The 144179-nt window shown below is 41.9% G+C and overlaps 1 protein-coding gene across 3 annotated transcripts; it reads left to right on the top strand.

The window, feature by feature from the left end:
* The first annotated feature begins 430 nt into the window (after nt 1-430).
* On the top strand, nt 431-89126 carry CDK8 (cyclin dependent kinase 8). 3 transcript variants are annotated; one of them, XM_059836348.1, is made up of 13 exons: nt 431-558; nt 29648-29723; nt 41719-41829; nt 43048-43188; nt 65724-65781; nt 68560-68691; nt 70841-70984; nt 73076-73145; nt 74196-74268; nt 81266-81363; nt 82806-82884; nt 83004-83162; nt 87884-89126. In XM_059836348.1, exons 1-13 carry the CDS (start codon nt 431-433, stop codon nt 88007-88009), a joined length of 1395 nt encoding a protein of 464 aa, XP_059692331.1. In that variant the 3' UTR covers nt 88010-89126. The 3 variants fall into 3 exon arrangements, with proteins under 3 accessions (XP_059692331.1, XP_059692337.1, XP_059692344.1); XM_059836354.1 differs by having other exon boundaries at nt 83007-83162; XM_059836361.1 differs by lacking the exons at nt 431-558; nt 29648-29723; nt 41719-41829; nt 65724-65781 and having other exon boundaries at nt 43149-43188.
* The last annotated feature ends 55053 nt before the right edge of the window (nt 89127-144179 follow it).

Genomic DNA, 144179 nt, shown 5'->3' on the forward strand with positions numbered 1-144179 from the left:
TGTACTACATCTCCCAGCGTGCTGCAGCACCCGTAGGGCATGTCGGGACGGGTGGGGCTCTGGCGGAGGTCGTAGCCCGCCGCCTTCCACGTGGTGCGCTGCCCGCCGCGCCCGGGGCCAGGGAGGTGCCCGCGGTTTGCGACGTTTCTTTGCGGCAGTGCGGCCAGGCGCGGCCGCCGTATTCCACCCGGGAGACCGGCTGTTGTGCCGCTAGCTGGCGGGGCGGGGAGGGAGCAGCCGGAGGACGGGGCTCGGGAGGGAAGGGAGCAGCCCCGCCGCCCGCCCGCTCGCCCCTGGATGGTCCGCGGGGCGGCTCGGGGGTCTCCTCCTCCTCCTTCTCCTGCTGCTGCCGCCCGGTCGCAGCGAGGCGGGGCGCGGCGGGGCGCGCGGCTGTCGGGGGCGGCTCGGGGCGGCGCGGCGGGCGCTGAAGATGGACTATGACTTCAAGGTGAAGCTGACCGGGGAGCGCGAGCGGGTGGAGGACCTCTTCGAGTACGAGGGCTGCAAGGTGGGCAGGGGCACCTACGGGCACGTCTACAAAGCCAAGCGGAAGGACGGGTGAGTGCGGAGCGGGGCTCCCCGGCCCCCGCCGCGGGCTCTGCGCGCCCCCGCGGTCCCCGGCCCGTCCCCGCCCTCCTCCCCCCGGCCCCTCCTGGCCCGCCGCCCCCGCTGCCTGCCCCGGCCGCCCCCTGCCCCGCGGGCCTCGGTGGCCCCCGGCCCCCCGCGTTAATGCCGCCCTTTCTCCGGCCCTGCCTTACCTTCTCTCTCGGGGCCGCGGCTTCTGCTGCCGCCCGGTTAAGCCCCGCGTTTTGCCGTCCGGACTGTGCTCGGGTCCCCGTAGGTCGCTCCCAGCACGTTTTAATCTGAGCGTTCCCGTCCCCTCGGCGTAATGCTGGGGTCCTGTTTCGGTAGGGGAAGGTTTTGGACAAAAAATGGTGTAGTCGAGGAAAACGCTTAACTTGACGGATTTGCATTCTGAATAAATGCGTAGCCACTTACAGCGTGCACCCTGACCATCAGCTTCGTAGAACAGGGTTTGATTCTTCTTTTTTATAATGCTTTTCTGTCTGATTTACTACTTGTAGTCACCATTTTGAGTATTCTTGCTGGCTGCTTCAGGAACTGAAGTCTGCTGGTCCTTTCGGGGCTTTAGAATGCCTTAAAAGATCTTTTACGTGTGACCAGTTCTCGGTACAGACCTGAGTAAACGAATTTCTTTGCGTAAATGTTTTAAAGAAAGATCTAGCAAACTGTCATTTAGGTTTCCCTCGTCCATGACATGGCATCACTTGCTGAACAGCAGAACAATAGGAAGTAGAGAGCAGAAGAAGCAGGAGGGGCTCGGGTTGTTCTCGTAACAGGTCCTAAATTTTAAATTACATCCACTCTTTCTCTTGCAGACTCCTCAAGTGGTGCTCTGTATGTTGTCGTTCAAATAACCTGTATTTTTGAAGTCGGGGTGTTATTTTTACAATTGATAAATAAAAAACTTTTAAAGCAGGCTGTGGTCAGTTATGGCTGAAACATGATCTGGTTCTGTTTACATAAGCGCTTTAATTCTAGAAATGCTTTAGCCATTACCTGCAGAATGGTTGTAATGGGACTGGTCGCACCTTATCTTGTCTGTGTCTTAAACATGCTGATATTAATTGCAGCACAGTTACTTCCGTGTGAATTTGGTTTGCTGGGATGAGTCAGCTAACTACTACTACTGAAAATTTACGTTTGGATCCTTCAGATTGTTCATAGGAGAAATTCTTATCTTGCCTGAATTCTTTTCTTTTTTCTGGGAGGGGCTGGGGAGTAAACTGTGTGAGTGTGATAAGCTATTGCCTGTAGTCTCCTTACGTGTAGGTCCCAACTTTGCTAGTACAGCTAGCCCTGGTTTCAGTGCCGATAAGGAGACCTGTAATATGAAAAATAGATTGAGGTACTGAAAGATACCGACTACATTTCTAATGTTCGTGTCAGGCTCTTCACAGCTGTTCAGCATGTTGGACTGCAGCAGTGTGTAGGGAATTCAGCATGTGAAGCGTATATTCAAACATTTTTGGTGAAATCATCAGTCTGCTTAATGGTGTTTGGGAGAGTGTGTTTAGAGCTGCTGCTGGTAGTGTCATTTTGACAAATTTCAGAAAAACAGACTTGTGTGCTTTAAAAATGGATAGTTACTCAAAGGTGGCTTTAAAGTAGTTTCCTCTTGGTTCTTAAATGTGTATGATTTTAAATACTCTCTTCTTGGTGAGGGGGGAAATCAAGGTATGGTATTTGATTACAGTTGGCAAAAAAAAAAAAGGGCGAGCGTGGTATATGGTCTCTGGTTTTCTTTATCTTATTGTTCATTTAGTGCCTCCTTTCCCTTCCCTTTCCCTAGTACTTCCCACTTCCCTTCCAGATTTCTGAAAGCTTTCTCTTTTAAATACGCTGTGTAATTGCCCTTGGACAATCACTAAAATACTTAAAATAGAAACATCCATAGATGCTTTTGTAGCTTATAGTGTATACTTGTACATATGTGATCTTAGGTTATGTGGGTGGAATTAGAATTGAAGTTAAAGGTTCCATTTACATCCCTTTATCCAAAGGAATCAACTAAATTACAAAAGCAAATGTGTAATAACATTTTGTTTTCCTGAAGCTATGGTAATGTATGGATGGATGTTATATCTTGCAGTGGGGAGTGTGTGAAACAGAGTTCAATGTTTGTATACTGTTATATGTAAATACTGAAAAAATTTCTTACAGTATTTCAATATTCCCCAAATGGTAGATACTGATGTATGAATAACCTGCTTTTTGAGTTGTTTGTAGTATTTATATAGCTCGAGCTTTCTTTACATATGAAGTTGTTAATTATCTTTTAGTTGATTTTTATAATTTTTTCCCTTAAACTTCTAAGGTTAAAGCAAACTTTGTTACGTTATTCTAATTCTTATTTTAACTAGCACAAATCTTTTCAGTCTATTAATATACGTCATGATTTTTAGAGTACTTTGAAGAATGGGCCACAGGACTGCAAATCTTTTGTTAAGAAAAAGCTACTCCAGTATTTTTAAATGATGTAATTTTCTACATACAGATGTCTAATGAATAGAAGAAATACAGAAAAGAACTAAACTTTAATAATTCAGTTTGTGCAAATGTATGTTCTAAAGGCCTCGGTGATAAAAATCCAGTTTAAGAGTAGTAGGAGCTAGTGTCTTTAGTATGACTGCAGTCTTCACCTCTTTTTTTATTTGATTGCTTTTAAAGCTGCCTCTGAGGTGCAGTATGGCAATTCAAAACTAGATAGCAGCTGCCTGTCCTAATTGTAGAAGTTAATTGTATGTCGTTAAAACTACAAGGGAATGTTTTGGAGGACAGTCTTACAGGAATCTTGATGGAGTGAGAATCCTTCCAGTGAGTGAAAGAGATGTTCTGTAGTATGTGCTTTAGTGATCCACTGAGGCTGTAACCCGGATTTCATGCCCCGCTCCAACAAAAAAAGCGAGTCCAGCCCTGCGGTGCCCTTTGCCGCGAGGTGAGTCTTGGGGTCTCTACTGGTCTGTCTTAGAGGATTGCCAGGTACAGCTCCACTGAGGTTTTCTTACATATTTGCTGCCAAACTTGACCCGGCTGAATAACAATGTCAAGCATCGCAGCTGAGCTCTACCTGGTGCATTGCCCGCAGCAAAATTGCATTCTGTCCTCAAGTTTTTATTTGAATCCCTCTTATTTTTAAGTTTGTCATGTCTGTGGTTGAAAAGAATCTTCCTGGCTTTTCACTGAATGGTGCTCTCTTTTGTTTTTCCATCAAAGCAGTACCTGTAGTGGACTTTAAAGCCTGCTTAGAACAAACTCTATGTGAATTGATGGGGTTTAATTTTATAGCAGAAACGTGTACAAGAAGGCAATTGACTCTAATGGCAGACACTGGGAAGGGAATGTAGGCATGGCATGTTGAACATCAGTCTTCAGATAAAGAAACTGTCGCTTGTCTCTAGTGGTGCTAGGATAGTTTACTTTTTTTGTCCAGAAAATGTCAGTTATTTCCTGCGTAAAAGCTGCTCTGCGTGCCATTTGGGTGCTCCCTCAGGAACGTTGCTCAACCCAGATATTAAACCTACCTATTTGACTTATGCCAGACTTGGAAAATATGCCAGCAGTTTTTAGTTTGTTGGACTAAATTACAGATTTGATTTTTTTTTTTTAATTTTTAGTTTTTAATTGACCAGATCAGACTCCTTCAGTGCTCACTAGGAACCGAGTGCCAGGTACGGGCCGACTGAGGTGGCAGGACACTTAAGGGCTGCTTGTGCAAGCCTGGCCGCTGGAGCTGCTGGGCTGGGCTTTCTGTGCTGGTCATGTGCTAATGCCTAAGTGGTACCCAGTTTCAATGGGATTGACCTTGCACTGTTTTCTTTTGTTCACTCTCCTCTCCCTTCTGTTTTTATGATAGAGCTACAATCAGAAATCTGAGAAAGAAGCCTATTCTGTGGAGCAAGGCTGCCTGTTTCAGTGGCAATTTGGAGTGTTGCCAAATACTATTTTTTCCTGTTTATCAGATGTGGTTTGGATAAGCATAAGAAACTATTGAATGTCACTGTTAGGCAGTATCTAACTTTTTAATTGCAATAGCAAAAAATGATATAATTCAAGATCTTGAACTATGGTAACATCCCCCGGTGCTTTATTGGAAGCTGTTCTCTATCTCTCGGAAAGAGACTTATGTGGTAAGGCTCTGTCGATGGGGAACCAACAGTAAGCAAGCAAGCTAGCGCTCTCCTAGTCACTCTCCGAAACTGCAAGAGGTGATGTAGGTCCCAACACAAGTGCAGTTGGAGAGTTTTTTAATTTCAGCTATTACAGTTCTGTGTTGGAAGTATTGCTGTAGATGGCGGGACAGATTCTTTTGTTTGGACATACTGACACATTGTAATTGAAACAATGAAACTACATTTATGTGCTGGACTTTGCCTTGCACCCTTCAAACAATCAAATCTATATCCACTTTTTTCCTTGAGGGTCTGTATGAGTTGTATAAGAAACAGAATGGTGGAAAACTAGTGGGTGTCTAGTAAACTACTGGTTTGCTTCATCTCTAATATGGTATGTCATAGTCTCTACTTACTGGTAAAAGGATAGTGCAAGAATGATGATGATTCTTTCTCAAAAACTTTTGTATAAAGAGAAACTGAGAGATTGGGAGTATTTCCTTTGGGGAAAAAAGAGAAGGCAGAATGTGTTTAAGTTAGATAAAATAGTGAATGGTTTGGGTAATGTGTAAGATGCTGGTGCTATTCTTGTTTCATAGTATTTGAAGAGGGGGACTTGGAATTTTTTTGGCGAACAATAAGGAAATATTTTAATGCAATGTAGATAAACTGCATAACCTGTTTTCAAAGGAAAAAGGTAAGTCAGGAGCTTAGTGTCTGTTCTGTAGTGTTGTCACTTCTGACTAACTCTTGTAACAAGTTGAATGCTCTTCAGCTCTACAAGTTAGGCTGCTCTGTTAGAGATCAGGCCAAGCTCTGCAGTGCATGCAGAAGAGCCCACCTTTGTTTAGTTTAGGAATTTGGGTTTTTTTTTTAAACATTTGGCCCTTCATAAGGTTGATAGCAGATTAGTTCCAGTTTGTGTTTATGGGTGAGTATTGATTGAGTTACTTCAGATCGTAGATCACTTATTTTGTCAATGTTTATATCAAACTGATTTTTAGTGAGTGGTATATTGAGTTTAGGAGTGCCACAAATAGACGTAATTAGTCCAGTGGGAAATTTTACTTGGCAAGAAGTGAAACAACAGATCTGGATTTACAGCTTCTTGTTTAGCTCTGTATTGAGCCTTTGCAGGAGTTGTATCATGAAGTTCATGCTGTTAGTTTTCACTATAAACTTGCCAACAGCCCTTGTCTTCCTTCAGTTTAATAGACTTTGAGGGGGGTGGGTTTTGGCTGAATGTTCATGTGTGTTGATTTTAACTCTTTTGAACCAAAGCAGTTGGTGCAGATTACAGGCAGGCGGTGAGAGCTGTAGTCTCGGCATGGAAGCATTTGGCTTGTGACTCCTGTCAACAGTAGCGTGGAATTTTTAAATGCTACAGACTTTATTTATGTATGTAATATGTGGTAATATCTTCTTAAAATATATGCCCTGAGTCTCTTTTGGATCCATTACCATAGTAGTTATAAAGTTCCTAATTAAACTATATCTACATAATGAGGTATGCATGATGTATTCCATGAAGTCTTGTGCTCTTTAATTTTTCTGGTAAACCACTCATATAACTGTCTTCCCATCTGCTTCCTTCCTTTCTCACCTGGTTAGGTGGTTCCAAGCCTTAATAGGTTTTCTTAAGGTTATGCAGTTGAGCGAGTCCTTCTGTGGCCCTTGGACTTTATTTGGTGTGATCTTTTGTTATCTTATCACAGATGTGTTGATTTATTTTCATAGCCAACCACAAAAGTGGAGCTGGCGTAGCCATGAGTTAGTGTTTCATTCCTACCTGAAGTCTTTGACAAGTGCAGAGAGGAGCCTATGAGAATAGTGTTGCAAAACACCAAAGGTCTGGATCTGCTTTTATTCTGGATTTATAAATTAGAATTATATATGTAAATAATGGGAGCATGTACTGCTGCACTTTATTTCTCATGATTTTCGTTGAGGGTGCTGGTTATAGAGAAGGTGCACGTCATAAGAGAATGCTGCTCTTGGTCAAATGATGGTGAGGTAGAATGTTCACTCCAGCTCTTGGGTATTCTTTGATTCTTCTGTTATAAAATCTTTTAGAAGTTTTTTTTTAAAAACCTAACCACAAAACAATGGAGATGTCCTTTATTACCATTGGAATCTCAAGAGCTGTAATTTGCAGACTGCTGTAGCAGAAACTGTGAAAGATCTCTCATTTCTTAAGAATCTATTCTTTTTAGTTATGCTGAAATTTGCAAACTACAGTGGAAACATCACGAAGATACAATAGCTCAGATTTGTATACGGTGAGGTTGTACTCCAACAGTATGCAACAACAGCCAACATGGTGATAATGCACTTCACAAGACCTCCATATTACAGCCCAGATGTGCCCTTTTTGGCATTAAAAGGTGATTGTTGTGCCATGGTGAATATAAAAATGGTTATAAAAATCTGGCTCTTTATTGAACTTACTGACTTACAAGCCATTCATTGGTGTACTTGAAGTAGCGATAGAAGTAGATCACTCTGAATAGCCAGTTAATACTGAGGTGCTTCCATCTTCCACCAAAATAATTTTCCATAGACAAGTAGCAGGACAATGAGAAGCTGGACATTATTGCAAATGTCTGGGTAGCAGCATCTTCTAAACAAGACTTTCCCCCTGCCCCGGCTTTCTTGAACAGGAGTCTTTCTACTATGGATCCTTATCATTGTGGAGTTGTGATTATGTGGGATGGAGACTGCGGTGCTGTAGTTACGTGAACCGAGCACGTGAGGCAGTGCATAGGCTGCTGGCGTGGACTTCCCACCTCTGCTGTGGTTAATATTGTTAGGTGCAGCTCTAGTTCCAGAAGGGTACAGTCATCTTGCATCATCTTTTATTTGGATTTAAGCATAAAATTAGTTTAGTGGGAACTGAAAAGGAGGATAATGAGTGTTGGTTCTAACAATTGGCAACCAGTATGGTTTTTTTTAGCAGAAATACTGGAGTGCTGAGCTCCAGCCCCAAAAGGAGACACCCTATGCTGATTACAGGATCTCCTTTGTCCTGTGCTGACAAAATGAGCGCTGTCTTCGGTCTTTACCATTTGCCTAGTGTGCTGTTTTTCCGTCTTAGAATAAAACGTTTGCCTTGTCTGTATTTTTACCATACAGTCTGTCTTTTAAGCTTGGCTCTGGTTCTTAATTCCGGAGGATAATCCTTTAATTTCAAAGTGTGATGTTAATCTGAATTTTCCTACAAGAGTCTGTAATATGAATGATAGGTGGACTTCTCTAGCTTCCTTTCATGGCTGCCTTGGAAGCAGCAGAAGTGGGATAGTTATTTGTCGCAGTGGCGCTCATATAGAATATGCTGATTAGGGGTGGGTGAAGGGAGGGACATAAATAACTGCATGGTCTGGTAGTGTGTTCTGTTTGGAGAGTGTAAAAAATTATTAAAATTTTTAAAAGAAAAGTGCCATTGGTTACAGACAGACAATTGAAGTTTCCCAAATAGTCCTTTTCCCTCTAGACTCCTACACACATAAGAAAACTGCCTATTTCCAGTGTCAAGCTTAATACCATCCTAGTTTTTGCACACATCAAGCTAATCTGTAACTGAATATGAAAAGCATAAAATGCAAATGTCTGATAAACATGAAAGACTGCAGAATGTCAAGGCTGAAAGTAAACTGTAGGGGGGAGTGGTACTTGTGTTTGTTTTAATTTAATTGTCCCCTCTTCTATGTGCTGAAAATGGGCTCTTACGCACGTACTTTTCAGTCAGGAAGAGGTTTTTTGACAGACTGCTGCAATATGCTGGGATCTGTTGTGTTGCATTTTTCAGTCACCTTGGAGAGTGATTCCTGTGGGGTTTTGTAACCTGTTTACGTTCGCAAACTTCTGAAAAATTCAGAGGGAACTTCAGGGTAGAAAAGACTGCTCCATTTCCTTGCCCACCCATGTGAAGGCTGCATACAGTCTTCAACGGTGCCTGGAACAGTGGGCTTGGGGGTGGTGTTATGCACTAGAAGTAAGTGATGGAGGTGAAAGACAAACATGAGATACCCCTGGGTATCAAGACGACTAGTGGCATGCTAGAAACAATGTACTGCACTGTCTGCTACTGGGACAGCGGTGCGGAGTATGTGCAGTTGTTGAGTGCACTGAAAAAGTGGTGGATGCTATGGGCTGTACATTGTTAAGGAAGAGGAGATGAACCTGGAGCTAAACTGTTCTTCATGGGAAGGTGAGAGAAGAGGTGGAAGTAGCTGGGAGGCTCTGCAGGGTTCAGCAGCTCAGAGTTAGGGCATGGTACCTGCATGGGAAAGCACCGTTTGTACAGCTAGACTAGGTGTGGTCTATGACAGTGGATTCTTTGTGTTAACAGTTTGGAGACAGGGAGAAAAAACATGGAGTTGGCAACTTTCCTGGGGCTGAAATCAGTGATCAGCGTAGAGTAGCATAGGGTTTCTGTCTCAGGGAACAAGTAGGGAGGGAGAGGTCTGTCAGGAAACTGGGTCCTGGAGGTCGCCTGGACCAGGAGGACAGATCTTGCAGCTCTTGTTTCCAGCACTGAATTTTAAGAATCCTGATGGAAATTATGGAAAAACCCTAGACCTGGCCTGGAAGGAGCCCTTTACATCTGAGAGCAGGAATAATATAGTAGCATTAAAGGATGAATCTAATTTGGTAATTTTGTGCATTTGAAGAAAAGTTCTTGAAGAACAACAGTTGAGGTAGATAAGCAAGTGGTAAGTACACACAGTGCAGGTAATTTGCAGTGCAGTAGCAGTTCTTTAGTGAACAGGTTGAAAGCAGATCTTGAGAAAGCGTTTCCTCATATCTGATAAAGGTTTTTTTTTTTTTTAAAAAAAAGAGTGATGGCGGTGGTGTCTCTCTTGCTTTTAAGGGTGAGTGTGATGAGGCTCTAACACCTTTCATGCTTCTGCAGAACCTTTGCTGGCCAGTGCAGGTTCTAAAAGAGCAACCTGTAAAGGATGAATATCTGGATGTATTCCTTAACCTTTTTGCTGACTTTAAACAATACTGTTTGTGGGTTTTGCATGTGATAACTGTTCTGTGGAAAATACAGCTTTCAAATTTTTCTGCAAAAACATCAGCAGTGCCTTAACCATAAGGAAAAAAAAGACTATGAGCCAGCAGTGTGCCCAGGTGGCCAAGAAGGCCAATGGCATCCTGGCCTGTATCAGAAATGGTGTGGCCAGCAGGAGTAGGGAGGTGATCGTGCCCCTGTACTCGGCGCTGGTGAGGCCACACCTCGAATCCTGTGTTCAGTTTTGGGCCCCTCACTACAAGAAGGACATTGAGGTGCTGGAGCGTGTCCAGAGAAGGGCGACGAAGCTGGTGAGGGGTCTGGAGCACAAGACTTATGAGGAGCAGCTGAGGGAACTGGGGTTGTTCAGCCTGGAGAAGAGGAGGCTGAGGGAAGACCTCATCGCTCTCTACAACTACCTGAAAGGAGGTTGCAGAGAGGTGGGTGTTGGTCTCTTCTCCCAAGTGATGAGTGACAGGACAAGAGGAAATGGCCTCAAGTTGCACCAGGGGAGGCTCAGGTTGGATATTAGGAAAAAGTTCTTTACTGACAGAGTAGTGAAACATTGGAACAGGCTTCCCAGGGAGATGGTGGAGTCACCCTCCCTGGAGGTATTGAAGGAGCGTGTAGATATGGCATTGTGGGATGTGGCTTGATGGGCATGGTGCTGTGTGGTGTGGGTGGGTTGTTTTGGTGTGGATTGTGGTGTGTTTTGTGGGTGGTTTGGTTTTTTTTGTTTGGTTTTTTTTATGGTTGGAGTTGATGATCTGACAGGTCTTTTCCAACCTTAGTGATTCTGTGATACTATTAATTTTACAGCTACACATACTGATGACCTCTGTATTTCTGAAACTGTTAAAACCCAAAGAATTCTGTGGCCTTATAAAGCCTTTGTGTAAAGGGATCTGAGGTACTAGCTGCTTTTGAGATACTGGAAAATTGAAGATAGACTTGCATCCTTGCTGTTTTAAATTCACACAGGCTGTGCTAGTTCTGGTTGCAGCTTTTTGTAGCTCACACAGTAGTTGTGTGAGTAATGGCATTTATGAAACCTGATTTTTTAAAAAATTTTTTTTCCCTCACCAAGGCTCTTTGCTTTATTGTGGAAATATCCACTGTGTAAATGCAAATTCAGACTGGAAGTATACTTGCAGGTAAGGCTCTCTTCTAGGATGAGGTAAATAACGTGTTGTGCAGAACTTATAATCTGCATGTCTTCTGCTAGTCTGCTGCTATGAAGAATCTGAGCTGATAAAATCTAAGATGATTTGAGGTAAAAATGTTGTGCTTTCTGGGCATGTGCTGGGAGAAGAGGAACTGCCAGATCATAAACGTTTGAAGTATGACAAAAGGGCCCATGCTAAAGCCATGTCAAATCTCATTCAAAATTCTCATTTTGAAACTGAGGAAGCCTATGAAGACTATGTTTAATCAATGTATAATTGGCTCTCTCTTTTATGCTTGTTTTAAAGTATTAACAAAGTCAGCCAGCAGTTTGTTTTGTAATATTATGAAATACTCAGAATTGCAGATTCTGACTTTACGTAGATGATGGTAATCCGTTCATCCTCCTCGGTTAATTTAAGTCTTGGAAACGCTCTTTAAGGTTCAATACAGACAAAATTTATCTAAGTTTGTTCAAGTAAGGTAATGTATCTTGATGCTCCTGCCTCAGCTTCTTAACTTTGCTGCTAATAAAAGGCTTGCTTTCTTTCTGGTATCCTTCCACTGTAAAGCAGTCTTGAGTTTAGAGTAGAGAAGCCCGTCATGCGTGAATGGATGGGAATAAAGTTTCAGTTTCAGGCTTCGTCCCGCCAATGCTCTAACTTTCATGCTCCTCTTCACCCCACTGCCCCCATCTTTTCTTTGCAAGCTTGGCAAGTAATGCTGCATGTTAGTGCTATGTGCAGGCTGATAACCATTCAGGAGGGTTTTGTGTTCTGGCTGGCTAGCCTGCTGTTCTCTCTTGTCTCCTCCAAGGCTCAACAAATGGTTTCTGAGACCTTGTCAAGCCCCCATAATAGCACATTTGGGATTACAGCATAGCTTTATTCATAGCTACAATTTTTTGTTTGGTGCAAGGCCACTTGTGAACTAGTTGTTAACTTTTGTGTATTGCAGGCTTCCCATTTGAGAAATAGCTATTTGAATAAAAATATTGAATTTTGTACAGAAGCATATGAAGTCCTTAGCTTATATAGGAAAGGTACTGGATAGACAATTTAATATTCTGCCTTTTTGTGGAGAATTCTGCTGATGTTGCCCTATTGCATGTGTTCTGCATATCCTAGTGAAAGACTGACTTAAGCATATGAAGATTAGGATGCCAAAGAGTCCTTGTGAAATTATATACAACATTTAGGCAAAAAGATAGGGCTGTTGAGAGAACAGTTTCTGTTCAACTGCGTCTTAACTACCTTGAGTGTTAAGTGGTAGCACGGCAAAACATACTGTGCAGTCAGTTTAGAATTTGCAGCAAAAGAACTATAAGCCAGGATCAAAGCTGCAGATATTTTCTTTAAAGGACAAAATGTTTGCGAGAACATAGTGATTCTCTCAACTACAGATGATAGCCTAAACATCCAAAATTAAAATTAGTCTTCAAAAAATGCACATGTTTTGCGAACAGGGAAGAATACAAGTAAAGGTCACTGAAACAATCTGTCTGTTTTTCTGGGAAAGCTCTGTGCTGTGTGCTTGTAACACCTTGCATACAAGATGTTGACATTTGAATAAAGGACACTTGAGAGTTGCACTAAAAAAAAATGACTTAATTTATTACTGTCTGTGTGGATAATATGTGCAGCTGAGAACTTGGAATACAAAAGGATGGGAAATGCAGCAAACCTCTGATTCCACTTTGTTTCTGGCCAAGGTGTGTTTTCTGGGAGAGGCATAGCCTTACCCCGTGAGGGGGAGCCCTAGCTGCAGGTGTACTTACAGTTTGCATTCAGACACTGGATAATACCACAAGGAAGCCTTGGTAAGTCAGGTTTCATCAACTCTGTTGTTCTCACGGGACTACTGTGCAGGGTATGGAGCATAACAAAAGCGACTGGAGCAAGGTCTACCTGGATGGACTTGAAGACAGCAAGGCAGCAAATTTGTCCCTGAGTGCAATTTGAATCTTACCTAACTTTTGTACTTGAATTGCTTGGTGTGCAAACTCTCCCTTTTCTTTTTGGGTGAACGTCAATCCTGTTTAAGTGGGGTTGAACAAAACAACGCCTCATGAGTAAATGTGCTAACAGTGCCGTTCACTGTTATGTTAATTCAATTTTATAAAAGCTCAACTGGAAGCTTAGATGACTCTGCCAGATGAGTGTCAGATACTGAAAGACTCAAAAAAGAGTAGCTATTGCAACACTGAAAGCTCTATGGGTAGAATTCCAGCCATATGTAGGGGGTAAAAATAGCGTTAGGACTGCATTTCCATCTGCCTGACTAGTTTGCCTATGCTTTGTGAGACCAGATAGGCTACAAAGCAGAAAATACAGCAATGAATGGCTTGTTAGCCTCATTTCATTTAGGTGGATGCTCTGTCAGGGAGGGGTGCCAAGACAAAACTTCGGGACAGTGAGTAGCTACTTACTGCAGCAGCTAGTTAGGGCACCCACAATGGGAGGATCGACTTGGGGCTTGGCCTGCAGTAGGATGAAAGAGCAGATTCAAACTGTTACTACAGAGGGCTGGCTGTGACAAACATGGTTTGGTCTTTGCTCCTGGAGGGATGCTGAATCTATAAAAGGTTAAGAAATCTGCTTGAAGTATCACTTCAGTTAAAAAAAAAAAAAAGTGGTGGTGATGGGTGGAGGCTTCTTAAAGCTAAAAGAGGGCCAAGGAGGTGAAATGTTGCAAGCTGCTTGGGATCCATTGTTGAAGCTTTACTGGGCTCTCAGTGAGTATGTATCACTCAAAGACACACTGTAAGGCCATCAATGAAAAAAATCTGACATGGCCAAACCGTAGAATAAAGGAAGCCCTTGGGAGTGAGAATATGTTCTTTGAAAAATTAAGCCTTCTGTGAATGATGAATCTAGAGAAGAAGGTAAGTGATGGTAGGCTAAGTGTAGAAATGTAGTGTGACAGCCCCCCTTGGTGACCTCCCCCCCGATATGAGCCCTCAAAAACACACACAGGCTCTCCCCCACCCCTCCCCAACCTTGAGAAACTACTTCATAAGGGAATGAAATTAATCTTCCTTTTGCCCCCTTCTTTTCCTGTGCATCAGTAGCACAATGCTATCTGTAGGACTAGGGGACCATTGAACTATAGAAGGAGTGTTTAGAGAAGATGAAATGACAGCAGGAGAAAAGCTTCAGTTTTGTCTGTGCATTATGAAAGAACTTAAAGAACTGGAGGTGAAGGAATGCATAGGGGGATCTGTCTCAAATTGCAGTGTTTGGGGAAGGGTCTGTTTGAACAAACTCAAGTAAAGGGCAGTCAGTTGTCAAGATGAGATGTGTTCACACATCTGAAGGAGTTGAAGAATGAAATAAGCAAATTACTAACCTAAAAGTATAATCCAGTGCTTTAAATTGTCCCAGTCATAGAAGACTGGAAAGGGGCAGTGGTGAGATCAGTTTTTAAAAGGAGTTATTGGAAGAGTGGAAACTACTAACTAGTAAGCTGGACCAAGAGCAGACAAAAGCCTTATGAAACACATTCAACATCTCCTAAGTCTATTAAAATCCTTTGATAGTTGATGTAATCTATGTAGATTTCCAAAAGGCATTCTGTGAAGTCCCCTACCAAAGAATTAAGCTGAACATAAAGATGGTCCTTCTCTGAATAGAGAAGCTAGTTGAAGATGCAAATTAATGGTGAGAGGTCATTAGTGGTATCTCGGGAGAATCTGTGCTGCTCAAAAGTTTTGTCTGGAAATCACTTGACATAAGTAGTTGGGAAACAGCTTTGCTGGTGAGATAGTTACTTGGGGTAGTGAAGGCAAGGACTGACTGTGAAGGCTTGGCCCTCAACATCACAAAGTCTTTCTCCAATAATATATCATACTCATTGATGCGTGAAGGGATGCATATGGGAAAGTGGTCCTTTCTTAACTCACACAACAGTAGCATCTGAATTTATTACAACTTAAGAAAACGATTTTGGAGTTTATAATGACAGTTTTGTGAAAGTGCCAGCTCAGTGCGAGTAATTGCTAAAAAGCAGAGACTTTCACAGGACTTACTAGCAATGGAGCGGAGCACAAAGCACAGTGTCATTGTTGCTGTAAATGCTATTTTCAGTATTGTAGGCGCTTCTTATCCCTTCATCCCAGGCAGGGTATAATAGACCTAAGGAGGGCCAACAAGGATACTCAGAAATATGGAGCAGTGTCTGTATGAAAACCTCACTCATTCCCATAGATGAGAACTGTTTTGCATCTGTGAGAATGAGGGACAGGGAGAGTCTCTAAAATCCTGAGTGTCATGACAAAGATAGGAAACAGTTGTTCAGTGACTGGATAAAAGACAAATCCATTAAGGGCTATTAAATAAGAAAATATCTGTGAACCTGGAGCTCCTACAGTAGTATATTTGTGACTGCTAGGCAAATTTGTGACTTAAAGCTTCTCATCATAAGAGGTTTTGTTTAAAAGTAGCAAATGTGTTGTTTCCTCCATATAAATAAAATAATTTCACACATTTAACTACTGAAGAAAAATGCACCACAAATAGAAGTTACCCAATGAAATTATGGTTTTCTGAAGTTTAGACCAGTGCTTTAGCCCTGTTTGTTTGCTTTTCAGAACAAAGCACAGCTTTGAAATGCTGTGCTGTCTTTATGCAACTGCGAGTTCCTGAAGTGGTACAAATAATTGACGTGACTTAAGAGCAATCTGAGAGAAGGGAAGTGCAAATGAGATACAGCAATCTTTTCCTTTAGAGAGAATTTGCCTAGGTACCTCTTGTATGGCTTTATGTACAAGTACTGATAAGACTGCCATGTCCTTCAATAAAGGACATCCTGGCTTGTACCAGAAATAGTGTGGCCAGCAGGAGCAGGGAAGTGATCATGCCTCTGTACTTGGCGCTGGTGAGGCCGCATCTCGAATCCTGTGTTCAGTTTTGGGCCCCTCACTACAAGAAGGACATTGAGGTGCTGGAGCGTGTCCAGAGAAGGGCGACGAAGCTGGTGAGGGGTCTGGAGCACAAGACTTATGAGGAGCAGCTGAGGGAACTGGGGTTGTTCAGCCTGGAGAAGAGGAGGCTGAGGGGAGACCTTATCGCTCTCTACAACTACCTGAAAGGGGGTTGCAGAGAGGTGGGTGTTGGTCTCTTCTCCCAAGTGACGAGTGACAGGACAAGAGGAAATGGCCTCAAGTTGCACCAGGGGAGGTTTAGGGTGGATACTAGGAAAACCTCCTTCACTGAAGGGATTGTCAGACACTGGAACAGGCTTCCCAGGGAGGTGGTGGAGTCACCATCCCTGGAGGTATTTAAAAGACATGTGGATGTGGAGCTTAGGGACATGGTTTAGTGGTGGACTTGGCCGTGTTAGGTTTACGGTTGGACTTGATGATCTTAAAGGTCTTTTCCAACCTAAACGATTCCATGATTCTAAAGCAGCATGGAGCTTTGAGTCCAGAGTGGGGTATTGCTGCCCATTAACTAGTCTCCTCATAGGAAGAATCTTCATAATTGTGTGGTTTTAAAACTTAGTTTTTAGGCAGGCTGTCAAATTACAATTTTGTGGGAGAAAGGAGGAAAAGATGCTTAATCAAATCCCAGGGATTCTTGCTTCTGTGAAACTTTTGTGCTGGAGTTAATTGCAGGGCTAGGTGAGGGCATTGGTTTGTTTTTAAATATTTATTTATTTATAAGTTATGGCCAACCATACTCCCTGTGGTTTCACCACCACCAGAAAGCAGGGACTGAAGTGAGTGGTATCTTGCTTTTCCTCCTCCATCTCTCTCCTCTACCCATTCCTTCATTGTCTTCTGCACTTACCACATACTTTGGTGCTGGTTTTGACACTCGTCATACCCCACTGTAGACTAACCGAGTTCATTAACCCAGGAAAAAAGAAGTGGATAACTTTTTGCCAAATGTAGGAGGTGAATCATGTCATGGAAGAGTGTGGCAGGGATCGGACCTGGTATGAAAGGAGGGATTTTCTGGCTAGGAGCTGCAAGGCAGAGATGTCAAGAAAAGGCTTTTCTTTTGACAGCAGCAAATTCTTAGATCAGAAGAACCACATGTACAGTGCATCATTGCATTTACTTGGTTACTTTGAACTTCTTGCCAAACTACATGTTGTGGTGAAAGGTGTTAATTTAAAAAAAATCAAAGAACGAAAGGAATAAAGAGAATCAGTAATTGCCATTCACCACATAGTATCAGCTGTCTCAGAAGCCCTGGTGTTTATTGGCTTGCTGTTGATGATTTTTCCTCCAGCTGTGGAAATGACCTTTTCTTTACCCATGAAAAGGTCTGATTACTGAAGGATTTGTTTTGAAGTAGAAAATATTTTCAGCATAAGCCTTACTATCTGATAAGAATAATGATGCTGTTCTGGCATAGCAATCTTGCCATGTCCTGTAAGTATTTTGGGGATGGAAGAAGAATAAATGCCTGAGTTAGATGCTTAATAAATTCAGTTCTGTTAGAGCATCTTCCCCTGCAATACCTTCTTTGTCTTAGCATTTGGGTGAGTAATATGCCTTTTTATTTTCACATGACATCTTGTAAATTTAGATCTGAGTCCATTAAACGTGCTTCAGTCAAACTGTGTTCCTTGTGCTGTTCTCTTCTTTTCTGAAGTTTTTTTTGGTCTTTTTTCTTAAAGCACACAGTATCTAAAAATTGCATACTGAAGTGTTAGCAAGACTTAGTCACAATGAAGCATTACTGTTCTTTTGGGATAAAATGTATGTTTCCGAGGAGGGGGGCTAATAGCAAAAGGAAAGAACACAAACTCCTCTTTTCCTGGCTCTGAATGTGCTGTTTTACCTATTTGCATTTTTGTGCATCTTGTCCATATCTTTAAAAGGAAAAAAAACCTAACCGTGCAAATTTGTTAAAATGTTACCTTAGAGATAAGTCTTCAAATTTTCTGTTCTGCTAGGTTGTTTAGTATCTACATTTAAATGTGATTTTTCTATTAGTCCTTCTCTAAGTTAAATTTTAATTCAGGTAGAAATTATTGACAAACTTGAAGATAATTGCTGCCTAGCATTAAGACAGTAATATATTTTTGTTACGTCTCTGGAAGCAAAAGAGAAAAAGAAGAAAACAGCAGGGTAAATAAATGAAATATGAAGTTTCTGTTAGCTTCTCTGAGTTATGCAATTTATTTAAGTTTAATGATATGACTATTCAAACACTTCCTAAGGCTCGCCTAAACTTACTATGATTATACAGCGCATTGATTGAAACTTGGATTGGCGTAGCTGTAAGCTACAACATGCCTCTATAAAATTAAGGCCTGTATTTATTAATAGGAGTGATTACTCTGGATCTTTATGAAAGGTCCCTCTAGCTGTCTTTTTGACAGTTAACTCTAGCAGATCTTTAGGAAGTAAAGTAAGACGGGCAAGCATGTAGCAGTGCTTTCCTACTGACACGTTTCTTCATCTGGTATCCAGAATTGCTGTCTTAAGGTGAAATTAAAATTTGCAGTCCTGGATTTCTGCTGTGTTGTTCACCTGTAGTTGTTCTTGCATTGTTTAAATGCAAAGGAAAAGGAACCTGAGAAGATAAAAGATGTGATGCATTATTTTTGCCTTACACTAATTTTATTCTACTTTAGTCTGTCGTATTCTCTCTATGAAACCAGGCAAGATTTAGCTGGTGTTCCTGATAATAGTTATATACCAATATAATTTGAGAGTCCCTGCACATCGGCAAGACCTAGGGATATGAAGATGTGTTCCTGGAAATGTACCTGTTGGTGGCTCCTCAGGGATTGTGCTGCTGTCGTGTGGGTCTAGACCAGCACTGAGTCCCGAGGTGGTCGGTGATGTTGGCAGGGCTGCTCCTTCTTCCTGGCCACTGCCTCCGGTCATTTGGAAATCTGTGTGATAATGCAGCTCTGCTCCTGGTTGTGCATGGAGGTCTGGTATGGCAGGGGTGCCATACTGTTTGCAGGCAGCCGATCCAGCTCTAGCTGATTCTAGACAGTTGTTCACTACATATTTTGTAAAACATGCTTCCGTGCATTTTTTGATGCATATTTTTCTTGCATATCTCATGTTTGAAGTTAGAGAAGAAGGAGACAACACTGCAGGAATATGGAAACAGTCTGAAATTCCTCCTTTGGGAGTGAGCACTATTACAGAAGCGTGTGAAACTGTAAAGCAGGTACTGATGCCAGCAGCCGTGTTAGAACGGGTGCAAGGCACTGCTTGTGGTGGCAACCACAAATATCTAAGAAGTCACACTACTTTATGAACTGTATTTATCTTTGTTTGCAGATTAAGTAGTACCAACTGCTTTTTATTCTTTTTACTTGTTCCTGGAAAGTCTTCATGGGAAATTTTGTAGAGAAGAGAAGAATAGTTGTGAACTACTCTTTCAAGCTGAAATCCTCAGGAAAGTACCTCGGACTCCCAGCTTTTCTGACTGGGTTGCATTATTCATGATCCTTTCTCATTTTTTAATAGATAAGAGACTTTCATGACAGAATCCGGGTTTTTATCTGATTTTTGGCAGATTTCTGTGAAAGGAACAAGCTCGAATCTATGATGGGATAAACTTTAAGCTGGATTTAAATACATTTAAATACTCTGGGCTTGAATAAATCTGGACTTTTAAAAATAGTCATGCTTAGGTTGTGTAGCAGGCAGTTTATAATAGAGAAGATAATGTTAACCTATTTTCTGTAGGTTTAATGCATGTTATAGGACTACCCCATTTTTCAAAATGTTTTTAAATTCAGTCAAATGAAAGAGGAGTAATTTGAGCTAATGTTTATTTTCTGTACTTGCTTCATCCAACTTGTTTTAGCTAATGTAACTGAAAAATGTTTTTTGTTTGCTCTCAAAACCAAATAAAAAACCTCCCACAACAAGTGGCCCTTGGGAAATTAAGTATTTTTAGAATAATCTCATTTTGTAAGTGATTTACTGATGCCCTAGGCATTATGTAAAAGTAAAGTGACCCTCAAACAGCTATAAGTGAATAACCTAATTCTAGTTTATATTGTTCCCATATTTTGAAAATGTCTACTGTTTTAGCAATGGTGAGCTTTTTTAGTGAATAGAATTATTGCTGCAGCAGGTGTAGCACTTAGCTGCAGCCTTCTGGCAAAGGTGGGTGTACTGCCTCAAGCTGATGTGGGGAGAAAGTATTAGTTAAAAGATGAACTTCATCCTGAATGTGGACAGAAACCGCTGTGCTGCTGCTATGTCTGCTCTCTGCCTCTAGACAACTCCAGTGCTCATCTGAGCATTCAGCAGGCCACTTCAACTCACTAATGTGGCAGAAAGCATACCAAACAAAAAATTGGAAATACTTTTCCACTCTCTGAATAAGCTCATCTCCATCTGAAAACGAGTGCCTGGGCTCTAGTGCAAAGGAACGGGAGGGTGTGTGTGGATGAAGATGGAGTTCTTTCAGCAGCACACCATTGACTTAAAGCAAGCTATTGTGCAAAACTTCACTGTTAGTTTTCAGTTCTTTTTATCCACGTAATTTTAAAACATTTAAATGTATGAAACCCAGCAGGTTTTGTAAAAATGGAATTACAAAAAGATAAAGTGGTTATCATTGCATTACTGTCAGCTCAGCTTTTTTTTAGAGACTGATTTATAAGATTTTGCTCTTTATGTCAAGTTTACCTGAAGGGACAGGGTCAGTGATCAGACTTACTATGTGTACTAATTAGTTTGACAAAAGTTTTAGCCAGGTGCTTATAATGCAATTTCTCAGCCTTTGTAACAAGGTGTTAGTACCAATTTTTTTCCTATAGACTTTATTTTCTGCTGATGCACATAATCTTTGCTATTTGGCTGTTGCCCTCTATCCTCACAGAACTGTTATATCTCATTCTGCACAGGTATACCTGTCCAGCTTTGTACATTTAAATGTATGCAATGATAACCAATGTTTCATACATTTTAATGTTTTACAGTTTGAAACTTTTTTCTGTCTCAGCCAGCTGGACTATGACTATAAACCTGAGTAAACTTAATACTTTGGTGTGTTCTTCAGTTATCAAGGCTGTGTATCTTGGATGTGCTTGCTGAGATTTAACCCCAGTAGGCAACTCAGTCCCACACAGCCATTCACTCCCTGCAGTGGGATGGGAGAGAGAATCGGAAGGTTACAAGTCCAAAAGCTCGTAGGTTTGTGAAAGACAGTTTAATAGGTAAAGCAAAAGCTGTGCACACAAGCAAAGCAGAATAAAGAATTCATCCACTGCTTCCCATCAACAGCCAGATGTTCAGCCATCTCCAGGAAAGCAGGGCTCCATCACACATAATGGTTATTGGGAAGACAAACACCGTAGCTTTGAATGCTCACCCTTCCTCCTCCTTCTATCCGCAGCTTCTGTTGCTGAGGATGACATTGTACAGTATGGAATATCCCTTTGGTCAGCTGTCCCACTGTATCCCCTCCCAACTTATTGTGCACCCCCAGCCTACTTGCTTGGTGGGGCAGTCTGAGGACCAGAAAAGACTTTGACACTGTGTAAGCACTGCTCAGCTATAACTGAAACATAAGTGTGTTATCAGCATGATTTTGGTCACAAGTCCAAAACATACCCCCATAGGAGCCACTATGAAGAAAACTAACTTCATCCCAGCCAAAACCAGTACAGTGCTCTAGTGTCCACTTCTAGAATACACTGAACTTGTCACGGTGTGATGGTCTTTAGGGACTTAAGTCAACTTCCTTTAGGGATGAAAGGGTTTTGTTAGGTCTCCATGGTTCTCTGTGTGTAAGCACAAAGCATGTTGGAAGTTTCTGGAATCTACATGAAAGCCACTGAAATCCAGTAGGTAGAATGAATTTATTCTTCATTTGTGTGGCATCCATACAAATCATCTGCAGGCTATACTAAGATCTGAAGGTTCAGATACCAGTATTTATAGTATTGAGGGAAAAATATAATTCTAAAGACTTGTTCTTTTTCACAAAAATGTAACCATTGGGTTTCTTTTTTATGCTGCTTACAAGCAGCAATATCTGCATTGCTTTAGTTTTACAAGGAGCCATAGAATGATTTCCTTTTTTAAGAGACGGTTGCCATTGCACACATTGCAAATACTAGAACAAACTCTAAGTATTGAATGAAGAAAGATTACTGTTCCAATAAGAGATGAAATTCTAAGTTGTGTCCTCGCACTAATCTAAATTACGTTGAAAATGAAAAGTTTTAAATCTCTCTATAGTAAATGGTCCTCAAAGTTACATATGTATGCATCCAGTATTGCCCTGTTTCTTTTCTAGCTAAGTTTTGGAACAGTTGTCAGACTTGGAAAACAGTATTAGGAATTAGCTTCTGTGCCTTGAAAATACATAATGAATGTACTAGACAGCCGTGAAACTCCTTACAGTCTCAGGTGAATCATAAACAATGTGGTTTATTTTACAGGCCCACATAGAATACTTCAGGTTGGCAGGGTTCTCTAGAAGGCACCTAGTTCAACCTTCCATTCAAAGCAGAACCAACTCTGAAATTAGCTTAGGCTGTTCAGGGTCTTACCCAGCTGAGTTTTAAATATCTCTGTGCATGGAGAACTTTGTCAAATCTCTTCTACTTTTTGACTAGCCGTATTTTTTTTCTCTTCATGCTATCTAATTGGAATTTCTCTTTTTGCCATTTGTGACTGCTGCCTCTGATGTGTTTTCTGGGCACCTCCAAGAAGAGTCTGACTCCTGTGTACCCCTCCATTAGCTAACTGAAGGCAGCAATAGGACCCCTCCTTAGCCTTCTCTGAAGGCTGAACAAACCTGCCAATCTCAGCCTCTCCGTATGTCGTGTACGTCAGACTCCTTGTGGTGCTCTGCTGGACTTGCTCACTATGTCTTTCTTGTACTGGAAAGCCTAAAACTGAATATGGAGCTCCCAGATGTAGTTTCATAGTGCTGAATATAGGGAATAATCACCTTCTTCCACTTGCTGGGTACACTCTTGCTAATACAGCCCAGGATTTGGCTGGCTGCCTTTGCCACAGGGGCACATTGCTGTGTTATGTTCAGCTTGTCCACCAGGACCCTTGCTCTGTAAAGTTGCTTTTGACCCAGTTGGCCTTGTGTCCAGCTGTGTGGGGTTATTCCAAAGTAGAGACAGGTCTTTGCACTTGTCTTTGAACTTTCTGAGGTTCTTGTCTGCCCATTTTTCCTGTCTGTTGAGGTCCATCCAAATGGCAGCTCAGTTTCTGAATGCAATCAACCGCTGTCCCCAGTTTAGTGTCATCTGTAGATTTGCTGAGGATGCCTTCCATCCCATTGTCCATTTGTTAATGAAGATGTTATATCTGCCCCAGTATCTGCCCCCGAGGGATGCACTAGTGACTGGCAGCCTGTTGGATTTGTACCATTGATTACAACCAATTAAGTCTGGCAGACCCATTGATTTTTTTCATCTGCTCTGTAGTTCAGCTGTCCAAGCTCTCTCTCTAATTTGGCTCTGAGTATACTATGAGATCATGTCACAAGCTTTGCTAGGGTCAAGGTAACATCCAGTGCTTTTCCACTGTCCACAGAGCTAGTCCTCTTGTAGAGGACAGTCAGGTTGGTAGGGCACAACTCATGCTTGGAAAATCCTTGCTAGGTGTTCCCACTCATTTCTTTTCCTTCATGTGCCTGAAAATAGCTTCCCAAGAGGGTTTGCTGCATAATGTTTTCAAGGACTGTGGTTAGGCTGATTAGCCTGTAGTATCATTGAACCTTTTATCTCTTCTTGAAGAGGGTTCTGATATTTGCCCTTTTCTAGTTGTCAGAACCTGCCATGATCACCATGACCTTTTGTAGATGATAGAGTGGCTTTGTAATGACACTTGCAGCTCAGTTAAATATCCTTGAATGCAGCCCACCTGGTCTTGTGTGTGTGTGTGCCCAGTTTCTTGAAGTCATCCCTAATCTGGTTTTTCTCTGCTTGCTTTCACCAGGAGTATGCCACTAGCATTGGGAATGTGGTAGTTGTGCGAGTGGACTGTCATGTGAAAACCAATACCAAGAGGGCACTGAGAACTTTAGCCTCTTTTCTGTCCTTTGTCACTTGGTTCTCCACCACACCCATTTTCAGGGTTTGTGGTTAATAGATATAAAATGCAAAAATATATAAACTCCTGGTATTATAAATATCTTATTCTGGCAAGACTATTTGGTGCCATAAATGTGGTGTTGGAAGAGGAAAAAGAGGTAATTCTGTTTTTCCAAGTCATCATTTGAATGGGTACCAGTCTGCCCTCGTCCTGCTGTACAGTCTAGAAAACCATATATTGTTTTAGTGTGCGTACAAGTGTTGGCTGTGTATACAGCAGTTCTTTTGGCATTTAGTATAAATGTATAAAATCTTTCAGTTTCAAAAATTGAATTTGTGTATTCATATACTTCCAAAGAACTAAATTACTACTTCTTCCTGTAGACTTCATTGAACATCATGTATGTACCAGGCTGATTTTAATTTATTTAAAAACAAAATCCAACATTGCTATGCTTGGGGGAGGAGGCAGGGGATGATGCCGCAGAGTGAAACTGCCAAGTAAGTCTCCTAAATGTTGTAAGTTACTCTTGTAGGTATTTTGCTAAGTCCTTCCTTACATCTCAAATCTACATGTGGAGTAAGTCCATGTATTTACTATGTTCAATTTCAGTAAAGCACTTAGAAGAGAGAAATCTAACTTGAATACCACAGTTTAACTCTCGTTATCTTTCTCTGCATTTGTAGTTTAAATTTAATCTTTGATGTTGAACACTATTCTAATAATTAGAAGTAAACAATAATAAAACCGGTGATTCATCTATTTCCTTTTTTGAAGTTGTGGTAGGTGATAGAGCATTTGGTATATTTTGCCTTACCTGGCTCCCTAGCACGTGTGAAAGTCCCTGTCTGTATTTTGCTGTTAATAGTGAAGATGTGCTACTGTTTGTACAGTTCAGGCGTTGGAGTTATTCAGCATTCATTGAGCTGAGTTGTTCAAAGCTAAGATGCTCTACAACACAAACTCATTTTCAGCTAGTAAAATCAAAATGCCATATTTAATGCATTCAGAGAATTCTGAGTTTGTACTGCTGAGCCTGAATCACTCCAGCAATAGTGCGACAGTTGTACTGACTCAGGATGTGTTACATTTACTACTATTGATGATAATGGAATTCTCAAGGGCAGAATGGAAAAAAACCAACGTGTTTTATTGGTGGACTTATCTTTTAATTATCAGAATTTTTGTATTCTTTAGGGAATAAGAACCATAAACAATTAACAGGTTCCTTAGTTTTCTGCAGAATAGATGCTGCATTTACAGTTCCTTGTGGTAGTTGTAAGACAGTAGAGCCTATTTCCATCAGATGTTTAACTGCAGTTAAGTTTCATATTTCCTTGGTTTTAAAGACAAAACTATTCCTAAATTGTGACCAGTTAATTTTGAATTTGAGATCTTTTAATGGTAATGTAAATTTAGAATTATGACCACTGTTTTTAAGGCTTCAGTACTTTATTCTGCTATTTTTATTACTCAATTGAATTTTAAACTGACCTAGTGATCTGAATAAAGGATATATTATAATGTTGTGCCGATACATTTCCACAAAATATATGTGAGATGAAATAACGGTAGAACTGATTTTTTTTTTAAACTGCCTTTTAGGTATTAAGCCTCCCTTTTCTCCATGTGTAGGAAATTTTCTCCCACTTGCTGAACATATTTATGCTTCGAGTATCCTTCTAAATAAAGGGTAGAAATACCAGGCATTTTAATATTAAAGCTTTGCAACATGCTCACATTCATCAGGCATCTGTTCCTACACCTTTTGATTTTTTTCCCAGATAGACTGAATGTTTCTTATAGTGCCGTTGTACTTCCAAATTCAGTAGAACTTAAAAAAGTTATTAATATTTGGAAACAGCATTATAATACTTACTAGCTTAATTCTCTGAAAGGTGGCATTTTTGGTTTTAGTTTATTCAAGCTGTAAGAACAAAACTAGATAGTTACGGTCTTTTATGGTGATATTGCAGGTATAATTGTTCTTGTCATTACAGTCCATTGGAAGTGGTGGTGTAGCTACCCATTTTTTTCAAGTTTATGCCTCTGATACTGTTGTCCTTCTGAGGAAATGACATTCTTACACAAGGTCATGTAGTTTGCATGTGGCTACAATAAACACTGCTATTTCCAGCAGCCATGTACAAAGTGAGTTTTCTTATCACTCTCACAACTGCTTGTTACTAGTGGGGAGTATTACTGCATTGAAGATGCCAGCCTACTTAAGTGCAGGAAAGTATGAATATATTGGTATGAAAATAAGTTTGCAGATTGGCCAGCTTTTCTAAGCCTGCTGGTAAGCGGAGGAACTGCTGAAGTTACTTAACATCTCATTCCCAGGCAGCAGAAAAAGTGGACAGGATTTCCCAACAGGACCTCTCTGTTAGAAGAAAGAAATTTAGTCCTACTGGGCCCTTAAAATACAAGCTGCTAAGTGGCCAATTTTGTTATTTGTATACAGTTGGCTGTGGAAGATGTTTATAAACAGGTCCATCCATCCATTCCCCCCCCCCCCCCCCGCCCTTTTTTATTTTTCTTATTGTTTGCTTTTTCCTATCTTGTCATTGAACATCTCTTTATCTTCGGAGAAGGAAATTGCCCGTATCCAAAACCATGGGGGAAGCATTTGGGCTGTGTTATGGTTCTAAACAGACTACTGGTAAAATATTTTTCAAAGTTGTGTAAAATAGCGTGGTCACTCTGTTTGGCCTTTCTTTTGGCTTCATAACACTTATAAACTCTTATCACTCCCTTTAAAAACTGTTCCCACAGTTCCCTTGGCTCCCAAGGAATTATACTAAGTTTATAAAGGAAACCTCGCTTGGCTCAAAGGTAGAAGTAGGATTTTCCTACGTCTGTTAATGGAAAAGCTGGTACTAATGGGGTAATGGGTAACCATGGCGTGTTACCAGCCTCTGTGTAGAACAGATGTTAGAGAGGGTTGGGAATTGGTTCATTACTTTGTACCTCAACTGTGTGTGCACAATTCAGAGAATTTAAGTCTTGGAAGTCTTTGTTTATTTTTTCAGGGTCTAGAGGAGAGTGTAGTGTGGTGCTAAAAATGTGCTTGATACCTAAATTGTAATTTCCTTTCCTTCTTTTTACCATGCTTGTATTTCCTCTAAACTGCTTGGGTAGGTTGAGGACAGGGCAGAGGCCACGTGCTCTCAGTTCCCGCACGCAGCAGCTGGGCAGAGCAAACGAGCGAGTGGTTAATTCCGCACAGCTCTGGGTTGCTGTGAGGGCAGAGCAAGGTTGGGCATGGGATCTCTGGATCTCAGTTCTTCAACTGCCTTCTAATGTGAGAAGATAGATTTTTCAGACTTATTTCATCCATTGTTTTGAGGAGACCAAATAATACATTCCTAAACCCCTCTGTCAAATTTCAGCATTAAAGCAATGATTGTTAAAGAGTTAACAAACACACACAACTGAAAGCGTGTTCTTCCAGTTTCGTTCTAGGAAACAGCTGAACTATTTTTTACTAAAATTTCCCAGAGAAAGTCTGCCATCTGGTATGGAAAATTTTAGTCCAGACTTAATTTGGCAAAAAATTGATCAATTAAAAATAGTCATACAATCTTAAATGCAAGGCAGGCTTCATTGTAGACTGTGCTACCAGAAATGCTTGTAATAATACCAGTTGTATGGTAGCATTTCTCATTACATTGAGTTCTCCTTCAAATACCTTGAAATCTAAGCAGATAAGCAACAGGGGAATGAGACTAACCTTTAGTCTGACCCATTTTGCTCCATATTCTGTCAGGGGTAACGCTTGTAAAAGTAGCAGTTGGGTGGTAGCACTTCTCATGAAAGAAGGATCTCTCCAAACACCTCAAACTAAGTAGGTGAGCACACAGGGCAATGAGAATAACCTCTAGTCCAATCCATATTGCTTCATATTTGTATCCAGTAATGCCCATGAGCCATTGCTAGCTACGGAAGATAGAGGGTACAATGATGTTTAGCTGAGAAAATTTCCCTGTATCTTTTTTTATCAGCAGCATAGGAAATCTCTGTGCTGGAAATCAGGTTGGGGTTATGTTCAGTAGCTGCTCATGGAGTGGTCCATAACTCCCCTATCCACCGTAAATTTGTGTAATTTGATTTGAAATCCATTTATACTTTTGATCCCTATAATATTCCGTCATCATGAGTTGCACAGTTTAGTTATGTGCTTAATACCATAATGGTTTCTTGTTTTCGGGCTTCATGCAACTTGTTTTCCTCTAAGATGAGAAATAGGGGATTGTTGTTCCCTATTCCCATGTTATTTTGGCCACGTATGAATTTGTGCTCAGCATTGGCTCTTTCTTTTCCAGATGAGGAAGTTTTAGGTTTTTATTATATGGAAGCTTTTTAATGACCTCTGTTGTTGTTCTCCCTACGCTTTTTTTCCGGTTTGTGTCAGATTCCCTCTTTCATCTTGCCGAATCCATGTAATTGCCCTCTTCCTGAAATCAGCTCTTGCCCACTCGGTGTTTCATTCTTCCTCCTCATTAACTGTGTTCAGATTTTGTCCATTAATTTCCCACTTTTTCTCTTTTACCTGTTTTGAGAGGTTATTGCTAACAGCGAGTTGTCTTTGAACCCCATGAAAAATCTCTTGGACAGGACCTGATAATTTGAGGGATTAAAAAAGGTAGTGATGAATAGGGGAATGTGTGTTTCAGGAAAGGTAGTGATGAATAGGGGAATGAGTGTTTCAGGTAGGAATACAATAATTCAGATCCTTGCAAATATTTGGTGCTAGCTGGAGGAAACAAGTGCATATGTTTTAAATGCTTAACTACAGTTTTATTTTATTTGCCTTTAGGATGTTTGAGTTGCATTTTTTCAGGGTGACCTTTCACAGCTGTGAAAGCTGGATTCATTAAAAATTAATGAGGACTCTTATATAACCTGGAGATTTGGGGCTATACAAGCACTCCAAATGTTGAAGGCAATACTGTTGTTAAGTGCCATGTCCCCCAGGAGTGCTGTGGATGCCAGCCCACAAGTGGGAAGGACAAGTATTCCATCTCTTAAAAATCTGAGCTCTTTGAGGCTCTTCTTCTGTTGCAGTGTATCTCTTCTTCATGTTGCTTTTGGTAGCTGGAGTTACTAATAGGCGTGCATTTTAGATAAAGGACTGTAAGGTACATACTGATTAAAGTATGGGGTGGTAGGGGTGGTTTTTTAAAGTGTTACACGTGTTTAAAGCTGAACAAATATTTCTTTGGGTTCTTCAGATTGCACAGATACCTTGTAGTTTTTTATTAATCTTGCTAGTTTTATTAGTTTGTTAGGAACATAATTTTAGGACACATTTTGTGACTTAAAGAAAAGGTAAGATGTTACTGTGATGTTGCTTCTGGGCTACTCAAGAATTCGATAAAATATGGGGAAGACTTGCTGTGTCCCAGAGTAATACATTTATGGGAGATGGACCCCTCGCTAGGCTTATTTCTAGTACGTACTAAATGCTTGCTTTATTTTCTTCTTAATAAGAGAGTGAAGGAATGGAAGAAATGTTGATCATTGCATTTAAAAAAAAAAAAAGTTTTTTAAAAAAATCCCTATTTATGTAGTGAGAGCAAATTCGTATTTTAGCTTTATCAAGGTGGTGTGGTTAGCTTATGGTTTAGCTGGGTATCCAGACATTAAGGTAGTAAAGAATCAAAAGAAAATAAGATGCAGAATTTGTATTAATTAGAAACTGTCCTCTGAACGGTGGTGAAGAGCTCACTTGGAATTCATGGTACAATTTTTTTTAAAACTTCTTTTCTTCTTTCACAGGAAAGATGATAAAGATTATGCTTTAAAGCAGATAGAAGGTACTGGAATTTCTATGTCTGCATGCAGAGAAATAGCAGTAAGTAACATTAGTTCTTTCTACTAGCAAACAGACTTATTAAAAGTATTGATTTGAGTGCATGCTGGTTTTTGTTTGCTGAATCATGTTATTCTAGTATGGGGGCTATTTTATACCTCCATGATAAAAATAAAAGTACAAATGTCATGGAAGAGTTTGTGCACCTATTATGTTTGCTGTCTAAAAATGACAGTGTTTTTAAGTTAGAATTTACTCCTGCCTCAGGGCAGATTAACTTTAAATGCAGCAGTTAAAAACATGATTAGAGTCAGTGGCTTAAATTATGTATTTGATCTGACTTTTGCATTAGTGCTTCAGATATTTTCCTAAAGAGATTAATTCTTACTGGCTCATAATGTTTAAAACATGTTAGGTTCTATTTAAGTGAAGACTTCAAACTAAACTGGCATTGTTGTTCCCTCGGAGGTTGTAATATACCCATGAATATTTTTCAGATGTTTTCTTTGGTTATTCAGGTTTATATTTGTATATTGCATGTTGTTAGAAACTGGTGAATAATGTGGTCTAGTTATGGTTTGTGACAAGCTTCCAAAGAAATACTGGTAAAACTGGTATCCTGAAGTTTAACTGTTTTATGTTCTTATGTTATACTACTGCTTGGGTTTATTTTTCTTGAAATGTTTCAACTGAAATTGCTTACTAAAAGGAAATACATGTAACTTGGGGGGGGGGGGGGGCAAGCTAATAGTTTATTTTCAGTCCATATTCCTCAAGACTGTAAAACTATACCTACCCAAATTTCATTTTTATTGATTGAAGTAAGTACCAGGCTTTCCTACTTTGTCAGCTTCCAGCTGGCTTTGTGATTTCAAACACGTTAGTCCTTGAACTGAGTGAGGTGAAGAAAATGAAGCGCAAAGAATATTCTTCAAGAGAAACCCTTCCTGTCCATTGGTGACAGCTGAGCCTCCCTGTCATTGTAGACATCCACACTGAACTAAAGGAGCTGAAAACAATGTCTTAAATTTTGCTTATTTCAACCATTTTGGCAGAAATTTTCCAAATACTTTTACTCCCTCAGGCTGAATGCTTTTGGCAAGTGTCAGCTACAATTTCAGAGGGATTTGGGAAAATTTTTTGTTCATCTTTTTGCAGTGATTTACCTGAAGAGTTTCAAAGAGTTTGTTCTGCTTGAATTTGGCAGGAGAAGCTTGGCTGGTGTTAGGGAGGTGTCTCTGCTCTGGGTATGACCCTAACTCAATTTCTATCTATTAAAAGAGAATCGCTAACTTGGCTGACAGTCGAGAAGGATTTGGCCTTATTGCATGACTTGAGGAGTGTTGTGCAGTCATTTCTCTTGGGCAGCAGGGTCCCTGGTAGTGATGGAAGAGGAGCAAGAAACAGGGAGGCTTTCTCCTTGCTGTGAGCTGCTGCAGTAGCATGCAGCCCTTTGAAGAGAACAGCAGTACAATGCAGGACCCATGTGGAAGAGGGTGGGTGGGGGAAGGAGGGGAACATACTGAAGACACCAAAGAAGCCAAGAAAGCAGGCACTGAGAGCAAAGAGGGGAGTGCAAAAGCAGGCCTAGGGGTAGAGAGAGTAACCTGAAGCAGCATTTCTTGAGCTGTTGTTGACTTTGCTTCCGGTTATGCTTCCAGGCTTGCAACTGCTGATACTGTGGTTGAATTTTCCTGCAGCTGAATTAATAATTCACCATGGACCTCTAGGGTTTGAATCTCTTTTCCTTACTGTTCTTTTGATGTTGCTGTTTAGAGTTAACAGGAGAATTTTTTCCCCAAAATGTGTTGTTCATTTTAATTCTGTTCAATAGAATTTTTTTCCCCCTTTCTATTGATTAATATTGTAAAAGGAAAAAAGGAACCTCATATGGAGATGGATCAAATTGAGGATAATAGCCATATTGTTTGTATTGATTATGTGAGTATGTGTAATGTATATATGAAAATGCTACTGAGTTAATCAGGAGTGTTGTACCCTAAAATGTCATCTGTACATCTAATTAATAAAATTATTTGTTCTTATACTTAAAAAGTCGAGGCTGAATGCCAGACCTTGTTACAGTCTGTTCTGGACTACCCCAATTAATGCATTTTATGAGCATGGTGGTCTTAGGAACTAGGATGACTTGGTTTGCATATGAGATGTATCCATTTCAGTTTCTCTGGAGAGCTGAAGCTTGTATATTTTACTTTGTGACTATCTGGGAAGAGTGCAGTTTGATATAAATCCCAGTGGAACTCTTCCTTGGTTTTATAACTCTACAATGGCTTTCATCTTGTTCATGACAAATAACTTCAGTTTTGGACTATTGAGTAACTTATATGTTCAAAAATGCCCATAGCCTCCTCCTTTGGTGCAGACATCTGAGCTGAAGAACAGTGTCTAATGTCCAGAAAAATGAAATAATTATTGAAATGCATCAGTTACAGGGAAAGGCTTGAACTAGGTCAGAGACCTGAGTTGAAACGGCTGACTCAGTTATGAGATGAGCTCAACCTATGTATGTATATGAAAGACTTTCTAAGTTTCAGTACTTCCTGCAGCATGAGAACTTTGACATAATGTTCAAAACCTAGTTAGTCTCTTACTCTGTTGAAATAAGAGGGGTTTTTTCAATGATTTCATGTAAACCAATTGTTTAACTGATAGAATTAACAGTTACTGTGCTAATTATGCTAATTGAATCAGGATCTTTAATATCAAGATAGTTGTATTCTTCCTTATCTTCCCCCATTCATCCACCATGGTAAGCATTTGTGAATCCTGCCTCTTCCAGAACGTTAACTGAATGTTTGGCTGCTCATCTCTTGTGCTCTGCAGATGTGCGCACTGCCTGGGATTCCGGGTATCTTTTTTGTGATCTGCACTTTCACTTCCGGGGATTTAAGCAGGCGCTAAAACTGCATGCTCATCATACCAAGAGATGGATTTGTATTAGATGGAAGAGCAGAGGGATAGAATGGTGAAGATTTGTATAAAAATATACAAAATATACAAGCCCAAACACTCGATTCCTTGTCTTCTGATTTAATCACAAGGAAGGAAATCATTGAAGCCTATCCACCTGGAATAGTGCAGCAAATGCTATTTCACAGTTCACAAAGCAGGAGAATTCTTCAAGGCTGTAGGAAGCTGGAGTAGTTAACCAGGCTTCAAATAGAGCATCAGCATTTTGGGTTGGGCAGTTTCCTATACAGGAGTCTTAGATATTAGAGTAATCAAATGACTTTCTGACACTTTTCTTGTTGATTAGCATTTTTCATTCAGTTTTAACAGGTTTGCAAGTACTTCACTTGCCTATGCTTCCTTTGGCTAGTGCGAAGTTGCTTGGGTTGTTGGCTTTTTAGGCTTTTTTTTGTGGGTTTTTTCTTTTTTTTTTTTTTTCTTTACTTTTGGCAGGGCTTCCATGTAGCTTTGGTTTTTTTGGTGCCCAGTTTGGTTGACAGAAATATCCCTGAAAAGCCTGTTTGCATGTAAAAACACCACATAGGATTTTTATATGATAGTGTTAGTTTGTGACTTGGCTCTGAAGAGGAGCTGCTAGATATGGTGGTAGACACTCTCAGTGATGGTAATGCTGAATGGGACAAAGCAGAGCTGGGGTGGACAATGCTGCACTCTGTATGTCTCCTGTCTGTGTGTTGTCCTTCAAACACCATAGCCAGCTTGTACAAGTTAGAACAGCCTTGAGCCTGCTGGAGCTGGGACATAAAACTACAGAACAGTAGTTGGCTTCTCTGATCATTTCTGCTCCTTAGGTCTGCCTTGGAGGCATTTGGGCATTCCTAGGATTTTGTCGTTTCCTGTGATAACAAATGCAGACTTTCGTCACAAAAGGTGGTGTCTTCTGTGTTGGATCTAGTGACAGCGTGGCTGTAGGATGAGGAAGTTCATCTTCACCAAAGGGAAAATGAACAGTGTTGTTAGTTTTTTGTTGTGTGAGCAAGCTGAGTTGAACCATCCTTTGGTCACATCGTTGCTTAACGTGGCTCAGGAGAAATGGTAGGAACCTACAGGGGTGGTTTGGGTGTAGTGCAGACTTGTATCGTAACGTTCACAGATCTGAGTGTTAACAAAAGAAAGGGGAGTATTGATTTTTGTCTCCCAGGCAGGAGGCTCAGGGCCCAGTACAGATCTCCTTTGGTCAGGAACTTGGCTGGGTTTGCAGGGAGCAGGGACGTGGTACCTGGGCAGTGTGAGAATAAGCAGAGAGATAGCTGGTTGATGACTGCTGCTCCTACCTGAAAGGGAAAGCCTCTGCAGCCGTCCTGCTCACCTCTGCAACTGCTCCGCCACCCTGGCTTTCAGCTTGTGGGCTGGAAGGTGGCAGAGGTAGAGGCAGAGCTAGAGCAGCAAGCCTGTGCCTCTGAGCAGGTGAGAAGGGAGCTGCCATTGACTAGTGGTCTTGGCCAAGTTGACCTCGGTGGAAGAGGCTGCTGTAGAGGTGAATTGGTCCTCCTCACCCCTGGGGCTTCCATGTCCTGGGTGACAAGAAGTTGTCATTACATGATTATCAGGCGTCTTTCCCCTCTGTCAGTGGAGGAGATGGAAGAAGAGCTTAAGGGCTTTTTTAGAGCCGGTCTGAGGTTGACCAAGGACTCTGCAGCAGCTGGAGGGACCCCATGAGGCAGAAGCTGAAACTGGGTGACTCCAGGATTCACCCTCTTCAACATCTTCCCCTGGTAAGGAACAAATGACTGTCCCAGTAAGTTTGCTGGAAGAGATCCCGTACCAGCTGTGCTATAAGGAAAAATATTCGGGTGCAGGTTTCTCAGGTTATGGGGCTGTCATGTCCTTTCCACACTAACAGTGAAAGCAGTTTCCCACAAGACCAAACAGAGAAATCATTCAGATGAGTACAATCCTCATGTCAGAAGACAAGGAATGGTTTCTTGGCAATCTTTCCATGTGGTGAAAGGCAGCAAGTTATTGAGGAAGACAAATGTTTGATTTGACCTTCTTTGGCAAGTCTAATGACTCTCAAATGCTTTAATTTCATAGTAGTATGGTATGTAAACTGTGAGTTGTGACAGAGTACTTTATTGAGCTATGTTGCAGGGCTACAAACGGTATTCTTGAGAGATTTTGTATGAAGGGAGGGTAGTAGTATTTTTAGGTCTGTTAAAGTGGGACAAAGATACTGATTACATGTTAGAGATTGGAATCCTTAGGAATTGTAATGTTTTCTGTGAACAGCAGAATTTGACCAAGCTTGACATCCAGTGCCTGTCTCAGCTGGATTCTTCATACACCTCCTTACTTTCAGAAGACCTTTAATAACATCTCTTCTAATACTTTGAATGTGTTTGGATATAAGAGGTGCTAATAAATATTGACTTGTATGTGTGATCACCTAAGACTCATTTGTTTGGAAACCACAGAAGTTAAAAACAGAAATGTGCATTTTTTTCTCTTGACATTTTGTGTTGTCAGGCTTCTTTTTTGTAACATTTAGGACTTCAAAAATAAAAACAAAATAATAAAATAAAGCAAGGATTTCACACGGTTGTATGTCTGAAGAACTGGAGCTTCAAAAATGTATTGTCAGCTTCATAATAAATTCATAGAGTGAGCAGTATTACAACTTTTTCTATTACATTGCCTTTGTAAGCTTCCATTTGAACACTTCTGAAAGAAAAACAGTACTTTAAGCAGGTATTTTGTTCTTTTTTAGTACTGTGGAATATCTGACTCATGAGACTATAAAAGCGTAAAGTTGTATTTACATTGAAAGAAACAGATCTTGAATCTACTGGATAGCAGCTAAGCCAAATTGGGATTTAAGAACTTGAGTAATAAAATTTGGGTTTTAGTTTAAATAACAAGTTTAAAGTACTTGAGTAGAGCTCCAACTTTTTGATAGGAAACTCAGACTAGTGATTTGAATTATTTTTTTTAGAAATTTATTTTATGAATGTAGGATTGGATGACACCTCTGGAGTCATCATATTCTGCTCCTGCTCTTGCAGAAAAGCAAAGCGCAACTTCAAAAAATTAGCAAACTGCAAGTTAAACTTGTAAGGAAAAGAAAAATCTCTGAAGGCAGTTCCTGAGTCTCATTCTAGGAATGACTCTATAAACATTATTGAGCTTTTAAAGCCAAAATTAATCATGACTAGTTCATACCCATTTGTACTTAGGATAATATTGTCAGATAGAATAGCTCTTCTCTCCCACTTTCATTTTAAAGAGAGAGAGACTCTTTCTTTCTCTGGCTTTGTTTTGGTAGGCTATAAGGATTTTGGCTTGGCTTGCCAGTTTCCCTTTGTGCAGTAGGCTTTCCCTTTTTCTGGGTGTAGGCTTGGGCTTTATTTGCCCTGTTGCAATTGAAATTAATCTTCCCTGAATTGGCCAGAATTGTGCATAGCATTTCAGGTAGTGTCTCACTAGTGCCTATGCTATTGTAGCAGTAGTTCCACTGGTATCCTCAGGATGACTAAATCTTTGTCAGTCGTCTTCTGGTCTGAAAAAATCACTTTTTTCTCCATCAACTGCGATCTGCTTTCTGTTCCATGTCCCTGTATGCCCATTTTCCATCTTAAGGCCATGGCGTGACTATTAATATATGATTTGTTTGTTGCTAGATCACTTGGTGGAATTGATGTGAACCTTTTTGAAGCATGACTTGATGATCATATTTTGAATTTACGCCATCAGACTAGCAAGATGACGCAATAGTGATTTTTGCTAAAGTGAATGTTTCACTTGATATTGCCTATGGCTTTGTGTCTAGCCAACTTTCTGACTGTCCTAAGTTTTGGGAGAAACGTGTTACTTTGCGCTCATAGGAAGGCAGTGAGAGCAAGGAGTTGCCTTTTCTAAAATGGCTAATGTCCTGAGACAAGACATAAGAGAAACTTTTTCTGGGCCAGGTCACCTGGCCAATTGCTCTAGCAAATTAGTCTATGCTCGATTATAGAAGTAAGCATGGTAGTATTGCAACAGTAAGCAGGTTACATTCTCTGTGGATCACGTGTAGTTACATTCTCTGTGGATCACGTGTAGTCGCAATCATTAAGAGTGGGGGTGGAATGACATTTGCAGTAAAGCTAGAAATCCTCACTTAACGTGAAGAGTGTGGTATATTGAATGTGCTCATTGAGTACAGCGTCTTGGCTCATGAGAAGTGCCTGTAGTGGTGGAGAGCCATATGGGAAATGTGGGAGTATCACCAGAGGAAGGAGATCATGTTCATTGAGACTTGCGCTGAGTTCAGCTCATATTTGATGTGAAAGGTAATTATTGTTAGTGTCCTTGTGCAAGAAAAGATTTGCCTTAGTCATGAGGCAGTTAGCCAGGCTGCCTTATTGCTGCTGTTGATTATTTAATAATGTCCTGTCTTACCCCACTTTGTCCTTGTTCTTGAAGCAATTTAACAATTTTATGCATTGTTAGGACGCTTTCATTCACTGTCCACCAGCTGCCCCATGGCTGTGGAATGAGTATTTCTGCATTTGAAGAGGGAGATGGGGGAACCTTAGTGTGAGCCCAGGACTTGCACATAGGGATGCTGTTTCCCTTGCTGTGTCTTGCACAATATTTATGAAAGCAAGGGCAAGACCAGCCTGGGTCTGTTGCTGATTTGTATTTCTTTGAAGTCTCCCTTTCTTATAAAGGGCACCCAGGCCAACTAATTTAAGGGAAACCTTTCTTGCTGTGGAAATGCTCTTGAATCGTTGTGTGATATGCAAATGAAAAGGACAGTAACTTACTGAGAGCCAAATGCATAGTTTTTGTCTACTTTCTCTTTGTGTTTTATAGAGCTGAACTATGACTAGAGTCATTAGGCCAAAAAGTGGTCTTTATCATTAGCAGGCATCGTACTGATGGTTGTACTGTGTCTCTGGCAGTCCGCTTTCTCTCTAGTGAACTCTTGTCAGCTGCTGGACACGAGGCAAGTCATCTGGTAGGAAAAGCATTTAGCATATGGGCTAGAGAGGCCTCGTTCATGGAGAGTGAGGTTCCTGGAAATGCTGTTTACAGCCCATGTGATATGTTATCGTCTGCATGAGCTCTTTCTGTCCTTCAGACAGCATTTGCATTTGTTGCTCTTCATTATCACTGTTCTGGAGCATTTCAGCCTTTCCAAGGCAGTGATTCAGGGATCATCTGTCACCACTGCAGCAAGCGTTTCCTTATTCTGATGGTTTTCCTGATGTATATTAGCCATCCTATTCACTGGGGTGCTTGTGGCTGTCTAGCTTTGATCAAACGTGTCAGGTTTTTTAGGCAGACTGCGAGAATATGTAATTAAGGGCTATTCAGCGTAAAAGGCAAAGGCAAAGGCAAAACCCAGCAAAAATGGTAAACTGAGCACACAAATGCACAAACCATAACAGTTACTATCAGTGACAGTAACAAAGGCTAGAACTCTTAAAACATTGGTGGTGGGCCACAGAACAAACCTCTCAAGTTGTGTCCTTGAAGAGAGTCAACCAGGGCTTTGTAATGGATGAGAAGAAAAGTACATTGCTATGGATCTTATAGGAGGATAGAGGTTTTATTGGGTATTTTGAGAGGCCTGCTGGGACTCTGTAAAACTTCTGTGGGATGTTTAGAGGAAGGATGAAAGGCAGGAAAGGGAGTGATCAAGGTGGATTGGGGACAAAAAAGCATGGGGAAATGGAGAGGGAATAAGGGGCAGGTCTCATGTAAGCAGGCTACTGGGCAGCATGCTTATCTGGCCAAGCCCTGTACATGGTCACCACAGTCCATCCTGTGTCTGTTCCTATTATCTGTGTGAATGTGCTCTGTGTTCTGCATGTGCATCTGTGACCAGCTAGCAAACTTGAAGCTGAGCTAGGTGGTGAGAACAGGATGAGGTCTGCAGGGGCCAGATTCTGGGAATACCACAGGTCTGCAGAAGCTGAATACAGGATGTAGGTCAGGAGATGAATACACACACACATTTCTCCCTGATAGCTTGTGTGTGTGACCTGCTAGTGATCTTCCAGTGTGCAGAACCAGCAAGCAGGGGGGGACTGAAATCTGGAGAAACCCGACATCGGAGCTGGAACCTGGATAAAAGGGCACCATGGCGTCTGGGCTTGGCTTCTGAACAGACATATGGTCTGCACTGGGGTCCAAGGGACCAGTGAATATGTGTCCATGTATGTGAACTTTAAGCCTGATTAGCTGGAGTGTAGAAAGGGATCCAGGCCAGTTGTGTTGTTCAAGTTTTACTTGTACTGTTGGTGCTTATGTGGGTGCCTGCAAAGAAGATGCTGCTCTCCTGCCTCTGTTGATACCTGTGTGGTTGGGCATGTCTGTTTTGTGTGTGTACCTGTGGGCAATGCATGCTCAGTTACTTCTATCTTGCTACTGGCTGGATTTGGAAACAGTGAAGAGCAGCAGCCTGTCATCTAGCAGACAGGAGGAATGCTGTGAATCTCAAAAGTCCATAGGATTGACTACCCCTTGCACACACAAAGGAGAATTATGTCTATGTTGTCTCGCTATACAGACAGGGAACCCTTCTGCTGCATTACTCAGTTTCTCATCTTTGTTTTGTGTTTTGGACCAGCTTTGGTGATGGGGTCTCTGTGTGTCCTCTGAGAGGAATCACATTTGATGTGAAGAGGTTGGGTTTTTAAAGTGGGTGATAGCTGCTACCTGGGGAATAAGGAGTAGGATGGACTTAAAATGGAACAGGAAGGCGTGAAGGGGAAAATGACATTTTCTGTAGCTCTGACTAGTGTCTGCCTCTTTCATCGAGGAATAGTCTGTTGTCTGGTACAGGTGTGTCATCAGGCCACAGGAAATCTGATAAAGTGTTGGTATGGGCACATAGTTGCTGAACTGTCATGCAATCTTCTGGGTACAGTTAATTAATCAAAATGTTCAGCATAAATTTAAGCTGTGAATTTATACTGATTCAACAAAGTCCTTTGCTGTAAGGACTGGCACAATGTATCCTTAAACCCTATAACCTTATTCACTGTGAAGAGGCTGACTCCCACCGATGGTCTGATGCTGTACTGGGTCTGGCTGGGATGCAGTTAATCTTTTCCATAGCAGCCTGTATGGTGCTGTGTTTTGGATTTGCCACTAAAGCAGTGCTGATAACCCACCAGTGTTTTGGCTATTGCTGAGCAGTGCTTGCACAGTGTTTAGGTTTTTTCTCTTTTCCACTCTGCCCCTCCTCCCTTTGGGGAGGTAGCCTTTGCTTGGAGACTGGCTGGGCTGCTTGTGGGTAGTGGTGAGTGATTGCCTTTGCATCACTTGTGGTGGTGTTTCTTTTTTAATTCCTCTTTCCTTTGCTTATTAAACTGTCTTGTCCTCACCCACAGATTTTCTTGCTTTTTTTGCTCTTCCTCTCCCATCTGACTGAACAGGGTGAGCAAGTGGCTGTGTGAGGCTTAGCTGCTGGCTGGGGTCAACCTACCACAGATGGTCCCCACCTGTAATTGATAAAAAATTGCAAATAAGCATTTCTTGGGTTTCCCCATACTGATTTTATGCTTTGTAGGAATTACAGGCATTTACAGAATTCTACACTTCTTGCAGATCTTGCCTTAAAATTCCTCTATGTAATGCTTTTACAAATCTTAAGAGGTTTACCATGCTGAAACAACTACCTTCTGCACTGATCTATGATGTTGCATTGTCTCCTCAACGCTGTCTCCCTGTTTGATCTCATACTTGAGATAAAAGCTCTGTGGACTATAGGTCCTCTTGCTCAAGAAATGCCACACTGAAGACTCTGGTCAGTGAGTAGGGATGGGAGTCTGTCTCAAATGAAATAGAAAAGAAGGAAACAAACGCATGCAGATATCCGCTTCTATTTTACTATCTCAGTAGCAGCTGAAATGTTACCACATGTGACAAAGGTATTAGTAGAAAGGGATTGATTTTCTTGTTTCCTCTATTACGTAGCAGGAAAATTATATTTTATTGGAAATAGATTCAATCTCAGAAATAAAATGTTAATTTTCTATATTCGAGTAGTAGTTCAAATTGTCCTTGGCTTTTAAAAAACCCCTAGCCATTCCTTTTATTAAAAATGTCATAACTTCTGGCAGACTGAGCTGGCAAGAATTCATCTGGTCTAGGGTAGCCATGCTTGACGATAGTTGGCTTAGATAAAGTTTTTGTTTCTTTGTTAGCAATTGTGTCAGTACAGTATAATTGTAACATGACCAGTAGAGCTCAAATAGACTGATGCTGTCTGCATTCAGTTTTTGTGCTATATCTCGGCTGTGTTTTCCTTTTGGTGGTCGTTAAAGCTATAGTTTCTAAAGCAGCCGAGCTCGTTTAATGTCTCACTGCTGCTGAAAGAAGTTCTTGTTCCTATCTGTGTCCCTTTGGTAGCGCTGGGTCTGCTGTTAGTGCCGCGAGTCATTTCAGCTCAGGAACTCAGCGGAAAATTAACACCTTGGCGTGTCTGGGTTAGTTTTCTCTTGAACTGGGAGCTGTTTCGTGGATGGCTTCTGCAAGTGCGATAACTGGTTTAATATATGGGAGGGAGGGAGGACCTTCTTCTGTAGGTGGTGGTGACCTTGTGGATCAGCTGACTCCATCTTATAAACCACATCTTCATTTAGCTGACTGCATTGACAGGCTGTAAGTGAGTCATCCCATTCAGCCTTGAATGGCTGCAACAAAAATGCAGGGTTTTCACATAATTGTGAGTCAGGAGAAAATTGGATACCCCAAATGGCTCTATCAAAGATCACAGCCTATGGGAAAGGGCAGATGCCACAGCTGGCTGTTTGCGGAGTCTTCTTGATCCTGGATAATAGTGAGGTTTACATAGACTTCAACTTTCAGCAAATGAATAGGAAGTCAGTGCCCTAAGGGGATTATGACCTGCTTTCAGCTTTCGTTTCAAACTAATGACTGGTTCTTTCATTAAAAAAAAATATGTGCTGATTTCTGTGACTTGCAGATTTCAATTTTATTTTGTTTGTATTGTAGAATATGTAGTAAAGATCATTGAAGTATTAATCTTTCCAGACCTTTCACAGCTTTGGATGTGTGGATATAACTGTTGTGGACTTTCTTTATTTTTCAGTTGCTGCGGGAGCTCAAGCATCCAAATGTCATTTCTCTGCAAAAGGTGTTTCTTTCTCATGCTGACAGGAAAGTGTGGCTTCTCTTTGACTACGCTGAACATGACCTCTGGGTAAGGTGAATTGCTTGTAGGTACCAGGCTTAGAGTTTTGGTTGCAGAAAAGGGACAAGGTCAGGGAAGACGCATCAGTTTAAAAACAGTATAGCCTTTTGCCCCATATTTCTTGGAAACATTTTCAGTACTAAAGGAAAAGCAATGGAAAATGTTGGGTAAGCGTGCTACATAGTTAATCTGTGACCTCTTTAAGAAGATAAAGATCTGCATTCAGCTCTAAGTAGCTAGAAATCTAATCTAAATAAATTCAGATATAACCCTCCATTACAGCTAAAGTAGGGTGCAGGAAAATGTAATTGATTATGCAGGTGGATTCCCTTTGAAAAATGACAAACTTATTGGCTGAATAGGACAGTTTAGAGTTCTTAGTTACATTGCATGTCATCTGTGAATACATGAAGTGAGAGTAATGCCACTGCATATAATTGAGATTTAGAAGAGCTTTTTATTCAACTCATCTGCTGAAACTTTATATATTTGGCAGGAAGGCTGTTTATTCCTAATTACAAGATACAGCTTTAAAATATAAACAAGTTCCGCCAGGCAGCTTTCCAGCCACTCGTCCCCAAGCCTATAATGTTGCATGGGGTTGTTGTGGCCAAAGTGCAGGACCCGGCACTTGGCCTTGTTGAACCTCATACAATTGGCCTCAGCCCATCGATCCAGCCTGTCCAGATCCCTCTACAGAACCTTCCTACCCTCCAGCAGATCAACACTCCCGCCCAACTTGGTGTCATCTGCAAACTTTACTGAGGGTGCACTCGATCCCCACATCCAGATCATAGATAAAGATATTAGACAGAACAGGCCCCAAAACTGAGCCCTGGGGAACACCACTTGTGACCGGCCGCCAACTGGATTTCACTCCATTCACCACAACCCTTTGGACCTGGCCATCCAGCCAGTTTTTTACCCAGCAAAGAGCGGTATTCCTCATACTACTGTGGGACAGTAAGCGAGCCGTTGTGTGGGGCTTAGCTGCCTGCCAGGGTTAAACCACAGCAACAAGTGATTTAATTTTTGAAAGATTTCCTTGGGACAGCAATCACTTTACCTTGTATGGTATTAATTTTCTAGCACTTAAGGTACATGAATGATGAAAGGTTGGAAAAAACCTAAAAAGTCTTTGTAAGGAATGGCTGGCAATCTTTTTCTGTAATGCTGTAGATCAAAACATTACACTTCTTTATTTTGATTTCTTTGTTCCCTTTACAGCATATAATCAAGTTTCACAGGGCTTCTAAAGCAAACAAGAAACCAGTTCAGTTACCTCGGGGAATGGTGAAGTCACTGTTATATCAGATCCTAGATGGTATTCACTACCTGCATGCTAACTGGGTGTTACACAGGGATTTGGTAAGTGGATCTGCAATGGGTTTTAGCACTGGGATGATGATTGAGGGCAAGGATTGTTTTTCTTATACAAATTGCTGGAAAACAAAAACTTTTGCGCTAATGGCATGTGCTAATAAATATGTATTTTTATACTGCAGTCAGACAGCCTTGATTAGTAGAGTGAATTTTAAAAGCCGGCTATGATCTGATATGCTTATGACAGCAAAGTATATCAGATGGCTGTTTCCCTTTTTGCTTTTCCAAATAAACTATTTTTAAAAGTGTTTATTTAAGTAACAGGCATCTTGAGGTACAGAAAATGCCTCTGGTAGTATCACTGCAGGCAAGATAAATAACTAAAACCGGCATGTGTGTAGGTGGGGGAGAGGATGATTGGCTGCAAGAACTGCTGAAAAAATAAAAACTTCCTAAAATTATCAGGTTTACTTATGAAGGTAACTTTTGAAAGCCATTATCTTCTCCTAATATTTATAATCTATCAGAAACATAGCCATGCCACGTTTTGAACACTTCTGCGAATAAACTAATGTTTATCCAAACTACAGTATAAGCAAAACGTTTTGAACCTGAGTTAGTGTTTCTTAACCAGCGAATTCTGTTAAATGTTATAAATTGGTGATTCTCGCCAATTGTTATATATGTGCCTTTGGAATATGCCCATAGCTGGCTTACCTGGTTCTGTCTGTTGTCTTAAAATAGGGTAGTTTTCCTGACCCAGTTGTCTGTAGCTCTTATTCTTAGAAGTAAATTGAAGAAAAATGCTATCAAAGTATGATACTATCTATATATGATGCTTCTAATTACTGAAATTTCATTAGTGCTTAAGAGTATCATTAGGTTGACCTTTCATTCTCATGAGTCAGTATTACCAGTGCTATTCTATGCTTGGTGCAGAAAGTCTGGCTTCCTTATTACTTTTCCAGAGTCACTTTTTGTCTTTGAAATAGCTTTAATAGCTTTCCTGGAAATGTAGTCAATGACTAGTTATTTGTCTTCTATTTTCATGCCCAATAAATGCTTTTACAGAGTGCCAGTCTCTGTTTAAACTGATGGGAAAAGATGTCTTTGATAAATAATGTGTTCAGAATTGAAATAAAAGGAAGCTTTGGTTTATTAAAATAATTGTATGTATATTGTTTCTAATTTGCTCCTGGTTTTAGAAGTGGAACAAAAGCCTCAGCACTGAGGGGAAAAAGTCAAAAAGATTGCGGTGGCTTTGTCATGAATCATGGAATAGTGGCACAAAACATAATGTGGAAATATATAGTGCACGTTACTACTTAGACACACTTTGTTTTAAACCAAAATGTAATGTCTTACTCTAATGTTCTGCCTGCAGTAGTATTCTTCAGTACATTTTTAAGAGGCATACAGAAACAAATGACCTGTCATCAAGAATCTAAATTTTTCTGATGTTTTACTTCGTACAGTTTCAGAAAACTTATGAACTTAAACATAATTGAGTTTAAAAAGGAAACCATGCATGTTGTTAACTGGATGGCTCAGGAGATTGGTAATTTATTACAGAGCCTTTCACATCTAGGTCTGTAGCTCAAGTACAGTTTAAGTTGGCAACTGCAGAAAACTATTACCATCTCATTTTCTGACCCATGTGAAATGAGTTGGTGGTCTCAGTCCGGCATGAAGTTTTCTTCCAGCAGAAAAGCCACCATCACAATTGGCTATCTTTTGATAATCTGAGGAAGAGATCAAAAGCTTGAGGCAGAGTCTGAGAGGTCTTCCCACTGGAACCTTGTCAAGTCGTGTTGGTGAGAATCCCTTAAAAGCTGTGCAGGGGCTGCCTGTGCTGCCCCGTCCATGAAAACCTTTGGGTTTGTTGTTTCGAAACTGTTCAGTTTAAGCTGAATTTACAAGGCACATGTTTAATGCAGGAGGAAAGACAGAATTGTATCTGTCAGATACCTTCTTCCTTTTATCAGGGTCCCTGGGAACAGCCTGAGTAACAAGGGATTCTACCTAGTGTTTTGTCTTGGCAAGACAGGGGCATATTAGTGCAAAGTTAAGCTTGCAGCTTGGTACTTCAGTAGCGTGTATATTCTGATCCAAAGCAAAATAACTGACATTAATGCTTGTTCTTAGATGTGGGTTTCCATTCCAGGATACTTGTAATATCAGCCTGAGGAATATCGATGTTCAATCATCAATTTTAACTCCTGACTGGATGGCTGGGCAGATTTACTATGTTTCTCCTACTGCGCCTTTAAAGTGATAGGTGTTGCTGTAATTTTTAGATGTTTTATGCTTCCCTAGATTTAGATGTGTGCAGATACACACACATTGTTGCTTAAGTAACATGCTTGCTTTCATTTCATACACTAGCTATTATAAGAGTGATGGTGCTTGGAGGTGGTGGGAAGCTAAAAAATATGGTACTTTGGCAGAAAAATCTGTTCTTTGCTACATCTCTCTCATAGGATAAGGATTTTTTTAAAAGGGTAAGAAAGCTTACCTCTTGGGAAGGTAATTATCCTCCATCTAAGTGCAATTTTCTGGTTTTGGGTTTTCTTTTTTTTAAGATGTCTTAGTGAAATTACCTTTTAGGTAGGTAATGTTTTGGGGTTTTTTTGACACCTTGACTTTTGTAATCAGAAACAAAATACAGCATAAAGTAACTCCTTTCTTGCTAGCATCCACAAACCAGGCAGTAAAACTTAATGGCTATTAAAACCACATAAACTTAAACTGAAATTTGTCTTCATAATGGTGAAATTGAGGAATCTTAATTCATGTAAGATTTGTATAAAGTGAGTATATTCTGTATGAAACAGTAAAAACTGTAGGAAGACAATAATTGTCTATTGTTTTTTTCTAGTACTGGTTCGTCTTTTACAAAGGAAATGCATACAAATCTTAGAAATAACTTAACAATTTAAATAGTTAACTCTCTTCACTCTTTTTTATTTCACTAGTTATATGAAAGCCAATTCACCATTTCCATCAGAGCAAAGGAGATGTTGATTATTTTCGTTATCCTTGAATAGTGCTGTGCTTGAGTAGTTAGCTTTTCCATATGTCTTTGAAACATACCAGTAAAATTTTTCAACAAATAAATGTCAGTCCTTTTAAAATTTCTTATTTGACTTGCATATTCTTCAGCTTTTTTTAATTTCATGACTGAGAGCAATTGAAAGCAGATTGTTTATTCATGCTCTGACTGTAGCAGGAAGGAAATAAGAACACTTCATATAATTACCACAAAGTGCATCAATTATACTTTTAATAATATTTTGAATTTAGTTATCAAGCACGCTTGAAATGTACTGCATTTTGCTGACTTCTTTTCCTAGTATTTCTTTCACTTTATGATATCCAGCTATTGGACTTCTTACTGTACTCAAAGTGCTTATTCCACACTAAAAATAAGCATAAGCAGAGACTGGCCGTATATCTGTTCCCATCAATCTGCTTCCTTAATAGCATGAGGAAAGAGAGGACAGACTTAGCAGTATGCTTGGAAGATTTCTTCAAGTAGTGGGCTCAAAATAGAGGTCCCATTGCATGGTATAGCAATTTATATGCCATAGAATGGTTTAGGTTGGAAGGGACATTAAAGATCATCTAGTTCCAATGCCCCTGCCATGGGCAGGGACGCCTTCCACTAGGTTGCTCAAGACCAGGTTGCTCAAAGCCCCATCCAACCTGGCCTTGAATACTTCCAGGGTTGGGGCACCCACAACTTCTCTGGGCAACCTGTTCCAGTGTCTCATCGCCCTCATCGTAAAGAATTTCCTCCTTATATCTAGTCTAAATGTACCCTCTTTTGGCTTAAAGCCATTACCCTTTGTCCTATCACTACATGCTCTTGTAAAAAGTCCCTCTCCAGGTTTCTCGTAGGCCCCCTTCAGGTACTGGAAGGCTGCTAGCAGGTCTCCCCAGAGCCTTCTCTTCTCCAGGCTGAACAACCTCAACTCTCTCAGCCTGTCCTCATAGGAGAGGTGCTCCAGCCCTCTGATCATCTTCGTGGCCGTCCTCTGGACTCAATTCAACAGGTCCATGCCCTTCTTATGTTGGGGGCCCCAGAGCTGGATGCAGTACTCCAGGTGGGGTCTTACAAGAGCAGAGTAGAGGGGGAGAGTCGCCTTCCTCAACCTGCTGGTCATGCTGCTTTTGATGCAGCCCAGGATACGTTTGGCTTTTTGGGCTGCAAGCGTGCACTGCTGGCTTCTGTTGAGCTTCTCGTCAGCCAACACGCCCAAGTCCTTCTCCTCAGGGCTGCTTTCAATCCATTCTCTGCCCAACCTGTATTTGTGCTTGGGATTGCCCTGACCCACATGCAGGACCTTGCACTTGGCCTTCTTGAACTTCATGAGGTTTGCACAGGCCCACCTCTCAAGCCTGTCAAAGTCCCTCTGGATGGCATCCCTTCCCCCAGCGTGTTGACAGTACCACACAGCTTGGTGTCGTTAGCAAACTTGCTGAAGGTGCACTCAATCCCACTGTCCATGTTGCTGACAAAGATGATAAACAGTGCCGGTCTCAATACCGATCCCTGAGGAACGCTACTCATCACTGGCATCCACTTGGACATCGAGCTGTTGACCGCAACTCTTTGAATGTGACCATCCAGCCAATTCCTTATCCACTGAGTGGTCCATCCGTCAAATCCATGTCTCTTCGATTTAGAGACAAGGATGTCAAACAAAGGACAGTGTCAAATGCTTTGCATAAGTCCAGGTAGATGATGTCAGTTGCTCTTCCCATATCCACCAACACTATAACCCCATCGTAGAAGGCCACCAAATTTGTCAGGCAAGATTTGCCCTTAGTGAAGCCATGTTGGCTGTCACCAATCACCTCCTTGTTTTTCATGTGCCCTAGCATAGTTTCCAGGAGGATCTGCACCATGATCTTGCCGGGCACAGATGTGAGACTGGCCTGTAGTTCCCTGGCTCTTCCTTTTCTCCCTTTTTAAAAATGGGGGTTATGTTTTCCCTTTTTTCAGTCAGTGGGAACTTCACTGGACTGTCACGACTTCTCAAATATGATGGATAGTGGCTTAGCAACTTCATCCGCCAGTTCCCTCAGGACCCGTGGATGCATCTCATCAGGTCCCATGGACTTGTGCACCATCAGCTTCCTTAGGTGGTCTCAAACCTGATCTTCTCCTGCAGTGGGCAGTTCTTCATTCTCCCAGTCCCTGCATTTGCCTTCTGCAACCTGGGCCGTGTGGCTTGAGCACTTGCCAGTGAAGATAGAGGCAAAAAAGTCATTGAGTACCTCAGCCTTCTCCATATCTGGGGTAACCAGGTCTCCTGTTTCCTTCTGGAGAGAGCCCACATTTTCCCTAGTCTTCCTTTTATCACCAGTGTACCTATGGAAGCTTTTCTTGTTGCCCTTGATGTCCCTGGCCAGATTTAATTAAATCAGGGCTTTAGCTTTCCTAGCCTGATCCCTGGCTGCATGGACAATTTCTCTGTATTCCTCCCAGGCTACCTCTCCTTGCTTCCACCCTCTGTAGGCTTCCTTTTTGTGTTAGTTCAGGAGCTCCTTGTTCACCCATGCAGGCCTACTGGCATTTTTGCCTGACTTCCTCATTATTGGGATGCATCGCTCTTGAGCTTGGAAGAGGTCATCCTTGAATATTAACCAGTTTTCTTGGGCCCCTCTTCCCTCCAGGGTGTTATCCCATGGTACTCTACCAAGCAGATCCCTGAAGAGGCCAAAGTCTGCTCTCCTGAAGTCCAGGGTAGCGGGCTTGCTGTGAGCTCTCCTCGCTGCCCTAAGGATCTTGAATTCCACTTGGTCACTGCAACTAAGGCTGCCCTTGAGCTTCACATCTCCCACCAGCTCCTCCGTGTTGGTGAGAACAAGGTCCAGTACAGCACCTCTCCTCGTTAGTTCCTCTCTCACTTGGAGAAGGAAGTTATCATCAACGCATTCCATGAACCTCCTGTATTGCTTGTACCCTGCTGTGTTGTCCCTCCAAGAGATATTGGGGTGGTTGAAGTCCCTCATGAGGACCAGGGCTTGTGAATGTGAGGCTGCTCCTATCTGTCTGTAGAGGGCCTCATCCGCTTGGTCTTTCTGGTCGGGTGGCCTGTAGCAGACCCCCCACCCCCCACTGTAATGTCACCCACCCCTGCCCTCCCTTTAATCCTGACCCATAAGGTCTTGGTTGACTCCTTATCCATCCCCAGGCAGAGCTCCATGCAGTCCAGCTGCTCATTGACATAGAGGGTGACAGTCCCTCCTCATCTCCCCTACCTGTCCTTCCTAAAGAGCCCGTATCCTTCCATTCCAACACTCCAGTCATAGGAGCCATCCTACCATGTCTAAGTGATGCCAATAAGGTCATAGCCCTGCAGGCGTGCGCATGTCTCTAACTCCTCTTGTTTATTCCCCATGCTATGCGCGTTTGCACAGAGGAATTTAAGTCGGGCCCCCAGTGAAGCTGACTTACTGGCTGGAGTGGCTGGAATTCCTTTGTGCTGCTCTTCAGGTGCTTTCCTGTTGACCTGTGATCCTTCTCTAGGCTCTGGGCATCTGCTGCTGGCATCAAACTGGTAGGAGTGGGATGGATTGAGGTTCCCCTCCTCCGGCAACTTTAGTTTAAAGCCCTCTTCACCAGCATGGCAAGCCTATGGCCGAAGATGTCTTCCCCTTCTCTGCCAGATTGACCCCATCAGCCCCTAGTAGACCAGGTTTCTCAAAGCGAGTCCCATGGTCTAAGTAGCCAAACCCCTGGCTGTGGCATATGTCTGTTAACATTTAAAAGTGCATCTTTATTTGATATTAGTGTGTTAGATATTAGGCCTGTCCACACAGTCAGGATCCAGTCTCAGCTAAGAGATGAGCACCCCTCCACTGGTTTTGTGTGGTGACAGTAAGATTAGTCTGCAATTTAAATTAATAATTTATTAACAAAATATTAAATTAATAATAGATTTTGTACTGAAACTATCTAAAGTGTTCACGTGGTGCAGTAACGCTTAAAAACATACCACCACCGCCCCCCAAAAAAACCCTCAAAACCACACTTAAACAAAAAAATGCAGAGGGAATCTCACAGCTCTTACTTGTAGTACTGCAGCTGAGACACTATGATGAAACATTTTTTTATTCCCAAATACTCAGACTAAATTCCCTGGCCTATTTCTTTGTGCATGGTGTGAGTGGGTGCTGAATAGATGAATTGCCACTTTTGGCAAGCCAGGTATGGAAGTGGATAACACAGTGCTGGGCTCTTGCTTCCCATTCCCCTCCTCCTATTGCTTTCCAAAGGAATGACAGTCTTTTAGCCTTTGTCAATAACATCTGTGTCCTAATTAGTCTGGGATTGTGTCGCTGTGGATGTGATCATTTGCAAACTAGTGCTAGCACAGGATACTGCAGCCTCTTTACTGCGTTTCTAGTGTGCAGCTCAGCTAAACTGCTGCTGTGGGATGAGCACTGATTTTTAATAAGCTTTCAGGTGGACAAGCTTTAATACAGTTGGAACGTAGTTTTCTGGGACCTGGACTCTTTCCAAGGATACCTGCTGCCAGGTTTGGCATTAGCAGGAACATTAAAGATGTTCTTTTAACAATAAATGAGGAGAAGCCACTGCCAAGGTATTTTTTTGTAGACATCTTAGTCACTTCCCAGGCTCTGGCTCTGAATCACTTAAGTTTGTGCTTTAGGCAAAGTTAAATACATGGAACTTTTACTCTGCTAATTTACCATTTTCCACATTAGAGCTCTTGAATCCAAGGATGTCTCTCTCATCAATTATCAAGGATTACTTCAGAAATACAGGAATGCTCTTTGGTCCTGCTCTAGTGCTTACAAAACTGTGGTCATTTGAAGGAATGAACCTGAATGCTTAAAAACAAATAGTAGGAAAAGCTGTGCACATTACTTGAAAGAAGTTAGCAGCTTTTAAAAGCAGAATGGTCTTCTACCCTGTTTGAGTATATAAAAAGATACTAGGCATTATTTCCCAAAAGGTATTCTAATGACTTATTAGTGATTTGCTTTCAAAGGAGAAAAAAACCCCCACACCTGACCCAACCACAATCACTGTTTTGGTTGTCAGCTGTTGCATTTCCCAAGATTTTTGCTTCCAAGGTGTTTTTCATTATATAAGTGTGTGCTTTCATGAGATCACAAAAGAACAATGTGTCTGGCAGAACCTTGTTTTCTTGCATAGGCTGTAATTACATGCTTTCCTGTGAGTTGTAATTTACTATAGTTCTAAATATTCTGTAGTTAAAATAACATTACCTAGTGTTTCTTAATGCTGCTATTTGCAGGGAACGTGACTACTACCTTGCCTGCCTTTCTGAGTATTTTCTTTATGTTTTAGATTGATTAGTGGCTGGTTTGAAAATTCAAAGTGTAGGAATGATAAAGAGACTGCAAAACTAAGTATTCGATGCTCATGCCAGTGACTTGCAAAAAAACAAACAACAAACCGAAACCCAAACAAACTTTTTTTTTTTTAAGTGCTGTACAAATGAGAATCCATTTGGCTTGCTTTCTTCTTGGACATTGTTGTTGGCAATGGCCTGTTAGGTCAAGCTCTTGATTGAGTGATGTCTGTCAGCTTTGAGCAAATGCAGATTTGAAGCTAGAAATACAGAGTATATTGCTGCAGTACTACCAGTCTTCCAGTCAGAAAAGTAGAAGGCATACTGCTTAGAGATCTTTGAATTCACCGTAGAGAACCCTATAGAGGTATGTAAAATTACTTGCTTCGTATAAGCAAATCATTGTGAGGCCACTGTCTTTGAAAGGTCATAGCAATCAAGGGAGGTTCCTGAGGGGAAGAAACCAAATGTCACTCCAGTCTTCAAGGAGGATCTGGGAAATTACATGCCAGTCACTGTCGCCTTGATCACTGGGAAGGTGATGGATCAAATCCTCCTGGAAGCCATTTCCAAACATTTGAAATGTTCATTTGAAATCATGAAGGTGATTGGGAGTAGTCAGCATGGATTTATGAAGGGGGAATCATGCTTAGCCAACATGAAGGGCTTCAATGACTAGCTCAATGGATGGGGGAAGGGCAGTGGATGTTGCTTATTTCGACTTTAATAAGGTTTTCAACACTGCATCCCATAACATCCTTGTAGACAAACTAATGAAGTACAAACTAGGTAAGTGCACAGTGAAGTGAGGTGGATTGAAAACTGGCTGAGCTGATGGGCTCAGAGGATTGTGATCAGTGCCACGAAGTTGAGCTGGACACCAGTCACTAGTGGAGTGTCCCAAAGGCTGGTACTGGGGTTCAGTGCTGTTTAACGTTGTCATTAATGACTTGGACAATGGGACAGAGCGCACCCTCAACAAGTTGGCAGATGACTTCCAGAGGTGCCTTCCAACCTCAGCCTTGCTGTGAATATGTTACATCTTCACCATTTGATCTGTCTTGAAAAAGCTATAATTGAATTTTTCAAAATCTAAAATCCAGCTCATGACAAATCAATAGAAGCTGTGGGGGGAAATAAAGTGGGAGCCGATGTGAGTAAGAACAATATGAAAGATCAAATAGCTCATGTGGAATAAGGAACAACGTGAAGAAAGCAGTGAAATGCAAAACTTTTTCAGCAAAGGAGGACATTTTTGTGAGAGATCTTGATTGCAGCATGGTGAGAGGGAGAACATGGTGCCATTTTCTTTTCCTGAGGAAAAAAGATGATGTATCCCTAAAAGTTTTTCTGGAAGTGGTGTGGTCATAAAATGGAAGATACATTACTTCTGGATCATTGAATTGTAAGCAACTTTGGGTATGAAACACTTCTGTAACGGCAGTATCTCTAGAAGGAGATACCTGAGTCTTGAGAGATTAAAAAATTTGTTAATTCTATAGGATTCAAGTGTTACAGAGATCCATATTTTTAGAACTCCCTTGGATCAGTGCTACATCTTTTATTCTTAGCTGGAATACTATTCCTATTGTGCTAAAGGTAGCAGTGAAATCAAATGGAAAAGATAAATGAAAATACAATATTCAGTCTACTTCTCCAGTTGTATTTGGGTTTTCATTGCAAGACTTCCTGGTGATTTTGCAAATTGGCGGTCTTTACAGACAGTGAATTCATAGGCCACCTCCATGCAAGCAATTCTTGAATACGAATGTAGTCTTTCATAGCTTTTTACAGGTTAATCATCTTTAACCTCAGATCTCATAGGCAAGTGCAAGGTCATTTAAAAAGTTTTAAGTAAGGATTGTGAAAGGATAGAGTAAAGCAAGATTTATGATAATGTGTGTGATGAACAGAACACCTGAAAATAATTTTTATCCAGGTAACCAGTGTTTAGCAAAAATGGGAAACCAATCCCAAAAGTTCTGGATTAATCTTTTACCACACAATACTGTTAGATTCCCCTTTCTAGTAAGATGAAGTGCTGAATAGGGGAACTTCTGGTAGATGTTTTTCTGACTGCAAACTTGTTTATGAACTTGATTCAAATGAAAATAGGGATGCAAGGAGAAGTCAGAAATCTCACAATTTCCAGAACATTTTCCAAATCCACCTCTCTTAGACTGCTGCTTTTATTCAAAGCCCCATTTGCTTGATGGTCAAGTCCAACCTTATCTGAGTATCATAAATATGAGTAATTTTTTTTTAGCTTTTTATCTTCTGCAGGTGTTTCCAAAGGGTCTGACTATGTCGTTTTTTCTGGTGTACCAATTTCTGTTTTGTTTGTTGGAACCTATATTTAGTTTATCAATAACTTTCTTGCTTCTTAGCTCAGTATTTCTTTTCCCTAAATAATTCTCAAAATCCTCTGCGGTGATAAAAGCTAAGTCCCACAACCTTGTCATTTACAACTGACAGTGATACTGGCAACACTTTTTTGCTCTATTCATGAACATACCTTGTTTTGAAACTACAGTAAACACAGTCTTTGTCCAAAGTTTAAAGAGAAGATCAAGGTGGAGCGATGTATATATTATTAGAAGAGCTTTGCTAATTTACTAGCCAATACTGTGACCAAACCTAGGCAGACTTACTCTTAGACTGTTATCGGCTAGAGGAAATGCAGGTAAAGTTCCTGAATTTGGAGTTCCGTAGTCAGTGAAAACTTCCACATCAAAGAAGCAAAAGGTGCAAAAAAAGAAATGGAAAAAGTAAAGCTGCTTATTTAACCACCACATGTCTTGGGGACAACTGAGTGCAACACAGATGAGTATTTGGAGATGTGATGTTACATTACATGTTTATTGATATTTTAGTGAGATATTTTTCACTTACCTGCTTCAGAACTGTTAGACACAAGAAGCAATGGAAGCAGAGTATTTTTTTCCTGACATTCCTATGTCATTGTAAATCAAATAATTTTTAACCTGTGATCTCGGATCATTTAACAGGTAGTGAAGAACTGTTGCAAAAGGGGAACCGTAAATTTGAGGCTGAAAGTAACTCATCGTTTCTCTTCATATGGTTATAAATGCTGTTGTGAAGAGTACTGCTTTTGTTTTTTCTCTTCCCCTTCCCCTAGAGCCCTTCAGTGCTAGATGGAAAATTTCAGAACTGATCTTTATAATAATTTACATCTTTACCTTACAGGATATCAAATCAAGGCTGGCCTTTTCAGTGCCTCTCATCAAGAATTAATGTCTTTGTAGTGGCTTTTGAGAAGTTTGTCCTTGTTTAGTGGAACATACGTTTACTAACAGCACCAGAAACATGTCTGTCTGCATATTCCATACTGACTTCTAAACTGAAAACAAGGTGGTGCTTTAGAGTTTTAGATAGGAGAAATGATAGCATTGCTGCTGCAGTCTCTAGGAAAAATAGCTGCAAAAATGCAAATGGTGAGTGTTCCACAATAAAAAAACCCTTTATGTTGGTCTACCAATACTGTGTGGCTGTAGCCTGGCTGCCTAAGGAGACAAAGCTTACCTGGGCATGCCTTTTTTTGCTGGTTCCCCCAAGTAACTTCTGTATCTGTTGGCAAATTTCAGATACATTTCGTTAAATGATATTGTATTGAAACAGTCAAATTCTTTCAAATTTCATAAAAAGCAAATGTCCAAGAGGAGGACATGTCTTCTGGGAGAAATACATTGAGAGTTGCATCAGGGCCATTTCAGTTTGGCTTGTCTGCACTCTAAAGATCACTCACTGGTCATTCATAGTGCACACGTCTCTCCACTGGCCCTGTCCTCTTGGTCATCAAAACAGATGGCAGGTGGGAAAGGAGTTTGAGGATTCTGGATGTGGGAAAGAAAGGCATAGGAAGGAGCTGGAATATGTGCTGTGAGAAGTGCAGGAGGAAGATCTAGGACTTAGATGCTGAGGACGTGGGCTTCAAGAGCTGCACCCATCAGAGAACACCTTGTCTTGTTAAGAAGCTCCATGCTGAAAGATTTTGTGATGGAAAAAGAGAACAGGTGAATTAATACATAAAGGATGTAAAAGATATTAAAAAAATAATTTTTTTCAGTGAAAGCTTTTAACAAAGATTTCATATCTTTGTTCTTTATCAGGATTATTGAAACCTCCCAAGTTTCCTTTACACCTTCCCCAAGAGTATAAGGGCTGATCAGACTGTAATATCTTGACGCCTCTAAGACTAAGTCAGCCAAACTTACTAACAACTCCTGTTAACTTTGAAGAATGCTCAAAAAGGCACTGCTCATTTAAAATTATATGTAATGTATCTCTTCTGCAGGATCTCTGAATGAAAGAATGGAGAATCCTATAGCATACTGATTTAATTGGGGGCAGGGGGAATATGTAGCAAAGCAGAAAGTTGAATAATTGAAATTTTTTTTGTAGGAAAATTACACAGGTAATATAAAAAGTGTTTTGAAAATGAATAGGTGTTTCCCCAGTAGTATCATGTTTAACCAGAAAACGTCAAGGATTTTTATGATGAATGTTTTAACAAGAACGTGTAGAATGAAGAAAAGTGTTTTTTTAATATGGAAAAGGGGTTTTGGGGGAGATATTTTTGATCCCCATATTGCTCACAAAAGCAGTATCACTTACATTTCATGTCAGTGTGTATGGCACTTTGTTATTTCTGTCTATGTGAGGAAAATTGGACTATTAAGAGATTATGAAGGGTTTACTCAAGTACGTTACTTGTGAAGTTGTAGGAGCTCCTTGTGAAAGTTGCCCTCATTGTTTAACTTTCCAAAAGGCTTGAGGTTTCTATTAAAAGCAACTTTCACAAGAAAGTGTTTAAAAATGTTGTGTTCTGAAAATCTTCAGTCAGCTACCCAAAATTGTATGACAGCTGAGGGATCCCATCACTTCATATGTACCAAACTTGGCATTTTCAGTCAGTCATAAATTCATTTAGTAGTTGTTACTGCAGCAATCTCAGAGTCCATTTATACTGCCCTCGCAAAGGCTTCAGAAGAGAACTAAGTTGTTTGCAAAAGTAACGTGCATTAAAACCTGTGCTAACTTCGTTCTGTCATGCAGTACAAAAAATGGGAGAGGAGGGGAGGAGGAGCAGCAGCAGGATGTAGCTGTTTGGATGTATGGAAAGATGGTCAGATGACAAGTTCATTTTCCTGAGTACTTATTTCCGTGATGTCTTCATAACAAAATGAAGATTTAGAAGTTTTCTAGATTTCACAGCTTTTTTTTATTGAAATATTAGAAAATATTCTGCTTTCTTCTAGTTCCAGTAGCTGAGGATTTTTGAATATTGCAAAGGAGATTTCTTCCTAGCAAGTGTAGTTACTCTATCATTCTGTCTTGAATTTCTGCACTTCTCAGAAAGCAGGATGCTCATGTGCAGAACCAGCATTCTTTATATAACGAGGGCTCATTCCTTAAGGTTCTGTTCTGTCAAATTTGGATTTGGTAAAATATTTTTGTTATTGCTTTTTTCCAAGCTTAGAAATATTTTGACTTTTTTAAATTCCAGGGCATTTAGGTAGCGTGATAACTGAAGTAGAATGATGTAGTGAGAATAATATGGGACTAATATAAGTAATATATTGAGCAATGTCATTCATATATGGATACCTGATGTATAGATAATTTTTATATCTGTCTATGTATATATATGATGATTTTTGTAAAGTAATTTGAATCCGGCTTTATCTTTTTAATAGCAAAAGTCCTGCCCAAATGGGGTGAAATTTTGGGGATGCAAATACATTAACTGATGGGCAGACTATACTAGATCTCTTTCTTCTCTGTAGCTTTAAACTTGTTCTTTTCTTACTAGCCTGTTTTTCAGTATGCTGGCTTTCCAAGATGGCCAGATATCTGATTATGGTGCTGAAAAGAGAATAATGTGAGTAATTAATCCTTCAGTGTCTGAAGGCTAGCTCAGTCATCTCAGTGCATTGCCACACAGTAGTGGTAGGTAAACTGGCTGAAATAACTCTCATATCCAGATACGTAAATACAAATAGAGGTAAGACTTCTACAGAGGAAAGGCATTCTAGAAACTTCAGATCTAATTCCTATCGTAAAGGTAATGAGCTGTACTAGCTGGACGAAAAAAGTGTCAACATAACCTTTGGTTTTGACATGAGAGAGGTATGGAGGACCATAAGCTCTTTGATCACAAATGTATCTTCCAAGTAAGCTTAGTCAATAAAAACCCTGCAGTAGAATTTAGTAAAAACCCTAGAGTGTGATTTTAGAAACACTTGGATGAAGTTTGCAGTTTAGTTTTGTTGTGTTTTTAGTACTAAATACCTTGTTAAGGTTGTGGCAAAGTTATCACTGCATAAAATGCTGTGGAAGATAGGAATATAAATTGTTCAAAATACAGGAAATAGCGATAATAATTGTTTTGTCTACATCCTGCTGTACAAAGAAAATGCAATGATCTATATGAATGATCTATGCTCATATAGAGGAAAAGTTGAAAAGATAAGATAACAGTCCTTTGATTAAATCTGAGCAGTTTCAAAGTAGCCTGTGAAAAATTCACCTTATAAATAGGGCATGCTTATCCCATATAAAAGCTTGCTCTGTATGAACTCCCAACTTTATCCGACTTGCTGTGAACACGAGTGACACAAAACATAATCTTTGGGGCGTTGTTTGAAATACTGTGTTTGTTCTGTGCACAAAGGTACTTTAACAAGTAAGTGCGAACAAAGTCTGGACAGCCGCTGGAAAATGCATAGTAATAAATGGCCTACGCTTTTACTTTTTTTTTTCTTCATCCAGAACAGGAGGAGTTCTTTATTAGTCAATACAGGTAGGGTGATATGGAAGTGATGAGAGTGCTATTTAAATGAAAAACAAAAATAAAATAGGGCTGTGAAGGAAAATGGCATGGGCTACCACAACTGCATGTAAACCAAAGAGTAAATAAGGCAGTTTTCGTCCTTTGTGTGAAAGTATTGGAAAGTGTGAGATTACAATACTGTGTAATGCCTGTCAACCTGCAGAAGCTGCTCCAACAAAATGAGAGAGCAAAAAAGGTACTTGGTGTTTTTATTACCCATTCAAAATCCTCCCTTGTGAGGCAGAACTCTAAATTGAAAAAGGAGATGGAATTATATCTGGAATAACATAGTCACTAAAAACCAGTTTCAGTGCCTGCTCTCCTCTTGCTTTTGATCCTGCTGTGATGCGTCCACAGCATCCAGAGTCATCGTGACCTATGGAGAGAGTAATCACTCACGTAGCAAAACCCACAGGAAATATATTTCTGCAAGACTATTTGTTTTAATTTATTAAATTTGTTATTATACATGAGTGATGTGTTAATTATATTTGACATGGTGGCAGCATTTTCCTGCAAAGATGCTATAATAGTGGTTTGGCCTTTGATATCCACCTTTCCTTCCTTGAACTTAGTACAGAAAGTCACACCCTGCAGCTTGTCCTGATGTACATTTTTAGGGAGTAGGAGAGTTGGCGTGAAAAGTAAAACTAGATTTTTTTCTTTCAACTCTAATTCAGTTCCAGTGAAAGTAATAGAAATGCCTGTGTATTAGGCCTGTACAGGCTTTAGTAAGTTACATTGCCCCAAGTTGGCAGTAACTGAGTGACAGCAACTGAAAGAAATTCTTGGCGTGTATTCAGAGCATAAAAATATAACGGTGAGGCCAACAGCTTTCATCAGGCTGAAACAGAGATAAAATATGGTGATGGTACTAGCAGAAGGCTTCCCTGGCATAGATATGGCATCCCTCTAAATTCTATCCTATACAAATACTTTCTGCACTTCGAAAATTTTTATGCATGCGTGCTTTGATAATGTAGGTTTTTGGTTTTGTTTGGCTGTTACTGGTAATTGTAATGGTTCCTGATTTTAATGAGAATTTATTTAGATGCTTGATTATTCTTTAATTGTTTTTAAACAGCTCTGAGATGGTCTTTATAAGAAGATGATTAACAGGAAGTTAATTAATTTTTTTAAAATTTTCCAGTGCTTTTCACAATTCATGTCTTTATTAAAAAATTTTAAAAGAAGACTTTAATGTTTAGATTTAATACATGTTGGGTTCTGTGGAGCCATTGTCTTCACCAGTGTTTGTGATGGTCTTTTGACGATAATTTATTTTAAAGCCTCAAATTAGTTGGTAGATGTGACTGAAATTAATTATTTTTATTGTGAATGCACATCTTTGAATTCAAGGAAGTAAATTAACTCCAGAAAAGTGCTGATACTATCATTTGAAAATGGTTGTATTGACACTTTCATTGTGCTAGAGTACTATTTGGCATTGAGGTAGTCAGTTTTCTTTAAAGTGGAAAGAGAATGGAATTTTCTTTAACCATAAAATGTTCAAAAAAAATCGGTTCCAATCCCTAAGAATGCAATAGGGGAGCATCCCACCTTGATAATATGGAAATGTTTTGGTGTACCTGGAGATGAACAGGGTTCTTCAGACAAATCTACCTTAAAAGCGTGAATGTTTTGTGGGTCACAGACCCTGAGATGGGGTGTGAATTTTGCAAGGCTAGCTGAAGGTTAGTAGGTTTTTGCTGCACAGTTTTACTTGTCACAGGACCGAACTGGAAAGTGATAAACCACATCAGTATTTTAGACTTCTACCCTTGTGTCACGAAAGTGCTCTTTCAAGTAGGCTACAACTTAGTAAGCCCCTGCAGTTGCCTTTCAAAACCTTTTTGAGTTTTTTTTCATGCCATTGAATTACAGACCTCACAGCAAGACATTTTAAACTTATTTGTGTTTCGTGCTTCTCAGGCATTTGCTCACGTACAGCTGAAGAAGTTGAATTTTTTTTTGTATGATTGTGGGGTTGTGCATTTGAATCTGTTCCTGTATTGTTTAATATAATACTTTGAAGTCTAAAGTAGTCATTCATCCTAAATCTTAATAGAATCATTGTGGAGGCCATGATTGCAAAAGCAAAATAATTTAGGGATAAAAGCACTTTGCTTAGTATTGTTCTTTTTAAGTTAAACTTTTTTTAAATGAAAACTGATGTTACACTTTTTTCAATTATCTTGGCTCATCCCAGGTAGAAATGGGTGGGACAGTCAGTTCTGAAAATTGGTGGCACAGCCATTAACAATGCCCAAATATTAGTGCTTAACAGAAGTCACTAGTGTGACTCACTCCATCACTGTGAACCTTCTACTGAGTAATGTTTTAGTAGCCATACTCTTAAGTATGGGATTGTCTAAACGAAAATTGGTTAGGATGATGCTAAAGCCTTGTTAAAAGGTGTATTAATATGGAAGTATAAAGAGGGTGAGTCTGTTCATAAATATACATGGGACTACCGCAAACAGTTAATAAGCGGGGGGGGGAAGTAGCATCTATGTTATAATACCATACATAATTCAAAGGAAATTTGGTTGCTCATTGATAGATACGTTTAAAATCAACCTTTGAAAATTAGTTCAGAAACAACCTAGTAGCAAAAAATGTGTGGAGTAATAGTTCCTACAGACCTGGCTTGATGCTAAAAGTAGTATCAAAGATCACAATGGCTAAGCTGTCCAAAAATGCCAGCTTTTTTCTTCACTGCTTTGATGAGTAAAACTTAGTGGAAAGAGGACCTAACAGCAGAAAAAATGCCTTTCCTGGAGCATGAGAAAATGTCCTGTGATTTCCATACCTCTAGTATGCAGACATAGAATTAGTAATCATCTCCGGCTGCTATGAATAACTTGCTGTGAGCAACAGGAATGCCGTCTTTTTTGATATCATCACATCTCATCAAGACATAGATTGGTATAATTTTCATGCTGTTTGCATTTTTATCTTCAAAATAGAACACCAGATAAGTTCTAAAGTCTGAGTTTCCCCTCTGAATGAACACAAACATTTTCAGTGTATGTTAAGAAGCAGTATGTGACTGCAGTGTTTGTTCAAATGGAACAATGATTTAACAAAAAAAAAAGAAAAAAGTAGCAGTCCTGCAGAAAAGATGTGAAGGAAATGCATGGCTCGTAACCTAAACATGAATCAATAGCCTTACACAGCAAGGCAAAAACAGATACCATTCTGGAATTGTATAAAGTGGAAGATACTGTGCAAGGCATGCAAAACAATCCCTCTGCTGTATTTAGCATTAGTGAAGCCTCGGCAGGAGCAGGGTGTAATTTGGAGCACTCAAGTTCAAGCAAATAGGTAGCCCAAGGCAGAACAGCTAGAGGGAAGCAACAAGAATGATCATCCCTCTAGAAAAAATAACCCATTAGGAAACAGTGTGCAGAAGAGAGTTCTTTTAATCTAAGTGATAGGACTGAAGAGAGATGGTAGATCTTGAAGTGTAAGAAGTCCTTGCAGTGAAGGAGTGGTTGTCTGTTCTTTCCACTGATGTATAAAAGAGGAGGCAATAGGAGTAACGTTATTTGTTGTGTTAGAAGCAAAGGAAAAACACTGCAGTAGAGAAGAGTGAAAGAGAAAAGATTGCCTGGGAATTGTGCAGCCTTCATCATCAGAGACTTTAGGATCAGGGTGAACAGAGAGCAGTACCATGTGTCAAGTCAGGCAGATGGAAGAAGGTGGCTGCTTGAAGTTCTTCATAGATCTATGAACCTGTCGGTATAGCCTCTGGTTTTCTAGCTCCTTTATTCGAAATTAGCCTGCTGCTTAGGATTTCTGTTTGCACTTTGCAAATAGTGAATAAATTACAAGTACCTAAAAATATTTCAGTGAGGATCTTTGTTCTCTCTTCAGTAGTAATAGTGATCAAATGCACAAGATTAGGATTTGTCTAGAAATCACCCAAGGATTCCTACACAGCCAGATCTAGGACGAGATAAGATGTAGTGCTGGGCCATGGTCAGAAGGCTGTTCTTCCATGAGAATGAATTATTCCCCTGCTGCTGAGGTGGGCTGTTGCAGGGGCAGAAGGGTGATTTTCTTAAAAAAAATTTATTCTCTGGGGTTGTCAGAAAGCTTTTTTTTTTTTGTTGGTCTCTGAAGTACTCAGCTGTACATCTCTGCATGGCTCTTCACATTTGGTTTAGGATCATAACAGCTTTCTTGTTTGCATTTGTCTGGCATGAGCAAATTGTTTTACTTGAAAGGAAAAGTAAATATGCCTTCACTAGAACAAAAATGAGTGACTTTAAAAAGTTGATCATTTGTAGTTATAAAAGAAAAGTTAGCTGTTTTAAATCAATGTGTTTTCAGAACACAATATAAAAATTGCTGAAAGATTTTTCTACACTTGCTTAGCCCAAGTGATTTGAATAAGCACTTCAAACTTTCATTTTCTCTGGATAATTAAAATTAAACCAAAATTTAACAAATGAAACTGAAGTTTGTCCAGATTTCTCCCTTCTGTTTCTAATGACTGCTTATTTTTCTTTGCAAATAAATTTCTATTATGTAATGAGTTGCCCAAAGAGGCAAATCTGGGGAGTTGGTTTTTTGTCCAGATGGTGGGCTTGAGTCAAAGATATCTAACAAGACTTTCTGACCCATGTTTTGACTTTTGTTAGTGGCCTTGAATGTTTTTCAGGGAGTTCTCAAAGTGCTTATGTTTTAGGAAGGCCAGTACTGTCCCTATACTGCTTTCTGGTAGATACTCCCCTATCGGATTTAAATACTGATTAATGGTCTTGTTTGGAAAATTCTTTCAACTAACAATGGTGTTCCAGGCTACTAATGCTATGGTTTGAAGAATGGGAACCTTCAGAATAAGACCTCTGATCTTAAATCTATTTTTTTAATCTTTAACTGTGGTGTTGTATCTCTTTGCAGTGATGTGACTATATAAATATTTTTGTTTGTAGTAAGAATCTTCTGTTTCAAACAGAGTTGTTTCAGTGAAGGGCCTTTGACTCTAGAAAGAGGTGAACTGCTGTGAATGGTTATTCCAGATCAACTGAGGGCTTTTTTTTATTTTATGGCTTTAGAGGACTCCTACACGGATCTCTAAATTGTCTGTATTTTTAAACGTTATCTGTAAATCCTGAGAGGAAAAAAAAGAATCTGAGCCTGAATCAAGCTGTAGCTACTTATTTTGCTAACCAGTACTGTCTCATGTCTTTGTGCTTTCTCTTCTTATCTGTATCTACCTTGAACTTAGGGTAGAAGATCTTTGGGGCAGGAATTGTTACCAGTGCTGTGCTGATTAATCATCTGGCATAATGGAGTCTTTGTGTGAATATGGCTCCTTGTCCCTATCAAAATCCAAATAGTAAAATATTTTAAGGTAAAATCATCATGAGGATGTTACAAGCATTTTTGTAGAGTATTATCAACCTGTGAAAACGCAGGGGGAGAAATTATGCTTTAGGTCAATGTATTATTTATCTGAAAAATTGTAGTGCCTGTGTAATGTACCATTAACTCTACTCAAAAAATATTAGTTAGGCATGTAGCTTATTAACGTCTCAGATATATTGAAGCAGTTTTTGTAGAAGATAGGCATATTTGCTTAGAGTCACAGCGTAGCAATAGAAGGGTTTATGTGATGAAATGATGTGTTTTCTTACCTAGCAGTTTGAATTGCTTTGAACTTCAACATGAACTCTGAATTTAAAGATTTATGCTGCTTGTTTATTTCTAGGACTTTTCTAGAAACAATCAAAATTGAATGCTTTGTGAGCTGTGTGCCCGCATACTGCATTTTTTTATGTTGAAGCAATACTTACCTGGAGCATATGCCTTTAATAAAGAAAACAAAAAGGGGGGGTGGGGGTGGTGTGGGACACAAGTTCTTCTGCATAACACTGAGCTAATGCAGGACAAGTTGGATCTGTTGTAATTGCTGTTGGAAAGAATGGGATGCATCATATCTCTTTGATCACAGTCAAGCTATGACATTTTCTTCTGTCTTTAACCCGCTCTCAGAGGAAAGATGCAACACCTCAAATTCCTTTTACATATTTTGTATGTGGATTGTACAGTTTCAGAAATCCATGTTGGAGCCTTTCATAAGCAGTAGTAATTAAGTTTCTCAAGGAAATTTTTTGCTGGATTCTTAATTTTTTGCACCATGTTTTACACAATATGAATTGCTACTAGATCGATATCAAATTGTGGTCTTTTGTCTCTTTGAATGTGTTTACACTGGAGCCTGATAGATGCAGGAAGACTTGAGAATTTCCACAATACGTGTTTGGTAAATCACACTAAGATAATAGGATTTATTATATTAACTTTTAGGTAGCCTAAACTATCTTGCCGCGGTACTTTTTTCTTCAGATCAATTTAAACTGGGGAATCGGAGCAAGAGCTGTAACTCAGCCTTAATATAATTCTTACAGTTCACAACTGAATACGAGCCCCTGTTTTGTCCAGGATTTACAGTATGAGTGGGTATCTAAATCACTCCATTTCAAAACAAGTCTAGCATACATTTTCAGCTTTAGTTGTGAATTTCCTGACTTTTTTCCCTCAAAATAAGCACTGCAGGTTTGATTTATATGAACAGTGTTAGGATTTGAGGAATCTTCTGACTGCAGATGCTGAGACTGGATCATGAGAAAGAGGATGGCAGAAAAAGTAGGATTAAGAAGTGAGTGGTTATGTTTCTACCCAGTTGAACTCTAGCTCAATTCTTTAACTCGCCTCCCTAGTAAAAGAAAGAAAGGGAAGACAGAAAAATAATGTAAAGGCAATGCTTTCCAGTTTTGCAGCTGTTTGAATTGGTACACGCTTGTAAATAGGAATAATTTAGATGATTTTTCTCTCCAATATAAAGTGATATGGTAATGTTTAATCTGCATCTCACTCAGGGTTTTTGGTTTGTTTGTTTGGGGTTTTTTTTTTTTTTATGTAAAATGTGTCTGCAAATGTGCCTAATAACCCTGGGCAAAACACGTTGTAGAGCTGGCTTCCCGTCCCTGTGCTGGGGGTGCCGGGTGGTGAGCAGCAACGGGACTGCCTCCCACCAAAAGGATCTAGGGCAATTTTGGTAGAAATCTTGGTGGCTCGGCGACTGCCAGCTCATGCGGGTTGAGGACAGACACCAGGGTGTCAGTTAGGGAGCATGGTACTGGAGCACAGAAGTGCCAAAAAGAAACGTGAGGAAGATGCAGTCAGGGAGAGCCTGTGTCTGGGTCCTTGCACAGCTTTACTGTGACAGAGAAACTTGACGTTTTTATCAAAACAAAATTGGTTTATAACGGGCAAAACAAAGCTTAACTAACTTTTCAGAGACTAATGTTTAGGTTTATCGTGGTATATGTATTGTATATTTATTTTTTTTTCCACAGAAACCTGCTAATATTTTAGTTATGGGTGAAGGTCCTGAGCGAGGAAGAGTAAAAATTGGTATGTTTATATCTTTGATAAGTCCCAGTGTAGCATTTAAGTTAGAATGTTCTGAAGGTGCAGTTGTACCACCTAAAGTAGTCACTGTAACACTAGTATGTGCCTGGGCACATTGCCTAAATGCTGTTTTCTGAGTGACTGGCTTCTTGATATTAGCCCCATGCACCAGTTCTGATGATGAAATGCTGTAGCCTCATTAATGAAAAGTGGAAAATGTCATTATATGTTGTTTAAGTGGGTCTTCGTGTGGGGTGGGGGATTTTGATGTGGGGGTAAAGATGAGAGCTAGCTAGGGGAAAGGAGGAGAAGGAAATGGGATTTAAAAATTTCCTTCATTTACCCCTGTAATGCCATGACATTATCTTGCTGCTGCTTATAAAATCTAAATAGGGAACTACTCATTACTACAAACCTTAAATTTTATAATGTAATCAAAGGTGGCATTCAGCCTACAAAATGTTCTTGAAAGGGTAGACAGGTACCTTGGAGATAAACGCAAGGGATCTTAAAGTCCAGAAAACACAGTAATCCAGCCAAAATGCTTAGTGAGAACTACTGCTAAATGCTCAAACTGGGGTGTACCAGGGTAGGAAGGACCCAATGCTTTCCCCACTGCTGTAACATTTTCTGGTGGGAGTTACTGTTCACAGTGAGAGGATAATTTGTAGAACTTCAGTTGTTTCAAATTAAAGTAAGTAAATAAATAAAAATTAACTGTAGCCTAACAGTAATAAGCTATACCATGCTGTGCGTGGCAGTGCTTTGATAGCAGACTGCTGATGCACAGCCTACTTACATTTGTTATGGTAACGCAGCCCCATTTGGAAGGGGTTTTTTAAAGCTAGTTCATCTTTTTCACTTCCCTCTGGCTTTCTTTATGAGATTATTCTTCTGCATTATTGCTCTGTACTCTTACTGTTTTGTTTATCTGAACTATCTTGTTAATCGCTAGCATAACGATTCGGGGTAGGATTTTCTTGGAGCGTTCAGTGCTGCTCTAGTCCTTCCCTTGCTCTTTGAAATCCAAGGAGCAGACGGGCCAGGGCTGAACACTTCTGCATATCCTACCCTGAAAGTTTTTAATGCCCTTCCGAGGTTTAAAATGGACAGTAGAGATTGAGGTCTTTTCCATACAAAACAGGTACAGCACGGACAGCGGAAGGGAAAATTTCTTCCCATTACCTTATTCTTCACGGAGCGGTTGCTTCCGAAGTTGAGAATGTAGGTCATCCTCTGGGCATGGTCATGTTCAGCTGTGGTGGTGATGTTTGCTGTACACAACTACTTGCTAGTCATTGTACATAGACCACCCATTTATTTCTTAATTGATAGTTTTGACTCAATTTGGGAATAAATTAGAGCACAACTAAATTTAGTCAGATCTATTGATGGACAGGTGAAAGATTCTGTATCGGACCACCAGTCCTCTGAGCCATCCGTTCCCAGTGGGGGAAGAGGGAGGGGGACCCTGGATTTCTAAGTGTGTTATCAACATGTAGATTTTTTTTGTCTTATTTTCTTAAGATATTACCACAGCAGGAAAAGAATGCAGAAGTTATACCCATACCAAGGGCTTCCACTTTTCCAGTGTAACTAATTTTTCTAAAAAATACATAACTGGTGTTTAACTTAAAATAATTTTTATAGGCTTTTTGTGTCATTTTGAGTTATAAATTCTCTTTCTACCAACAATTTTCCTTATTTTTCATAGTTACTAGTGACTTGATCATATCTTGAGTAATTGATATTTTAATGTAGAAAACTGTAAAATGTTTCTCTTTTTAAATGCATTAAAACAATCATAAATAGGAATGCATATGAAAAAAAAATTACTAAGGATTGTGTAGTCAAGTTAGAGACCCATTTTTACACTGCATTTTCCCTTAACCAGTGAGCTATAGCGTGTAGGTCCTTTTCCCTCAGAATGGCTACTCATCTCATTTCATTCGAGTCTTTCTCAGCATGTGTATATCCCTGCACCGCAGAGTCCCTCTGTCTTGGGATTTGGGGAGTGGTGGGTTGGGAAAGCAATTTGGGGGGAGAAGGTGCATATTTTAGTCTCTGCCCATTTTTTTCTGTTTCACTTATTTGGTAGTTCAGACAGCTTTCTAGGTAGTTGTATACCACCAATTCTAAAAAGCAGTTTTTAATGATATAATGCCCCCAAACAGAACTTCAAAATCATAGCCTAAATGGTATTTAGTACTGGTATCTTGATACTGGAAATACTTCTTGACAGAAAACTAGCAGGGAGGCAGATGCTGTAGGCTTAGTTGCCTTTTTTGTGTGAAGGAAATCTTGCTACAGCTAACTTCATGAGGAGGGAGCTTTTGTGATGTGCATGTATGTATTATAAATCATTCTAACCTTTGCAGAACTTCAGTTTTGCTCACATTTAAAATGCTGCTTCTTGAAATGCCATCCTGTAATAACGGAATATTTTACCAGAGAATATCAGGTAAAATGAGTCAGGATTTACCAGTGTCCTGAGAGAAGTGAGTTGATGCGCTTTTTCAGAACAATGGTTAATTCTTTGTTCTAAATGGCTCGTGTTAGTAATGATTTATAATGATATACTTTATAGGTGATGACATCCAGTAACTTCTACAAAAGCTTTAAGAAAATCTACTCACAGAATTCCTATCTGCTACAGTCTGCGTTTGTGTTTTATTTAGCACAGTGATGGTAGCGCTAACAAGTAAACTCAATCAGTTCGTTTAAAAAATATAACTGGTAGTTGTCCTAAAATTTTGAAGTACCTCTCTTTGAATTTTGCAGCTGACATGGGCTTTGCCCGGTTATTTAATTCACCTCTGAAGCCTTTAGCAGACTTGGATCCAGTAGTTGTAACGTTCTGGTATCGAGCTCCAGAGTTGCTTCTTGGAGCAAGGCATTATACCAAAGCTATTGGTAAGTAAATTGGGAAAAAAAACCCTCTATTATTTTGTTCTTCATGCAAAGTGTACCCAAATATTGAAGCATTGATAAATAGTACAAAGGACAGTAGCTGAGTTAAAGGTATGTTACTGATTCTTGAGGAAATACTCAACTTTGACATGTTGTTTAGTTTACTATGGTCTCTGGCTAGATACAGGAATGAATTATTTCAGGGTTTTGGCTCCAAATGCCCTGCAATGCAGTATAATTTTATATGGCTTTCACACAAGATTTTCATAAATGCTGTTAAAGGTTATACAAAATACGGAGGCATCTTCCAAGTATTAGAAGAATTCTTATGATGATGATGAGGCACAGTGCATTAATTTTATTGCAGAGGATTTTACCTAGTGTAATAAATACATGAAATAAGGAATGTACAGAATGGAGAATATATTGGCTGCACTGAAACTAAACTGTAAAAAATAAGCTGCATTTTAGCCTCTCGGTGTGTCTTTTTCAAAGAACAAGTGTGAACAGGAATTGCTTGAAGCAGTGAGATGTGATCAGGGTCACGCAACAGTCTAAGCTGTGATGCTGCAGCAGGCATATCCAGAAAAACCGAAGCCTCGCACAACTCGGACACCATCAGGATGGCATTAGTTACATCAGCTTAATGCTGCATCCTCCTCGCCACTTAATGCATAGATACTGGTCTGAATTTTAACAGCTTTGGCATGGCGCGGTTGACTTTGCCCTGCCAGTCTCTGTTCTTGCTGGTTCGGGGGTAAGGGATCGCCGACGGCGGGAGCAGTTGTGTGCTGTGGCTGGAGGACAGGGGGAATAGGCCAGTAGCAGGCTGGAGGGGGGTTCACCTTCAGTGGATGTGAACAGCTTTGCCATGGAACAGAGAGAGAAAGAGGACTGGGAAGTTTTTCTCATTTAAAAGATACGTTAAAGCCTGGGAACCATTTTTGGGGAAATAACTTCCTCTGCAAAGCTCCACTTACTTTGCACAAACATGGAGGTTGTATCTCAGCATACGTGGTGTTGTTTGTGTAACCTGAAATTCTTTCCTCAGACCTTTGCCATTATTTTTTTAAGATCATGTCAGTGTTTTTGTCAGAAATTCTAATGTTTATGACTTAAATATATTTTCATTTACTTTTCTGTTAATACTATATTTTTTTTATAGATTAAATACGTTTCTTTATATGCTCCTTTAAACTGCTTTTTGTTGTATTTGCATGTTCCTTCACTTTACTGACATTTTCTTCTGCTTGCAGCATGTGAAACTGCATGGATGGTCATAGCCTTTAGTACATAACTTTTTTCAGCACAGATAAAAACTGACTGTATACAAACACTGAGTAATGGGGTTATGCTCTCTGCATCATTTGCTTTTGTCCTTGTTCCTGACCTTTTCTTGTTCATTCAAGGTTCAGTGTACCATTACTTTATGCAAGTTAAAATTACACTTGGATATACTAGAAAACAATGGGGAAAACAACTGTGAAAATTCAGGCTATCTGATTTTGCAGAGTGGGACACAACAGTTGAAACAGAAAGGGGTTTGTTGTTTTTTTAAAATGGATGTTATAAAAAAAAAAAAAGGATTGAAGTACGTGGGCATGGAGCTATTTTCTTGTTACTCTCTTTCCACTGGGTTTTATAGATAGCATTTGGCTTATTCCAACATCACTGCTTTTCAACTAATATTTTTTGGGTCTTCTAATACTTACTAAACCCAGTGGCTGATCAGAGAGGGCAGATTTCTTGGCAGGGACAGTATGACAGTGAATGGGCAAGGTGTTGGTTGGCTTTTCTTTATTTGTGTTTTATGCGTGGATGGTTACCCAACTCTTTTCCTTTGGGTTTTTTTCTTAATCAAATTATTTTTTTACAGCAATAAATGGTAACTACAGTATAAAAAAACACACAAAACTTGTGTGGTACTCTCTCAGCTCCTGTATAGTTACTGAATTGTGTACCTCTGTCTGTAGCTAAAAGGAGAAGTTGAGGAAGCGTTGCAATTCTACAATAGAAACTTGAAACTTTCAATGCAGGGACCTTATCTCTGAAAACTAACATTCACCTTCACCTCACCAAGATGCTTTTGGAAAGATTCGTTTGTGGTTTTGTTTTTTTTTTTTTTTTTAATTTCTGTTCTCCTTCTTTAAAGATATTTGGGCCATAGGGTGTATATTTGCAGAGCTGCTAACATCAGAGCCAATATTCCATTGTCGACAAGAAGATATCAAAACTAGTAATCCTTATCACCATGACCAGCTGGACAGAATATTCAATGTAATGGGATTTCCTGCAGGTACATACTGTATTTTTTTATCACTGCTGTTCAAAGAAAGATATCTGTATTGCTTTCTTTGCATGTGGAGGTGGCAGCTGATTAAAGCAACAAAGCTGTTCAAACACAAACTTTATTTCATGAGTTATAAATCTAGAATCTAATGGTCATATAGATATTTTTCCTATTATTAATGATAGGATTATCTTTGTGTATACATGTTCCAATGTTTTGTAATTTTAAAAGACCATGTTTTATGGTGGATTATTAAAAATCAGAAGAAATATGCCTGCATTTCTTCAGTACTGATTATAGATTTGGAAAGTGACTGATGATTGTATGAAACCAAGCAAAAATCTATACATTTAGTAAATACTATGCAGATGTTTAACTCATGCTAAATTAAACATAACATTTGGAACTAGGGGAGGTTATTTCATTTTTTTTTTTCCCCTGGTAGAAAGCTTGTGATATGGAGAAAATGTCTTTATGCAAACAGGAACAAAGTGCTGGTTGCATGAACCAAAATGAATTACAATGTGGATATCATTTGTCGCATTTTCCCCTCAGTGTTGGTCATATCTTGTTTTTCTACAGGCTGTCTTGCATCTTTTCAGTTAATGCTTTGTCTTCTAGTGTTCACATGATCGCAGCCGTCAGAATAACAAGAGCCTTATTTTTACTTTTTTGGTCATCTTTCTCCTCACTGCTTGTGTTCCCTGCTGTTGTCCATTCACAATTAATAATCCTTTTACTTACTGTTCTGGGGGACTTTCTTCTTCCTATCACATGAATTTTTGTGGTCTTTATGTTTGTGTGGTTCTAGAATTTTGTTATGAAATTTGCTCTTGTTTTTCCCTTTGACTATTTTTTGTCCTGTATGTACTTCCTTGCTTCTATACTGTTGTATGAGATTCCTGTAAGTGTTGCCTTTGCATTTTAAGTACTCTAATTTTTTTGAAAATCCCCCTTATTTTTGCTTCTTTAAACAATACTGTCCTCTTCTGCTTTTAGCCTAGAATTTTACCCTTTTCTTATGCTTTTCTTACTTCATTTGGGTTTTACATGGTCTTTGTGTAGCTTACAAAAAAAGATTATACTCTCATTACTGTTTTCTGATTGGTTTAAATAATCCTTTCTAATGATCTGCATTTGATTTTTGACGGTCTTTGATTCTTACCAAGAAATATTATTTTCATTTAATTGCAGCAAATTTTTTGCTTCTTAAATGACACGTGCCATATTTGAAACTGTTTCACATGTCTTGGGGATAGGGAAAGAGGAGAATCTTTTCTTTAAATGAATAATAATTAAATAATTAATCTCTGGTTTATTTATTCACTTAGTATTTTTAAGCTCCTAGTGTCCTGCAGTTGTGATAAGACATAGTAAAGATTTGACATGAATCTAATGACTTGCCCACAGAGCCTGTTGAGGAGTTACAGAGCGTGATACATTTGAGGCTAGGTGCTGGTAGTGATTTTTTTGTTTGTTTGTTTTATTTTTAAATCCATTTCAAGCTTTGTCTACACAGACAAGTTGAGATGAATTATTCTTTAATTTGAGTGTGCAAATGTTACTTTTTCTTAACCTTTTGTTGGCTGAGTGTTTCTTCTACATTGAGATAGCAGAAATTTACACAGTATCCATGGGCATTTTCCTGTAACTAAAGACAGTGCTGTTAGAATGGAAAATCCCTTAGAAGGAGACAGCATTTGCGAGAGTCTTGTGTACTTCTGTCCCGAGATCACAACTGTGCCTGAATAAATTAAATAACAGTCCTGAAGGGTGCAAGCATAGTGGCTGACAGGGGTTTATTCTGTGTTGTCTTTTGGGCATGTGGTGATCTTCATTGTAGCTGGCAGCTGTTCTTTTAAAGTTCTTGAGCTAATCAGCACACAACTGGAACCTCTTAGGTGTTGGTATTGTGAAGATTATTACGAAGAGGTGAGGAAGGAACATGAGCCAAGGAGTACAAAGAAATAAGTAACTGAAAGGTTAGAGAAGCAGACCAAAAAAAAAAAAAAAACAAAAACAGGGCTGCGGAGACACTTGGAAAGCCTTTTTTTTATTTGGGGCAAAAAAAAAAAAGAATAAATATTGATTTTGCAGATAAAGATTGGGAAGACATAAAAAAGATGCCCGAACATTCAACTTTAATGAAGGATTTCCGGAGAAACACGTAAGTGTGCTTCGAGTTAAGCTTTCTTAAGAAAGCATATTTTACTTCTCCCTCCTACCCTAGATTTCTTGTAGCTCACATTGTTTTCTGTGTAGATGCCAAAGAAGGACTATGAAATGGTTATGACTTAGCTTGTGAAAAAAGTAAAGTAAAGTAATTTCATAACAGTGAACTTGGCCTTTTGCGGTGGTGTGGATCAGGAGAGTAGCCAGAGACAGGCTGTAAATGGTAAGGTGGCAGGTGTGAAACGGGTGATGCCAGTAAGACCCCACAAAGCTCTGGAGATTGCTAAGCACAGGTTGTCACAGCTGTTTCCAAATCTATGGTACTGGAAATTATTTTTCTGTGATAGCTGCATAAAAGAGATCTGGTAACCTTATACTGTTCCAGCAAACAGTGGGTATAATTGTCAGGTTTAGTGTCTAGGGTAGCTTATGAAGGCTAAAGAAAAGAATACGTTTCATTTTTGCTGTGACATTGCCAGAGTCTAATACCTGCACTTAAGACCCTGCCCTGTTGCCTTGTTTCCATGCTGAGGGATTTGGGGCTGTGCTGTTATATACGTTTCTTGCATCTGCCATGCTATTGTAACCATTTAGAAACCTTATTTCTGAGCTCCTCTTCAAAAAAAGTGAATTCATGGATGTTCTTGTAGCAACCTCTATATTGCAGGAGAGTGTTAAGATGGGCTTAGTATTTATCTCCATGTTTACTGGCATTAGAAATATACAGTATGAAACTGTGTAGTAGTAAAAAAGTGAAAAGGCAGTTTAAATCCAAGTGATAGTTTGGTGTCTGCATGTGGGTTAGAAGTGTGCTTTTTATGTGGATGTGATGTGTTTTTACAAGCTTGTGAGGGAAACAGATGCATATCTGTAGTGTCTGAGTGATTTTTAAGCAATCTCTGGTGTTGGTAGTTTTGTTTATTTCCCTGCTTAGTGGATTAGCAATGGAGACTAAAATATTCTTATCAATGTTTCATGGCTACTGAGAGAGCTTTGCCATATCAGATTTGCATATTAGAAGTGTCACATTGTTTTTCTTCTCTAGGTATACCAACTGCAGCCTTATCAAATATATGGAAAAACATAAAGTTAAACCAGATAGTAAGGCATTCCACTTGGTAAGTTCTTGCATGCATAAAAAAATCAAAACCCTCATATATGTTACAGGTGTTCCAGCTGAGAGTTGAGTTGGTGTCAAGTATTCTGTAACTAACTTTATTTTGTAAATATTATACCTTATTTTATTTATAAAGTTAGGGATAACTTATACTCTGCAATCTGAAAATTGCAAAACCACTTTACCTTCTCACATTGATAAAATCATTCTGCGAGTCATTCACTGGATTAGTTTCTGCGTTGAGTGTATCAGAAGTTTTCAGTCTTTGAGTCGTCTTAAGCTTGTAGTTATATTTGCAATGATGCTGCAACTCTTCCCCATTTTGCTGCTTTCCATACTTTTAACAGCCCATTTTTGATTTTAAAAATAATTCTAAATGCATAATTTCTTACATATTCATTATTAAGTTTGTCTTATGCACTTCCATTTAAAACAAAAAAAAATTAACTCGAGACTTGAACGTTTAGTTTGGAAAATCTCAGTATGCCTTCCTGCTGCACTAATCCTTTGTATTTTTCTTATGAAAACTTCCTAGTACTCCTACAACAATTGGTTTATCTCTAGAACATCTAACTTTTTTTTAATTAAAGACTCCAGTTAATATTATACACTTGCTTAGCCCTAGAAGTGCCTGTGTTACATTGTTTCAGATGTTACTATATTGGGCCTTTTCTTCGGTGTTTTAAAGAACATTCAGCTTTCTAAAATGAACTTTATATACGGAGAAGAAAGAATTTAAGTATGTCTGGTCTCTCTGAAGTGACATTCCCCTTATCTTGATGTTTCCAACTCAGGTTAAATATTTTCAGGCTAGAATTATAAGGTAAATATATTATTGGGGGTGGGGGGGGTGGGAGTGAGGGAAGAAAACAGGAAGCTTTTTTGACTTTGGAGATGAGAGGAATAAATTGGAAGAAAGGGCAGATGGTTAAGAGCCCTGGGTGTCTGGGGACCACGCAGCTTTTGTTCAAGTCCATTGGAAGCTGTACCTTCTCTGATGATCAGACCCAAGGGTTTTTAAGCAGCCATCTCTTTTCTGTTCAGTACTTATTCCAGAATTTATATGAAGGAAATTATCCTTCAGTCAGAGCAGCTCTGAGGCAATATTCTTCTTCTGGCATACTGCATGAGCATTTTTGAATGGGGGTTTCCAAGCAGATGAGTTATACTGCAACTGGTCTAAAATAGAATGTATATTCAAGGTTCAGATTAAAACCAAAAGTATAACCAGCTGAATCAAGTACTCATCACAAGAAATTACCTGGTGGTTGTACCATCATGCATCATTTAGTGTGAAGTGTCTCTGCTCTCTAAAGTTGAAAGTTTGTGAAATACTAGAGATGTTTACATAAGCAAGGAAATGAGTCTCCTCTGGTAGAGATTTTGAATTTTTTGATGGATTTTTGTATCCAAGCAGAATTGGATGCTGCTGCTGAGCAGTCTATATTTGTATGTAATGCATAAGAAGTTTATGTTGATATGTGAAGAACTGAAGTGCCTGTTATGCACAGGCAAAACAGTCCATCCCATTTTGCCCATACTTAATCCAGTTCTTACCATGTAGCTGTTTATAACAGAGCTTCATAAATGCATTTTTAGTATTTACCAAGATGTTCTTATGTTTTAGTATGAGAATACACACTCTAAAAAAGACGTATTTGACATAGCAAGCAGATAATATCTCATATTTCTATCAAAGCCTTAAATAATATTTCTGAAAATTATATTAAGTAATTCAACAAGCAAAAAACAATGAACATGAAGTATCTGTTGAATATGATGTTTTGCATAGAATGGGTATTGGATATTAAAACTAATCCTTGGCCTCTTAAGTAAAGCAAACTGAATGAATTTGCAGGTCTTTCCCAGCAGCCACTCTAGGCCAGTGTTCCATAAAATTATGCAACTGTGTGCATCAGTACTTAACTTTCTAACTCCATCTTCTTTGAGAACAAACATGCTGCTTGTCACCTACAAATTTGACTTGTGGCATATTTGGAGTCTAAAGCTCTCAAAATTAAGCTTATGTTGCTGTACCAAAATCTGAAAGTGGCTAGTTATCACTAGTGCGGAGTAGCTGAGAAAACTCAGTCAGTTCTGCCCGTTAAAATCAGTCGCAATCTGAGGTAAAAACCTTTTCCATGCAACAGCCTGTATAACATGGCCAGTGATTTCATCTTCAAGTAACGTAAGTGCTTTTCCCCTCCCTCCGTTCCTCAACTATTTCTTTCTCAACATTCTCCAGTCTGCTGGTTTAATACCAAGCTCAGGTAAAAGTGAGTAGTTCAGGCTTTGCTGTACATCTTGGCGGCCCATAAAAAGACTTTCTCTGAATGAACTAGCTTCTCTTACGAGCTGTGAGTGCTCTGGCCAAACCGACCCAAAATTTCTCATCTGCTCTCCCAGTCCTGCAAGTTTAGAAATTGTTTTCAATAGAACAACAAAACTGGACACAAAATAATCACATGAGAATAGCTTAAAACACTTACTACAGCATTTTCTCTTTTCCCTGCGGTATCACAATAGCGTGATAACTGTTTGAATGTGTTCAGCATGTTTATATTTATACCAAAAAGCAGTGGTTACATTAAAATGCAAAATCAAGGAATGGTGTCCTTTACGAGGCCACTACCACTCTTCCGTCCTTGGTCATATCTGTTAATACTGAACAAGAGGACTGGAAAGGGAGTTTGAGCGTGGACCCCTGACTGAACGTGCTGCTCAACTGCTGCCTCACCCACTTGTTCCGCTTTGGACCTCTACCCACCTTCCTGCGACAAAACTGATAGCAAGAGAGTGAGCTTTGTGCAATTTGGATGGTACCAGTCAGTGTCACGCAAGCTAAAAAGCTATTTTGTAGTGTAGACATAGCCATGTTCTTTTTTACCTCCCATAGATATGGATTGTGAGGGAAGTACTGTGAAGTTCATAGTTAATTAGCTCTAATGGAATTTTCTCAGTTTTCTGCTAACTGCTGTCTGTCAGAACAATTCACTGAAAATCAGATCCCATTTAAAAACCCTGATCTTTCCAAAGTAACATCTTAAAACACTGTTCAGGCGCTGTCAAAATCAGAAGGTGCCTTAGGTTTCCTCTCTTGCTGTTTGAGGCTAGGCTAAACTGCAGATGAATGCCTTAGGCCCCTCCACCAGAGCCTGAACAACTTCAGTGAATCTCTTGGTACCAGTTCTTCCAGAGACACTCCAAGATCTTACTATTCCACAAGCTGTCTCACAGCCATTTTACTCTCTGCATCAGAGCAGATAAAAAACTGTTTACATCTACTATTGTAAAATATGCCAGAACTGATAATTCCAGGACTAGTAAATCCAGAGATTGTTGTCATTGCCAAAAACGAAATGTTTTCATTTCCCAAATTGAATTAACCAGATTTTTTCCCTCTTTACTGACATTCATGCACATGGTCCCTTTTCACATGCAGAACTGGTGTGTTAACATGAGACAAATTTGGCTCCTTCTTGCTTTTGCAGCTTACGGTTTTTTTCCACTTTAACTTTCCTGATTAGTTTTTTTCTACTTATTTGTTTATGCCCTAGAAAATGGGTATGCAGCTGCTGCTCCTGGTTAATTGAGTTGTGCTTCGTCTTCCATTTGGTTACTTTGGTCTATATGAACTGTAATGATTGTCCCATTCATTGCTGATATATAAAGTTTACTGCATTTTTTATTATGTCATTCAGCCAGGTGATCTTTTAATTGAATAGTTTTTAAAATATTTGTAATAATAAGTGGAAGAGTCACTTCTGTGCTGGCACCTGAACAAGGGCCAAAATAGGAGTTTTGATCCCCTGTGTGATAATGGTTGCTCAATCCTTAAACTTTTCTTGTGGTTTCTGTTTTCTGTTGCTGATTATGACCAAGTTTCCTCACTTCTTGTCAGCATGTGATGGACAGCTTTATAACTTAATTGCCAGAATTTTGCAATGTTTTTGGATTGTGATGTTTTTCAGCATGTTGGCAATTCTTTCTCCTTTTTTGCCTTCCCCTTTTCTGGCTCCTGCGATTGCTTTTTGAGCTGTTTGAGAGAACAAAAATTGTTCTGTTCAAACTGATATTCTACAAAGACTACATGCAGACTCAGAGAGCTGAAATAACTTATTGTGAGTCCTTGTTGATGATGTGAAAAATAAAACTAGATTGATGGTGGTAATATATATTTATTATGTTCTTAACCATGCCATTAAAACTGAAGGCTGAGGAGAGAAAATGTATTTTCCTAACTTTAGCTGTCTGCAGCGTGGAGGTCTGCATTGTGGTTGTGTATGCTCACTTAATAGCTGGTGAAAGGAGATGACCAGTTCAGACATAGATCATGACTCTGGATCTTGGTAAAAAGGTGAATTTAATCCCATGAAAAGTATGAATAGCAAATGTAAAATGAATATTATTTGCATATGTAGTTTCTGCATATCTTATTAGATCATGATAAAAAAAAGCTATAGGCTGGAAGTGTAGCATTTCTTTTAAAGATCGTTGTCTTTGACAATACATCATGGTGTAGTTTTGCCTTGGACACTGTATTCTGTGGTGAAACATGAAGACTCTCTATTTTCCTTTTTCTGTGTAGTATATGAAGGTTATCTCATTCTGCCTGTATATGTTGCTTGTCCAGCGCAGCCATAGTCCACAAAACTGCTAGGTGGATGGGGGGAAGTATATGCACATACACCAGATCTTTTGAATAAGAAACACTTACTTTTAGAATGCATCACTGCAATTCAGTGCTAGAGTTAAACAAAATCACTCTGGTCTGCTATTCTTAAACCAGAGAAAAATCTTCAGACCCATGGAGACAGCATGATGTTTCTAACGTGTTTTTTATTGAAAATCACTGTTGAGATGGTGCAGTGACAAGTGTATAAAGTCCAGCCAGCTTCTGAAATGTTTACATAGGTGCAAAATGACAGTGGAAGAGTAAAAACAGTACAAACAGTAAAAATTATTTTTAGATTTACCTTTCCATCTTTAACGTTGTGCTGAATTTAGACTTCATGTCTGTTATTGGTGCTTGAAGTTACTCAAGAAGAGTTCCTGGCTATGTCTCCTAAGCATTTCTCATAGCATGTCCATCTAAGTAGCAATGTTTGTAACTCTTTTTATAAAAATTTTTCACTTTGCTTTGGTTAGGTCAATTTTATTTTCTTAAATTTTCATTTGTGTATTACTTAGGATTTTTGCTCTGCTATCTGTTACTGAAACAACTTGTATGCCACTTTTTTTTAAAAGTTGGGCATCAGGCAGCAAATACCTACTGTGCTTCTTAGCCCTCTGTTAACACTTCCCAATGAGAAAAGAGGTGCTTTCTCAAAGGGTAAGGTTTTGCTGGATTTTTAGTGGAACTGAGTTCAACTGTTTCGTAAAACACTGTATTTTGCCTTGTCCTCTGCATATTTATACTTTGTGATCATCTTCATTGTCTTTAACCAACACGGGCATTTTGGAAAGATTTTTTTTCATGTAGTTGATACCTGATTCATCAGCTGATACAAAGATAAAGGCTGAGGTCTTACACTGGTAGTGCAACAGCACCAGAGCTCAAACTTGATGTGCTTATGGAGGAGGCAGCGTATTAGACTTCTCTAGAGTATTTTGCATCATGTCACGCAAAAAAATCAACTAAAATTCAAGACTTTTGAGCAGCGTGTAGTACACAGATGTGTCTGAGACTCCATATTTGTCAGAATAAACTAGCATACACTGGAGTGGGTGATAAAAAGTGATCAGGTGGGTTTTTTGAACGTGTTGATTACTACTTTCTTTTACAGCATAAGGATTTTCGAAGGAGAGACTTCATATAACATCTTTAAAATACTGTGGATGGCAATGGAGATGCACTAATATGACAATACTAAATAATGAGCAATAATGGATATGGAATCACTTTTGTTTATTAATTGCTAAGAGTTACTTGAATTTAGGTGGATGTGATGTTGCTTCCTGTTAAGTGCAGTGTAGTTGAAGAAACCAGGCTAAATATGTGGTGTCACATCCTCTTGTGGGAAGTGAACAGACCATTAAAGAGAGAAGGAGTTGGCGGTACTGGTGGATGAAAAGCTGGACATGAGCTGGCAAGGTGCGCTTGCAGCCCAGAAGGCCAACCGTACCCTGGGCCGCATCAAAAGAAGCGTGGCAGCAGGTTGAGGGAGGTGATTCTGCCCCTCTGCTCTGGTGAGACCCCCCCTGGAGTACTGCATCCAGCTCTGGAGTCCTCAGCACAGGGAAGTCATAGACCTGTTGGATTGGGTCCAGAGGAGGGCCATGAAAATGATTGGAGGGATGGAACACCTCTCTGCTGAAGAAAGGCTGAAAGAGTTGGGGTTGGTCAGCCTGGAGAAGCGAGGGTTCTGGGGAGACCTTATTGCAGCCTTTCAGTACTTAAAGGGGGCTTATAAGAAAGATGGGGACAAACTTTTTAGCAGGGCCTGTGATAGGGCAAGGGGTAATGGTTTTAAACTAAAAGAGGGTAGATTCAGACTAGATATAAGGAAGACATTTTTTACAATGAGGGTGGTGAGACACTGGAACAGGTTGCCCAGAGAGGTGGTATATGTCCCATCCCTGGAAACATTCAAGGTCAGATTGGATGGGGCTCTGAACAACCTGACCTAGTTGAAGATGTCCCTGCTCGTTGCAGGGGTTTGGACTGGATGACCTTTAAGGGTCCCTTCCAACCCAAACTATTTTATGATTCTGTGATTAAAGCTGCTGGTACCTTGTGGAAACTCTTTGAATGTTTTTGTTAGAATATTTGTGACTGGAGCTAACTGAGTGTCCTGGGCTTTGCAAGTAAAAACAGGTGTTCCTCGATGGGAAATGGAGTTACTATTTTAACAAGAGAGAAGAATGTGGTTATGCCACTTACGGTTAGGGTTTTGAGTACAGACGCATTTGTGTCCACTCATCTTTCAGCAATAATACAGTGAAGTTTCTGTAAAAGGTTTTGGTAATGCAGAGCTTTTTATCTTTTATTTTTGCAGCTTCAGAAATTGCTCACTATGGATCCAATAAAGAGAATTACCTCAGAACAGGCTATGCAGGATCCCTATTTCTTAGAAGATCCTCTTCCCACATCCGAGTAAGTGGTCGGTTTATTAACCTATCAGTACATCCAGAGATGCTTTAGAAATGCGTGGTTTCTCTCTGCTATAAATATGTTTGTGAATACTGAGCTAAATACTTACTGTCTAACAACCAAAGAAAGCTATAACCACTAAAATGCCATTTGTGGTTTTTAAAATTAAGTAGCGTTCTTATTAATCTCTTGCTTTATGGAACTTTGATCCTATTAGTCGCAGCACTAATCTTGTTATTCACTGACAGGTTGATTACGCATGCTACAGATCTTTGTAGACAACTGCTAAGTGCAAGTGCCCGCAGGTCCACGTCTCTGCTCCAGAACACCAGATGACACACTCTAATTAGTTTACCTTTTTCTGTCTTAGTTTTTGTTGTAAATTCAGTGGGTGGGGGAAGTCAACTTGGTGTCTATGTGCTGTCATCCTTAACAACTTAAATCCATTTTCTGTAGCCACTCCTCTTTTTTGTTTGTACAGGGAGATTTACAAGAGGAAGAAAATTTAGGGACAATGAATGATTTCATTAGAAAGTAAGCCCCCCTCCCAAAATACTAGCCAGAGAGCATGATTGTACATCTTTTTAGGAAAGCTGTTAGTACATCCTTTGTATGATTCTCTACCAGGGAAGAATTTATAAAATATGGTTTGTGTATTTATAAGCAATTAATTAAAACCAAAATTAATTCACGAAAACCTACTGGATTATTTATAACAGCTCCTGACCCGTCTCTGTGATTTAATGTTGTCATGTGAATGATTTGCTTTTGCAGAAACTGCTTTTAGGACAGTGTTTGGCTTTTTTCTCAACTTTAGGTTGGCATTTTAATGTGAATACACAATAAATAATGCTAATAGGTGTACAGAGACTTTATTATAAATACATTCTACTGATTGAGTAAATTCTACTGATTGAGTAAATTCTACTGATTGAGTAAATTCTACTGATTGAGTAAATATTACCTTGCAGTAGCAAATTCATGTGGACCATGAGATATGAATTGGCAGATGAGATTTCTAGTTATTTTTAAACTTTGTTCCAGGTGGTTTTATTAATAGTCAGTGGAGTTTCCAGGAGTATTTTTAGTTAGTCCTGAGATTGTGAATTACACTATAGCTGGATTAAGATAGCTCTTTGTGCCCTTGCAGATATCTAACAGGTGGTGTACCTTTTCAGCCACTAGCCTGGTCACCAGTTACCAGAAACCATGAAAACTATTAGGAGTTTAAATGAGTGTGTAAGAGGCAACTGCAGAGTCTAAATAAATGTGAATAGGTTTACTAAGTTTAGAAGATGATGAAAGTAAGACAGGGAAGACTTCATTAGTTACAGCTATTAGGCTGTGGCTCAGGCGACTTGAAACTAGCACGGGTGAAGTATGAATCTTACAGGTCTAACCCTTCTGTTCTAATACAGTGATAAATAGACTTTTTTGGGGGGCAGTGTTTTTGCAGGTTGTCAAATCCCTTACCCAAAACGAGAATTTTTAACAGAAGAAGAACCAGATGATAAAGGAGACAAAGTAAGTACTGGAAGAACAGTATCGTCATGCTTCACTGGCTTTCACACTATTTCCTGTTTTCATGTTATTTCATGTACTGCTTTTGAGTTGAAATTTTTCTTTGTGTTTAAACAATTGAGAAGAACCAGCAGCAGCAGCAGGGCAATAACCATACTAATGGAACTGGTCATCCAGGGAACCAAGACACCAGTCACACGCAGGGACCCCCACTGAAAAAAGTGAGAGTTGTTCCTCCTACCACTACCTCAGGTGGACTTATTATGACCTCAGACTATCAGGTATTTGTTTTATTCATATATTGTGTATTTGGTTCTCACGTTTACAGCAGCGTTTCTTTAAGCTAAAAAAGTCATCTTGTAAATGTCACTGTATTAACTGGTATTTTTTGGCATCTTTCATGTGTTTTTTCAGATGTGTTTAGTTGATGGTTTGCCTGTAAATTGATATGCTGATGCTCTTTAGATTGGCAGTAAGGAAATTAGGATCAGAGATTATTACAGTTACTAATTTATTACCTTCATATTAGGGAATGCTGATTGTGGACCAGGGGCCTGTTGTGCTGCGCTCTGTGTCACCTAAAAATACCATTCCTTATTTAAACAAGCCTGTAATGGTAGGAGGCAAAGGATATTGCAGTAAACAAGCTGTGAAATAAGAATCTGAACAAGAGTTTTAGCTGGGCACATGGATGGGAGAGCAGTATTTTGGATGACAAACAGAAAGACTTGGCATGATCCTGTCATAATCTCTGTTCTGAAGACCAAGGGAGATTCCATGTTGAGTAAACCCAGTATTACAGATCTGAAGAGACATGTGAGGTGGTGGCGATCAATGAGTGAGGAAGACAAGGAGGAGTGTAGGAAAAAAGCTTGAGGAAAACTTGAAAACTGTGTTCTAGCCTTCCTGCATTTGAGCTCGTGGTCAGACATTAGGAAATCAGAAGAGTCTGGAGCAGAAGAATATCTGAGAGTCATTCCAGGGAATGATACCTGAATTTGTGTGTTTGGATGAGGTTACTCCTGGAGACTGGGGAGAAGAGAGTTAAGGACAGAACCTTTAGTTAATGCGAGCTAAGAAATGACAAAAGAGGAGCAAGGAAAACTTCAAATGATATGCATAGAAGCAGTTAGAGAAGTGGCAGGTTTTGGAAGCCTAGGGAATAGAAGATTTCAAGAGGAGGCATGCTGATGGAAATGTTAGCCCGCAGGAACTGTTACATACTGGTTCACATGGAATGCATCGTACAGAAGACCAATTGGAAGAGAGTCTTGGATGAAATCAAAAGATGTCGAAGTCAGAAATTGCTGGCAGTGTTTTTAGTTAATTTAAAGATTAATATCTAAATGTGAGACCCTAATATTGGAAACCCACTTAGCTATGCTTACATTCTGTAGCAAAACTTAGGGAGAGTTAAAGAACAGTGTCAGTAAAACTGCTGCTGTCAGCTTGCATTTCACAGTTTGATACTGTTTCTCCATAGACACCAATGGGCTTTGAAATCTTGCATTTCAGAGTTTGTTCCTGAGATATCCTTAAAGGTTGCCTGCGGGCATTACCCTCATCCTTATATAAATCTGTATACTTCCAGCATTGGCCAAAACTTCAAAGTATTAAAAAAATGTAAAATAAGGTCATTTTCAGGAGCTTTATTGTTAGACCCTTCATATAGTCCCCAAGTGCCTTTGCTCAGTTTATCCCAGGACATCAATAGCATATCAGTTTTCAAGTCATTCTCCTTGAATGATGTAAATTTTTAGAGCTGTTTGAAACAGTGGTCAGCCTTAACTACAGTGCTGCAGTGTGGAGCGCCTCTAAGTATAAACATTGTCTTTCTTCTAGTTGGATTATGCATCACAGAGCACTCTCTTACAGGAGCTTCATCCCTTTCAATTTGGCAGCCTGCAGTCGATCACTGTTTTGGCCTTTTAGCTGGCTCTTTCTACCACTTCTGTGTGTATTTTTAAGAAGGCAAATGCAGCCGTAACTCTCTTAATCTTCCCCTCGTGTTGAGTCACATATCTAAGGAGATTGATGCAGAGGTTCAGGTACTGTGTCAGGGAGCACCATTTACATGCCCTATTTGCACACCCTTCACCTCATTTTGCTGCTGCAGCTTGGCATTTTGAACAAACTTCAGCTTCCACTTCTGTGAGCAAGAGCTGAGGCTTGCTGGTTGAGAAGTCAGAAGACTCAAATTGCCTTAGCCGGAGTTGACATTGGTTTGTTTTCAGCTCATGCTCATCAAAACTTTCGTACTCTCAGATACCCATCCCAGGATTATAGCTGGGGGCAGCCCGTGTCAATAAACATAATTTCAGAATATTTTTGTCTTGAGATAGTGATAACTGCTACTTTGCTACCTCAGGAGCTCTTATTGGTAACTTGACTGCTCCTGACTAATCTTTTTGCTGTCTCTCTAGGAGGTAAAACACCTGGTTTTCCTCCCCTACAAAAAAAAAAAAAAACACAACCAAACCCACAAACAACCCTGCCCCGAGTCTTGCAAAGAAGGTAGTGGGTAGATTTGTTCTGATTAAGGTATCTGGAAAACATGGTAGTCAAAGGGAGGAGAGCTGAACTTGCTGGCACTAGAACAAAAGCAGTTAAAAGCTGGCTATTGGTGGTTTCAGGTCTCCCTGAAAAAATTCCTCACATGTTTTTGCTTCTGATCCTGCAACTTGAGGAGATGGCAAACAAATATTACAATAGAGCCTTCTGTTTTAATCAAACACCTGTTCCTTTATTCTTCATTTGATTTACTCAAATTCCCTGTTATAAAGCTTGTGAAGAAGGATTGCCATCTCCTGGGTGAGGCACACTAAGACAGTTTCTACGTCCGCTCAGAAGTCAAATTACTCTTGGCAGGGCAATTTGACCTTGTATGCTTTTCTGCCATGCATAAAAATAGTAGACACATGGCACACAGGCTTCCTTGCCTTCTCGTTTAAATCTGCAATGTGACACTTCTAAAGGCAATGTGAGTAAACAGGCTGGAGCAATTCCACTACTCAGAGCTTTTGCATGTGATAACCTTCTGGGTGCTTAATGGTATTTAGAAAGGATTGGATATTTACATTTGTTCTTAAACAAAAGCCACTTGTTGCGCCGGGTGTCATGAAAGAATCTGATTTTTAATTGCCTCTGTCTTAAAATAAGATCTGTTTTAGAAATCAGGATGCAGAAATTGTTTACAACTGACATGAATGGACAGTTTTTAAATGGTTAAACTTGTGATAGTTTCCTACGTACAGGAGCGATGCTTGGGCAAAAAGAATATTTGCGGATTTTTGCTCTCTGAAGTACATCCTATATTTGTTACATGGAGAAGGGTGACCCAGAGCTGTGACACTTCTGTTGACGAGTAACTTAGTCCATCTCTCATGACTGAAGGCAAATGTCACAAAAGTGCAGTCCCTGTGTCATGGTGCAGTTCAGCAGTGCTGGTTTGTTCGCGCTGGCATTAAGTGCTGGTCCAGCCATTTCTTCCCCTTTACACTATACACCCCTAGAGAATTAGCTCAGTTCTGTGAGCATATGTTAACAAGTAGAGTTTGCCTTTTCATTTTTGCCATCATCTCAGCATCCTGATTATAGCTTCTGTTCTAAATGCTGAATGTCAGGGAAAACTGGAGTTGTTATTTATTATTTTATGGTACAACTTAGAAAATCTGTAAAACTATTTTAATATTTTACTTTTTCAGGATGTTGGTTCACCACTGTTTTACATTATCAGGTCTCAGTAGCAATACCTTAGTCTTGGAATATTGACCTTAGAGAAGTTTCCAGACCTTTACTAGAAGCATTTTTTTCTGAAAATACTAATACATCTTGCGAGCGATATCAAGAGTTCAGAAGTTACACAGAAGTTTCTAAATGCTGCAAAATTTGTGTGTGTGTAAACCTTAACATAAATGTAAAACAGCACAGTAACGTACTGAAATTGTGTTCACTTAATGAAATGTTAAATGCTACTAAGTGGTCATCTGCTTAAATTGAAAATCTCACATCCAGTCCTTTTTTCCTTTATAATGCATGATGTGTAAATAACTGACGTTTAGTTTAAAATTGAAGTAGGCAGTTGTTGGTTTGCTCAGAGTTTCTAGCAATGAAGAATACTCCACTCAATAAATAATTGTAGAAGTGCCGGTTGAAAGGGGCCTCTGGAGACCATCTAGCCCAATCTCCCACTTGAAGCGGGACTGTTGCTAATATTAAATCAGGTCAGCCATGGCTCTGTTTAGCTGAGTCTTAAAAACCTCCACAGATGGAAACTTCACAGCCTCCCTGGGCAAATTCTTCTTCTAGTGCTATACTTGTCTCGAAGTGATTCCTGCCCACCCCCACCCCGCCCCCCGCAATGTCCAACCTGAACCTCCCAAGCCACAATCCATGTCCATTTCCCCCTGAAATACCTGGTTCCACTGAGAAAGCATGTGGCTGTTGTCTTTAACTTGCCTTCAAGTATTTGTAAGGCTGCTGCTAGATGACACTTTAGCCTATATAATAATAGTGTTCTCAGCCTTTACTCCTAGGTCACACAGAAGGGTGGCAAGCATACCCTTTGTATAGGAAAATCTGCAGAATAATGCACAGTGGCTCATCAGCAGTAAGATGCACCATTTGGACCTCCACCCCAGTGTACCTTCTTGGTAGGGGAAGGGAGCAAGTGGAGAAGACCACTGCCATCAGCAGTGGTAACAAGCAGGTGTACTGTAGCCATCTGGAGGGTTGGCTGGAGGTTTGACTATGTTGGGGGTAGTTTCACAGGAGGTAATTAGGATGGGTAACTGTGAAGGGTGGTAACTGTCGCTTTCTAATCTGGTATTCCTTATGTTCGTACCTGCTGTAATCAGAGTAAGTGAGAAGAAGCCTGGAAGTGCAGCTGCTTTGAGACTGTGTGTGCTTGGTACCCCTTGCAGAAATAAATCAGTAGGCAAAACTGTCTTGCGATGTACCTGTTACAAAGGATTGCATTTCTTCTGCTTTTACCCCTCTGCAGCGTTCCAACCCCCATGCTGCCTACCCCAACCCCGGACCAAGCACATCACAGCCACAGAGCAGCATGGGATATTCAGCTACCTCCCAGCAGCCGCCACAGTACTCGCATCAGACACATCGGTACTGAGCTGCATCCCAATAACGTCAATGCACTGTTGCTAATGCTGCAGGACTGGCCGCACAGCTGCCTGCCTGGAACCTGGCTTGGGCCACGAGAATGTACTGTACAACCACACCTCCAACCTGTCCGATCGCCACGATCCACCCCCTTCCACAGAGCGGAGCAGTGGCTCCCAAATTGTACCTGGTTTTGGGGTTAGACTTGAAAAAAAGAAAGTGCTAGCACAGTTTGTGTTGTGGATATGCTACTTCCATAGTTTACTTGACATGGTTCAGACTGATCGATGCATTTTTTTTTTTCAGTGACAGTCTGTAGCAGTTGAAGCTGTGAAATGTGCTAGGGGCAAGCATTTTTGTTGTCGTATGTGGTGAATTCTCTTGATGTAACAACTCTATCTGACCAATAGTACACAACATCTTTGAACTAGTACTTGAAGCATACAGTATATGTTACCATGGCAAAAAAGCAAACTAACCGTGACTCTGATTGAGACAATTTTGATAGACATTTATTTTTAGTGACTTTTGTGGGTTGGTTCATTTTCCACCTAGATCAATGTTTTATGACCGACACGATTGCTACGATGAGATTTTTTTAGGAACATGAAAACATTTGCATTTTTTTCCAGCAATTACGAATGTCCCAAAGATTAATTTCCAACATAAGTTTTTGGTTTTGTTTTTAAATCTATGACTTGACTGGTATTAAAGCTGCTATTTGATAGTAAAGTAAGTATGTTGTCATTGATATAAACATGTTTGGTTCAGCAAACAAACTTAAAATGATTGTCATAGACAGTGTTTTATTTTTTTCCTGTTGTTGCTAATGATTTGTGAGCATGCTTTGGGATTAAAAAAGCATGAATGATATTTCCTAAAAAGGTGCGGCATCCATTCAGATATTTCATCATGATTTTTTGAGAACCAGCTTGGTGTAGTGGATTTTAAATTTTGTTCCGTTAATTATTTTTTTAAATGTTCGCACGTTGTTTAGGGGTGCCATTCCTACAGCAGAGGATCAAGGTGTTAGGAGAGCCTTAGAATTTATGAGGAAAAACTTACATACAATGTACTGTATCAAACTATTTTACATGAATGACACAAGTATTCTGAATAAAAAAAAATCAAACATTGTTAAAACAAGGTGTTATGTAATAAATTTATTTTTCATAAATCTGCATATGACCTTTGCCTGTATTCCTTTTTATCAATGACAACACCCTGCTCCCCCCTTGTACATCTATTTCGGGTTGTGTCTTGAGAAACAGTATCTGACAGGAATTTTTCTTGCAAGTGGGCAGGCTTCCATTAACTGCTGAGAAGGATTTATTTTTTTTTAAATAGCAGAAAAAATTACAGTGCCTTCATAAAATGGCATTACCCCTCTTGCATACATGTAGCTAATCAGCTGGAGATCCGCTGAACGTGGGTTTATTACTAGCTACATTTTATAGATCAGACAGCTCCTTTTCATCTCCAAAATCTAGAGACGTTCCTGTCTGAATAGTTCTTGCAAGGTTTCTGTAACTCATTCTTACCTTGTTATCTAATACCACACCATGATTTTATGATGTAAATGCATATGCATGTGACATATGCAATATATGCAGGATGTTTTTTCTGCAAGTGCTTCATGTAGTGTGAATATCAACTAGTATGATCCATTCAAATGCACTCAGCTGCTGACAGGGGGGGCAAAAGAAAAACCAAATCATTAGCCAGCCTGAAATGCAAATGATGTTTGAGGTGAAGATGAAATTACCTGAGTGGAGTAGGGGTTTAAGTGCTCAGGAGACTTACAACTAAATTAAAAATCTGAGTGCAGTTTATGCTGCTTTAGTAGTACTGTGTGATACCCTCTTCATTTTGATGTAAGTGTTGTCAAAATCTGCCTTTCCTCAGTTTCTGGAATAAAAATAAATATATAGGTGGGAATGCCTTAAACTTCTTTTTGTTTTTCAAATGAAAGCCTTTTTTCATCCTTTGTTTAATTTATATATAGGCTTTGAACTTGCCTCTTCAGTATCTCTAGACTCTTACCAGGTACTGAAAAGGCAACAAGAGTGGCTTTTCTTTGGCTAAAGTACTATTGGCCTAGATTTTTTGCTTTCTTATTGATGCTTATTCATATTAATGCATAAGAGTTAATATTACGCATGTTAATGCAAACCTTATTTAATAGCAGTATATTGTGATGTCTCCAGTGCTTTGTTTAAAAGTAGCAGGCTGGCTTTAATTTCAGTTTTGCAAGGGGAAATGCATCCAACTGGCAAAAAGGACTCTTGCCATTAGTTTGCACTTGAATTTAATTTTCCTATTAAGAAGGTACTTGAGATGAAGACGCGGCTTATCAACTAATTCTAATAAAACTAAATTATACTCTACATTTAGTTCTAAATAGTCTGCTACTGCATTTGCAGTGATTTCATTCATTCTACTCCATTTTTAGGAGACATTGCAGATTACCTCAACAAACTGAGATCCTGCAGGTAAGTCAAATATTAATATTTGACTTGTTTCGATGCCTGAGTCAGCTGGTGGTTTGGGAGGGGAAATTTGAGGTTTCTCTCTTTAGAACTGTGGAAAGAAAAGGTTTTTCAATGCTTGGTATAACCTCTGATACCTTCAAGACAGGGTGTATTTCTGTTGTAGATAAGGTTATTCTTGTCATATTCATGACAATTATAAATTATCTGCATCAAATAAGTTTTTTAATACTGGTTTTAGGAATACTGAGGGCAAGGCTCTAAATTACTTTCCTAAACTGTTTAAAAATAAAAATGAATCCTGTCCCTGTTTTGCTCTGGGGGGCTTTTTACATGAGGGTTACAGAAAGGGGAGGAAGAAGAAAGTACCTTTGAGAGCATTTAATAGAAGAGTTGCAAATTCCCGTGAGGGAGATGGCAGCTTGGCATGCAGCAGCCAGCGTGTGAGCCGTGCCTCTTTCCTCGCCTAGCTCAGCATTTGTTACTAGATTCAAGAACTTCAAAGCTTTTCATTTTTCACCAACAATTATCTGGGCCAATCTGAGTGTATTTCAAATAGCTGGAGCCTGGGAGCCTGTCTTTGTTGCTCTGATTGAAGAACAAATTGTTTTTCTAGAGTAGGCTTATGTTGAAAATGGGCTACAAGCTTAACTTCATCGTGAGGATAAATACACTATTCACTTTCACCTTGGCATTCCCAGCAAGCCTAGCTCGTGCCAGCTCTGAATTTATCATACCTGATAAGAACCCAGCTTCTTTAAGAAGAAATAAATAACTTTTGCAATGACCCCTTTTGAAGAGGCATTAGTGGTGGGGAGGAGCAGTCTGAGAAGGAAATGAGCCAGGTTCTGTCCTGGCTTTGTCTGTGTGTATACATAAATTGGAAAATACTCACTGAATTGCCCATGGCAGTGCCCAAGCAATGCCCAGCTGAGGGGCAGGCCAGGGTTAGTTCAGGTTTTCTTTCGGCTTCCTTTTTCCTTCATTCTGAAGCTACTGCTGGGCAGAGTCTCTTCTGGGTCTGGGGTGATTCATGTGTAGATGGCAAACTCCTCAAGCAGCTAGGGTGGTAGGCCTGAGCGGGAGACAAGTGAGCAATCACATCTCTCCAAATTCCTTTTTGCTTTTTGTGTGCAATGCTTAATTTTTATGGGATATACGTTTCCATGCTTTGCTTTCTCAGGGGAGATACTTGATGCAGGTGGCAGGTGTGTGCCATTGCCTGTTCAAACAGTATCGCAGTCCTTGCTGTCTCATCTCTGCTAGATGGGCTCCTCCAAAAGAAAAGAGCAAGTTCCTCCGTGTTTCTTCGCTGAGGGCCGTCAGCAGCCCAAGTCCCAAGTGTCTCGTCAGCTACCGTGTCCACAGTAGCTTTGCACAAAGCTTTCTTCACAACATGGAGCAGCACATTTGTGAGACTGATCATTAGGACGTTATCATTTCTGATCATCAGGATGTTATTTTATAGGAAGTGGTGTCAACGCAACCTTTCTTTGCCAACTGAAACAAGAAGACAGCAAAGCATGAGTGGAGTGTGAGTGAAGCATGCAGGAGTTAGCCATGTCATGTGAAATGGCCTTAAGCTCTGTCAAAAAGGATCTTGGAAGCTGTTCCTATTGTTTTCACCTTGTTGTATGTCTCTTGCCCATTCAGACCCAGCAGAGGTGGCAGTTAGTGAGAACAAGGGTTGGAGTCAGTTGCAAGTGGAGGTTTTATGTGAAGAAATGACTTGTGCTGTTTGCCAGTGTCCATCGATTTCTTTCTAAAATTGCTCTTTGAACAATAAGCAGCTTCTGTTGTATCTCCCCCAAGCCCATCCTGGTTCACTAAAAGGCAAGCTGCGATCTCTGCCTGTCATGTATGGTGGCTGTTGATGATTTTACGGACACAGTTAGGCGGTTTGACTGCCACAGAGTGAGATAATGGCGGTGGGATGGAGCCTGCAGGATCTTGTATTGGTTATAGTGTATCAGAAAGGAAAGACATAGATTATTTCTTGGAGCCAGTGGTGAATTTGCAGACCTGCCATTTGGACTAAAGGTTGTTGCCATTGTCTGCAGAAGGGCTGAGTAATGTGGTGCTCCCTACACGCTATTTTAGTTACACCCCTGAATAGAGCAGCCCTTTTTTGTTGGGTAGCGCAGCCGTCTCAGCATCTTCCTCTAGGCTGAGTGGTGACAGCGCTTCGGGATGCCAGTTCTGAGACAGTTTAATAGCCAGTGTCCCTTGAGACCAAGGTAGATGAGCTTAATTCAGTGTAATTTGCTTGTCACAGCTGTGAATAAAGAATGCTTCGTGAAATAATATGTCAGACATCTGAATGATGGGATGTACAAACTGCTGTAGCAGTAGGAGAGGTAGAGAAAAAGGTGCTTACCCTTTGAAAGCAAAACAAGCAAAGCTGCTTCTTCCACCAGGACTTTTGTGATAAGTTCCTCTCCTCAAGGATTTTAAGCAGCCTTTATCTTGGCGGTTGGCTTCAGCGATGGCAGAAGGGAGTTATCTCCAGAGGACTGTCTTTAGTTAAAGGGATCCTGTGCCGTAAAGCTTGGCGCTAGCGCTGGTGTTAATGAAGCCATTGCGCTGGGGTGATGCAATCCAGCTCCAAACCAGGAGGGGAATCTGCACAAGCTCCGTCACTGCTCTGAAAGCTTCCATGTCACAAGATACTGAAAAGCGCTTTTCAGCCTGCCGGGATTTAAGGCGTCTTTCCTTGGCCCTCACACTGAGTTTAACTATCGCTTTGCTTTTCCGCTCCTACTTAGGTGGGCTGGGTGCCCCACCTGAGCCAGGGGAGGTGGAGAAAGGGCTAGCCTCAGAAGCGCTTGTTATTTAAGCAGCACAGCATGTCTTGGCACTTAACCCCATGCTCAGAGCAGCACCAAGGAGAGCCTTTACAGCACCTGCTTTCAGGAAATGTTTCTGGTTCCTCAGCCTGGGATGTGGGAAAGCTGCCATGTGCTTGGAGCAAGCCCTTGCCTAATATTCATGGGAGCGTTGGATTTGTAAATGCTTTACCCACAGTGTCTGAGGAGCAGCAGCCTCTCTGCCACCCCACCAGCTACATACGAAATGTGACCAGCTGACCGAGGAAGGGGGGGGATGAAGTAGGGATTTGTGTAAGGAGAGCGCCTACAGGAGTGCTGAGATCAGAGTTGAAAAGCCCTGAGCAGATGCTTATGGAAGGTACCGTTACACCTTCCCAAAGGTGCTATCTGAGAAGGGGAAGACGTATTGTCTTACCCTGTGGGGTGTAAATAACACTCCCATCTTTAATGGGAGCTCATTCCTTCTCCGAGTCACTGTGCCAAAATCTGACTGTGTCCTACATTTGTGTTTCCAGTTTATGCAGGGTCGCCTTTAGTATCCAGCAGCTGGTCTTCCCACAAGATACTGGCAGGGTGTGCATAGATCAACTGTCGATCAACTTTTTAAATTAAAATTCTTTGCTATTTATTGTGTTTCTCAAATATACGTAGGGACCTGTAAGACTTCCTACAGCAGCCAAGCTCTACCTTAGTGAGTTCTTCATGTTAACTGGGTAGGGAAGACAACAGAATACATCGGTTGGTGTGCTTCACATCTGCTTCAGCTAAGTGCTCCTGTAGATCAGAATACGGAGATACCCAGCAAGCTGTGGAGAAGAGTTATCTGGGGATAAATTCTGTGTTTGGGTGCCAGGAATGCTAACTGTGGTGGCTGTGTGCTTTGAGGTATGCTCACCTCAGTGCAAACAGCTCATACGCAGCTCAGGCACTCCTGATGTCCTCTGTGCACAGCCTTCAGGCTTTGCCCTGGCTCTCTGCCCCATCTTACCTTCAGAAGATCAGGAAAAGGTGAGAGGAGTATGATGTCCCAGCCCAGGAACTTAGAAATCCCTATATAAGCTCCTAATATACATTGCGCTGCCACCAGCCATGCAGGTATGTTAGATACCCATGCAATTTATTTGCATGCCAGACAAAACCAGCTGATTTGAAAAATCCCACCCCAGTTGCCTTGGAGGCTCTGCTGGGAGAGCCCTGCGGGGACTTCTGATGCAGAGCAGCCTGTGCCTCCTGAGCAAAGGGCCATCGGTGCCTGGGGCTGATGAGCAGCTGCTTGATCAGATCTCATCTGACCCTCGCTCTGTGGGTGAAGAGGTAAGGCTGTCATTTGCAATCACATGCAGCTCTGGCTCCCCGACAGGCGCAGGCATTGCTGGTTGGGTTTGAGAGGAGGAGGACAGGTAGCGGCCGCAGACAGCGAGGTGCTGGTGAGTGGTGCTGGCTGATCTGCACCCTGGGGCTCAGCGGGACAGCGATGGCTGGAGATGCTGCAGAGACCCACTGTCAGAAGGGCCAATCTGCTGGAAAACCTCCTCTTCCCCGATTGAAAAGCTGAAGAGCACATGGACACCCAAAGGTAGATCAAATTGCCCAAACGGGGACTAAAGGAAGAGACCTGATGGAGTACATACAGCTGCCTTACAGAGCACCTGGTGCCTCGTGTTGCTTGAAGTATTTGCCCAGAGCCGCAAGACCCCACAGGGGTTTATTGCTATGCCCTTGCCTGGCAAATTCTGACAAATGTGTGTTCAGTGAGATGCAGTCACTAGCGACACTGGTGACGCAGGCGCCAAACCCCTGCTCTGACAAACTGCGAGTTGGGTCATGTTTACACGAGATGGATGATTTTGGTTAAAATATTACATAATAGGAGATGGCTCCAAGAGTGATTTTAGCTTCCACCAGGAGAGAAGACAGTGCAAATGGATCAACATAAAACACAAGCATGAAAGTTTGTCTGTCATATTTGTCTATCTGTTTTTTTTAACAGAAAATTGAAAGTATTAAATCAAATTCACTAGGAACGAGAAGAAATGGTATCACAGAGGTTTGTGTTTTAATGAAGTAACCCATGCTGCACCATGTGGTGTCTGTAAACCAGCAACATACACATACCTCGAAAGTGCGGGTCAAAGACAAGCTGGAATCTGGGTTTGGAAGGCAAAGTGGGTATAACATGTCATAAACCTGCAGTCTGAACAAAAAGGCCATGGAAGTGGAGCTCCCGCCCCCGTTTGGTTTCAGCACGTTGCACACACGTGCCCACGGGCAGCGGCTGGTCCCGCTGTGTACGGCCCAGGGCTGCTGCAGCCAGGAGTGCCACTCGTGGGCTTCCGTGCATTTGGGGGGGTCCTGAAGGGTGCAGGGGAACAGGCAGGAGAAGGGGTGGTGCAGCTTTTGTTTCCACCGCAGTCTTTTGCAGAACATTCTGAAACAGGGCAGGAAAGACCCTTTTGCAGACAGAGGACACTAAATAGAACATATAGATGTCATCACTGTTATTAAATTTACAGTTTATTCCTTAATTAAAGGCGTTCCCAGAGAAAAAAGCTAAACATCGACACTGGAAACTGTTTCCACTGGCAGAAAACCTAATTAATTAATTGTAAAAATTATTTTCCTTGAGAGAGGCAACTTAATTAAATAGTAGTATTTAAATAGGGTAGTTTATGCTTCTGGAGGTTACAAATACACCTGTGTCGGTCTTTAACAATCCTTGTGTAATCCTTAACAATGGCAGGATTTAAAATATTGATTATGCTAACTATTTATAAAATTTTAATTAATATCCAAGAGCTATTCAGAACAAAATCCTGTGCATAAGGAGCAAGGATCCAGGAATGCTCCAGTGAATGTGCCTGTTCCTGAAAGGTTACTAATCTTCATGGCGATGTATCAGGGCAGATTACTGTATGTATTTTTTTTCCCCTTCTTTGTATTTCAGTGAATCTTTTTATCTGAAAATAATTCAAACTTTGGACTTACTGAAAATAATGGAAAGTAGGAACATTTAGCAGAAGAGGATTTCTGCAGAGATTTTGGCCATTTTTCAGCAAGCTGAACCAGTTAAAAACATCAGCCCTCTTCTCTAACTGCAAGAGCGGGGCGTCAGGACCGCTCCGTCCTTACTTTGCGTGCAATTACTTTTGCGCCTTTACAGTGACAAGTGCCAACGCCTCGGTCGAGGGGCAGGAAAGGCAGGGCCCTTCCGTCGACAGACAAGGCCCTCAGCCGATGAAATGCCTCAGTCGAGAGGTTTCTAGACCTCTGGCCACATATGACCACAGCTCAGCTTCAACTGGGGTATAAATGGAGCCCTGCCGGAGGGCACGTGGAGTCAGTCCCGCTTGGAGCAGCGGGTCTGCGGTCCGGGACTCTCCCCTTGGGTCGGGACGCTGCCCAGGGGAACTCCTCCAAGTTGAGAGCCCTCATCTTAGAGGCAAGTGATCGTGCACTTGTGAATCCTGGTTTCGAAAGCCGGCTGTGCAGCTTCAATCCTTCGTGCATCATCCTGAACCTGTGGCTTACTGATCTTGTGGGAGTGTTGAACGATTTTGATAGGTCTCATTTCTAGTTAGCTTTCTGCTAAACAATTTCAGTTTAAATAATGTTTATTTTTGAGTTTATTACTTGCCCAATTTGATTTTGTGAGCCTCCGTGACATTTAAATTGGCACGCCTCCGCACCGTCGCGCTGGACAGAAATGCGCAAAAGGGGAGGTGGTTTTGCATCACTTTCCCTGCAGAAGAGCAGCACCTGCAGAGAGGTTCTGCGCACCCCCGGCGAAGTGGCAGGAAGAGATTTTGTGCCTTCGCCTCATAGACCTTGGGCTGAAGCTCAGCCGGTGACCTTACAGCATCAGTGGTGTGGAGTCAGCAGATGCAGTTTGGGATCAGGATCCCCCAAATAAACCATCACTAAACACCCTCAGGCTTATAACGCAGACAGGATGATGCAAGAAGGGAAAAAAAAAATCCACCGAAAACTTGAGACCTGTCAAACCTCAAGGCAGTGAAGGAAATATGTGGATATGATGCGGACTGTGAAAATACCAAAGGTGAGGCCACGGTAGGAGAAGTTAAAAGGAGTGCCAGAATGAAAAGTAACTAGAGAGAAAGACAAACCACAGGTGCATGAGTCCGAGGGTGCCGCAGGGCAGGCGAGGAGGCAGCGTGGTTTGGGGCTGGGTGGCACCAGGACCCGCTGCTCCCCAGCAGCTGGAGGCTGAGTACGCAGCTGAGTACACAGCCGAATCCCCTTCGCATCCCCCAACGGCATCAACGTTTCCCAGTGCTGTGTCCGCGTCCCCACCCCGAAATCAAGCTCAAATATCTCACGAAGACAAAACCCGTCTCTCCCACAGCTGGTGATTTGTGGGGGCAAAGTTGGTGCCTGGCAGGGGCATGTTGGCATTGCCCCTCCCGTGCCAGGGGCCGGGCAGACGCAGGCGTCAGGGGCCGGCGCGACTCACTGCAGCGCGGTACCTCGCCACGACAGCGCACATCGACGTTTAATACGGCACCGCGTGAAAGAGAACCCGATGGGAGCAAACGTGGCTCAAACTCCATCTCAAGCTCTTACTCTTCAAGCCTCACACAGAAGATGTTATTTCTAATCAATATTTTAGGCAGTAAAGCTTCCTTCAGAGAGGGCTGCTGCATTCCTGTTGCGTGCCTTCTTGCTGGGAGAAGCCCGCGTTAGCTACTTTGAGTATTCAAAGGCTTGATATATAGTATCTGCTCTGTGGAAAAATGCCTCAGGGTGAAATGTGTTTAATAGAGAAAGGCTAATATGTGAGTGATTTATCTCATTTTGGTAAGCTCATGCCTGTAATTCAATAACCCCATGAGCTACACTTAACTGTATTCAATAAAGATGATCTAAAGGCGATGTTCGTGCAGGTGAAGGATTCAAGAACTGGAGGAAAGGATGTTATAAATAAGTGGACTTGAAGTAAACAGGGAGCTCAGGCAGAACCCTTCCCTGGGATAAATGTCTTGAGCATCATTAAACCAGTACAAATGGCTCTGTGAGCTGCGGAGATTTCTTCCTCTGAAAGGAAAAAGCTGTGAAAGAGACTTTCATTAGGGAGAAAATGCCACCTTACACTCCGGCCGTGACCCAAATCCTGCAGCAGTCCTTTGCGAGCTGTCATCTTGCGGAGCATCCCTGGCAGAGCGTGCCGGCTCATCTTGAAATAAGGCAGTGTTACGAAGGGCACAGGAAGGTGGCTTTACAAGCAGCCAGAGGAAAGAGGTGTGACAGCCCAGGGCTTTATTCTCCATCTGCTTTGGAAAACCTTTAGACACGTACCTGGGTGTGCAAAGCGCTTCTTTACAGCTGATGCTGCCTGCAAACTATATGACAGCATGACAAGTAAATATGATCTCTGAATAGCTCTTTAGGGCTGTAATTGCCCAGTTTGAATGTAAAACTAAAGTAAATAGCACTGGCAGCTGAGTCACCTGATTGCAGACCTGAAGCACTTCAAAGTTAGGTCTAAAAATACCTTGTGCGATTCTAAGTTACTGGCTGTACGGAGAAGAAAAGGGCACTGGAAAAAAAAGGCATCACAGCATTGACAGCAACTGTGCAAAGCGCTTTGGGATAAGGTGTGAGCATTGCCTCTGGCCCAGCGCTAGTGGCCAGCACGGCTGTGTGGCAATCCAGTGCCAGCGGCTCAGTGTGGGCATCCAGAGGTGCCAGCCTGGGCCAGGTATGGGCTCTCAGCCTCCGCACCAACAGCAAGTGCGACATAAAGCCAGAAAGCTTTATGGAATGACATTATTTTAAACCCATAGTGTCCTACTTCAAGCTGTGTGCGTGCCAGGCTACTGTGCTGCATTGCTTTACTGACACGAGGGCATCCAGCCGCTCAGAGGCATTACCATGAAATGCATCCATAGTAATCTCCTGCCCAGCGCCCTGGGCAAGTGGCAGCAGGTACCCACCGGCTCGCTCAGCGCCAGGATTTGCAGTGCCATGCCATACCTGCAGAGAAGCCCCTCGGGGACGATCTTCCTCCCTGATGCTCTTTGTAGCCACGTCGTGCCTGCAGCTGGGCTGCTGCGTGATGCTCTGCTCCCCTCACCCTCAGCAAGGAGGAGAAGGAGCAGGGATGGGTGCAGGGTAGTCAAAGGTATAGAGCGGTTGCAATATCAGGAAAAAAGATAGTGTTTTTCAGCACAGCTGAAGGAAGAGGTGATAGCGGAGGCCTGGGGACAGCATGTAGGCTGTAACCATTCACTACCTCTTCCCAGGCAACATCTTGGATGCATGGAGCAAAAGCAGGAGGCAGCAGCTTCAAAATGGGGCGATGCTTTCACACAGCATGTTGTTACACAATGGAGCTCTGCCACGGGAGGCTGTCAGTGCTGGCCACAGCTTGAAAACATGGCAGGAAATCATGAAAGGAAAATAATTTAAGGGCTATTGCCTACAGAGACATTAACTCTGGCCCAGGAGGTCCCTTGGGTCCCCAAAGGTGGGAGGAGAATTTGGGGAGGTGCTGCAATGGGTTCACCCTGTCCTCACCCTCCTCCCATGGCATCTGCTGCTGGTAGGGACAAGCCGTGGGGTTGGACGGACATTTGGTCTGACCAAGGGTGACCACTCCTCTATGACATGCAGTCTCATGTTGTTGGGGGCAGCTGTCCCTGACCCGCCACGTGAAGGTCACTCTGTGGCTCCAGCCTGCTCTATCGGGTTTGCGTGGCAAGGTTTTGGTAGCGGGGAGGCTACAGGGGTGGCTTCTGTGAGAAGCTGCTAGAAGCTTCCCCCATGTCCAACAGAGCCAATGCCAGCCGGCTCCAAGATGGACCCACTGCTGACCAAGGCTGAGCCCATCAGCGGCGGTGGTAGCGCCTCTGGGATAACATATTTAAGAAGGGGGAGAAAAACAACTGCGCAACAGCAGATGGAGAAGAGAGAAGTGAGAATATGGGAGAGAAACAACTCTGCAGACACCAAGGTCAGTGAAGAAGGAGGGGGAGGAGGTGATCCAAGTGCCGGAGCAGAGATTCCCGTGCAGCCCCTGGTGAAGACCATGGTGAGGCAGGCTGTGCCCCTGCAGCCCATGGAGGTCCACGGTGGAGCAGATATCCACCTGCAGCCCATGGAGGACCCCACACTGGAGCAGGCGGATGCACCCAAAGGAGGCTGTGACCCAGTGGGAAGCCCGCGCTGGAGCAGACTCCTGGCAGGACCTGTGATTCTGTGGAGAGAGGAGCCCACGCTGGAGCAGGTGGATGCCCGAAGGAGGCTGTGACCCCATGAGAAGCCCACGCTGGAGCAGGCTCCTGGTGGGACCTGTGGCCCTGTGGAGAGAGGAGCCCACACTGGAGCAGGTTTGCTGGCAGGGCTTGTGACCCCCGCGGAGGACCCACGCTGGAGCAGTCTGTTCCTGAAGAACTGCACCCTGTGGAAAGGACCCACGCTGGAACAGTTAGTGAACTGTGGCCCGTGGGAAGGACTCACATTGGAGAAGTTCATGGAGAACTGTCTCCCATGGGAGGAACCTCAGGCTGGAGCAGGGGAAGAGTGTGAGGAGGAAGGAGCGGCAGAGACACCATGTGAGGAACTGACAGCAACCCCCATTCCCTGTCCCCCTGTGCTGCTGCGGGGGAAGGAGGTAGAGAAAATCGGGAGTGAAGTTGAGCCCGGGAAGAAGGGAGGGGTGGGGGGAAGGTGTTTTTAAGATTTGGTTTTATTTCTCATTATCCTACTCTGATTTGTTTGGTAATAAATTAAACTAATTTCCCCAAGTCGAGTCTGTTTTGCCCGTGACAGTAACTGGTGAGTGATCTCCCTGTCCTTATCTTGACCCATGAGCTTTTTGTTATATCTTTCTCTCCCCTGTCCAGCTGAGGAAGTGGCTTGGTGGGCACCTGGTGTCCAGCCAGGGTCAACCCACCACACCTGGCAAACCCACGTGCAGAGAAACATGCTGCACTCATCCCCCCCAGTCCTGCAGCACAGCAGCTCGCCCAGCACAGCTGGAGCCTTTTGAAGTGAGATGCATTTGCCTGTTCATCGCCCTGACGGTCAAAGCCCAAAATCTTCAAAAATTGAAAAATCAGCACTGCAGCAAAGTCAGTGAGAAGCGACACCAAGCTGGGAGCATTAGAGGAGGGGACAAGAGAGGCCAAGGGGCCAGAGCCCCTGGGGCACCGGCTGCTGCTGCCACGGCTCCTGGTGCCGGCAGCACCAAGAGCATGGGCATCAGTGGATGGAGCGGGAAGGGGCTGGGGAGCTGTAGCAGGAGTTGGCAAGGGCAGAAAGGAGAGCAGATGGAAGAGAGGACAAACGTGAGCAGTGGGAGCATCCCAACCTGTGCAACCCACCATGGTACACATGGTACCAGCTCCTGTTTCTTCCTTCTCTCCCCAGCATTTATTTCACTGGAATAACCAAACCAGCTCTTCTAAGCCCCTGCAAAAGCCCCAGTGTTTCTGGTGCCCACAGCCCTCTTGAATATCCAGCAGCCAGTGCTGGAAGTCATACCGAGGAAGCTATAGGTCTTGTTTCTATTCCTACGCATCACCACCACAGACGGGGCTGGCATGAAAAGCCTGGGCTGAGGCACAGCCAGATGCTCAGCTTGTCTGGGAGGGAGCTCGTGATGACTGGAGCACTGGAAGGGATTTTCCAAAGCACGTGGCACAAAGCGGACAGTTTTTGTTTTTCCTGCTACTTTCAGAAGGGACTTCCCTTGGCGATGAGCTCATCTGTTTGTAAGGTTCGGCAAGGGCAGCCAAATTGCTCACCCCGCGTGGGCTGCATGCTGCCTCCCAGCACCTCACTTTGTCCTCTCCGGGGCTGAAGGAGGAGATGCCTGGCCCTGGCATCCCACACCTCCCACTCCGGCCAGTCCAATGGGCCGAGCAGCTCAGCAAGAAGCCCAAATATACTCAAGTCAGTGGGGTGAAAGTGTACAGTTTGGAGGGACGTGTTAAATCTGAAGCGACAAGTCTGTCTGAGCCCTGAGCCCAGGACAACCTCTAAGGCTTTCTTTAGGTCATTGTTGTGCCTTAACAAATGTTTTGGAAAGTAATTTTTTTTCAAGCTGATTCAAACAAAGACTTTCCAAATAGTTTTTTGAGCACGGCTGTACAGGACAAGAGGGGGAATAATAAGGGTGCGCAAAGGCCCTGGAGGGCAGAAAATGTCTCTTCTGGGTTGCATTTGTTCCTCAGTCTTTCCAGAAAGTAGCTCATTGAGCTTTTTATCCCCTTGGTTGTCATTGGTTTTGGTTGTTGAAATGTTTGTAGCTGCCATTTATGTAAAACACCCTCCTAATGTTTGTCCCAGCTGTCTCTTCACTCAAAATCCACAGAAATATTATGTATTGTATCATCTACCGCCTCAATGAACTCCATCCTTCAGATACTTTGCAGTTCTCTCTTTAGCATCTCTGTTTGTTATTTTGCTTGCACACGCTGTGACTATTTTGCACCCCGTTTGCCCTCAGCAGCAGTACCCCAGTCGCCTGCACCAGCACTGGTGCAGTACAAAGCGAGGGAAAAACCTGGGGTAATATGACAGACACAGTAAAAATGGTAAATCTCTCTCTCAACGGCTCTGAGTAAACCAAGGCTTATAAATATGCAGAGTAATAAAACCCTTAATGCGGTGTGATTAAAAAGTTATGGTTCCCCCAGCAACCCGAACTCGGCTGCATCACGCATGCCGAGGGTCTGAGATGACTGGCTTTGCTGTTAAATTTATGCCTTCATCCGCCTCGGTGCGATGCAGCCAGGTTAGGGTTGCCATGGGAATGGGAGGTCAGGTTTTGCGCTGGTGTGAACATGGAGAAACTAGCCGGTCCCCTGCCCTCCTGTGCTCTCCGGTGCTCCCAGCACGGCGGCTGAAAGCATCTTCCTGGCTTTCAGTCCAGCCCCGCACCCGGCACAGGCATCCCTCCGCCTGGCACCTCTGGTTCAACCCCCTTTTTTTCATCTTTCCTGCAGCACTCATGTTTCCTAAAATGTGCCTTTTTTTTTTTGACTTTTTTTAGTCCTCAATTCCTGGGGATACTTGGCACACTGCCTCCAGTTTTGTCCTTAATAAGCCCTGGGTCAATCCGCTCACTCATCTCACCCTCTCCTCGCTTTTCCCTGTATGACCTTACTGGGGGCACAAGTGCCCACCGACCTGTTTTAGACGAGGGCTCAGCAAATAATTTGTATAATCATTTGATAAATGTCCTGAATATTTTGGTATTTCCAAAACTTGCAGGTGATCCCGTGCCCCTACTTGTTTGCTCAGTGTGATTTGTGAATCTAGTCCCCAAACAGCAATGGTCCCTAAGGCAGTCAAATATCAGTGGGTACAACGAAATACCCAGTTTGGGTTTTGCAGGGGAGCTTTGTGAGTAAGGCAGGTAAGGAACCCTGCGGAGAGGAGCAAACCCAAAGCGAGAATAAGGTATGAATTCTGCAAGAGTAATTAGCCTTTAGGAGATCTCAGCCAGGATACACGAGCTCTCTGTCACATTGGGATTTTAATCAAGACAGAGTGTCTCTCACAGATTCACTCCTGCTCCGGCACAAATTGCCGGGCTGGACGCAGGAGTTCCTGGCTCTGGTTTTATGGCCGGTGTTATACAGGAGGTGAGAGCGGCTGATGGTAATGGCCCCCTGGCCTTCCAATTTATGACTGTATGAATTTCAAACTGTTCAGTCATTTGTAACATCTGTAATTTATACCAAACAAAATGTCACCCAGCGAGTGACCAGAAGCACTGTCACGTGGCTGCTGCCATGGCCCGAAGCAGCCAGCGCTGGCAGGGGCAGCTTGCCACCAACGGCGCCTGGCGTGCTGCACGCAGCTCCCATCACCGCAGCCCATTAAAAGCCCACTTTGGAGGAGTCGGTCACACAGAGAAATTTTAACCATCCAAACGCTCCTTCCAGGTGGGACGGGGGCCTCCCGTGAGATCTGTCCGCTGCCAGCGTGGACTGGACATTGAGTGTGAACAAAACACGTGGTGATTCTCACAAATCTCTTTACAGGTATTTTTCCTCCCTCTCCATCACTACCGACCCTAGCAGTAGGTATCCTTCTTGCTCTTCTGTTAAGCTTTTTTTCTGTGTACTTTCCACATTGAATTAGAAATTCAGTAGGACATGTCTACCTCTGCTTGCTGTACCATGCATGACTATCCATTCAATTCCATAATCTCTGTTTTATTTTCAGCTGTTGAATCTGTAGGTAACATTGCTCTGAGACTGTTACTCCAGAAGAGCAAATAAATGCTCAGATTCTTTTTTTTTCCCCCCATTTTCCCTATAATTTGAATGTGATTAGAGATGTACCCTGTTAAACCAAATAGGCGAGAGGCTAAGTGAGAGGTCCTGTATAAACTCCACTCGAGGGGCAGGTGGGGAAGGGTAGGTGGCAAGGGGCCTTTCTTCTGCGAGATACACGTTGCAGTGAATGCTGCTGTTCTACTGAGCAGGACTGGGAGCCTGGAGAATTCCTTGCAAATGAGGATCCAGGATTTACAGACACCTATCTCCTGCTTTCTGCCTTGGTTTTGCAGTGATTAACAGGTCTCTGGGTCCAGGGATTTCGCCTAGAGAGCAGCACGGCTGGTGCAGAAGGCCTAACCCTGTGCAATTTCTCCTGGCAGCATTAGAGGGAAGGTACCTGAGCAGTTTGGAAGTGAGTTGTTCCCGACCCATTCACTGTGTCAGTGGGAAGTCAGGAGCTAGGCTGCTTTTCCTAGCCTGTAAATTCATGCCATTACATGAAAACTGCAGCTTTCATTTTGAAAAAGGGAAATATTTAGGGGAAACTTGTGAATAGACGACCTCACATATATTGGGATATCCTTTGAAATTCATTAGCTTTATTGCTGATTTGTTGAGCAAGGTCAAGAGCCTTCTCACTGTAATGATGTAACCCAACAAAACGAACAGCATTAGAGCACTCAGCCACTCCTCAGGTTGGGATTGCGAAGGGATGAACACGGCCAAAACATAAACCCGGCTTCACGTGCGTTTGGCATTTCCCCTTCACTGCTGCTGATCGTGAGTCACATCAAAGCGATTTAATCCGGGGGCAGAATTTGCAGACGAGGAGTGGGCATGGGAGCAGCCCGTGAAGTCTGGCACCAGCCAGCGGCACTGCTCGGAAGCAGAAGCAACCCCTGGATAACTCCTGGGTCCCATCTCAAAGGACGAGCACCTGGCTGTTGGTGTATTTAATTAGCTGTCACGTTAGCTGAGCTGCAGGAGATGTGGTTGGGAGGTGGGAATCATAGAGCTCTGTGGAGGGGCAGTATCTCTGCCATGAGCTGCAAAGGGGATGTGCGCTGGTGTGTGTGAGGCCCCGGCACCTGCATGTGCCCCCGGACTGCTGCTGAGCACCGCTCTTGCACCACCTTTTTGGATGCCGCTGGTGTTAACCGGACACAAATAGTCTAGCTTAAAAATGATCCATCAAGCACTTGTGAGGTTTATGAAAATCACAAAGTGTGAAGGGCAAAAAGTGGATTGCTTGGTCATTTAAATTAATCTGGCCAGTCTCACTGTGAATTCTTATTAATCTAGGTTGGCTTTTCTCTCTGAATATTTATGATGAACTGAGGCCTCCCCAGCTGCCCTGAGCTCTGCAAACAACATAGTCACCTGAGCACAGGGAAGCTCCTGCAATCCTCTTTTAAGACCGATGCACAGACATAGCAGAAATTGCTCCAAGAAAGTTTCCTGTTTATCAACGTGATGATAAAACCCAGGATCAGCCTCTGTGCAAGGCTGGTCTGGGATGCCATGCTGGGCATGCATCATCAGAGCACATCCGCAGCCCTGTCTTTCAGGCAAGGGGCCCTAGGCAGGACCTGGGCACATACCAGCTTCCCTCCTGGAGGGGTGCTGCACGAGGAGAGCTGCTTCCCTGTCCAGCCGGGAGCTGCAGCACTTCCCAACCAGGCGGTTGGGTCTCCGTGGGGTGACACGAGCGTGCCCCAGTGGGCCAGCGCTGACCCGGCCTTCTCTACGTTTCCTGCAGCTCTAAGGATTGTTTTGGCAAGTTTGGATGACAGCTTCTTCCCCGAGCAGATGTCAGGTGGACATCTACAAGGTCTACCGTGGTGGTCACGAGGAAGGAGAGCCGGGCTGCAGCCTGCCTGCCCGGCTCTCACCCTCCCTGCTCCCCAGCTGCAGCCCTCCTTGCTGTAAGAGCAAGCTCTACCGGACAGAGCGACTCTGCCAAGAAGAGGTGTATAGAATTTGTAAGAGTTTAGACAAAGTGGTGAAGGCAACGCCTCCAGCCTTAGTGCTGAGTCCTGCCGGGTTAGTGCTCACCTGCCCGATGGGCAAACAGACCTGTGCCACTCACACCCCCGGCAACCTTCTCCTGGAGGAGGGACCACATGCCCCAGCATGGCCACGGCCAGCATGGCTTCAGGGAAAGGGACTATTTTTGGATTTGATGTGAAAAGGACTGGGTGGGAGCTCTGCCCCACTGGTTCCATTCCTCAGCAGCCGCAGGCGATTGCCTCCTCCTGTTTCACTCATAAACTGAACAACCTTGGCATCACCTTCCTGCGCTCATTTTCCTCCTCTAGTGGTTACACCCTCTTCTCATTTCCAACCCACCCCCAATTTAGACCCCTTCATTCTTGCAAAGGTGTTGTTTTCTTCCTGCCCCCAGCTGAGCTGCCACCTCTTTGCTCGGCATTTCCAAGCACCGTTGGAGCAGCGAATGCTGGGGAGCTCGGAGAGGAGCACCCACGTGTAGTACGGGATCGCGCCAAAAGAGGGAGATGATTCCCTGTGGATTTTCTGGGGGACCCGTAGCCCTGTCCTGAGCAGTGGGTGCCAGTGGAAAAGGTGGGCCATGGTGCACGCAGAGGTCTGGCAGAGAAAAGAAGAAGGGGACATCTCGGGACCATGATGTCCTTTCCGTGGGTTTGTCCCAGGAGGTTGTCAGTGGGTCTAGGAAAGGCTGCTTACGCCCGAAGGAGAATTTCAGGTATTCCAGTGTGTTCCAATACAAAACGGGCTGCAATCACATCCGACCAAACTATTTTAAATAGTAAAGCCAGTTTCTAATAGTCCCATAGAAAAAAAAAGTAATTTTGGCACAAAACCAGCCTTCCTCCTCCAACAGAAGGAACATTTTTTCCCAAGGTCTGAAGTGCATACTTACGCTTTTTGAACCGTGTTTCTTGAACTTCAACAAAAGAAGGGGAAAAAAAGATCAACCAAAAAATAGGTACCAATGCGGGTACCTTGCATTATCACCCTCGGCCGTCTCGAACAACAGCACTGTGCTCCTCAGTGTTCATTTCTGGACGAGATTTGAATTCAGGGACAAGGTGTGAGACATTTTGAAAAGTCTTCATTAAAGTGCTGAGCTATTTCCCACCTCCTCCTCCTCTTCCCATCACACCTTTTTTTTTTTTTTTTTTCTCTCTCCAAGCCTTGTCTCAGTAGGTTAAGGAGCAGCATTTTCTTCCAGCCCACATCAATCTCCTGAGCTTCAGACTTTGTTTTTGCCAAGACTGTTTGAAGCTGGACAGGGCCTGAACTTGGCCAAGTTCAGAAGTTTCTGCAACAGCCTCAGAACAGTCTGAAGCGTCCAAGATGGGGCAGCCACCTCTCCTCCCCCTGTGCCCTGGTGCTAGAGAAAATGTTTACTGCCACAGACGATCTTGCTCGAGCTTGCTGTTGCCTGCTTGGCTCAGTGCAGAATGCATGGCCTCCCAAGCCATGATGGACAGGGCAGAGGGTGGGAGAGCAGCCTGCTATGAGAGGCTACAGCAGAAACCCCTCAGCATCTCTTCTGGCCAAGGGTTTGGGGCTTTGAGGGAGGTAGAAGGACAATGGGGAATCAAGAGATGCTAGAGAAAATTAACGGGCAGGTACCAAGCAAGAAAGTCTCCTGCTGGGGTAAAGCCTGCTGGCTGGTCTCCAGTAGGAAGGATGGGAGCGGGGAAGCACTTGAGGGTGGGACTGGGAGGAGAGGGTAGAGCATGTCTCTGGTAGGTTTGGTTTCCCCCCCACATTCCTGTCCCGAGGGAACTTGTGCCATTAGGTTGCAGCATGCAACGGGTCCTGGACAGTGAGACGTGAGGCAGCGATAATGTTGTAGCCCTTCAGTTCAACACCGAGCGCTGGTGGGAGAGGGAGGGATCCCTTCTGCCAGCTCTCAGAGGGCATCACATCAAAGCACGAAGCAGAGATCACTGCACCATAGCTGGTAGTAAGTTTGCTTGGCGTAATGAAGATGCCAAGCTTCTTCCAGGGGCTTCACATGACCCTGCGGCTCCTACATGACATAATGGAAGTGGCAGCAGGCCAGAGACACCAGGACGTCACTCACAGTACTTCCACAACTCATCTGTTACACCTTAAATAAGAACAATGAAGGACAACAGCAAATGAGGCTGACCGGGGCAGCAAGACAGATGGAAATAACTAGCAGTGACAGTGTGGCCTCAGCTTTCTCTTTCCCTGAGGTACGAGTGAGACAAGTCTAATCTCTCCTGAGAGAACCATCAGCTAGAAGTATTCCCCAAGATCTTTGGCTGTCACAAGTGGTGACCTGTAGGGAAAAGTAAGCAGTTCAGTATTCATTGGCTTGTCAGTCAAGGGAGACTTTTGCACCAGTTCTCCAGTGCTGCTCCATCTCCCTTGCTTCTGGGACAGCAGGAACAGAGCAGCTCCAGGAACGGTCGAGGAATAACCACTCTCCAGGCAGGACATCAGATGGGACATCTGGAGCAGGAGGAGAGTGACTGGCAGTTTCCCATGGCTTTTTCTCAACCAAGACAAAGGAACACTAACTGTAAGGACAAGAGGAAATGTCCTGAAGTTGCGCCAGGGGAGGTTCAGGCTGGATATTAGGAAAAATTTCTTTACTGAGAGAGTGGTGAGACACTGGAATAAGCTGCCCAGGGAGGTGGTTGAGTCACCATCCCTGGAGGTGTTCAAGGAACGTGTGGACGAGGCATTGTGGGACATGGTTTAGTGGGCATGGTGGTGTTGATTGATGGTTGGACTTGATGATCTTACAGGTCTTTTCCAACCACAGTGATTCTGTGATTCTGTGATTCTGTAACTGTACCTTGCCAAAAAATGGGACTTTAGGCAGGATCCTTCAAAGACTCTCAGAGAGAAGGAGCTTACCGGGACACTCCCATGTCCTTTGCAGAACATGCTGTTAATCTGTTCCCTTCATCAGAGTGCTCTCCAGATGGTTGCCATCTCCCTGCAGGAGTTTCACTGGGTCGTGAGAAGTTTCTACTTCATTATGCTGGGAACAAATCAGGAAAGGAAAGGCCTGGAATTGCCTTCCCTTTATCGCCAGGAAGGCAGAGTTGTGAGCACTTGTTCTCTAGAGCTAAAAGCCATCATCACCAAAGCAGCTCCATTTCTAGTGTCTCGCTAGAGGAAGTGGCTGAACGAGCAGCCTACCGGAAAGTTTCTCAAAAGGTAGGATCACCCTGTTCCTCTAGTAAGCGACTGCCTAGGTCAGAATTCCTTTATGTTAGACCCTTTACAGAAGCACAATTGCTTTTCCAAAGAGCTGGTCGTTCGTCTAGGCAAGACAATGTGATGGAAGGAAAAAAACCCACAATGCAAACAGCATTTCCAGACTTCCTCGGAGGTACTCCAGTACGACTACAGCCAGTGCGCTGGCTTCCCTCGGCTCCGCTGGGGAGCAACTGGGGCAGATCCCAAGTCCTGACCCTCCCAGGTTATCTCTGGAACCAAGGATGAAGTGGTCTCAAGTAGTTTGAGTGAATTTCCTTCCTTTCTGGAAGGAAAAACTAACAACTGTCCCCTCATTACACAGCAAAGACTTATGCAGAAGAAGGACACAGGACATCAGGATTTATTAGTCCCATGGCTCACACAATTCCTTGATTTAGGTGACTAGAAAAATCTTCTTGGCACTACATGACCTGGCTGGATCAGGTTACAAATCTTAAGCTCATACTGACTTCCCATTCATATTCCTTTCCCATGGCCAGCTGAGAAAATCCACATTTTTTTTAAAGTCAGCAAAACATATTCACTATGATGCCATGGAATAAGAGCTTGTATCAGATGCTGTGTAACATCGTCTTCTGCTTTCTTTTTGTATTTCTTTCTAGGGTCCCTTTTGAAAAAAAAAAAGAAGAAAAAGCCAAACCACCCTAAAACTTCATTGTGCTAAGTGCTGTCTGAATATCAAATAAAGAGTTGCTCCCTATGCTAAGGTGCTTGCAGTCAGCGCACATGAGAAGCAACAACACATGGATGTGTTCAAGGGGCTCACTGAAGAGCCAGGAGGACGTGGGGCACGGCTAGGGCTGTCTGGGAGCTGACAGCAGTGCCACATTTCTCTCCCAGAAGCACATCGTTTTCTAAGGCACACGGCCAAGATGGAATTACTGGTGCAAACCCCAGAGAGGACCAGCCCAGAGCGGCATGCTTCAGTGAGAGGTGGCAGAGCCTGCTTCAGTCAGGCAGTGCTTTGTCTTTTTGCAGAAAGTTGAATCATTTTGATGGAGGAAAGGAGGGTGACTGACCCTTTGGTGAAAGCAGGCAGAGTACTCATGTAGAGCCTCAGCACCACCTCCCTCTGCCAAAGAGGGAGAAGAAGCACCTCCCCAACACCCACACAGATAAAAAAAATCTAAAATTCAACATCCATTGCCTTTTGACATTGAACTTCTTATTAGATGTAGATTAATTTCCAGTGACGTTTCGAGACCAAAGAAATTAATTTTCTTTCCATGAAAATATTTTAATTTTAACTTCCAGGGGAATATCCATTGAAACTATCTCTTTTCCACCAAAAAACAGGGGGTTGACAAATTTCTACCCAGAAATAAAAGGGAAAGAGAAGTCGATATTTTCTCACCAAACTGTAGTGTTCAGATTGAATTCTCCTTCCCAGCTGTGCCATTGGCCCAGTTAAGGAATGATGGGAACTGCTCAATTGTCTGTCAGCTAGACTGGGGCTCTGGTGACCCTGGACTTCATCTCATCTCCGTGAGGAAACAGCCAGCCCTGCACTTGCTTGAGAGCCATGGGGTGCACAGGGGCTTAAATCCATCCTCACCTTATCTGCCACTGTCAACTTGGTCCAGGTTCTCCTTTTCTGTCATGGTCAGACTTCATTCATCAGACTTCAGGGCTGTTGCTCAGGAAGAACAAAGTGTTCCTCCTTCTGGGAGTGAAAGAGCTGCTTTGTCAAGTTTTGAAAATTGACAATTGTTTGATTGCCTGAAGCTCCCCTTAAGATACCGAGAAGGATGCTGGGAGATGTATTTAGGCTGTTCTCAGTATCCATGGAAAGCTCCATGGGGCTGATCAGGACAATCACTTCAAAAGCCCACTCGTGAGCCAAACCAAAACAACAGTGTAGATACATCCTTTGCAACTGCCAAGCATCCAACTTAGCTAAGCTAAATGTCTACTTTAAGAGGAGTAAAATTGTCCTCAAGGGCCAGAGACTGCCTTGACTACAAGGCTGAGCAGGCACTTTGCTCACCGATGGATCCTTGCAGGGGAACACCCATATGCCCTGCTCCTAGACCATCCTGTCCACACCAGCACACCTGGTGTGTGTCCCTATGTGTCCCTGCATACACCTGGGCCCAGCTGTGCTTTCAACTCATCCTTTTGTGTACCTACAACTTTCACACACGACACACCAAAGAAGTCTGACTATGTATCTGCAGGGATGCAAAATCAGAACAAAACATGTTCTTCAATCCCTCCAAAGACACAACCACTGGAGTCCTTCCAGATGAGCTGAGCTCTCTGGGATGGTTTTCCTTGCCTCCATTCTCCTCTTTTCCCATGGGAGAGGACGTTCTTCTAAATGAAGCTGTTTGAGCCTTTCACAGCCCCAAACTGTGGCTGTGATCTGGACAATAACTAGGTCCATGTCTCCTGTGGATGGTGTAGGCTTCTGTTGACTTTGTCTCTTTGGAGAGAGGCATAAAGATACAAATTGCTCTACGTCCCCAGAGAAACATCAAGAGATTCTGTTCACTACCTGTGATGGCCACGCAGTCCAGCAAGTAGGGTAGCACTATGTTGAGGAGCTGGTCACAGGCTTTTGTAGTAACTGAATAATGGCCATGTCTGGAGGAGCCATAATCTGCCTGGAGCTCGTGTTCGCTTGTTTAGCTATAACAGCAGTTGTCTAACAACCAAGTGACCATCGCCATCGTTGTCTGAGATTCAGCTTCGTGTCCTGCAAATGGGTGCAACATCTAGTGTTGTCCGACGTGTGGTATATTGGCATTGCTGATGTACAGGTACACCAAGTTGTTACTCTGTGCTGAGTGAACTCCCTATGACCCTGGATGATGCTGTATTGCCATAAAGCTATTTCAGTCTACATATGTGCAGGGTTTTTGTCTCCATAGAAAATGCAATGCAGAATTGGTCCCTAAAAGAGAGTTCAGTTCAGTGATAGAAAAGTTTTTATTTAAATGTACTTGTAGACAAAGACAAACCAAGAAGACTCTCTGCAGTCCATTAATTAACTGCATGATGTCATTTATAAGACGGCAGTAGATACGTACTGTCCAAGTTTTCTCAGCATTACAGCCTCAGAGCACAGTAGTTTTTCTTTGATTAAGAAAAGCTGTGTTTCTAGGGTTGCTGTCTGTTAATAAGATTTCTGCTACTGCACAAAATTGGGTGCTCTAATTATGCATGCCTTTTGTTTGAAAGTTTATGTAACTAGCAAGTCAGAGTTTCTTTTCAGAGTGTTTGAATGGTGTCTCTTCAAGAGGTCAAGGGAGGAAACTTGAGATAATAGAGCAAAAAACAAATCAGAATCAACTGCTTTCAAGTGCATCCAGGGGTTACAGTAGCTTGAGCATGATTTGGGAATGGAGGAATTTCTCAGTAGCCTGAAACTGATGTAGTAGAAGAGGCAAAGATACAGGAGGGAGCTTATGAATAGAAACAATAGGTGCTACAGTGGCTGCTGATAATATCTTCGCAGAATTAGGACTTTATTCTTCCTGGTGCTCAAAGCTGTTTTTTGCTGGAGAAGCTATTCTGTGTATTTATTCACTTAAGGCTACAGCCTTGCTGATGGACCGAGCTTTCTGGTATCTGGTATTTCTCTAGCTGCGTCAAGGAGTATAACATACCATATCACCCATGTAGCCTCTTTCTTTATCTAACATAGGGGTAAACATGTGAGTGCTTTTACATTGCGGATGCAGTGTTCAAACTAAGAGCTGGGAGGGAATTTCACAGCCATTAGCCAACCTACAGAAACCAAAGCAGTAAAATTTACGCAAGCACTCAGAGCCTGTAATTCTCCAAGTGGCATGTTAGCCAAAGGAATTTATACACATTTACCAGGGAGGTGTCAGTTAGGAAATTTATTGTGTCTTTTAAACCCAGCCTTTTCAAAACACAATTATCCCTCTCTATCGACTGTGCAGAGAACCGGAGCACAGTCGGATGGTGCTGCAGGAGCTCACAGTCCCTGCAACAATGCTCTGTTCCCTTTCTGCCTCCTCTCCGCTGTCCCATCCTCCCTAAGGATGGTTGTCTCTTCTGTCTCTTCCGTGGGCTCCAGCACTCCCCTGTGCCCTCGCAGAGCCCGTTAACCCCACTGGGTCAGCGGGAAAACATTCCCTGCTTGCTCCGCCTGTGAAGACCGACTTTAAAGCCTGGAAAACAGGGGGAGCCGAGACCTGGATGTCTGACCCATTTCATATTGTCATTTTCAGCCAAAGTGACCTCGAGATTTCACCCTGAGGTGTTAGTCAAAGCCAACCCATGTTTATTCAACTGGGTTAATTCTCCTCCCTAGTGAAGCTTTCTAGCCACAGCCCATTGATATTATTTGGGCTGCTTCATGCTATCAGAGGAAAACAAGACCTTCAGAAGCTCTGCTGTGCTGATTGTGACATTTGCTGGAGGGAAAAGGATGGAAATAAGGCAATATTTAAATGGGCATCTGATCTGCAAGTATGCAGCAAACCATATGAGCTTCACAAATTTTTTCTGTGATCAATTACAGGAAAAGTATATACAGCAACGTATTACTCTCTTGTCCAGAGATCAGAGGAAAGATGGTCTGTAGCTATTTAAGGTGGTTCTCATTTCCAGTCTGACTCCTAAATACTCTCCTCAGCATTTGCCTTTTTACCTCTGACTCCAGTCCTAAGGTCTATAAACCAGGTCCATGCTGGGGAGGAGGTCTCTGCTTCTGGACAGCAGAGGATGACACCCTGATGGTGGGATGGTGTCTTCAGCCCTTTCTTCTGAGAGTGGAGATATGTCCTAGGTAAGAGAGTCAAACAGACACATTGTGTTGAAGGGCTGAGATTAAAACTGTATTTATACTTGCTGGCTATTTAGTTTGCAATCTTCTAACAGAAACCTGACCTTATCTCTTGATGGGTAAATGGGGCTTTGTCTTACCAGCACTGTGTTTACTCTTGAGGTGGGCTCAGACAATCCTGGCAACGTGAGGGTGTGGTGCTAATCTGCAGGTATCACAAACACTTAACAGAGAGAGGAGAGATGTGAGGGACCCTTCAACCTGAGATGCAATCGGGTCACTAATGTCTCCCAAAATATCTGGAAAAGGCTGTTCTTAGGTCTGGTATCTCTTAATGCTGAGTTCTGGTGGAAACCTCTCCTCAGCAAGCAGAAGCAACATCTTTCCCAGCCTCTCTTCTCTTCTAGGGACTAGTAGCTGAAATGTCTCTCACTGTTAACAGCAAAGCTGAAGTATCACCCCATCTAATCATGTAACACCACGTTCTCAGTCATGCTCCCACAAGTCAGCAGCCCTGTCTTCCGAAAAGTCTCCCACGTGCAGCCCAATCTCAGAAATGTGCATGGTGCCATTCTGGGGGTCAGTCTGTGTTCCACTGAAAGCTCGTGCCTCATCCTAGAGCTGCAATCTGCACTCACACAGGAGATGGAAGTCACGGCTTGCCAGTCACTAGGAGACTGCATGTGGCCAGTCATGCAGAGATGAAAGTAAAGACAGTAATTATTCCGCAACCCATGTTTAATGTGTTGTTCATACAGGTTCCATGATGTATTCTGGGGTTCCCTGCTGCTACGGAGCTCTTCGCTAACTGAGGAAAGCTGGGCAACAGCTAGAATATAAGGGCTGCCAAAATAGACCTTGCTGCCCAAAGATGCCTCATACCTACATGGCTGCATGTGCCACAAATCCCTGAAAATTACAGACACCATTCCCTGAAGAAACCAAAGTAAAAGTTCTACTTTAGGATATGGTAGAAGTGCAATAAAGCATATTGTGTTTATTAAATGACTTTAAGATGTAAATATTAATAATAAAAAGGAAAAAAATCACACAGAGGACACTTCTTACTTCGGTTACATTACAATGAGATAGGGCCTGGGTAACACTTCTGCTAGATTTACTCCTGACCAATCACACAAAAATTACTGACAGAGGCTACTTTCTTCTTTCTTTAAGAAGAAATCAGAAGCAAAGCAAGCATTTTCTGTTAGTAGATTTTTCAAGCACTCTAACAAAGCCCAGTCTTGCAGCAGTTTCTCTTTTGTGCATTTGAACTTCCCGTCTTGGCAGAACAAGACAGCAAAGCATTTTGGAAAAAAATTTCAGCCTAAGAATTGCTCTGAAAAGTTTACTTTTTCTCAACCAATCTTATTTGTATTTTTATTTAAAATTATATACGATGATCTATCCACCAAAGCATTTGGAGAATTTTATAATATTGATTTACTATGAACTACCTTCTAATTATAGCAGCCTTCCAGTACATGAAGAGGGCCTACAAGAAAGATGGAGAGGGATTTTTTGCAAGGGCATGTAGTGATAGGACAAGGGGTAATGGCTTTAAGCTGGAAAAGGGTAGATTTAGATTAGGTATTAGGAAGAAATTCTTCACCATGAGGGTGGTGAGGCACTGGAACAGGTTGCCCAGAGAAGTTGTGGATGCCCCAACCCTGGAAGTATTCAAGGCCAGGTTGGACGGGGCTTTGAGCAACCTGATCTAGTGGAAGGGGTCCCTGCCTATGGCAGGGGGGTTGGAACTAAATGATCTTTAAGGTCCCTTCCAACCTAAACCATTCTATAATATGATATGATATGATATGACCTCTGTATTTAACATCATTAGGGTCACATTAGCTTTACAAAACCTTACCAAATTTGTTCTTGAAAATGAAGTCCAAATTCACAAATGCCATATCAACTTGACTGCCTAGTCTAAGTTCATTCCACTTAAAAAAATTACCAGATCACAAGTCTTTATTAACCTGGTGTTCAACTAAATATAGCTAATGATTGGTATGAAAAAGGTAGATCATTCGTACTCCTGTTTCTGTTTTACCAACTGAAGCAGAGTCTACAACGGTGGCCTCCCAGGAGCCCTGTTCCTTTTCATATATATTACCAGAGTTAGAAAAACTTTTATCTGCTGAGCAGAGGCCACGTTTAAGAGTACAACCCATCAGCTGCCAGTTTGGGTCAGTTCTCCATGAAGTAGATGAGTGATCTAGCCTGCATGGCTCCCTCTATCTCATCATACTAAGATGAGAAGAAAGACATGGGATATAAGGCAGTGGAGTTTGGGCTATAGTATGAAGTGGGTTTATAAACCCAGAGTGTAATATCATATTTTAGGTTAAAACAGAGACTCTTCAAAAAGGAAGCAGTGTGTTTCCGCAACACAAGAAAATTTTGAGGCACTGAATATTATTTCTCTAGAGGAAAGGTGTATCCCAGCTGGGGAAAAGAAACAAGCATAGTGGAACACAGAAGAGGAAAAGCTTAACCATTTAAATATAACACTCCAGAGGACACATTGGGTACTGATACAATCCAGAAGTACAGGAACAATCTGGGAGCCAAGTACAGTGTCACAGATCCTCAGCAATTGCACGTGGTGTGTGAGTAACAGCCCTGCAGCAGAGCTGAGTGCTCCATCTTCCTCAGGAGGCCCTTGGTGACATTAAATAATGTTTCTGGAAAGAATCATTGATGGGAAAACTCAACAAGACCAATATCACAAAACAAAATAAATTAAAAAAAAAAATCCTTGGATTTCACAAATCTGAATCCTATGTGGATTTGACCAGTATCATAATTAGAAGCAGACCTCAGCCTTTAGCCCAAAGAAACAGCAAATCCATCTGCTTTGAATCCTGCCTGAGTGATTGTGCGCACTGATTCTCTGTGCACACCCCCATCCCTCCTTAGAGGTAAGAGATGATGCATATCTTGCCTGGGAAAGCAGTAAAGTGCAAATTCTTTAGCAGAGAAATAGCCTATTGTTGGGTGAGGGTACACTTTCCCAGTCCTTTCAGGGCTGACACAGATTATACACTCTCCGCTGAACCTCAGACTGCTTTGAGTAAAGCCCATCCATTTAATCCAAATCATCTTCAGGCAGTTTTATCAGAGATCTGGAACGGAAAAGTGCATTTTGAAACAATAAATTGCAGGTCTCTTTTTTGCTTGCTAAAGCTATTTATATTGTTACTTGAAAGATGGCATACAACAGGTTTGAGTCATTGCTGAACAGCTGAATTATAAAATTGCTAATCTAAGGGCTAATTGCACTGAGGGTTTACTACGTCAAATTGTATTAGACATGTGGGGTTTATTTGTTGCCTGATACAAACAAGGATGACTTTTTCCTGGCACTACCCACTCATACCTTGCACTTACCGTCACTAGGGACTTAAAAAAATAGCTGCAGTAATAAAATTTTAAATATTCTTACTGTAATCTCTTGCTTGAGGGGCTAATGCTGCTAAACACAGAAGGCTTTGTAAAGTGTTGTGTGTAATGAAGGATGAGCTACAAGAACAGAATTGAAGGAACAATACCATTATCACAAATTGCAAACTTCTTCCGAGTGATATTTGGCAGTAAATTACAGGCTGTCTGCGACTTCCTTTCTGCAGCTGTGAGATGTTTACTATCGAAACATGCAACCTTAAATTAGAGGGCAGAGAGAAAGTTGGGAAACGCAAGGAAAATTCATGCACATCGTAAGGGCATGAACACTGTGCATAGGGGATTGCTCCCCTGTCCTCAACAACCGTCCTTTCCTCACTCAAATTCCTCTTTAAATCACTTCATCTGCAAAGGATTTAGGTGCTAATCGGCCAATGAAAACTTTTAAAAAATGTATTCATAATTATATTTTTTTCAAAAGCAACCTAAAAATCTATGCAGCAGCCAAATTGGGCATCCTCTTCCCCAGGGGGTACTGTATCTCTCAGAGAGTTATTCTTCCATTTCATTCACCAATATCCTCTCCAGTTTGTCTGTAGCCTGTTTTTTTTTTTTCCTTGCTGGACTTTCAGAAGCATTGAATTCCCACTGGAGCTCCTGATATTGAGTGAGACTTGCAGGTAGCAGCTTTGGAAATTCAGTGGGTTATTTTGATGATTATAGAAGGAGATGCTGGCATTTTGCCTCCTAAATTCATCCACGTCAGCAGAGACCTGGAAAATTCTAAGCAAATATTGGCAGTGCTGAAATAACCAGGGGAAAAGCAACTCCAAGTAGTCAGTAATAGAGGGAGGAGTATCCCAAGGAGTGTGGGGTAATTTCAGCAAGGCTGTACTTCCATCTAGATGCTCAAATCCCTTTGAAACTCCAGGTCAGTGGCCTCATTTCTTGGTGATGCTGCACCTGCTATAAATTGGTCTCCTCCAGCAAAATGACCATAAACCTAGCAGACTTAAGAGCTGACTCTGCCTCTGTGGGCAAGAAACCGGTATAATAGTCCAATATCAGCTGGGGCTTTCTTCTGCTCTGTGATGCTTGGCTGAAAACTGTCTTAATAGAGTGCTACAACCCCTTCGCCACAGTGCAGAAACAAAGATGCTGGGGGTGATCTCACGTTTTTCGAGACCTCGTTCTGTCATACTCAGAAAAGTAGGGAGAGTGCGTTAACACACGTAGCATAGAGCTGCTAGGAGTCAGTGAGAATTATCTGCATGCACTGCAGTCATGTGAAAGAGTAATGTTTCTTACAGGAATTAGAAATCCTTTACGCTAGGGTGGTTACGCAGGGCCTCAGTGAAGCTGCTACTCCAGCTGAGTAGCTGTAATGGATGCTCTGCGGCTGCTGAGCATCTTTTTCCTGCTCTTACTCACATTGCTCTGGGACAACGGTGAGAATGTTAGTGCCTTCAGGTGTCTGCTGTGAGAAATCAGAAATGGTCTCAGTCCCCAAAGCATCAGGGATTTATTGAATGTGCTAAGCTCAAAATCTTGTTATGGACAAAAAGGAAACACAATTCATATGTGGAGCTGAGAATTTGCTGTTAGTGTAACTGAAATCTAAATTATCTAATCGAAGAATTCTTGTTAATCCAGATCTAATTATTCTAGAAAAAGAAAAAAAAAAGCAAAGAATACTTCTATAGAAAAAGTTTCAATAATAATAGTAATAATAATAATACAGCTAAATGTGTTATATCCAGTCCTAGTGTCTGGTCCTTTTCCCAGGGTTTTGCAACCCCTTTCCACTGCCCTCTGGGTGCTCAGATTGATGGCTTCAAAGTAGGGGGGCATCATCAACACCCCTGAGTCCCTCTCCAGGTCGATAGTTTCTTCCTCCTCACTGTAGAAGCCAATTGCAGTAATTTCTGTAAGTTTGCTAGTTTGGTTCACACCTTGCTTTGCCATTCTGCATTGCAACCAAATTTACATATATGGTACCTTTTACTTATGTTAGATACTTGTTCTCTGTTTGCTACCCCTGAAACACACTTTGTCCAGCTCCCAGGTCCTCATTTCTTTAATTGACCATTGGTGAGTTGTTTGCAGCCCTGGCCTCTGCCATGTCAGCAGAGCATGTCACCTTTTTCTTATGGTCCCATGCCTATACGCCATGTCCTGTGTCCCAACGTTCAAGGCCCCTGCTATCATGCCTGGCTGCCTTCCTCTACACCACCTCGTTGTTTAGGCATGAAGATTTCGTTCTGCATGGAAGAGCTATTTGTTGCTACTGTCAATGTAAACGTTACGGTTATACCAGGCAAAAAGAAGCAAAATGAAAACAAATCAAACATAGCCCCTGATCATTAGAAAAAAAATACAGATACAGCTAACCAGGCTTAAACCAAAGCTCTAGGCAGGTTAAGACAAGTTCAGACAAAAAAAAGCCTGATGAACCTCAGTCCTGAGACCTTGTAAACTCAGCAGAAAGCCTAAGGCCTGTTACGAGCAGTGGCAGTGCTGTATTTACAGGGCTATGGGTGCTGGTACTTGAAATGTTTAAGCCTCTCAGGAAAGCTTAGTGCTTATGGCTCTTTCTTCATCCTCAGCTTCACTGTGCTTTGTGACAAACAGGCAAGCTCTTAACTCTTCAGCATGTGGACTCTCGCTTTCTGCCACAATCTGCTGCCCCCAGCCTCACTGGAAAGGCAATTTTTCCCTTGGTAATACCAGGCTCACCTCCTTGGCTGTTCCACTTTTCACCCAGCTGGGTTCCATGCTGCTGGCTCACCCGTGTCTCCTTGCTGATGTCAGCCTCTGCTCCCTGTGGTGGCCCCCGATTCCCCAAATGTGTGCTGTGATGACTGCAGACATTTCCATGTGAACTGCATCCATGGCCATCCCAAACCCAGGCTCCTTTGAGGGGCAAGCAAAAAAAAGAGCTCAGATCCCATGTGGAGTTGAAAGACCCCCCTACTCCTTGCAGATATATGGGATGGGGACTGGGGCAGGGAGTGGGGGGGTGGGTACAACCTCAGAGTAGACAGGCCCTTGCAGATTTTGGCTGTGAAAAGCCAGAGAAGAAAATGCAAATGGGTGTTGAGCTACTTTGACATCATCACTTCCATGCTGTGTTGACCTCTCCCCAGCAAAAGCTGACCAACAGGACCAGTTAGGTGCACAAACAGCTGTATCCCACATAGATGTATGTAATAACAGCCAGCTAACAGTAACATATTAATAAGGAAGAATCTTGTGGTTAGACACTGAAGAACCCCGGAAATCTTTCTAAGATAAAAATGTGTTAGCAATATATAAAAAAATCCAAAGAGGAAGAAATAAGAAGTAGACTAATCATTCAAGTGCTGAAGGTGTAGAAAAGACAAGGAAAAAAAGCAGATTTTTTACTAACAGAAAAAGTAGTTAAGGAACACAAATGAGAAAAGGCTATTATCTTCCCATCCACTGATTTGCATTTCTGAAGCAGCTAGCTCAAAAATTTCTCAGTGCTTGGATGCAGGAGTGAGGACAGCACCACTGGAGATCTCAAAGTGGAAATACAAGTGCCCAGGAGGTCTAGACACCAGCAGAATAGGTAATAAAGAAGTAAAGGTCTCTAGGACAGTCTCAGAGAGCTTAAGTCAGACTAGCTCTTCTGCAATGTGTACAGAAACGGCAGCAAAGGAGGCTAGAGAAACTCTGATCCAAATACAGCATTTAAAAATTCATGGGATCTTCAGCACTGGCTGAGAACAGATGTTATGCAGGTGAAAAAAGGCTTCTGGGAAACTCCGGGAACTTGTGTTAGAGCTTAGAGTATGATCTTTTATTCAAGTTGCTTGTAGAAACCTGTCTCAGTAAAACCTGTCTCAGTAAAACCCAACACTCAGAGGGCCTGGCTGAAACACAAATATTTCCTCTTCTCAGCTGGTCATGTAATACTTGGTGAGATAACAGGTTAAGCTTTGCGAGAGTTGTATTGGCAAAGCAGACATTGCCAAATGCTGTGGGATTGCTCCAGGTTTCAGGAGTTGGTAGTCGGCTGCACTGCACCTGAGAGCTGGACTTTCTCCTTAACACTTCATGCTGGGAACATTGGAAATATTTTTGGGCACAGCTGGGTAAGAGCACCTTGTGCTTCTGCCCATGGAGACCTGTGGCACAGCCGGGCCATGTCCGTGGGGTGGAAAGGGAAGCTCTAATCAGCCCTTTCTGAAGGATGCTGGCAGTGAGAGGGGACTTGGGCTGTCTTCAGCTGAAGACAAAAATAAGTATTGAAAGAGAAGGCAATTGTGAAGCTAAACCAGTATGAGTGATCTGGGCCTGTGTTGTGCCATCTTGGAAAACTTTCAAAGCCTTTTTAAGCAATTGGCATGAAGCTTTCTGTTGTCTATAAAAGTGCCTTTTGAGAATCATCTCCCATTTGTACTTTTACAATTCATGCTTTTAATAGGAATATTGTACCCGCTTGCTTGACAGCCTGAGAGAATGGAGTTCAGACCAGGCAACATCAGTAGGTGCCTCGGCATTATTCCTGCCCTGCGTATGTCAACCCTGCCTCGAAGAGAAGTGTGTTGGGGTGAAAAAACAGGCTATTTCCATCCTTTGCCTTGCTGCTTATCAGGTATGAAATGAATCCAGGTTGTTGTAGGGCCTCTGATCCTCGTGTCTGTTCAGAAGGAGCTGCCCATGGCCAATGAGCTAATTCTACACTGATACAGTAAGGTTAGATGACTATTGCTCTTGGCTGGGTTGAAGTCAGCAGTCATCAGCACAAGGCGGGAGGCATTCTCACCGGGAAAGCACTTGTGTATGGTATGCTTTACACAAGTTTCTGCTCCACTGAAGCAAATGGGAGTTCGGCGTGTAAATGAGAGCTCCTCTGAATAAAGACATATTTCAGTGTGTAGTTCAGTACTTCTGAAAATGGAATTCTAGCCATGGAAGACCACAGGCTTCATTCTCTTTTTCTTTCTTGATGCTTTGCACCACTTTGAATTTGGAAAGTTATCTTTATGAGTCACTGCTAGAACTATCTACATCTTGGAGCTGAGGAACCGAGTCATGCTCCAGCACCCTCCAGGCAGGCTCCACAGTATGAGCACAGGGCTTCCCCACGTTGCAGCAGTCCCAGGGTGCTGACCTGACTCCTGAGACAGCTGAAAATACATCACAGTAGGCCTGAGGATGCTCTACTCAACCTCAGTGATCTTTTTAGCTAGCTGGACTCCTTCTGTACTCAACAGAGAAAGAGTAAGACAGTACCGCTCTGGCTCAGTTACAGGAGATGCTGGTGTTTCTCCATTCACAATAGCAGGACTCTAATCAGACATGCTAACTGAGTTGCCTAAAATTGCCGTGTGAGCATCCCTCCTGTGCTCCCAGATATGCTCTTGTTCCAAGCCCAGCTTGAATAATCTGGACCTCTATATTCCATTAGCAGTCCTTTAAGCTCTTCAATCTTCTCTTTTGAATGTAATGTATTTTTTATACTGCAAACATGAGTGTGTAATTCAATGCATATGTTTTGGGAGTGGGGAGTCTATGAGAATGCCAAGCAAATCAGTAAAGGTTTAGCACATCGTTATTCATTGTTGTGATGCCATGAGGCATTTATGTATGTCCTTTAGTAGGGAGAAAGAAAAAAAAAAGAGGAAAACTGTTATATATGTGTAGTAAAATTTGATTTGAGAGGAAGAGTTTGCATCTGAATTGCACGAAGACTATTAAAATTTTGGTCTTCTTTAGACTAATAGGATTATGCCATTCCCAAACTGATTGTTTCCAAGCAACAACGCAGATCCTAGTATGTGTTTGCTTATCTCTTTAGTTCGCTGCTAAACCAGAGAAGCTTCCAAAGATAGCTGCAAAACTGATGATATCAGGTGTCATACATAATTTCAAGACATTGTTTTGAAAAGATGGTCCATTTATCCTCTCTTTGGAAGCTGATTTTAAAGAGTGCATCAGGACCTATGTAAGGCAAACAGCAAGTGATTTTTATTTTTATTTTTCTAGTAAGGGAAGTGACCTGCACTGCCAGCAGCACGGCATGCTCCAACATGCCATTTTCATTTGGACACAAACACCTTGCTGTGGTTAGGGGGAATTGGTCTCTGTGAGGAACAAATCTTAAGTGGTAGCTATGAATAGCAGCACAGGTCTTCAGAAAATGCAGTTCAGCAAGGCTTTTCAAACATCCTCAAGTGTGCCTGTCTAAAGGGCCAAATCTTCCCTGCTTTACTAATTGAAAGCTCCCTTCATGTATTATAAAGGAATGCACAGCTATATAGCCCTGTATACTAAATAATAAATAGCCAGTTGCAAATGACATTGCTATTTTACAATCAGAACTGTCCAAATTTTGTTGAGATTTTGAAAGGTGCATTAAGAGGAGATTAGAGTATTTTCTCTCTTTCCTCGCTGCTTTTGGATTTGATGACATCATGGGATAAATATGATTTAGGACTCAATGTTTACTATTGTGGCATTCAAAAAAGCTGCCTAAAGAGCTAAATGCCATTAATGCATTTTCTTTAGAGTAAGAAAATTGTGCATCTATACATAATTTAATATGAAGAAAGGGCTTTATAGAGTTCTCTGATGGCTACATAAAAAATATAATGCAGCTCTGTGTCCATCTGAATTTCCACAGAAGGTCATTGATCACCTCAGAAGAGAAATACATCAGCTATTTAGCGGTGTAAAGCAACAAAGCACAAAGTTTAGGACTGGAAGTGAAAAATACTGTTATTGGTAGAAATTTTAGAAGGAATTTATTGTGGCAGAAAGTAATTACCCAACTGGATGGAGTGCTGTGATTTATGTTTGTGCCCGTGTAAAATGCTTTGAAATGATTAATAACCGGCTCAATCCTTTATACTCATAACAACACTTCTGGCACAATAGCACTGTAATGATCTGTCACTCCAGCTATTGTGTTATTGGATATATACGATCCCCTGCATTAGGCAAGTGTGGAGTCTTGGGGCTAGTGAGCAGGCAGATGCAGCTCCCTTACTATTTGCATTGCAGTATTACAAGAGGTCTAATAAGGGCTCAGAGCCCTGGTGGGCTAGATGCTGATCAGTACTTGAAAAGAAAGATGGCTTTCCCTTTCAGAGTTCACGATTTAATTATGTGATGGGAATTGATAGATAGATAGAGCAGAGCAGGATGGGTGCATCATAGAAGATGTTGCACTTCATATAATAAACACCAGCCAGAGTCCATCATCTGTCTTCATCTCTTACAAAAGTACTATTTGATGGAGAATGACATTATCTTGTGTACAAGTTGAAGACAGATAATTTCTTCATTTGTACTCCAGCAGCAGCCAAAGATCCACTGAGATTGTACTCTTCACAGTTTGCCCGTCCAATGAGTTGCAGTCAAGGTAAGTAAAATATAAGAGAGATACCCCTGAAAACATCGTGTAGGTTGTGATGGTATCCACCTTAGTTTGGCTCCCTGGCTTTTTGAGGGAAGTGGGGCAGTGAGGAAAAGGCAGTGAGGCTTGAACATTTTCTGTTCTTTGGCTGGTTTAAGGGGGGTGCACAATGACTAAACAGAAGAACAGAGGGAGAGAGATGATGCACACAAGTGAGGATAGGGTGGAGGAGAGGAAAGCAGAGATTGATGTAAGGAGAGTGCGGCTGAGACGAAGACTTTGGACGGATTTGTGAGAAGCCTATGAGCAGAGACGGAGAGTGTCCCAAGGGAAATTAGCAGCGTAATGACACCCAGTGTCTGATAGTCTTTGGAGACTGTTTCTTGCACTTGTTTAAGCCAACCTGACTGCTTTGGCCCTGAGGCTGGCACTTCCCATGCTGAACAATGAGACTTGACATTTACAAGCAAAATTACATGTTTTCTGAAAGAAGTGATATCATGTTCAGGATTTCCACCAGGCCACTGAAAGAAACAAATATTTGTCAGATAAAGGAACAATATAGTAGAAGAAGCGGGAAAAATTTTGCTGTAAAATTTAAAAGTTTTTATAAAATCATCAGGGTCAAATTTGACCTCTCTGACCCTGGAAAGAGAAACCAGTGATATTGAAAGAGGCACATGGATTTACACCAGTGTCACTGAGAAAAATTTGACTAATGTTCTCTCCCTTAGGAAGACCATAGCTTTGAATAACTGAGAGGTTAGAACGGTCCAGAACCAGTTTCATTTTGTGCATGACTTTGGCTGATGCTTACTCTCTTGGCAGGGTGCACACTGCTGTATTTCTCTTCCTTATTTTTGTGCTTTCCTCCTGTTGAGGTCTCCTCCCTCCTTCTCCTTTGCAAAACTGCCAGGCTCCAAGATATGCAGCGTTAAAAAAAAAGAAAGGAAAAACAACAGAAAGAAGACTCACAACCAATTTCACATTGCCCTTTTCAAAGGGCATGACAACTTACGGAAGGTAAAGCGGAACCCTGGCTATAAAACGCATGCGGTAAATAACGACATGTGTCGCCAAGCCTGCTGCCCCTCCCGGCCGGCTGCCCGGCGGGTCTGCGCGCCCAGGGCTGGGAGCGGGCGGCCAGGCCCGCGGGGCTCCGCGGGGCCGGGGGAGGCAGCCTCCGAGGGGCCGCCGTGCGGGGCTCCAACCCCCCTCCCGGGGTGCCTCCGCCCCAGCGGAGGGCGCGGAGCCCGGGCGGGCGGCGGGGCGGGCCCGCGGCGGCGGCGGGGCTGGCGGGGCCGCGCCGCGCCCTGTCCATGGTGCTGAGCGGCGGCGGCGCCCCTCGCACCGCGCCCACGCCGGGCTGAGTCGTCAGCAGGGGTGGCGTTTTCCTTCAGGTTACGCAGGCTTGTACCTTGAATTACTGCTGCGTGCGCCGTGCAACAGATGTTTGCCAGCCTGGATTTTCCTGTTTTAGCCACCCTAAGAAGGCAGGGAGATTAATTAAAGCCAGAGTCCCCATAGGTGAATGGCTCTCCACGTGCCCGGGGGGGTCTCTCACTTTTCCTGTTTATATCTTCATCAGTTGCTTGCATAGGGCAGAGGATTAGATCAACACTGAAAGCAGCTTCTGTTTTGATTTGTTTAGGTATTTACTTTTAATTTTTAGGATAACTGCAGAAATAATGAGAAACAGCAGGGAATGGGAAACTGATTGAGATTGATCGTTTCAGGCATTCGGCTTGTGATGACCTTTGGGGAAAGTGGGTATTTAATTTTTACTGATGTTGTAAAGGCACAGACAAAGTCCTGACCTTTCTGATCCGGGGTGACCACTGTGAGCATCCCACTGAGAATTAATTACAATTGCCTGGAGCGGCTCCAAGAAGCATTTATTAGAGTACTATAAATGTGGTAAAAGCGATCAGTATGCCTGGGAGAAGCCATTCCATGTGCCTGCTGTGATAGCTAAGGGAAGCTCAGACTTGTCAGCTTGTTGGTTTGTTTTGCTGTTCATTAACAAGACTGAAATAGGAGAGACAGTGTTAGAACTCCGGGGCAAGCATTTCCCATCATTCTGCTCTCCACACAGATACTTTTGTATTAGATTAAGGCATAATAGATAGAACTAGGCAAAACAAAAATCAAATCTCTCCCCAGGAGACAGGACAGGGTGCAATTCTCTGACTGTACAAAGCACAATACAACAGCTTCTTCTAGCAGCCTCCTAGAAATGTAAAGTGGAACCGAACAGAAAGCTCCACGCAAGGACTCCGAATAAAGAAGTATTTAAAATTCAAGGTATGCTATGATGCCATTACACTTCAGCATCCAGCACAAAGCTGGGGCTGTTAGTCACATGGAAGTTTGCAGTCCTTTTCCCCAGAGATCAATCTGCAAATGGAAAATCAGTTATGTGGACAAAGTTCAGGCAGAAATATTTCATGTAAGATATGATGATTTTGTCAGATACGCTGCCAAAAGGACTGGAATTGAATAAGGAGGTTTAAATAAAAATTGTAAACCCATCTAAATTTGTTTTGGAGAAGGATTTAATTAGGAAAGATGATGAAAAAGCCAGAAATGTGGATTAATCTAAAATGGAAAGTGCAGCCAAGTTACAGCAGATGGCTTTTTCTTGTTCTTTAAGTGCCTTATAATGAGGAAAATATGCTACGTAATGACAGTTGTTTCTAAACTGACTTTTTTTTTTTTTGGGGGGGGGGGGGAGGTTTCCCATGAGGCATTGGTTGAAAAAGGAGAATCAAAAAGACATAGTCGCAGACAGTCTGTATTGAACTGTTTTTGTTCCACAGTTCCAGAGCTCAGTTTGATGTATGGTAGGAAAGACAGCCATCTCCCATTCCAGCTAAAACCGAATGAGCAAATAGTCTCTATTTCTCCCTTTTGCCTTACCTCCCTGAGCATCTGCATTGCATACGTGCTCTACCACTCTCTTTCTCTCATAGAGCTTCCCATTCGCCCTTTCTGTGGGTTCACTAAGGTTTCTTTATTCTGACAGGTTTTTGTTCTGTCTTGCTGTGGTTGCTTTTCTTTCTCTCCTGTATCAGTTAAGAATTCCTCATCTAATACTGTCATCCAAACAACAGATTTTCCTGCAACTGAAAAGCTGCTGTTAAGATTTACTTACAATCTCCCCCTCATTCTGTATTTTGATTTCTTTCTACGCAAAATGGGGCTGAGGGGGGGAGGGAGTGAAGGAAAACAGAAGAGACAGCCTATTCTATATGACACATGCTCGATTTCCCAGCAAGGCTTAATTACCGTTGGGAATTTGCACTCCTGTTCCTTTTGACACACCGAGCGCTCACAGTGCAGTGCAATGTATCTTGCCTATTCCAGTTCACATGCACATGGATAAGATTTGCTTGTGCATTGGGGCAACTCTATATGAATTGTATATGAGAATGGAGACTGTAGGCATCCATGCAGCTTTCAGGCAGAGTTAAGACCCACTGAAAATGACACTTTTCATGCTCTTTTAATATAAGATTTAATCCTGCAAAGAAGTGAGCGTGCTGACCCAGAAAGTACAGGTGGAACTTTTAAACCCCCACATAGCTCAGCCAAAAGGTCCTATGATACCGCAAGGGCCAGGGAGCTTTGCAGTCAGCAGGACTGAACTCATGACCGATATCTGAAGAGACTCATGCTTCATGCTTTGTGGGTACACAAGTGTAATTGGAGGCTTAGGATATAACGTGCAAGATGGAGACCTAACATGGTGATTGCTCTTCAACTTTGCATAATGAAATGTGCATTGTATTTTGAGGAAGAGCATGATTTCCCTTGCTTTTGATTGTAAAACACAGCTAAATAGTATTAGCTTCAGCCAGAAAGCAGAATAAAAGCTTGAGAATTCACATGCCGAAGCTATGTTGTTAAGGACAATTAAAGAATACGCTTCACAAAGCAAATCCAATAAATATAGCACTTCCAAATTTCATTACAAAGAAAGAATTGTGATTTTCAAGATTAAAAGCATGTCTGTGACAATAAGACCTTTTTTCCTGTTTTCAAGCTCTACATTTTAAACTATCAGCTCGATCTCAACTTTAGCTAATTTGAGTAACATTCCAGACAACTGGGGAAGTCTATCCTACCACACAAAGCAGTAATAAGTTGCTGAAATTATCTTGATAATTAAACAGTTTAGCTTTATATTTATTTGCTGAAAAATTCCCCAGTGACATATTAATTATGCATAAAGTTTTGCCTTGTAAAAAAGTTGGTTGGTTTTCAAATACCCATCTCATCTCTTTATTTTTAGAAAGCTGGTCTTTCGAACTGACAGTATTTTAACTATTTTAATACTTTGATGAAGATCTAACTTTCGCTCTCATTATTTTTCAAAATTAGTATCTAGTGGCTTTTTTGATCAAGCCACAATCACTATTACTTCTGAAGCAGGAAATAACTTTGCTTTTAATCTTGGTCTTCATTCATGCCTTATTCAAGGCATCTTCTTTCACCAGAGGGCTGCTCAAAAGAGGAGCTCAGTCTACAGTGACTGGAGCTGCCAAAGAAGGAAACCTTTGGAGAGCTTATGTTGGAAAAATGTATTTAGAGCAATACAGCTTTTTGAGAGGGTAGGGTGGGTATGGAAGCCCCCTGAAGTCAGCTAAAGTTCCTCTCTCTAATACCAGATATTACTAGCCAGTCTTTACAGTGATAATATCGTACTCCTGATAAAGTCTAGGCAAAATTTTGTAATGTCAACTAACTCATTGCTCGACTTTAGGCTAATATATTGAATGAATGCAATACTGCCAGATACATTACTGAGGGATACTGGGGAAGCATAAGGAAGTGATAATTTGGAGCATTACAGATGGAAGGAGGCCTTCCAATCTGTGTAAAAGCGATGTTGACCCTCAGTCATGCAAGCAAACACTCAAATATAAGTTACTCACTGATGCTCAAAATCTAAGGACCTTATACAAGTGAAAATCCAATTTTTGCCTGCCTGGCGTCCAAAATGCCCAGCTTTCACTGACAATTCTGAAACATCATTTTGCATCTCTTGTGCAAATATAAGTGTTCTATACTACATACAAGAGATGAGTAATCAACTTTAATATAAACATGAATGTTAAGGAAATGTTTGACTCCAGCTCCCTGGAAAATGTTGGTATAGATAGAGGTTTCTTACATTGCTATGTGACACGTCTGAATGGCATTCTTTTAAGAAGATGGAGAAGATTGTTTGGAAAGCAGAAATCAGAGAATAGTTATCAAAGTTTCACTCTTACAATGGAAAACTGTTGGCTGAGATTCTCCAGGGATGTGTCCTGAGTTTGGTAATGTTTTGCATTTACTTCAGTGAACTGGATGATGAAGTAGAAAGTATGTTTAGCACATCTGCAGATACCACAAACCTGGTGGAGTAGCAATCAAAATGATCCTGACACATGGGACAGCTGGTCAAAAAAAACCAGGATGAACTTCAAAAAGGAGATTGCAAGGTCTGCACTTAATCTGGAAAAATCAACTACATTAACACAGAATGGGAAACAGCTGACTAGGCAGAAGTTTTGCTGAAAAAGTTGTTAAGGTTACAGTGACTCACAAGTGGAATATGTATCAACAATGTCATACTATTACAGTAAAAGCAAACATAGGGCATTGCTATTAAGTGCTGCGTGTCTAGTTCTGTGCAATGAACTTCAGCAAATGTGGAGGCAATCCAAAAGAAAGAAAGAAAGAAAGAAAAATGACCAGGGAATTAGAAAACATGTCCTATGAGGCAAGACTGAAAGAGCTAGGGGTTTAATTTATTGAATGAATGTCTGGAGAGACATGAGAAGCCTTCAAACAATCACAGGTTGTCATCTGTTCTACACGTCCATTACAGATAGCACAAGAAAAGAATGTGCTAAAATTACATCATGGAAGGGTTACATCAGATATCAGTAAAAACTTTCTGACAATAAACACTAGGCAAGAATGCAGGAGGAAATTGTGGAATTCTATTCTTTAGATTAAATACCTTAAAACAATCAAGCATATGTCAGCCCATAATCATATACCTCTCATTTATCCAGCCTTGGCACAGGAGGGTGGATTAAGAGATCTCTTGATGTAATTTTTGCCCATTTTCTATGTCTATATCACTACCTTCCCTATTTAATTTTAGTGTGAACTTTTCTATTTGCAGTTAATTTATATATATTTTTGAAGGGTGGTCTCAATAAAAATCTGTCTCGTTTCATCCAAACTATATGAGATCCATACATTTGATTTTCTTTTGGTGCTCCCTACCTTTACCTCCATACCTCAATCATTTACATCTCAGCTTCATCCTCTCTCAGACAACAGATGCCAAGTCCACTGGGTAAGCCTAACTTTTGATCCAGCTGTGTCTGGAAGCTGGGGTCAGGGAGTTGGAGAGGGGCACCCCAACTGGAAAATGTGCTCCTTAGCAAGGCACTGGGAGGAAAGGAGACAGTCTCACTGGCCTTGTGTCACTCCCCTGCCATATAACAGGCTACAACAGTGTATAAAACCATTCACTTGTCACAGGACTCCTAAGAGGCTTCGTACATCAGGCCAGGGAAAGTTCAGAAGCATTTTATCCTTGTTGTGCGAACTTATACACACATTTGGTTCCTGCCATAAAAAGACCACAATCTAAGAGCAGGCTTATAAATGGCTGGGCATATAGAGAAGTTGATTCCTGTGAGGCAGACACTGAGGTCACTAATTAAGATGTTCCCATGACAGTTTTATTCTGATGAGTTATGCACACTTGTACGGCTGAAAGACTGGGATGCTATTTAATCTTTCTCTTTTTAAATATTTTTATTCGTTTTTGACTGTACTCTCCATGTTTGTTTGCTATGTAATATGCCTCCTAACAATTCCAGGAGCATATTTTTTTATTGGCAACCACTATGATTTTTATAGTTGAATAAAAAAGATGGGAAATCATTTAACATAACTAACCCTTTCAACACAACCATCTCCTTCATTACTCTTCCCTTAGTCTGCCTTACACCCTAGGCTGTAGCAAACTCAACAAGGTGGGACGCTGCTGGGACATTCCACGATCTTCAACAAGGTTGGGTCTGGGTCTGAAGTTTTGCACATCCATGTGTCATTCCAAGCATTTTCATATCTAAGGCAAATCATAGGGGTTCAAATATAAGCCGAAGCCACATGATGATAGTCAGGTAGCTTATCTTCATGCTCTGGTTGTGTCTAACTGTCCCCCTAACTTTCCCAACGTCTAAGATGTTAGTGGAGTATAACGCTGACTGATGCACTGACTCTTTTGTGTGCTTCTGTAGATGAGAAGAGAGATTTCTAAAGGCATATATGGGAGATAGATGATAACATCTTGCTGGAAGTCAGTGGGAAGTAGATAATTGCAGTCCGTGTTGGTAAACTTTACCCATGATACTACAAGAGAGACAGACAAATCAGATGGAGTGAGGCTACCTATAACTATTGGACATGAGGCTGGGAGCAATCAAAGATACTTACCATGAATCTTTCAATATCCATGTCTATTTATGGGCTCAGTAGAGTGAGAAAACAGCTAGGGACTTCCCAGGTGAATAAATCCTGTGGCACTGAGCAACATGTTGCTATTGCTTATCCTTTTATTTTTATGCAGGAGAGCCTATTTTTACCTAGTAAGAGATTTTTTCCCCCCTTGACATTATACTTCTGTTATGATCAGTGGTCATAATACAACAAGGCACAGAAGTTTAGGAAAGGACTTCCGGGTCTGTAAAAAGCATACGTCTATAATGAATCCAGCCAGGAGGAATAAGATTTAACTCATTTTTAGCTGATGGAAAAGTGTTTGGTACAGCACACTTTGAAACATTTCACACAGTCCTGTTTGCAGAACCCCAACTAACCGTGTGAGCTGACGTTCCCTTCTCTTCTTTCAGACTAGATATTCACGCTGTGGTTCTTGTTTCTCAGCTCCATCCCATAAGTTCTAGCTGCGCCCTGCATTGTACAGCTGCTAAATCAACAGTCTATTACTAATTACAGCTATCTGTATATCATTTTTAACCTCCCCAGGAACTTGGAATCATGTCTTTCATGTGTTTATTTTTAAAAAGGGAGCTTGTTCAACTGTCGATGCTGTAAAATCATTAAGAGACTATGTCCACTCCCGCTGTAGATCACCAGTCCCTGCTTTATAGAATATCCTACTACCTACTACACTGCCCTACCAAAGTGTCAGAGCCAGCAAAGAAAAATGAGTGCTTTGCATAGCAAATAGTTTTTATGACTTACAGTTAATGGACCTTACTATTAATTGGCAGAATTACAACTCTTGTTTAGATGATGAAAGTAGCTGTCTCGAAAACTTATTAGGCTTCCTTTTGTTCTTGTTTGCCTGCAGTTTTTTCTCAAGATTGATGACACAGTGCCTCTTTGAACTTCTATTGAATGTTTCCTTTGAGGATCTACTTGCATCTTGGTTTCATATACTTTGCTAGTCACAGAATCACAGAATCATTTAGGTTGGAAAGACCCTTAAGATCATCAAGTCCAACCATAAACCATAAACCTTGCTTTAAGTGCAAGCCCAATTACTTAATCCTTACAGTTTCCTCCAGGGAGGGTAAATACGTTGCTTTCAAAGGTACAGGACAAATGCTTATGCAAAGCATGATATCCTGACTGCAAAACAAAGAAGGAAATCTAGGTGCCCTGATCTCCTGTATCTGACTCCCAAGATAACAAAATACTAATTCTTACACTGTAGGGAGACTCATAGCACGAAGATCCACGAGGGAACAGAGGTACTTCTCAGAAGCGACATGCTTGTGGTCGTAACTTCTTTCAGTATTCCAGTGATCCAGGGATATTAAAAGGAAAACAACAAAAAAAGAGCAAAATAGTTAATAGTCTCAGGAAAATATTCCTGAAAAATATGAATAGTATGGAAATATCAATAATATTGAAAATATGAAGAGTATGAGATATATGTATGCAGACTTATCAAGGCTAAATAGTTTTGCGTTAGTGGGAAAAAAGCTCCATTAACAGAGACGTAGTAATTCATAAAGCATCTTATGTTGTGCATTGCGTGTATCCGCTAGCTGTCCTAAATCAATTACTCAGTCAAGACACGGTTCCCCTTTCTCTGGGGTGCGTCTGCCGCTGGAGGGAAAGCAATTTATTTCAAAAGCTGATTCAGCAAGAAACTCTTCAGGGGCCCATCAATGTCCCATTAATAATCAGAGATGCTGTAATGATTATTGGTGGCGTTGTAAATCATTTGCGTAACACTATTTATTTTAACATTATTCAGCAATTTTTTGTTTCCTGAAAGACAAAAAGATTTCCATATCATGAAATATGCTCTTCAGCAGGAAGCAACAAGAAGTAGAACAGACTTTCAAAATACTGTTTCTTCTTATGCTGTAAATTTTTTTGGTGTGAAATTAACTAATCAAGAAAAGGAGGTCCTTATAAATTTGATCTAAGCCAGTGATGGTATAAGCAGATACTAAGAAAATGTCATGCTCACTTCTGCTAACTCATCTTGGCTTCAGTCTCCAATAAACCCCTCTTTTCATTACCCTCTGAAGGCTGATTCTGCCTTCAAGTGAAATTAATAGGAGAAAGATCAATCCTGGACATCTCTTGGTGTGTCAGGCCAAACCTGTATCTACTGCCTTCAGAGGACTTTTCTGAAGCATGATTTCACTTAAAAATAATAATAGTTCGGACAAAAGCTGATTCAATTATTCCTTGCAGATAATTTAACCACCTTTTTTTTTGTCTCTTAATGAAAACTCAGTACGGATTAAATGCAAATGGTTTGGCAGATTGCTTTATTTTCAAATTCTAAGGCAAGGTCAAAACAGCAGTAATAAAGCTCTGCCTGAGTTCCTTTTTTACAGGATGTAGATACTATTAAAAATAGCATTAAAAATGTCATGGATACAGACGAGAAAAATGACAGCTGAGAAGGAATCCAAAGAGCCTGGAAAGCAGCTGGAACAAAATAAATATTCATTAATACCTTGCATCACACAGGGTATTGTATTGATGGAGCAGAAAAAAATTACTGGTAGTGATAGGTCTGTTTGAAATTAGTATTTTTCAAACCTCAGGATCCCATTTTCAGCATTAAAAAACCATCACTGAATGAGCACGAATGCAGCTGTGTTTTAACAATGCCAGGTCATTTTTCCTCCGTTTTATTTTACAGTCTCTGAAGAGTTTCCTCTTTCTTGCTGCGTATGTGTTTCAGGGAAAATACTCTCCTCTTGAATAGAGAACAACTTTTTCTGAAAACCTAGAGACTATTTTCCTCTTACAATTTTTGTCTTAGCGAGTCCTTATGCTGAGTAAAAAGACTGCTGCTTCCTTCTTTTAGGGTTACGTTACTTAATGACTTCTTTTCTGTTTGCTTTGCTAGCGATCATAAAACTGTCACCATCTGCACTTCAAAGCTGGCTTGCTGCTTTCTGCATGTAACCCTGAGTGATTACAGCAGTGGTTCTCAGCTGCTGCTTCTTACCATGACCGATATTGGTATCTTAAATACAAATAATTTTTCTCAAATTAATAGCAGTATTTTTTGTGAAAAGGAGGTGCTTGTTGAGCCCGTCTCTTTGCCGTGAGGCAAAGCGTGGATAGCTGAAGCCAGGGGTACAATTGGGTTTGAGTTCAGTAAACTTCCAGTTGCCAAAGATGATTGACTCGAGACGGTGTTCAATAACCTCTTCTTTCAGCTGTGATTATTTATTGAAGTGCCCTGGGCCATTAAAGTTCGTTTGGTGCTTGTTCTACCCCTCCACCCCCTGCACAATCTCATTCACATGATAAAGTCCGACTTATTTTTTCTAAAGGCTTTGCAGCAAGCAACAAAAGCCGCCGTTATAGGGATAACCACAAAGGACAAAATCTCGAGCAAAGCAGGAAAGGGCACATTGTTTGGGCTGGGTCAGCAGCTGCAGCCCTCACAATGCACCCTGCCCAGCGGGGCAAAGGCCCCCGCCGCCTGCCAGCCCCCCGCCGCTGTCCCACAAGCAAGTCCCACCGACCCCGCCAGCGTGAATCTCCCTGGGGCCCAGATGCCCAGAAGTTGGATTCAGTAGGAACTGGGTCGCAAGGGCAGGCAAAGGGCAGGGGCGGCGGTGGTGGGTGCCTGTGGCAGTCAGGAATGAGGAGAGAGGCCTCGGGCAGGCGGAAAAGGGGCCGAGGAGGTGGGAGGGCGACAGCACAGGCCCCATGAGCAACGAAGATGGTGGGGGGGTCGCAAGAGAGCCCTCGTCGCTGCGAGGGAGGGCGCATGGGGCCCTGCAGCCGGGGCGCTGGGTGTGGCAGGGGCGGCCGGTGAGGGGCGGGGGAGAGAGCGGTGTGACAGGGCCGAGGCAGCCCGCGCCCCCGCCCTGCGTGAGAGGGGAGAGCAGCCCTGAGGGAAGGGGGGTCCCTGCTCCGGAGCCGGCACCGGAGTCGGGCTGCTGAGCCGCCTCTTGGGGAGCGGGGGTGAGGCCGGTCCCGCGGTAGGGCAGGGAGTGGGGCCGGTTGGGGAAGGCGCCGATGTGGCGCCGGGAGAAGAGGCGGCTGCTCCTGAGGGGCACAGAGATGTTGCGGGGAGACGGCCCCGCGGCGGCCGGGTGGCGTGAGGCCCAGAGCAGCCTCCACCCCCCGGGAGCTCAGCGGCCGCACCGAGAGGCGGGAGCGAGGCCCAGGGCGGCGGCAGCGGCGGGGAGAAGAGGGGACAGCCGCGCTGGTCAGCGGGAGGAAACTCCCCTCCCCCCCGCGCCCGGCCTCTTGCGAACCCCAGGTAGGGGCCGATGATTGACAGCGCCCCTCGCCCTCTTGGCGTTTTCATTGGATGCTTTTCACGCCGATCAGCAATGTGTGCGGCGAAGCCCAGGCTCCCATTGGTGCGCTTTGCCCCGCCCCTCTCGGCACGGGCCAAAAGGGAGGCGAGGGGGCGGAGCCTGGGGCTGAAGGGGCGGGGTGGTGGTGGGGAGCGCGGAGGCTTAGCCCGCGAAGGCGGTCGGCGGCGGCTGGAGCGGTCGAGCGGCGGCGGCGCGAGATGGGACGGAGCGCGGCGCCAGGTGGGTGCGGGGCCGTGCTCCTGCCTCTCTCAGCCGCGGCGGAGGGTGGGCGGCGGCGCGCAGGGGGTCGGTTCCCCCCCCCCGGGAGCCTGGCGGCTGCCGGGATGGGCGCTCAGGGGGAGCAGCCGCTTTTTAACGGTCTCTCGCCGCCCGCGGGGCTAATCCCGCCGTTGCTGTGTGGGAGCCCCCTCAGCGCGGCGGCGGCGCATTTCTCCTCACAGCCGCGATGAGGGCAACGGCGGGTCGCGCTGGGGCCGCTCGCTCTCCTCCGGCCCGGGGGCCCCTCCCGCCTCAGCCGCGCGGGGGGGGCTTTGTTTCTGCACCTCCTGCCGGCCTCGGTCCCTCGCCCGTCCCCAGAGCCGCGGGGCGCATTCCTCCTCCCCCTTTCGGTCTCGGGTGGGGGTTGCGGAGCCCCCCCTGCGTGGGGGACCCGGTCCGACCGGGCTGCGGGCAACACGGCGCCCAGCCCCGAGAACCGCAAGTTCGGGGACCTCTTCCCCACTCGCGTTTCCCCCACGAGTGGCCCCCGCGCCAGCACCGCGGCGTCTCACCGGCAAGTCTCGTCTGATGTCCAGCGGTCTTCAAGTACTTAAGAATAATCGTCTTTGGCTTTGAAGGGCGCTGGGAGTCCCTGGCAGCTCAGGAACTTTTAAAACCTGTTTTTTTTTTTTTTTTGCTCGTGTTTTTTTCAGATTAATTGTTTTTTCCACTTATTTCTTAAGTGAATATGTCGCCGAGAAGAAGCTGGGAGTCTTGAGTGAGTGCAGGCATGTGAAGACAGGGATTTATTGCAACTGCTGAATGTCTGACACTATCCAAAAAGCGGTTAAGAAATGGTTTATTTATTCTCTTCCTTCTCATTTCCGATACAGTTCAGTAATCGCTGCAGATAACTAACAGGAGAAGGGCTGATAGTTTTAGGCTGAGCAACAGTCTGTGAAGTGGGGCCAGTACTTGGGAGATGCGTTATTGGATGCAGTTGTGAGATTCCTTGATAGAAAATACTTCAAAGCACAAATGGTTTAGTTTGTGTGCTGTTTGTGCAGGAATAGGAAAAAGCTGTGTAGCTGTGGTTCTTTGTGCTTCTTTTGTAAACTATAGGGTATGAGGGGAAAGTATTCCTATTGGAAAAAGATGGGGACAAATTATGAAGGCAGCCAGGAACTTCAAGAGACTTGAAATCTGAGGGTGAGAAGGAGGAGGTTGTTTTGTCTTGCGTATCATGCAAGATGGGTTTTTTTTTTAAACTTTTTAAAGCTTTACTTAGGGAATCAGAATGTATTATGTTTATACGAGACAGATTGTTGTTTTGACTTCGCCTGATACAGTATTTTCCATAGTAGTTAATAGCGTGTGTGCTTGAAGAAGGGAATGAAGTAATGGAATAAGGCTGCTGTTCTTATTCTCCAGCATGCTCTTCCACCCTACAGTGATTTGTAGCTCAGATGCGAAGTTGTGTGACCTCTAATATATGGAGGTTGACATAATGTGGAATAATTATGTAGACTAATACCCAAGCTGGAAACCTGTTAGATTAAAGTTACAAGTTATAATGCTTCCAGACTTAAAGATTCAAGATTAAACCCCATATTTGAGCCATGGAACTGAGCTTTGTTAGGTGTTACGTGCAGTTATAGCTTACTTTTGCCTTTAAGTTCTCATCAGAAGAAAATACACTAAGATGGAAGGACAGTTATCTGCCTACACTAAAATAAAGACCGTAAGTCATTCTTACTTAGAACGTGGCTTTCAGTAAGTCCTGTAAGAAGGATGTTTTATCTGCAGCTCTTCAGTTGAGCCTAGGACCAGACCATGTTCCCCTTGGGCAATGCGGAAGCTCGATTTATTTCCAGCTGAATTTTGGGGATGAGTGTGCAAAGCAAACTTTTCTTACTGCTTGCTGGAGGATTAGTTTTGTGTTTGTATTGCTAGCGGCAGTGTGAATATAGTTATTAGGTGGTGAACACAAGATTTTGTTGTACATTAAATAATACATAATTAACCCAGACTCTTTCTTCTCCTTTTCCACAGCTATTTTCTTCAAATAAAGAAAAAATAGAAAACCTTTTTTAGTCAGATAGATACTGAAGCAATAGTCTTGATTAAACACAATAATTACTGAAATTGTATGGTCTTTGCTAATTGTCCTATTTGTCCATGGAAGTAATAAAAGATGACTTTATACGTCAGAAATAGAATTGCTTGTGCTTTAAAAAGGCACTTTCATAGCAGGAGTAAGTTATTGAGGCTTCAGGTTTGATTTATATGGTACAACACATATGACATTTCATAGTTAATAGCAGCATAAACCTGCTTTGTTTTTCAGTATATGCTTTGTCTGTACAACATGTCTCAAAGGATTATGATTTTAGGAGTAGTAATATAAACTTCTTACAGACCAGCTGCTTTTTGGTGTGACTACTTTAGCTCAGGTTTATTTACTTTATTCTTCAGCGAGAAGGTACATGCCATATATTTCTCTGAAACAAGAATAACAGTGTCTGTAGGCAATATTCCTGTATGGAGGAAAGAGGGGAAAAAAGCCTTTGTGTGACAGATGCTGGGAATAATATTTTGAAGTTTCTTGTATACAGTAATGAGCAGGACAGGATTTCTAAAAGCCAAACTGAAGCAGATACTTTGGTGAAGACTTCCAGAAGAACTGATGGTAGCTGAGTGTTTAAGTCGCTATATCAGAGTCACCTGGACAGCGAATTAGCTTTCATGCTTTTGCAAGTCTTCCCTTTTTGATTAAACTTCCTGCATGGACAGTTACATCTGGGTGTAATTTGTAGTAATTGGAATGGGAAAGAGCCTTGAGAACTGCATGGAGGACTCATGATGTAAAAAGATAAATATATGGAGTTAAACCTTTGTTCTTTCGAGCCCTCCCATAGCACTGTCTTCCAGAGCTCTCTTGACTGCTCTTAGTGAGGAATGAGCAAGAAATGTTGTTGCAGTTAATTGCAGTTCTGCTCTTGCCTGTCTGTTTTTAGTTGGTGTGTACTTGATAAGGTCTTGTAACTGAGCTTGAATCTGATATAGGTTGTATAATACCAGCACTTCTGGGCCTTTTTAATTCGCAGGTGATGTATTGGTATTTTCCTGATTCATGTGTGGCTCCGGTTAAAATTTCTGTACTTCTTGTGGGCGTTACTGTGACTTTTTATTTTATTTTTGCTTGCACAGGATATTGAGCTACAGGCTGTGTATCAGGTGAATTGTACTACTAGCATAAGTTACTAACAGAATCACAGAATCACTAAGGTTGGAAAAGACCTGTAAGATCATCAAGTCCAACCATAAAAAAAAAAAGAAAAAAACAAAAAAAACCCCACACACACCCACAAAAAACCAAAACCACCCACAGACCACAAAACACACCACAACCCACACCAAAACAACCCACCCACACCACACAGCACCATGCCCATCAAGCCACATCGCACAATGCCATATCTACACGCTCCTTGAATACCTTCAGGGAGGGTGACTCCACCACCTCCCTGGGCAGCCTGTTCCAGTGTTTCACCACTCTCTTAGTAAAGAACTTTTTCCTAATATCCAGCCTGAACCTCCCCTGGTGCAACTTGAGGCCATTTCCTCTTGTCCTGTCACTAGTCACTTGGGAGAAGAGACCAACACCCACCTCTCTGCAACCCCCTTTCAGGTAGTTGTAGAGAGCAATAAGGTCTCCCCTCAGCCTCCTCTTCTCCAGGCTGAACAACCCCAGTTCCCTCAGACGCTCCTCATCAGACTTGTGCTTCAGACCCCTCACCAGCTTCGTCGCCCTTCTCTGGACACGCTCCAGCACCTCAATGTCTTTCTTGTAGTGAGGGGCCCACAACTGAACACAGTATTCGAGGTGTGGCCTCACCAGCGCCGAGTACAGGGACACGATCACTTCCCTACTCGTGCTGGCCACACTGTTTCTGATACAGGCCAGGATGCCGTTGGCCTTCTTGGCCACCTGGGCACACTACTGGCTCATATTCAGCCGGCTGTCAATCAACACCCCCAGGTCCTTTTCCGCCAGGCAGCTTTCCAGCCGCTCGTCCCCAAGCCTGTAGCGTTGCATGGGGTTGTTGTGGCCAAAGTGTAGAACCCGGCACTTGGCCTTATTGAACTTCATCCGGTTGGCCTCAGCCCATCGATCCAGCCTGTCCAGATCCCTCTGCAGAGCCTTCCTACCCTCAAGCAGATCAACACTCCCTCCCAACTTGGTGTCGTCTGCAAACTTACTGAGGGAGCACTCTATCCCCTCATCCAGATCATCAATAAAGACATTAAACAAGACCGGTCCCAAAACTGAGCCCTGGGGGACTCCGCTTGTGACCGGCTGCCAGCTGGATTTCACCCCATTCACTACAACTCTCTGGGCTCGGCCATCCAGCCAGTTTTTTACCCAGCGAAGAGTGTACCTGTCTAAACCACGGGCCGCCAGCTTCTCCAGGAGAATACTGTGGGGAACAGTGTCAAAGGCTTTGCTGAAGTCCAGGTAGACAATGTTGACAGCCTTTCCCTCATCCACTAGGCGGGTCACCTGGTCATAGAAGGAGATCAGGTTGGTCAAGCAGGACCTGCCTTTCATGAACCCGTGCTGGCTGGGCCTGATCCCTTGGTTATCCTGCACGTGTCCTGTGAGCACCCTCAAGATAAGCCTCTCCATAGAGGCTATGTGTGTCCAGCGGGTTATGATACTAAGTTTTGTTAATTACCTCAATAGCAGAAAGATACTAATTTACAGTACTGATGGGGAGAAGTTGTTTTTATCAGGCTCATGTCTTAGTTCTCTAATCTTAAAGCCATTCAGTATTTGAAGATCGTTAATAGGATCAGATTACAAATAGGTGTCTTCCAGTGTAGTATACAACTATATGTTGCCTTCAGAAGCTTCCTTGCACAAGGAGTACTACGGGTCACAGATTGTAAGTGCTTATTCTCTTAAAAGAACAGATAGAGAAAGAGGTAGAGGGTGAATATTAACTTCTCCATATGGAAGACTCACATACAGAATACGTGTAATGTAAGAAAATCAGTGACTTGACTAAGAAATAAATTGAGGCATCTTGAGCCTTGGCTCTAACAGAACTGTTATAGTGCTTACATTCTCTCCTGAGAACTTAGTCTGCCTTTAGAGGTAATAATGAAAATAACCTGAAGTTACATCAGATTTATTTGTTCAACTGTAGCCTGTGAGTACTTTCCTTCACACTTACTTTTGTTTAGATCTAACTGTTCAGAAGCCAGCTTGTTGTAAAAGCTGTTGAAATGTTGCACTGGGCTGTTCTTTTAACTGGAAAAGCACTGTTGGTTTTCACCCCTCTTTTGAGAACTCTGATAACTGAAATATTTTTAGTTGCTGATAGATGCCATTTCTTTTTCCTCTGTCAAAAGAGGAAACAAAACATTTGGGAAGAAATTAAGAAATTTGTGTATAGAAACATCTGGAGATCAAAACGGAAATCTTTGTGCTCATTTACGCTGTAAACTAGGAGCTTATCTTGTTTGATTTCTTTATTTTTGGCAGGCGAGATAGCTGGAGAATTTTTTTTGAAGGCTTGTTAATATGGTAAGCATTTGTTGGATTTGTTTTTTTAAAAAAATCCAAATTTATTTGTGTTAGGGTTTTATAGGCATTCGGAATTTGAACACATGGCAAATTAGTTTTTCCTTTCACACACTGAAATATTCTGCTGTTAAACTAACAGTGTTTTCTGTGTCTAGAATCAAGCACTGTGTGTCTTCGGGATTTTTTTTGGTAGACCTCTCCATTTAGCAGAATTTTAGTTACTCTTTTTCAAGATTCTTGGAGCTCCTTCCTACCTGTTGGTTACAAATATCATCTATTTATTCTTACAGAGATTTGGTAGCCCAATACAGCAATGGGGGACAATGTGTGTTTCTATTAATCATAGAACATCTTTATGTCAAATTCATTTAATATTTTTTTTTTGAATATTCATTATACCTGTGTCACTCGAAGGCGTGCTTCAACTCTAAGCTAATCATATTTTGTATTTTAAAATATATATTTAAAAAGCAGAAAAAATTGAGTGTTACTCAGGTTGAACTTGATTGATATTTGTGTTTGTTTTAAACACGGATGTCAGTCTAAAACAAAAACAGTAGAGCAAAGTATTTCCCCATCATTTGTATACTATAAACCAGATTATACTTAATGGGTAGGTTTTCTTCTAAACATTCATAATTGAAAGCCTCCTTGCCAAGAGTGTTTTGGTAAGTACTGGAAAGAACTGACACAGACTACTGAGTACTGAGTTAGAGAATTGGCTAAGCATTAGTGAACATAATAACATAACTAAAATAAGTGTCTTGGACATGGCTGGCATGCAGGTATTTTTGCTATAGTTTTTGAATTAATCTTGCATTCTGTAGATGCTTTGGTTTTATAATAGTCTTCAGAGTATGATGCAACCTTTAAAATGCTGGTAAGTGACATAAATAAAGTATGTAGGCTATCAATGGTAATTTGAATCTGTGCAGAGTTCATATTTTACAGTCATCATAATTGGTATAAATAGAAGTAGCCTATGCTAAGGCGGTTGTAAATTCCATTAGTCTGTCAAAACCAGAATTTTAGGTTGACTTAAATGTTTTTTTCTTCAGGACAAGAAAAAAAATGAGATTTTCAAATGTTGTGCACAGAATTACAGGCTGGCTTGTTTTCTCTCTAGTTTCATTAATCAAAACTATTTCACTGTTTCTT

The sequence above is a fragment of the Gavia stellata genome, chromosome 1, assembly GCF_030936135.1.
Source record: "Gavia stellata isolate bGavSte3 chromosome 1, bGavSte3.hap2, whole genome shotgun sequence".
Taxonomy (NCBI): domain Eukaryota; kingdom Metazoa; phylum Chordata; class Aves; order Gaviiformes; family Gaviidae; genus Gavia; species Gavia stellata.

Bases quoted from the DNA above. Each gene is read 5' to 3' on its own strand.
- CDK8 (XM_059836348.1), top strand. From the start codon at position 431: ATGGACTATGACTTCAAGGTGAAGCTGACCGGGGAGCGCGAGCGGGTG. The intron at 41,830-43,047 runs GTAAGGTGAATT...TTCCCTTTACAG, and splicing joins ACGCTGAACATGACCTCTGG to CATATAATCAAGTTTCACAG. The intron at 73,146-74,195 runs GTAAGTGTGCTT...TTTCTTCTCTAG, and splicing joins AAGGATTTCCGGAGAAACAC to GTATACCAACTGCAGCCTTA.